The sequence below is a fragment of the Pelodiscus sinensis genome, chromosome 27 (genome assembly GCF_052426305.1).
Source record: "Pelodiscus sinensis isolate ZL-2025 chromosome 27, ASM5242630v1, whole genome shotgun sequence".
NCBI classification, from domain to species: domain Eukaryota; kingdom Metazoa; phylum Chordata; order Testudines; family Trionychidae; genus Pelodiscus; species Pelodiscus sinensis.
The window spans coordinates 13209234-13351611 of record NC_143078.1 but is presented as its reverse complement, the minus strand read 5'-3'; the positions used below and the strand labels follow the sequence as shown (position 1 = coordinate 13351611).

General features: G+C 48.8%; 2 protein-coding genes across 5 annotated transcripts; both read left to right on the top strand.

Annotated features, from left to right (window-relative positions):
* The first annotated feature begins 50812 nt into the window (after positions 1-50812).
* FKBP5 (FKBP prolyl isomerase 5) lies at positions 50813-89659 on the top strand. 2 transcript variants are annotated; one of them, XM_075910364.2, is made up of 11 exons: positions 50813-54005; positions 56632-56884; positions 60279-60423; positions 62012-62154; positions 63664-63778; positions 76737-76893; positions 77885-77975; positions 79217-79300; positions 81588-81773; positions 84951-85190; positions 88046-89659. In XM_075910364.2, the coding sequence occupies exons 3-11, from the start codon at positions 60315-60317 to the stop codon at positions 88133-88135; spliced, it is 1215 nt and encodes a 404-aa protein (XP_075766479.1). In that variant the 5' UTR covers positions 50813-54005; positions 56632-56884; positions 60279-60314; the 3' UTR covers positions 88136-89659. The 2 variants fall into 2 exon arrangements, with proteins under 2 accessions (XP_075766479.1, XP_025036816.1); XM_025181031.3 differs by lacking the exon at positions 56632-56884 and having other exon boundaries at positions 50814-54005.
* Positions 89660-89801: 142 nt separating this feature from the next.
* On the top strand, positions 89802-134012 carry TULP1 (TUB like protein 1). 3 transcript variants are annotated; one of them, XM_075910360.2, is made up of 14 exons: positions 89802-90482; positions 104925-104973; positions 112904-113033; positions 113688-113834; positions 115173-115328; positions 116591-116704; positions 117202-117342; positions 117847-117944; positions 118547-118717; positions 120597-120709; positions 123403-123511; positions 123925-124023; positions 125723-125894; positions 128747-134012. In XM_075910360.2, exons 1-14 carry the CDS (start codon positions 90448-90450, stop codon positions 128878-128880), a joined length of 1668 nt encoding a protein of 555 aa, XP_075766475.2. In that variant the 5' UTR covers positions 89802-90447; the 3' UTR covers positions 128881-134012. The 3 variants fall into 3 exon arrangements, with proteins under 3 accessions (XP_075766475.2, XP_075766476.2, XP_075766474.2); XM_075910361.2 differs by lacking the exon at positions 89802-90482 and adding an exon at positions 92098-100263 and having other exon boundaries at positions 115173-115295; XM_075910359.2 differs by lacking the exon at positions 89802-90482 and adding an exon at positions 92100-100263.
* Positions 134013-142378: the final 8366 nt, after the last annotated feature.

Below are 142378 nucleotides of genomic sequence, written 5' to 3'. Positions count from 1 at the left end.
GTGAGTGGAGAATTGGGCCCATTGACTTCGCAGCACATGTGTGAGCTGGGTACCACTAAATTCCACTTGCTCCACATACACCCACGTTTCCAGAATGACTAATGTACCTTATGGATTCGTAGATTATCAGGCCGGAAGGCATCGTGATGAACATCTAGTCTGACCTCCCATATAGCAGACCATGGCATTTCACTATATTAATTCCTGTTTCACGTCCAATAGTGAACAAGGGGCAGATCTTTGAGGAACAGCATCCAATTACTATAATGTGGGTGCACAAAGGATCGAAAGATGGTACGTCAAGAATGGTTTTCAATGGCTTGCTGTCAAGCTGGGAGGGCATATCTTGTAAGGTCCCACAGGGGTAAGTCCTGAGACTATTCAATATTTTCATTCATGACTTGAATAATGGAGTGGAGAGTATCCTTAGATGACACCACAGTAGGAAGGGCTGCAAGCTCTCTGAGGACGTGAGTAGAATTCAAAACAATCTTGACAAACAGGAGAATTGGTCTGAATTAAAGCAGATCAAATTCCATAAAGACAAGTGCAAAGTACGTCCCTTAGGAAGGAAACTTCAAATGCACAACTCCACTATGGGGAATAAATGACACAGACTATGTCTACATTGGTGGGTTCTTGCGCAAGTACGGCCGTTCTTGCGCAAGAATCTGCAGAGCGTCCACACTGCCCGCCTGCTCATGCGCAAGGAAATTTACAGTCCGGCGTGGTCAGAGGGGGCTCCTTGCGCAAGAGCGATGCTCTTTTTTAACAGGTGTAAGCCCTCTTGTGTAGGGGCTCTTGCGCAAGAGGGCAGTGTGGATGCTCGGCAGGGGTTTCTTGCGCAAGAAAGCCCTATGGCTAAAATGGTCACTAGAGCTTTCTTGTGCAAGAGAGCCTCCACACTGCCATGGGGGCTCTTGTGCAAAAGCACAGCTCGCACATGGCAGTGTGGACGTTTTCTTGCACAAGACTCCTTGCACAAGAACCCTTGCGCAAGATGTTCTTGCGCAAGAATCTGCCAGTGTAGACATAGCCTAGGAGGGCACAGTACGGTTGAAAAGGCTCTGTGGGCGATAGTGGAGCACAAGCTGCATATGAGTTGTCAATGTGATGCACGCTAATATGAGAACATTAGCAGGAGTGTTGTATGTAAGGCCCATGAGATTACAGGCAGTCCCTGGGTTACGTGGATCCGACTTATGTCAGATCCCTACATACGAATGGGGCTATTCTCACCGCGGAGGACACGGGCGGTGGGACCGCCCAGACGCACCGCGGTCCCGCTGCCCACGTCCTCCGCAGTGAGAAAAGCCACTCCGCGTCTCCCTGGTCTGCTGGGGGGGGCCCAGCAGACCAGGGAGACGCGGAGCAAAGCCGCGGAGGACACGGGCGGCGGGACCGCGGCGCATCTCGGCGGTCCTACTTCCCGCGTCTCCCTGGTCTGCAGGGGGGGCGCAGCTAGTACGCCCCCCCTCCCCCAGCAGACCAGGCTTTTCTCGCCGATGCCTGGGGTAGAGCAGCTGGGGCGCTGCCGGGTTGGTCCCATAGTGCCGAGATGCGTCGCTACTGGACCAACCCAGCAGCACCCCAGCTGCTCTGCCCCAGGCCTCCAGATTCAGCCGCCTTTGAAACTGATCAGCAGCTGATTCCAGGAAGCCCGGGGCAGAGCAACTCTGCCTCGGGCTTCCTGTAGTCAGCCGCTGGTCAGTTTCAGCAGCAGCTGAATCTGGATGCCAGTTCCGACTTACATACAAATTCAACTTAAGAACAAACCTACAGTCCCTATCTTGTACGTAACCCGGGGACTGCCTGTACTATCCTGATGTACTTAGCCCAGGTGAGACCCCAGTGGGAGTACTGTGTCCAGTTCTGAGCACCACAAGTTAGGAAAGATGTGAGGAAATTAGAAAGAGGCTAGAGGAGAGAAACAAGCATGATTAGAAGATTTGGAAAACCTGACCTATGGGGAAAAGTTTAAAAAACTGGGCATGCTTAGTCTGGAGAAGTGAAGATGGAGAGGAAACCTGATAAGTCTTCCAATATGTTATGAAGAGAATGGTGATCGGTCGTTTTCCATGTCCACTGAAGGTTAGACAAGAAGTAATTGGCGTAATCTGCAGCAAACTAGACTTGGGTTAGCTATTAGGAAAAGTTTTCTAACTGAAAGGGTAGTTAAGCCCTGGAATTGGTTGCCAAGGCAGGTCAGGGAAACCTCATCATTGGAAGCTTTTAAAAATAAGTTGGGCAAACACCCATCAGGATGGTCTAGTTTACTTGGTCCTGCCACAGCACAAGGGGCTGGAACCAATATATTTTTGAGGTCCTTTCCAGCCCTTCACGGCTACGATTCTGTGATTTGTCTGGGAAGATGGTGACGTGCAAGCAATGTGATCATTGTGTATTCCTGGGAAATGTTTATTGATGATACAAAGGAATCTAGAATTGTGCTGCTCACAAACAGGCAGGAACTAGTAGGGGAAGTAGATGTGCGTGGGAACCTGGGCAGTACTGATCATGAGATGGTCGATTTCAGGATCCTGACCAAAGAAAGAAAGAAGAGCAGAAAAATATACACCCTGGACTTCAGAAAAGCAGACTCCGACTCCCTCAGGGAACTGATGGGCAGGATCCCCTGGGATGCTAACGTGAGGGGGAAAGGAGTCCAGGAGAGCTGGCCCTATTTTAAAGAAGTCTCATTGAAGGCACAGAAATAAATCATCCCGATGCGCAGTAAGAAAAGCAAATGTGGTAGGTGACCAGACTGGCTTAGTAGTGAAATCCTTGGTGAGCTTAAACACAAAAAGGAAACTTATAAGAAGTGGAAACTTGGACAGATGACTAGGGAGGAGTATAAATCTATTGCTTGAGAATGCAGAGGAGTAATCAGGAAGGTGAAAGCACATTTGGAATTACAGCTAGCAGGGAATGTGAAGGGTTACAAGAAAGGTTTCTACAGGCATGTTAGCAATAAGAGGGTGATCAGAGAGGGTGTGGGGCCCTTACTGGATGAGGGAGGTAAACTAGTGACAGATGATATGGAAAAAGCTGAAGTACTCAATGCTTTCTTTGTCTCTGTCTTCTCAGACAAGGTCAGCTCCCAGACTGCTGCACTAGGCAACACAGTATGGGAAGGAGAAGGGAAGACCTTGGTGGAGAAAGAACTCGTTAAGAACTATTTAGAAAAGCTAGACATACACAAATCCATGGGTCCGGATTTAATGCATCCGAGAGTACTGAGGGAGTTGGCAAATGTCATTGAGGAGCCTTTGGCCATTATATGAAAACTTGTGGAGATTGGGAGAGGTCCCAGATTAGAAAAAGGCAAACGTAGTGCCCATCTTTTAAAAAGGGAAGAAAGACAAATCAGGGAACTACAGACCAGTCAGCCTCAACTCAGTCACCAGAAAAATCATGGAGGGGATTCCATTGAAAGGAATCCATTTTGAAGCACTTGGAAGAGGGGAAAGTGATCAGGAAAAGTCAGCGTGGATTTACCAAGGGCAAGTTGTGCCTGACCAACCTGATTAGCTTCTATGATGAGGTAACTGGCTCTGTGAACATGGGGAAGTCAGTGGATGTGATATACCTTGATTTTAGCAAAGCTTTTGATACGGTCTCCCACAGTATTCTTGCCAATAAGTTAAGGGAGTATGGATTGGATAAATGGACTGTAAGGTGGATAGAAAGCTGTTCAGATTGTCGGGCCCAGCGGGTAGTGATCTATGGCTCGGTCAGATTGGCGGTCGGTTTTAAGCGGAGTGCTCCAAGGATCAGTTCTAGGACTAGTTTTGTTCAACATCTTTATTAATGATGTGGATGAGGGGATGGATTGCACCCTCAGAAAGTTTGTGGATGACACTAAGCTAGGGGGAGAGGTAGATACGCTGGAGGGCAGAGATAGGGTCCAGACTGAGCTAGACAAATTAGAGGATTGGGCCAAAAGAAATCTGATGAGGTTCAACAAGGACAAGTGCAGAGTCCTGCACCTGGGATGGAAGAATCCCAAACATTGTTACAGGCTGGTTCTGCTGAAGTAAGTAGCAGTTCTGCAGAAAAGGACCTGGGGATTACAGTGGATGAGAAGCTGGATATGAGTCAACAGTGAGCACTTGTAGCCAAGAAGGTTAATGGCATATTAAGGTGCATTAGGAGGAACATTGCCCGCAGATCTAGAGAAGTGATTATTCCCCTTTATTCGGCTCTGGTGAGGCCACATCTGGAGTATTATGTCCCATTCTGGGCCCCCAACTATAGAAAGGATGTGGACGCATTGGAGAGGGTCCAGCGGAAGGCAACCAAAACGATTAGGGGGTTGAAGCACATGACCTACGAGGAGAGGCTGAGGGATTTGGTCTTATTTAGTCTGCAGAAGCGAAGCGTGAGGGGGGATTTGATAGCAGCCTGCAACTGCCTGAAGGGAGGTTCCAAAGAGGATGGAAAGGGGCTGTTCTCAGTAGTGATGGATGGCAGAACAAGGAGCAATGGTCTCAAGTTACAGTGGGGAGGTCCAGGTTGGATATTAGAAAAAACTATTTCCCTAGGAGGGTGGAGAAGCTCTGGGATGGGTTCCCTAGGGAGGTGGTGGAATCTCCATCCCTAGAGGTGTTTAAGTCTCGGTTTGACAAAGCCCTGGCCGGGTTGATTGAGTTGGGATTGGTCCGGCTTCGGGCAGGGGGCTGGACTTGACGACTCCTGAGGTCTCTTTCAGTCCTAGGATTCTATTTTCTATGAGAATGGGCCTGCTAAAGGACATTTAGACATTTTTAAACCAAACTCCATGGCTAATTAAAGCACTTTCTGCCACCCCCACTCCCCACTTAACTACCAGTTGAAACTAAATAACAAAACAGCTCAGTCTTGCACTATAAATGCTATTTAGCACCTTCCACCATGACTAGTTCTGTGGTGACTATTGGGGAGCTGTTGAATGGCTCTTTGGTCCACAGCTGCCTTGGATTTGGTCTCCTAGCACTTGGTTCAAGGACACAAAAGCTTGCACGTGCTTTGTGAGAGACTGGCATGGACATATGGTAGAGATCTGGTGAAGTTTTTTAAGGAATCCTCCATTGACTGCAGGTTAATAGCTTGGAAGAGATTTTTGGCTCCTTCTAGTTGGGAAAGTAGGCTCCTTTGGGACTTCAGATCAAAACCAGAATACTGGGGTGAAGGATACGGGTGAGTCAGATCTCTCCCTCTTATCTCCTTTCCCCTATATTCAAAGGGCTTCACTTGTGTGGCTCTCTCAAGCTGCAATGTCCCCTAGGGTTGCCTTTGAGGCATTTTAAGCGTCCTGGTGCGGGTTCTCCCTTGGCTGTAGTTAATTCACCCCCCTGAGAGGCAGTAGTTATGCTGAAGGAAGAATTTCCCCACTAACCTAGCACTAGCTACACCAAGGGTTAGGTTAACTTAACTATGTTGCTCAGGATTATAGATTATTCATGCACCTGAGCAACATAGCTGGGTCAGCCTAATTTCTGAGAGTAGACCTGCCTTTAAAGCCAAAAAGTAGTAATTCTCTGTGCTTCTCTGTCCTAGAATCCCAAACCCATTTATGAGCACTTGCCTACACGGGAAAGTTAATTTGGATGAAGGTAGGGTGTGCATCTAAAGAGCAGCAGCTATTCTGGGGAAGCTCCATGTGTGGATGATCTAAATCCAAGTGGGATAAGCAAAACTGGAACAAGCCACGTGTGGGTGTGGATGTGGATGTGGCTGTACTCAAGATGAGCCATAAGAAACAGGCAACGTGACAGGACAGGGTCAGGGGGTGAAGTGAGTTGCCTGAGGAGATTACGTGGGCATCTGTAGCAGAGATGGAGTCAGAGACCAGAAGCCTTATTTCCAGAGAGTGCCTGGGGGAGATGAGCTGTGTGCTACCTCTTCGGAACCAGATTTATAGCCCATGCTATCAACTGGCTCCAAGCGTGCCTCTCCTAGTCCGCCTTCTCTGCCTGCTTTCATCTGCTCCAGCATCCTTTTAATCACAGGCCTTCTTTCTCTCACGGGGAGAGAAAGAGGAGGGTGTGTGTGTGTGTGTGTGTGTGTGTGTGTGTGTGTGTGTGTGTGTGTGTGTGTGTGTGTGTGTGTGTGTGGCAGAAAGAGGGTGTGTGTGTGTGTGTGTGTGGCAGAAAGAGGGTGTGTGTGTGTGTGTGTGTGTGTGTGTGTGTGTGTGTGTGTGTGTGTGTGTGTGTGTGTGGCAGAACTCCACTGTTCCCAACTCCCTCACTCTCCATGTGCCGTACGGCAGCTCCCTGCGATGACAACTGTAACCCTTTGCACCTGCAGCACATCCCCCATCTGAGAACCGTGAGTCCCCTTGCACGAGGAGTCAGTGTCTGTCCTGTTAATTGATGGGGAACCTGAGGTATAGGGAGTCGCCCAAGGTCAAATGACTGGTCCTGTCCCGCTCTTCCACTAGAACCTTCGCGTCCCGACTCCTAGCCACACTTGGGGTATGGGAGTGGAACAGCCTGCTGCTTACTAACGGCTACAGTAATGGTGCCAGCCATGGCGGGGTGGGAGGCTTTTGGTGCTGACTGCCCTGGGATTGATCCCTGCTGCATTGATGAGTACTGCTCTGCCACTCTGGAGAACTGATCAGGGGCTGGAGCTGGAGAGCTCATCACTGCAGACTTAGGGACTGGTGGTGCATGTGACCCAGCTGACGGGGTAAGTGCACAAGGCTTCCCTGCGGGTTTGCAATCGACGCTCTCTGGGGGCACAGGAAGCTCATGTAAATGGCCAGCTGCATTCTGCTCTCGTGGAAACCGTCACGAGGTTTTCAGAGGCTCCCCAAATAGAAGCAATTGGCTATTGAGACGATACCGCACTCTAAAATATGGCCATTCGGCTTTAAGTGCTGTGCAAAGCCTGGCTGGGCTGCAGAATCTTGGCCTCCTAAAAAGCACCAGACCCTCTTTGAGATTGGCATTTGGGGAGGGGAGAAGGGGCAGTGGTGCCCATGCTTGGATTAGGGTCTGTCATAGACCAGGTGAGCCAGGGCGTGGGGCCATTAACAATTGGTTTCTCATCTAGGGCCTGCTTGCTGCATCTGGAAGTCATTATGGGGTTGGTAGCACAGGAGGCTAATGTGATCTAGAACACATTAATTAACATATAAAAGCCTAGCCATGGCTACTGGTTCCTACTGAGCCTAGAATCCCTTGACACGAGTTGGGCCGTGCATGCCAACAGCAGGGGTCTCATGCGCCACGGCTCTGGAGAGGCTGCTGGCATCCGTGAACATCTTCCCCCTTCCCACCCTAGGAAAATCTACAGGGTGGAAGCTGCCAGCCACTCATCCTGCAGCTCTGCAGGGGAAGCTCATTCCCCATTGCTGGCACATTCCTGTGGACACCGAGTCCTAGCCAGGGCCATGGGATAGTACAGCAAGTACAGCAGCCGGCCTTGAGCGGGAGGAGGGGCGAGGGGGAGTGTGTGTGTGTGGAGCAGCTGGTGTCAGATGGAGCTGCTCAAGAAAATGGATTTCTCTGCAAAATGAAGATCTGAGTTCTCCAGGTGTCTCTGTTTCCGGCCTCGCTGTGGGCCTCTGAGTGGCCCTGGCCTTACGATGCTTGGGGATTGGGACAGAGATGATTGTGTCCCCATTATGTGCCTCAGCGTGACTTTGTGGCAGGCAGTGTTGTCTAGCCCAGTGGTTAGAGCAAAGGACCCAGGTTTCCTTGGTTTTAGTCCTCCACATCCTGTGGGACTGAAGCACCTAAAATCTACTAGCCTGGACCTCACTAGGCTCTGGTGTGTGCAAGAGGAATGGGGGGCAGGGGGGGAGTGTCTGTCTCCTTCTCGGTTAGAGCCACATCAGCGAGGATTTGTCTTTGTCGCTTCTTTTTTGCTTCTCACTTGTGTGCAGCCCCCGACTGACTTTTCCCCAGAAAAAGTTCTCCCTCCTAGTCCGTCAAAAATAACAGGGGTTAACACACGTTGCGCATCTGGGTCACGTTCCTTCCCTGACTTGCAGCTCTTGCGCTCCTTCCTCGTCCTCTCCCTGCAGGGTCTGGCTGCACAGGCCAGCTGTCTGCGTGGGGGGTGCGAGGGCTTTGCCCCTTGCCCCAAGGAAGCCGACAGGAGCTGCCGACTCCCTGCAGCTCTGGGTCACTCTTTCTATCCCCGAAGACCGTGCTGGTCTCCTGTGTTTCCGGCTCCCTGCTTGGCGCTGGGAGCATTCCTTCCCAAGCTCCTGCTGGACTCGCACGGCTCAGCATGTCGACATTGCAGTTGGGTGGAACTGTAACGGGGTGGGAACGGCAGCACGAACATTAATCCGCCTGGTGTGGGGGAGAATAGGAGTGGAGATGGCAGCACAGACTGGCAGCCCCCTACCAGCCTGCTGGGGCTCCTGGTTGTGTTTTCGGGTTGCTAGCATCTTGGTCCACACTGCTTCTTTGTGATTATTGCTGCCTCTCCTCCCGCCTCCGTCCTTTTCCTCACCCCTCCAGCTGTCCCTCGGTGCATGCCCCAGACCCCTGCCTTTCCCTTTCCCTTTCCCTCTTACTCCTCACCCTGGGCTTCAAGCTCTTGCTTTCCTTCAGCCAACACTCCCTTTCCCACCTATCTTTTCCATGTGCCTTTCCCAAACCTTCCTAGGCACCCAGGTGCAAGGGGGCTTTCAGTGGATCCCTACGTGGTGGTAATGGGATATTCACATGGGGGTTTTCAATACCATATGCCATAAATGCTCCAAAGCATCTTACACGGGGAAATGTCTTTGACAGCTCAATGCCTGAGCCAAGTCACCTGCCACCTGGACATCAAAGGGTTAAGAACAAAGCCCAGCAACACCTTGCCCGGGGTGGGGGTGGAGGGCTTAGTGCTGGGCTGAAAGACCCATGATGAAGTGAAAATGGCTGCCCCAGGTCAGCTCCACACCTGCTCCATCTTGGGCATGACTTTGGTGCCCTCATTCACTATAGAGAAAAATGAGAATCCCAGACTGAAATGTTGCCTGTATTTCCCTGGCATCCCAGTGAATAATGTAAAAATAAGAACATAAGAAGGGCCGTACTAGGTCAGACCAAAGGTCCATCTAGCCCAGTAGCCTGTCTGCCCACAGTGGCCAGCACCAGGTGCCCTAGAGAGGGTGGACCGAAGACAATGATCAAGTGATTTGTCTCCTGCCATCCATCTCCAGCCTCTGACAAACAGAGGCCAGGGACACCATTTCTATCCCCTGGCTAATAGCCCTTTATGGACCTAACCTCCATGAAATTATCTAGCTTCTCTTTAAACTCTGTTATAGTCCTAGTCTTCACAGCCTCCTCTGGCAAGGAGTTCCACAGGTTGACTACGCGCTGTGTGAAGAAGAACTTTCACTTATTAGTTTTAAACCTGCTACCCATTAATTTCATTTGGTGTCCTCTAGTCCTTATATTATGGGAACAAATGAATAACTTTTCTTTATTCACCCTCTCCACAACACTCATGATTTTATAGACCTCTATCATATCCCCCTTCACTGATTTTCCAGCATCAGTGCTGATTTTCCGGAATAACTTGCCAGTGTAGACACAGCCTTACATTTCAAGTTGCCACTGTCTTCCTCCCAAAGGAACTGGATCTTGGGAAGCTGTGAAAATCTATTCCTCGTGGACACAGTGTTTTCAGGATCACGGCCTGTAGCTGTTGTGGGTCGCTGACCCGCCTTCACTAAGCAGCAAGCAGCACTCACTCAGCTGTGTGGCTGGCCAACACGGGGCCACTGAGAGTGACTGACCTGCCAGGCCCCCCAGGCAGCAAAACCCGGCCGCGATCTTGTGAAGCTGCGCCCTGACACCTTCTCACTGTATTTACATACACCGCCCTGCTCCGCAATGAGCAATCAATAATGTGACTGAGCTTCTGACAGGGCAGCGAGCCCTGCTCGACTCGTACGGTATGTGATACTTCCGTTTATAAGAGATGATTTTTTTTAAATAGAGAAAAAAAAATCACTTCGGTCTATTTTGGTGCCCTCGACAAACAGCTGCTTTGCCCTGGGCACGAGAGCTTGACCCTTCGACAGCCATGTTGCTGCTGTGCTCTGTGCTGAGACGTGCCAGACTGGGCAGTAAGCTCCAGACGCCCTGTGTGGACGGGGACTGCATAGTGGCTGCCTTCTGTCCTTGTTTCCTGTCCATCTAGTCCAGTGCTGAGGCCACCCTGCTGGGACACCGGGGCCCTTGCTAGCCTTGCCACCCATAGCCACAGCCTGGGGACAGGGATGCAAGTCTAGCCTAGAAGGGTCACACCCCGTGTTCGAGAACGGCAGATAAAAAGGGGACAGTGGGCAAGGGTGGATGCAAACAGGAGTGATGGGCAAGATGTCATTGCTGATTCGCCGCTGTTCCGGCTCTGGGAGGCAGGGGGAGGAGCAGGGATGGGGTGCAAATCAGGCCATTTGTGGCGCTCTGAAAGTGCTTGGAAGGAAGGGAGGAAGCGTGGGAGAGGGGGGCAGACAGGGGGTCCGTGGGCCACAGGTCACCTACCGCTGGTCTAAAACATAAGTGCTGGACTTAGGGGTGCTGGGGAGGCTTTCACACCCCTGCCCGACTTGAAACGCTTTCCATTCTGTACAGGGTTTGCAGTTTGGGTCAATGGCTCTCAGCACCCTCACTACAAATTATTCCACCCCCCCCCCCCCGGTCTAACATGCTGGCTTCAGCTAGATGGGATTGTCGACAGAGTAAGGGGCATCTGATGAGAGCCTAACGGCTGCCTCCATCTGCACTGTCGGCATTTTCTGTGTGCGCCACATATCTGCTGGGAGGTATGTCAAGGAGACTGATAAAGAATATTTGGCCTTCGACCACATCGCTCATCCAAGAGCCTTGAAATGCTTTGCAACTGCAAGGGGGTCAAGTGAACATAAGCACCAAGGAGGGGCAGGAGGAGGAATGACTGGACCCGGTGAATTATGTGCTGTGATTATCCCCATAGCGTCCCTCTTATGGGTTGCATTCGCTTTTTGTGGACGGTCAAGTGAGGAATAAACAGCTACAATGGGTGCGAATGAGTATTTGTGTTGGTGTCACTCCCAGGGGCGTGCGTGGGACAGACCCCTCTGCCGACACAACAGAATTAAGCAGAGCATCTGCCGGGGCACCTGCCTCCTTTACTCCTTGAGTGCTTTCGGCTCTGGAAGTCCCCAAAGTCAGTCTCCTGCGTGGGCCAGGATGGCAGCAGTCACAGAAAGGCAAAGCCCCCTGTGAAGTGGGGGAGTTCCAGGTCTCCCTCTGCACCGGGACACTCACTCACAGTGGATTACACTTGCATTCTTGCTTAGCGGGCAAATGGAAAACACGTGGGCTGATCTGCCCAGCTGTAACTAACATAATCCAGTGCTTGATCTAGGCCTGAGCAGAGCCGCGGCACCTCTGGCCTTGGTGTTATGAACGTAAAAATATAGCGTGAGCCCTAGCACGGCTTTCAGTACCTATGACGCCCTGATGGAATCCAAGCTGAATTCTGAGCTGGTGCAGTGCAGCATTCAGGGTCTCCAGCCAGGGAAACTTTCTAATTAAGTGGATGGACTCATAGTCTCCAGCTATTCCCCCTGCAGCAAACAAAAGGGGGCAGATATTCCAGACGAGTGATTTGTTCTGCCGCAGGGACTAGTGTGATAGATGGGAATAAAAAGGGGAAGGGTTAAGCATGGGGAAAACCTATTCTCTTAGGACACTTCCTGACTGTTTGACCTATTGGAGCCTGGGACATTCTCCGAGGGAAGAAATGGAATCAGCAATACTTGGCATTTTGAGCAGTTAATTGACCAACTTGCTGGCAAATCACTGTGAACTGCCAGGGACCAGACTTGGAGAGGAGATCTGGTGCTCTGGAATGCAAGACGTTTCCACTGATTCTGGAGAGAGGAGAAACTGAGGCCTGGCGAGGTGCCAGAGCTGGGTGTGCAGAACCCAGGAGCCGTGTGCACCTTGCGCCCGGTACTATTTCCAGGGCTGGACACAAAGCCCTGACAGTCGGATCTGGCTTTTCATTGCTTGCAGCCCCAGGAGTTCTGCTCGCGAGCCCTCAGCTTCTCTCTCTGTCAGGTTTGTGGCTGACCACAGCCTGCAGGAGTGGTTTATCTAGAGACAGAGCACATCCACTTCCCCAGCTGCTGAGTCAGGCTGTTCCCTTTGCTTGCCTCACTGCTCGGTACATTGTGTCCCAGCTCTGCTGTGCTGGCAACTCGCCCAGCTCACATCAGCTTCTCACTCTTGTTTGTGTTCTCATCTTGCACTGAGGGCTGGTTTGCAGCTCAACAACCGTCCCTTACCCACCCACCCCTCCTCAGTGCCAAAGGGATAGGGAGAGAGGGAGAGGAGGAGTCAGTAGGCGGGCTAGTGGGGGGTACCTCTGACTTGGTGGGGGTGGGGTGCTGAAAAAGTGACTCAAAAATGAATGGCCAGTTTCATAAGAGATTAACTAGGGTCATCTGTACACCGAGTACATCTAATTGCTGTATGTATTTTTCCCCCTGCGTCTCCTATCAGGCTAGGCAGCCAAATAACATGAGACCCAGTCTGCAGATATGACACACGAGTACGTAATACTCTCATGGGAGACGTATCTCTGCTACACGCTCAAGATATTAGTCAGTGAAATGTAAATACTTCCCAAGGACCCTGGATCAAATAAAAATCTCGGCTCCTCTTCCCTGTGTCCTCTCCCCAAGAGGGGATTTGGCCCTTAGCCCTTGACGTGGGCTAGCTAGCATCGCTGGCCATTCAAACGTTGTTCTAATGACCCTGGTGCTGCTGTGTAAAATGTCACGTCACCATCCAGCCCACACACAATAACTAAAGGCTCCGGGTGCAGACGGAGCGTGGCTCCAGGGAGCCTGTGGATTAGTTAGCTGCTATGAGTCTGTTGGGGTGCTTGGAAAAGTCAGGGCTTGCCCTCTAACTGTGCTAGCAGTCCCCCGGGTGTTGTAGTAGAGGAATTTGACCAATCGTACAGACCACTTGAAAGTCCCCGTGGAGATCAGGGGCCCATCATGCTAGGTGCTATCCATAGCTGTAGGTTTCTATGACATGGCCCAGTCTGCTCAGCCAGGCACTGCCAGGGTTAATTGTCCACTTACCCTAGTTCATGTGTTCGGACTGGAAGGCCTGCCCCTCCACAGGAACCTGGGAGCCCCCCTTCCCTCCTGCTCAGAATTGGGATTTCACTTCTTCAGGAACTGAAAGACATAATTTATGGGGTGGGAGTTGCCCAGCCAGCTGTTCCCTGGGACCCAGCCCTGTTTGCAATCTAACTAGACATGACAGAGCAAGAAAGCATTTCCCCCATTTTACAGATGGGGGAACTGAGGTGCTCGAGAGGCTAAGGATCAGGTTTTCAAAGAATCTTAGCACACTGGATGCTGAGCCCTCAAAAACGTGTCCCTGGACTCTGCTGAAAACCTGGTTTCATGGGACTTGCCCAAGGTCATACAAAGAGTCAGTGGCAGAGACTGAATTAAATCCAGGTCTTTTGAGTCGAAACTCAGTGCCTCAATCTTAAGGCCAAACTCCCTCTCAGAAGCTCTACTGAGTCCAGAATGTTGCTGGCTCTGGAAAATCATATTTATTCTCAAAGCTCTGTCTCTTCGATGGGATTGTATAGAAAAACTGACTCAGGCTATAGAGCAGCTTGGAGACCCATGCAGAATGTGTGACTAAAGATGCTGGTAGGTTAGAAACCATCTTCAAAGGAGCCCACCCACTGCGAGTTAGGACAGGACACTCTCACTGGTGCATGCAGCTGCCCTGTGGATTCGTTCTCAGCTGGGAATTCCCTGACTGTCCCTGTTTAAAACAAATCTGAGCCTTATTTTCCACACCTGTTTGGGGGACCATCCAGAGGTAAATAGCAACCTCGGCAGAGGAGGGAGGTTATTTGATCTGGGACAACAAGCTGTAAAATGGGCAGGTAAGCACCAGTTTCAGGGGGCTTCATGAATGAAAGTCAAGTTCTTTGAGCTGCTGGCCTGTCCTGTATGCTGGATTCTGTAAGGTGTTTAGCACCCCATACTCCTCTCGAAGCAAGAAGTGTAGAGAGTTTCCAAGGACCCGGCCCTAGCCGGGAACACAGAAGTATGCGCTTAGCATTAGTCACCACGGGAATAATCCCGTTACTTTCTAGGCACCTGCATTTGCAGGGCCTCAATCGCAAGACCATTGGCAATGGGGCAAAGTCAGCATAAAGTGGCTGGTATATGCACAGGTGCTGGAACTGACCCCTGACTTGAAGTGGTTTCCATTCTATCCAGGATTTACAGGGTGGTTCAGTGGCTCACAGCACCCCACTATACAAATTATTCCAGCACCCTTGGGTATGTGGCTATCTTGGAAGAGTGTGAATAAAATGTGGCCCCATCTTGATGGGCAGGGAACTTTTTGCCTCATCTCACTGCACCCCGACCATACCAACCCCAGGGTCATCCCGAGGGGGGCACAGGGCCTCAGGCAACCCCTTGCCACAGGACTAGACCCTCCCCCTAACCCACTATCCTCCAAGTCCTGCCCCTGCTCCACCTTGCCGCCTCCTCACACCCCTCCTCCAGGGGCCTGACATGGGGCAGCAGAAGAGTTTTCCTCCCCGCACTGACTACGCGGGCAGTGGAAGCGAGAGCAGCTCGGCAGCCTGCACCACCCCAGCACCCTCCCAGCCTGCTGTGCACCACTTCTCTGCAGGCAGCAGACACCAAAGCACTGCTTCCCACACTGGGCTGGGAGGGTGACGTGGTGGGGCGGAGCCCACGTGGTCAGTGGAGGCGGGGAGGCGACCCCGGCTGCTGTTGCCACAACAGCCTCCATAATCCCCTGGTCCCTCCCATCCTTAGGACTGTAGGGGCCTCAAAAGTGCAGGGCCTGGAGTGGCTGTCCCAATTCATCCTGCTCTGCCAACCCCACCAGCAACTTGCCACAGGAGACCCTGTCGCGGCCGAGCCTGCCGACCAACACTGAACGGGGGAAGGGGCGGCAGGAGAGCCGGCTGTGAAAATGTGTTTTCCCAGCTGCCAGACCCCAAAACGCTAAAGGAGGGCACCGTGCAAGCGGCCAGCACTCAGTGGCCCACTGCCGTGGTACAGTGCAGGGTGCTGCCCTATCGTCTCACTGCAGCTATCAGCAGGAAAACGTTCCCTCCCACCCTCCAATTCCCAAGTCACGACCCGGGAGGAGGTTGGTACAGTTTGTTACGCTCAGGCCGGAATGTACTTTGTGTTACAAATGGCCTCCGGCCAGAGTTCAGAAGCTGGGCTTTATTTATACTTCCCTACTCCAGGCGCAGCTACATCCTGCTGTCAGTTACTTCTGCTTTTATCTGCAAGGGGGACGACCCGATCTTAAAAAGCCATTCATACCATTTAATGCATGGAAATAGGCATGTACCCTGCCTGCCTGCTCTCCAAGCTGCCAACTTGCAATTAATTTATAGACTTGTAAATTTTATACAAGGCCATTTATAAAACAGAGCCAGATAATCTAGGAAAATATTTTGCCCTTTCATCTGGTGGAAGTTGTTAGAGAGGAAGCGCTGTCTAGTGAGTAAGAATACGGGTGAGATCAGTCTCCTAGCTCTGTTAGCGACTGCATAATCCTAAATTTCTTAACCAGTTTGTGATTCACTTTCCTACAAGGAGATTGTGTCCAATTCATTGCACTAAAAGCCTCTGGTGCAAAGGCAAAATAGTTTCTTGAGTCTAGATTTAGGGAAATTCTTTTCTGTGACAATAGATAGTGATTTACAGGAAACTAAACCAGAAATGTATGGATCCAAAACGCCTTTGAAAATCTTGGTCCTGGGTTCACTGAAGTCAGTAGGAGCTGGCTCCTCCTGTGAACAGTCAGAGCTCACGCCTCTTTTTCCCAGCTACAAGGTAGGCACGGAATTTATTTGGAGAATTAAAACCTGCACGAAGGAATCTATGGAACGGTGAGATAACAAAGTTCAACCCCGTATGAGCGGCCTCTGCGTGGGCTCCGGATTTATTGCCCTTGTCTCACAACTGAAACTTCATCACCAGAAAAGCGAGCCAGTCAAAAGAAAAGAGAATATTGCACCCAGTGCGAAGGTACCTAGGAGTTCACAGTCGTCATTTCCTCATGGACTAGAGCCTGCGAGTGGAAATGGAACTCTGACCTCTTACTTCACCGATTCAGGCTATAGCTACTTGAACTGGAAGGAAAATACCAGCATGCTCGTAGTACCTTGTGCCTAGGATACGATCTTGCAGCTGTGATCCCCTCCAGCAGCGGGCAGCGGCGGCACACAGATACTAACCAACTCCTTATACTGGTGCCAACAGAGATTTTGGGGAGGCGGTGTGCCGGGGTTGCTCTTGGCACCTGAGTTTATGTGACTCCGCGCTTTCTTCTGAGTGATCACGCAGTGGCTAGAAGCCTTTCTCACCTTGAATAAAGCTGATGCCAATTGGCTATTAAATATCCTGGTCCTGCTCTGCTTATTCCCGCAAACTCCCATTGAAGTCAGGCCTATGAGGGGGAGGGAGGGAGATCTTGGAAGCAGGCAGACTGCAGGAAGAAGTACCATTTTTTGCAGGGCTTGTACTGTTAAGCTTTGTCTAAGCTAGCACACTCTGTACCAGCACTGACAGCAGCTAAGTATTAGCATGAATGGGGCTGCACCATTTTAGGTAGTGTCAAGAAGAGCTGCCCCAAACAGGTGGTCTTGACATGTCATTGAAAATGGTTTAAGTGCTCGGATAGACAGGGATAAAACCCTTGTCATCACTGTGCAGCCTCGCCCATGGCTGACAGCTAGTACAGAATGTGCTTCGCAGCAGGCAGGCAATTGTGTAATATGGAGACCCAGCGAGCAGTAAACACTGCGTAGTCCCACAGGGTTAGACCCAGGTTCACACAAGCAGTTCTGCTGCCATTCAGTGGCCACTCCCACAGATGACCGGGACACGTGAAGGATTCTAGTGCAACCAGAACTCTTTCCCGCACCCTTCTGCAGGTTAAAATGTGGCATGTGTAATGGCAGCCTTGGAACAAATATATTTAGAAAATGTAAGAAAAAGGAAGGAGGAAAAGGAATCAGTGAAACAACACCTTGTGCCGGCTGGGCAAGAGACTCCTACTCTACCAACGGAAAGCAATCGAGTTCCAGGATTTAAATCCAAAAGGTACCAGCGACTCTTACCTGGGAAGTGCATGGCACTTCGTAAACAGGCAATGCAGCCTCCAAAATATGCTTATCTCCTGATCGTATGCAACAATGCAAACGTCAAAGGATGCCTGAGGACTGACTGATAAATCCTCAGCTATTTGGCACTTCCAAACCGGGTGATCAGAGCTTGTTTACTTTGCTGGTTTAATATGACTCTTACTATGGGGCTCAAATAAGCTACTTTCAGAGGCACCAGTGCTAAGATCTAAACCTCTCTGACGGTATCACCACACAAATCCAAGTCCTACTTTTGAGTTCCTTTTCCCCTTCCCTCCCAGCAAGTGGATACTGAGGAATGAAAACTTTGCATGGCAAACATGACTCAAAACTGACCAGGGCAAAGTGAGGGGGGATACTAAAAGAAAGCCTATTTGTTTTTAATCTAAGATGTGCTGGAAGGATTTGCTCTGGTGGTGTGGCTTTGTAGCCTTAAAGTAGCATAGTAGGGACTTCTTTTTCTTCTCCGTCTCCAGAGGTTAAGGCAGATAACACAGTCTATTTTTAGAATGAAACACAGATGAATAAAAATATTTTTACCTCCACTTTTACGTCACATCAGATGCTGCTGAGATTCTCAATGCTGCCAAGAATTCTATCTATGTCAAAATGGAGTGCGGTCTTACAAATTCCTTTCTCCCCTTACACACTTATTCCTTTCTCCCCTTACACACTTGCCTGATGTCTTTGGTGATCTTGGTGCATGTTTCACCTGAGTTGGTCCTAAATTTCTAAAAGCTATGCTGGAGCCCGAAAGGTACCGTAGCACAGAGATCTGCAGTGTATAATGGGAAGCCGGTGGTGGAACGTATTGTCCAGATGACTCAACCATGTGTAATGTGCATGGCATACAGAATATCATTGCTAGTTTAGATGTCCAGTGTTACTAATGGGACCTAGACTAACCATAAAGGAGCAGGGCTTGGCTGTGCTCTTTCGAGACACAACATACTGCATGTCATTTCCCATTATACATAGTCTCTGTTCCACACATTGTATCAGTCAGCTGAGGCGCCTCATGGACCAGCTGGCAAGGGCTGAAAGTTGTGCCAAACTGGCTAGTAAAGTTAGGCTCTGTCAGACGTTCAGAAGAAGCAGTTTTCAGTGATAGAGATTCTTCTCCTCCAGATTCCGAGCCTCAGCCCCATGCCATACAGGCTGAGGAATGGGGGGTCAATGTTCCCTCTAATTTTTTCCACATGTGTGCAGAATAAATTTTGTTATGTGCACCAAGGCATGTGTGGATGTGTACCACCAGCAGAAACGCACGCTGTTGGCTGTGGGCACTCTGCTCATCAGTTTGCTGGAGCCTGAATCTCTCCTGGGTAGCTGCCCAAGTGCTCAGCCTAAGGGAATACTGATGGTGGTTGACTTTGAGCACACAAGCTGGTGAACTGCAATGGCAACTCACACAGAAAGCAGGGTAACTATGACCAAGTGCCTATAGGGTGCTGACATGAGATGGACGATGGGGTGGTAACTTGTGTCATCGCAGGCATTTTGCTTTACTCAGTCCAAAGAAACACACACACACCCCACTGCCACCAAGAAGCTCTGAACAACATCCTTATTATAATAAATACTGCTATGCAATGGCTAGAACTTTTTCTCCAAAGCCATCTATTGACAGAGCAGCTATACATCTAGGCTGTGTCTAGACTGGCCAGTTTTTCCGGAAAATCAGCCGCTTTCCCAGAAAAACTTGCCAGCTGTCTACACTGGCCGCTTGAATTTCTGCAAAAGCACTGACTTCCTATTGTAAGAAATCAGTGCTTCTTGCGGAAATACTATTCTGCTCCCGTTCAGGCAAAAGTCCCTTTTGCGCAAAGCTTTTGCGCAAAAGGGCCAGTGAAGACAGCTCAGATTTGTTTTCTGCAAAAAAGCCCCGATCACGAAAATGGCGATCGGGGCTTTTTTGCGGAAAAGCGCGTCTAGATTGGCCCGGACGCTTTACCGCAAAAAGTGCTTTTGTGGAAAAGCGTCCGTGCCAATCTAGACACTCTGTTCCGAAAATGCTTTTAACGGAAAACTTTTCCGTTAAAAGCATTTCCGGAAAATCATGCCAATCTAGACACAGCCCTATAGATACTCCTGGTACTAGTAGCTATATGAAACTGACAAATTGCATTATCCATGTCCTCATACAAATATCCAATGTGCATTCTTATCCCTTGTTTTCCTGTGATTAACATTAAGTAACTTTTGCATAGCAAATACGAGAAGCTACAGTAAGTTTAAAATTATATCCTAAACAGCCTAAGCCAGGAAATTGAGGCTTACACAACTGGCAATCTCTGCTCAAGAGAGGCCCAGCACTAGAATAACAGGGTATTTGTGTTACGATCGAGGTGCTTTGGAGTCAAATGTGTTGTGGAGGCTCAGGATTGGAGTAGCAGAGGCTGCTGCTGGTCATGACTCAGTGCACTGGGAGAACTGAAGAGAGGGGGTTGGGCAGGACTGAAAACTGTGGTTAACATAACAAGGAGCCCACTGCCAGAGCTTTCTGTGAACCCAAGCTTGGAGTGGTAAGCATTACTACTGGTCAAGGGAACGGTGTGCTGGCAGATCTCTCCAGGGAAGCCTGTCAGCCATATACCGTACCTAGCTGAAGTTGGTGCCATTAAGACTTCACTTACTCATCTGCTCCAAATTCACTTATGAAAGCCTAAGGAGGGAAAAACAAGCAATCTGAGGCTTCTGTTTTGCTTGAAAGTCAACCACTTTAGCATAAGCATTGCAGAGGTCTCGGAACATTGTGATCTTACATAACGTATGTGCTGCAATACCCTGGCACAAATAGGGTGAGTCAAGGACAGAGTGGCTGCCTTAACTGTGAATTTCCTGGCTGTTGTCAGTTTACGTCAGTCTCACTGTTATTTTAATGTGTTTTTTCAAATGTAATATCCTTTTTAAATGATACTATAAACTAAAGGGAGGAAGAAATAGGAGTAAAATGGACACTGTATCTGTCTTTAAAGTTGCTAGTATCTGGTAAGGATTGTTTTCTGGATTCTAGAGATCTTTTTGAAAAAAAATTCCATCGCCCTCTTGCCAAGAGATTGTAAAAAAACCCAATGCAGCTACCATTTTTGTGGTACAACATTAAACCAATGTGTGATCTTCTCCTGCTGGAACTAGTAGTATCTAGGATAAAAAGTTGAGAGCTCTAGAATCTCATGTGAACAAAAATAAATAAAAATAAAGGGATCAGAATGTGTTTTTTGGGGGGGGGGAGCAGGGGGTTGTATTAGAAACTAGATTTACCCAGTGTTGCTCAAATCCTTAACTCAATTCATTTTTGTTCTTTGGAAAATGCAATGAAAATGCTTCATTTAAATCATTGCTCTGGGGTGGGGCTGAGGTGAGAGGTTCAGAAGGCAGGCTGGCCCAAGGAGAGAGGCCTACTCCAGCCCTCTCTCACCACAGCAATTTGGGGCTAGTTGAGAAACGCCTCTCCATGGCCGCTGCAGCTCCAGTGGGCACAGCCGGCAGAGAGGTGCATGACGCCCCACTGGAGCAAGTCCGGGTTCATCTATCCCCTGTACTTGACAGACAGAGTCAGAATGCAGCAAACTGTTCACTTTCCCCTCACTCCCTGAGGAAGGCAAACAGCCAGCAGTGGCCCCGTATGAATCAGAGTAGAGCTTCAATTCCCCCATCCTCCCTAAAAGGTGCCTGGGGATGGGAGGCTTGGGGCTGGGGCAGTCCTGGACGTGGAAGGGGACACGCTCCCAGCCAGCCCCTTTCACCTGCCTGGTAATTCGGACTCTTTTTTGTATGGTTTTCTGAGAAGAATCCCATTCCAGGCAAAGCTCATTTTCCTGGCACAAATAAACACTTGCCTTGCTTTAAGCTATGATAAGAGAAAGCTGTGTATTGAACTTGGTAGTCCCAGCTCTGACTTTTTAGGAGGAGTTCTTGAACAAACAAACAAACAACCTCTCTCAAACATATGTTAGACACATAACTGCTTATTAAATGGAAAAACTAAAACTACTTGGGACATGGACGGGGAAAACGTGTATCTTTCAATCTTCTAGAAAATGTTTCAATTCAAAGTAGAAATCACAATGACAAACTTTCTTCTCTCAGGGTATGTCTACACAGCAAAGTTATTTTGAAATAATTTTCCTAGCGTCTATACAAGCCAACTGTTATTTTGAAATTAATTCGAAATAGCGGAGGGCTTATTTCGAAATTGGTAAACCTCATTCCACAAGGAATAGCGCCAATTTCGAAACTGCTATTTCAAAACAAGCGCTGTGTAGATGCTTATTTCGAAATAGGGGGCCTCCAGCCCTTCCCAGGGTGCCCTGCTGGCCACCCTGGCCACAAGGTAACTTCTGACCTGACGCCCTTCCAGAACCAGTGAAATGCCTTAAATGCAATTCAGCGTCCAATCAGTGTGAATGCACTGTTTTGAAATAGCAAAAAGCTATTTTAAAATGTATTTTGTGTGTAGATGCATTATTTCGAAATAACTATTTCGAAATTAGATATTTGAAAATAATGCTGTAGAGTTGACATACCTTATCTATTGCATGTCCTCATTAGCCATGAAATTCAGTAAGATCCCTATTTTCCCTATATTTTAAAGGCGGAAAAACGCTGTTAAAGTGAGTGAACTAGCTATCTGATCACTCAGCTTCAAGTTAAAGTCCTCATTTCCAGTATGTTCTTATGGTGACTAACTAAAAATGCAAACACCTAACATAATTCAACATTGTATCAAGGAACAGAAGTGCTAAGGAAGAGTTCAATATAGATTATAAATCCATTGACAGTTAAGCACATTCCTTGATCATCTATTGTAAAATAGCTGGATCAAATGCAGATGTATAAGAACTAGTATTTCTGAAATACATAAAAATGCCTTATTTTATATTTCTACAGCAGTCAAGACAATACTGTCCTGTATCATAGAATCATAGAATGCTGGAACTAGACGGGACCTTGAGAGATCATCAAGTCCAGTCCCCTGCCCTTACGGCAGGACCAAGCACTGTTTAGAATGATCATTCTTGACTGGTGTCTGTCCAGCCTGTTCTGAAATATCTCCAGTGATCTCCACAACATCCCTGGGCAATTTATTCCAGTGTTTAACCACCCTGACACTTAGGAAGTTTTTCCTACCTAAACCTCCCTTGCTGCAATTTAAGCTCACTGTTTCTTGACCTATCCTCAGAAGCCAAGGAGAACAATTTTTCTCCCTCCTCTTTGTAACACCCTTTTAGATACTTGAAAACTGCTATCATGTTTCCTCTGAGGTCTTCTCTTTTCTAAACTAAACAAGCCGAGTTCTTTCAGTCACCCCTCATAGCTCATGTTCTCTAGACCGTTAATCATTGTCGTTGTTTTTCTCTGGACCATCTCCAATTTCTTCATATCTTTCTTGAAACGTGGTGCCCAGAGCTGGACATAGTGCTCCAGTTGAAGGCTAACCAGTGCAGAATAGAGTGGAAGAATGACTTCTCAAGTTTTGCTCACAACACTCCTGTTAATGCATCTCAGAATCATGTTTGCTTTTTTTGCAACGGTGCAAATCTGATTCTGGTTATGGCTTCTGGGTACTGATTGTAATACAAATAGAGACATATTTTCAAAAGTCATCAGGGTCAGATTTTGAACTGTTTACCACCCACAAATGGGGGTCAAATTTCTGAGATTTCAACTTCTTAGATGCACAGGCTTGATTGAAAATTTGGTTACCTAATTTGGTACCTAACGCTAGATCTACAGGGCAAGGGTAAGTTGGAAAAAGAAACACAATTTGTGGTATGCAAATTGCATATCTTTTTCTGCTTTACTGTCGAAAGAGGCTTTTCTGAAATTTGGCACATCTACATGGCACCACATTTCAGAAAAAAAGTGCTTTTTTGACATCCCTTATTCCTCATAAAACAAGATTTAGAGGGATGTCAAAAGAGCACGTACGCTTTTTCAAAAACATTTACAAAGAAGCGGATGCGTTCCTTGGACGTGGCAATCTAGACATAGCCTAAGTGAGAACAGAGCTGTCTTGAAAATCTGACCCCAGTTGTGGGTGCTGAGTCCTTCTGAGAAGTCTGGCCATAGTGGCTCCATGAAATATTTCTTATCTAGGTCCTTTCTTGCAGCGTGTTTTATGCAAACAGGGCAGCATTTGTGCTACTTACTGCAGGAAAACCTGAAAATGAAACTGAAAAGAAAGACAAGTAAACTAGTCTAGTTTCATTGTCCAAGTTGAGTGATACAAAGAAGTAAACCAGGTTCAACAGTACTGAAAAAGAGAGTTTAAAAAAAACTTTTTTTCTAATCTAAGGTGGCTCTCCAGCACCAACTAAGCCTTTAAAATAACTACTCTTCATTTTTAAACCAAACAAATATACTTTATTTTTAAAGCAAACAATATCTGTCCTAATTATTACAAACATATCTATCTGCTCTGAAACAATTCCTTTCTCTCATTACCTTTCAGATACTCACCATGGATCTATTTCTCCAGTGAGCAATTTTTAAAAGTCAAGGAAAAATATGTGTTCAGATAATGGTGCTAGTCTAATATTAAACCCACAATAACAAGGGGAATTAAGAATGCAATGATAGTGTTTAACTCCGTTCTCCTCTCCACTGCTGTGTCTCTGCACTGTGTATACAACATGCCATATGTGCTGCAAAAACCAAAGGCACACACAGAGGTGGGTTGAGGAGAGAGGTTTTGTTTTAAAAGGCTGGGGGGGGGGGGGGTATTTACAGGATCCTGCAGGCCTTAAATTTGGACCCTTGTTCATCATCTTTGTGTGACTAAGGGATAGTTAAGCGGATTATGTTCCCCCTCTCTCCATCCCAGGTCCTGGAGCCGCTGCTGCAACAGTTCAAACAAGCATCCCAGTTTTTCAGAAGAGCCAGCTCAGCCTCAGAGCTCCGAACTTCTTTAAAACCTGGCCATCAAGAGAGCTGCTGTGTCCCCAGCCCCTTTTCCCAAACTAGAAATCTAGGCCAGCAAAGCGAGGTAGAGAGGAGTTTGTTTACCTAAGCACCCGCTTCCCCAAAGAATGGCAGCAAAAGGCAGCAGTGTGCATTTGTATGTACATACGGAGGGCCGAGAAAAGCTGGGGAATGAAAGCCACCAGTCTGTTCCTTGCCTCTCGCCCCAGCGAAAAGAACGTGCTTAAAGGGACAGGGCCACTTAGTCTAGCAAAGCGAAAGGAAATCACCCCCAAGGAATCGCGGGTTCTCTACCTGCTGCTGATTCCTTTGCCCTCTTGTCGGGACTTACAATGTGCATGAGCAGCAAATGCTTTTCTTCCTACTGTTGCTGCCTCCACGACCCAAACAAAACCGGGGGCAAAATTGACTAGCCCGTGGAAACAGCCTGCTACGGCGTATGCGCACGTGCTGTCATGCTGTGCAAAGGATGAAAAATCACTTCTCCAGTCCTCCAGCTGCAGGAACCCACGGAATAGCGCCGGGCTGTCAGACTCGCGGCTCTGAGCACTGCCTATGTGTGTTGGATCGTTTGGGGGACCCTGAGTAACGCAGAGGGCTCGGCTGCACCCCAGCGCCCCAGAGATGGAAGTTGCGCTGAGCTCCTGGGCAACTTTCCAGTCCTAGTTCCCAGGAAGGTCCTAGCTTTGCCCCGACCCGTCTTGCTCGCCGCTCCCAGTGTCCTCGGGCAGCGCTAGAGCTGCCTGTGACATTCCGGCTCGGAGCGGCGGGCGGCTCCGCTGCTCAGACCCGCCGTGGGGCAGGTCGACGGCCGCTGAGTCCCGTCCCTTTGCTTTCATTTGGGTCGCCTGCCGCCTTCGCGATGGGCCGGGTTTCCGCTGCACTGTTCAGTGCCGCCTTGGGCTGCTCTTGCCTTTGGAGTGGCGGGCTGCCGGTGGCAGGAGACCGGTGGGATGACAGACTGGGGGGACGGCACGGCAACGGGGGGAGTTGCACTTGTACTGATGGTGGGGGCGTACACCTGGAGGTGAAGGGGTGCCCTGAGGGCTTGAGGGTTCCATTGACGGTTTGGGAGCCCTGGACAGGAGCTGAGGAGTTGCACTGACCGTTTGCGGGTGGTGCACGGGAACTGGGTTGCACCGAGGATTTGGAGGTTGCATTGACGGTTTGGGGGCGTTGCACGGGGGCTGGGTTGCACTGAGGATTTGGAGGTTGCACTGACGGTTTGGGGGCGTTGCAGGGCGGCTGGGTTGCACTGAGGATTTGGGGAGTTGCAATGACCGTTAGGGGGCGTTACATTGGGGTCGAGGCGTTGCACTGACGGTTTGGGATCGTTGCCCTGGGGCTGAGCTGTGGCACTGAGATGTGAGGGGGTTGCACTGACAGGGGGCATTGCACCAGGTCTGAGGAGTTGCACTGAGGTTTGGGGGGGTTGCACGGACGGTTTGGGATCATTGCCCTGGCACTGAGATTTGAGGGGGTTGCATTGACCAGGGGCATTGCACCGGGTCCGAGGCGTTGCACTGAGGTTTTGGGGGGGGGGTTGCACTGACAGGGGGCATTGCACCAGGTCTGAGGAGTTGCACTGAGGTTTGGGGGGGTTGCACGGACGGTTTGGGATCATTGCCCTGGCACTGAGATTTGAGGGGGTTGCACTGACAGGGGGCATTGCACCGGGCCTGAGGCGTTGCACTGAGGTTTGGGGGGGGGGGGTTGCACTGACAGGGGGCATTGCACCGGGCCTGAGGCGTTGCACTGAGGTTTTGGGGGGGTTGCCCTGGGGCTGAGCTGTGGCACTGAGATTTGGGGCGGCGGGTTGCACTGACGGGGCATTGCACCGGGCCTGAGGCGTTGCACTGAGGTTTTGGGGGGGTTGCACTGAGGTTTTGGAGGGGTTGCACGGACGGCGTGGGGGCGTTGCACAGGGGCCGCGGCGCTGCATGGAGGATTTGAGGGGCTGCACTGACTTTCTCCGGCGCTCCCCCCCCGCGCTCTTCGCAAAAAGCTTGAGGCTGGGCTCTGCTCCCGGCAGGGGGCGGGCAGAAGCGGCCTCATTTACATGCAGGGCGGAGAAGTAGCCAATGAAGCCGCGGCTCGAGCGCCCTTGACGTAGACGGGAAGGCGCGGCGCCCAATGGGCGCTCGGGAGGGCGGGGCCTCGCTGGAAGGCGGGGGACTCGGGCCGGCTCCGGCCGGCCGCCCGGTGTCAGTTCTAGCCGGGCAGCGCGGCGGCGGGAGCCAGCGGAGCGGCAGGTAGGCGCCCCCGGGGGGTGGCGGGGCCGTGGCTCAGAGGCTGGTGAGCCCCCCCCCGAGGCTCCAGCCCCCTTTATAGTCAGGGGCTGCCCCCCCCCCCGGGCCGGGCCACCCATGAGCAGCCCCCCCCTATTGAGAGGCAGACCCCCCTCCAGGGTAACTTGGGGTCCCTGTCCCCCTATTGCCCCTCCCCTAACCCCCCCTTCCTCTGAACCCCCGCACTCCCACACCGCCCCCCCACTGAATCACTAATGCCTGGATGGATGTGAGGGGCTCCAAAAGGAACATTTGGGGAGTGTGGGTGGCTTTTTTGGGGGGGGGGGGAGAAGAATGACACCCCCCCCAATAAGGAAAGTTTTAAAAATGGGATGGTGACATTTTAATTCTGCTGAGAGGGGAGGAATATAATTCTTCCCCTTCTCCCCCCAATAACCAGCGATATAGAAGAAACAAAATGCAGGGCTATGTAGCACTTTAAAGACTAACAAGATGGTTTATTAGGCGATGAGCTTTCGTGGGGCCAGACCCACTTCCTCAGATCAAATAGTGGAAGAAAATAGTCACAACCATATATACCAAAGGATACAATTAAAAAAAGTGAACACATATGAAAAGGACAAATCACATTTCAGAACAGAAGGGGGATGCGGGGGGGAAGGAAGGTGAATGTCTGTGAGCTAATGATATTAGAGGTGGGGAAAGGTAAATGTCTTACCAGCAATATAGAGACCCTGGTTTAGGAGGTGATGAAGAGCAGTGGAAGGAAATGCTGCAAATATTGCATTGTGTATGTGTATCGCAAATGCTATGTAAGAGCCAGGTGGTAACCCTATCATGGGAGGAAAGGAATTAAGGAGGCATGGAGGAAAGGGGGCGAAGGAACTTGGTGGGATGTGGCGTCAGGAAGAACCTGGAGAACAGGTGGGCTGTTTGTGCTGTGGCTAAGGAACCTCTATTAAGTACTACAGGAGCCTCCTATGTATGGAAGGTGTGTGAGATTGGAGTGTATGTGGATTTGGTCCTTACCTTTGGCCTTATGGTTCTGAAATATTGCTTCTAGCCAAGGATTTTGAATTGTTTTATAAAACACTGTTATCTTTATAAATGCAATTTTGCAAGGATAGGAAGAACAGTGTCCGTTGGTTGTGTTAGGCTTTTTTGCTTTAGGATCTGGGTTACTTTTTTTCCCTTGGGAGGAATGGTATGTAAAAAAAAAAAAAAAAAGTTTAATGTCTTGTAATATGCCCCTTGTACTGTGGGAGACTAGATGGAGTCTGCTGGTGTTGTTGACTTCAGAAAGAGCCAAGTGTAAGGACCTGATGAAATTAATCTTTAAGTTAAACAGATAATTGACAAAAGGAAATTGTTTCAATTCTCACAATATATTGAATCTACCTGGTGTTTGAAAGCCACTGAGGAACCTTCAGCACAAAAAATCTCTCAAAAACAGCTTACAAAAAATCTTTGCACAAAAAAGTGAGTTTAGAGTCTTTGCTTTAAATCTTCTAACTTTTGTCTGTGATACAATTATGATATTAAATATTAATATATTTTTTAATCTGGAAATTTTAAGTTAAATTGACTTTGCATCCACCCAATCATTTAAAAGAGTTATATTTGTATTAATCTTCTTTGCCCCGTATCTGAGATTTCACTTGTTTTCTGACAGAAATGTCAAACATTTCTAGATTTTCTGATTGAAAAGTGGCCTACTTTCACTATAGGCAGCCCTGTATCCTTTGCTGAAATACTGTTTTGCAGCTTCCTACAGCAGTGCTTTTCAGTGAATCCAAACATGGTCTGCAGCCATGGTAATAGAACCCTAGAGGAGGATATTTTTTTCTCCAGGTGTAAAAGTATAGTATCATCACAAAATGAGGTTCCTGTATAATGACACCTACCGAAAAAATGTCCCATGGATTGTAAAAGTAAATACTGAGAACATGACTCTGCACAGTTTTCATATATAACACAAAATAAACATGATTGGAGACGCTCACTTTTTCTCACATTCGATTGCACAAATAGCTCTTGTGAAGTTTCTACTTTCCTGCTGCAAAGTGCATTTCAGACATGCATATTAGTGCCTCAAAGGAATATTATTTACCTGGTGAGCTATAAGAGCTTTTGAAGGATAAATTCAAAAATAATGTGTAATGTTTCCATTTGGTTAATTCCAGTTCATATTTCCAGGGCTATATTCAAGGTGCACCATTTAATTGATCCTGCCTGTGAATGAAATTGACTCTGCCTGTGAATGAAATTGACTATCTCAAACAGCTTTGCTACTTTCAGTTCTACAGTGTACTGTAGACAGTGTCTTTAAGGTGCTAGTTTGAGGAGTCTCTTTTCATTAGATGAATGCAGTGATTCTATTTAAATGTTCATTCCTAAAATGTCACCTTTTGCTAGGACAGATCATGTAAACCAAGACTTTCCCTACAGGAGGCTGGAAAGATGCTTAAACTTGTTTAAACACTTGGTGGATGGGGCTGGACCCGTGTTAGAAATTGGTATTATAAAAAAGAGAGCAAATAGTGTTTTCAATATCTTCTTTGATTAATAAAATGGTAGTAGAGAGAGAGTTACGTGGAGTTATGTAAACACTGCCCCATCAATAAATACAATGGATTAGGAACCCAAAAAAATGCCGGTTGGCACTGGGGAAAAACATGGCTGGCTTCTTTTGGCAGATTTCATAAAGATGCAGCTGGATTGGGTTAAATGAGGTATTCCTCAATGGAAAATGAACAAAGGCAAGGATGTTGCTTTTAATCTATAAATTGTGCTTTGGTTCCTGAATGTTCTGGCTTTTAATCTCTTTGAATTCTATTTATATTCTATTTTAAAAATTATACCTTACAGGCTCTTGAATTACAAGTATTTGAGGGGTATAAATGCCAAGGAGCAAGAGGAAATTATTATTGAGAGCCAAAGCATAGTAAACAAGGAGCAGTAGGCTGAAACTGAGAAAAGAACAATTTATTTGCGGTGCTGTGAGCTTTTTTCTAGAACATAAATGTAGTCCCTGCCCTGAAGATCTTATGATGTAATATTAGATACAAAGTCATGAATGAGGGCAAGAAATATTTAGGGTGTAGGAGGATGAAGGGGAGTGGAAGGACAAAGTGTTACAGTAAGATCACACACTTAATTTAGGAACAGGCATGTCTTGGAATTACAGTTAATTTAAAAAAAATGTTTTGGGCATTGTGAGATTTAGGTTAAACAGCAGCAAGAAATGCCAAACAGTAAGCTCCATTATTGCGCAGTAATTGTCTCAAGGGTTAAAGCTCCACTGGCAAGGAGACATTATGCTTAGTGGTTAGAGCGATGAATTTAAGTGACAGAGCATTACCTGCCTCTGTCACTAAAATTTGTTCCTGAAAGGGAAGTCACTAGTTTTCTTTTTTTTCACATCCATAACTAGGAATTTGGGTATGTGGTGTTTTGAGATCCTCTAATACAACTGACTGTACTTAAAAAATATTTCAAACTGGGTTGGACAAAACACTAAAGGATGATGAGAAAAGCCCTGATTAGGCACGGAAGGGACAAAATAGTCTAATAGACATATTCCATTTCTAACTCTCACTGGGCCTTAGGTTGATGTAGCTACAGTGCTCAGAATGCTTCTGTCAATCTAGCTACCATTGCTCAAGAAGGTGGAGTTCCTACAGTGACAGGGAAAAACACTTTCCATTACTGTAGTCTGCCTCTATACCACAGGATTATAGTGGCATAGCTGCAGCACCACAGTTAAGCTGCTGAAGCTCCTGACGTATAGACGTGGCCGTACACTATACAGTGGTGTAAATTTTACCCTGTGCTTTACGAAGCAAGGCATGCTGTGTATCCTGAAGAGCTCCTATGCTAAAATACGCCAGACAGATGTAAGGCTACGTGGAGACAGAAATGAGGGAAGGAGAATGAGTAGGGCTAGTTGGTGAAGAGAATGAGAATTCTTGGGGAGGAGGGATTCAAAAAAATAGAAGGTGGGGCTGGCAGATTTTTCTAAAGATAGTGGAGTATGAGAGAGAGGGTATAAAACTGAGACAAGAAAGGGGGAAGCAGCTTTGGGAGGAGTGCAGGAACTGGAAGAGAAAGGGTTGGGAGGGAAGGCATGGGTGGTGTAAGAGGAGATTAGATCAGATGTCATTGGTAGAGCCCTGCAAATCTGTAGATAGCTGCTTTGTATCTATAGGTGTCTGCGTCCACAGATGTGGATAGGGAAATCCGCAGTTCATTAGGTGAATACAGATTTTGTATCTAGAACCCTGCAAATTCATCCATGTAACTTTTTGAAGATGCAGACACAAATTTTGTATCTGTACAGGGCTCTAGTCATTGGGTCCAAGTTTATATAGGGACCTGAAGCTGAGGAAAATAAGCCTGGTAAGTGAGGATGGGATTTTAGAAGCTTAATCAGAGAAATGGCAGAGGAAAATGACTTCAGCATGAACTTTTTGGAGACACTGGAAAGGGAATGATTACAGTAAACAAGACGAGACTGAAACTCTTGTCCACACCTTGCTTATTGGTAAGAATAATGAGGGAAGAACAGATTTTTGCAAAACTTCACTGCAAATAAGTAACAATTTGAGTGAGGGCCTAAATAAACAAGAATCACACATGACCTCAAATTTGGGAGTATGGGAAAGAGGAAGGATATTTTTCAGTGACAAAGAAGGCTGATGATGTCCACCTAGATGTCTGCTCCAGCAACTGTCACACCCCTTGATTGCAGTCTAGACATAATGATAAAAAAGGAAAACAATCTTTTGATTTGGCTAGGTTGTTAGTGATGTAAGGCAGAGCACTTTCAGTAGAGAAGGCCTAAGCCTAAACAACATGCCAGCTTAATCTACCACAAGTCCACACAACTGAAGGAGAGAGGGAGGGATAGAGAGGAGCAGATCAGAGAATAATGTTTTTAAGTAGAGGTGTGAAGACAGGGAATGGCCAGGATCTGGGGATGGGGTGCTGGATCTGGGAGGGGATATGGGTATAGGAGGGTGGCAGAGGATTGGGGAAGAGAGGGACTGGGGTGCCAGTGGTAGGCTCTGCCAGTGGTTCCTGAATCAGCCTCCCTGCCTGCCTCACCTCTGCACAGGCTGCAGCCATGTGCTCAGGAACCCTTTATGTTTCGTGGCTGCCTGTTATTGAAATTGGCCAATGGGATTGTGCTGGGGGGTGGGAGAAGCTCCCTCCCCTCCCCCCATCACTCCTTTCTGGACTCACAGCCGCATTTCTGAGTGGTGTGCAAGTGGAGCGAGGCAAGTGGGGAGCCTGCCTGAGGCTCCCCGCAGCATCCGAGGGCCAGATCTGGTGGCTTGGCGGGCCAGATGCAGCCTGTGGGCCGTATTTTGCCCAGGCCTGACCTAATGTATCCATTTAAGTTCACAACAGTTTTGTCTGCTAGGCAACTGTGAGACCCATATGTTAAAATCTTCTGAAATAAGTAATAGCAGCTTTATTTAATATCAACTATTTATAATATAGTTAGTAGTTAGTTTTTGAGTTATGAACACCTTTTTAACGCTTTTTCATCTACTGAGAGTTATAATAGAGAGTAAAAATATAAACACTATATTTATAAAATAAAATTTAAAAAAGTGTCCCAAGAAAACTTTTATTCTAAGTTTAAACTCAAACAGTTGAATAATAAACCCATGAAAAGAGATTAAAGGAAGCAGTCACAAATCAGACTCTGTCATTCATGAACATCTTTGTGTCACTACATAACAGAGTGGGCTTTAGTGACGGGCATTGTGTGTGAGTGTAGGAAGGTGTGTTTGCCTTGACATTGATTCACACTATTAAGATTGAGAGAAATCCCATAGGTCGTCTGGTCCTTCCCCAGGCAGTGATGTTACAGGAAGCTCCTTAATACTTCTATATTGCAGAAAGTGTTGTTGCACGCTGAGCTGTGTAAAATGAGGGAGGTTAATAAGTTTGTTGTCTGGTTATACCTTAATTTGTTTAATTGCATAACAGTTGGGGTGCGATGGGTGTGCAACTCCTACTAAAATACAGTGATCTGGGCACCTAATTCATCTACAGTATATGGCTTTTTAAAATTTCACTCTTAATTTTGTATCTGAAATTGTACTCCTCTCACCCCCCCCCCCAAAAAAAGATTAATTTAAAAATGTAACATGGAAAAGTTAGATAAATTGTTCTACAGATGTTTAGTGCTTTATGGAAATAACCATTCATGGTCTGAAGAATTTACATTTAAAGCGTATGGCCTATTTTTGATATATTGAGATTGTGTGTAAGTGTGGTTGTCGCCATGACAAAAGCCACAAACATGTTTTGAAAGCATCTGCAGTATTACAGAATTCTGTGTATAAATCTCTAACTCCCTGCAGTGTTGGGCCCTCCATCGGTAACTGAGATTGTTTTTCAGATACTGCATCCAAAAAAGTGAGAGGACTACTTAAAATCACATGAATCAAAAACAAAAAAAAGATTATACAAGTACAATTATTTCGGAATTACAGAATGACCCTTATTTAAAAGCTCCTTTGTTTTTTCCCCCTGAAAGGATAGCATTCTGACATTTGATTAGATCACAAACTGTAAAATAATAGCTTCAAAAGGCCCTAGCCAGCATCAATCCATGTTGCAAGGTGATGTAAAATACTGTGGTACTTTGTATTTTATCTGTATAGAATAATTGAATGATAAAGGCCCAGTCTGACAAGTGGGCAGGTTCTGCATTTTTGTTTGAAACCTACTGAATTTATGAAGCGCTGGTGTGCAGTGGCAGTAGCACAGAGGAAAGCTTTGTAAACATTACTTTTAAAAACAGTGCAGTCTATTTTGAAATCAGGCATCGGAGTTAGTTTGACCTATCAGAGTTTTAAGCAGATCTGATTGCCACTTGGGGGCGCTGTAACTGCTTTATACTGCAGATGCGGGTTTTGATCTCATTTAAACAGGGGGAATACGCAGGAAAAAAGCTGTAATTTATTTTCTCTAGGTTAGTGGGACATAGCATGAGTATGAGGGGTTCAATAAGCTGGATTGCAGTTGGTCGTGCCTGTCATACGAGTAACAAGGTTTTTGTTTAATCAGCAATTGCATGTGAAATAATTTTGTATGTAAATGTGTTTGAACGGTAGAAAAAATATGTAGTTAAATAACCCTGGGCTGGTGGAAGTATTGGCTATCCAGACTTGGGATGATGCAGGTCCTCTGCTTAACTCTCTTGAGAAGAGGCCAAAAATAAAGATTCTCTAGTTGGCTTAGAAGTGTCTTTAGAACTAGTCTTTTGATGTCCTGGTTTTGCTTTAATAAACTAGTTTAATTAAAAGTAAAGTCGAAGACAATAGTGAAAACTATACTCAGCGCCCTCTCTTCTCTGACAAGATCGATAAGATTTCTGATATTTGGGTTACCACCCTGGTCCCAGTAAAAATGATGTCAGCTCAGCAGGAAAGGACCTGGGGTTTACAGTGGATGAGAAGCTGGATGTGAGTCAACAGGGTGCCCTTGTAGCCAAGAAGGCTAATGTCATATTGGGGTGCATTAGGAGGAGCATTGCCAGCAGATCTAGAGAAGTTGTTATTCCCCTTTATTCAGCACTGGTGAGGCCACCTCTGGAGTATTGCGTTTGGTTCTGGGGCCCCCTACTATAGAAAGAATGTGGACGCATTGGAGAAGGTCCAGCGGAGAGCAACCAAAATGATTAGGGGGCTGGAGCACACGACCTTTGAGGAGAGGCTGAGGGATTTGGTTTTGTTCAGTCTGCAGAAGAGAAGAGTGAGGGGGGATTTGATGGCAGCCTTCAACTTCCTGAAGGGAGGTTCCAAAGAGGATGGAAAGGGGCTATTCTCAGTGGTGACAGATGGCAGAATAAGGAGCCATCTCAGGTTACAGTGGGGGAGGTCTAGGTTGGATATTAGGAAAAACTATTTCTCTAGGAGGGTGGGGAAGCACTGGGATGGGTTCCCTAGGGAGGGGGTGGAATCTCCATCCCTAGAGGTTTTTAAGTCTCAGCTTGACAAAGCCCTGGCTGGGTTGATTTAGTTGGGATTGGTCCTACCTTGAGCAGGGGGCTGGACTTGATGACTCCTGAGGTCTCTTCCAGCCCTAGGAGTCTATTTTTTTTGATTCTGTGATTAAAAAGTACCTTGTGTTGTATGGAGATCAGTGGTGAAATTGTCCACTCTGGACTTCCTGCCATGGTGGAAGGAAATCAGTACAGAACATGTTCTTCTAATCAAAGTTGGTGGCTCCCTCTCCCCATCCTGAGGCAAGGGAGAGGGGACCTTCTGCCTTCTCAATGTGACTGGAGGGGAGGACTTGCTTTTGGGAGAGTTTGCACCCCTGCAGCGATCTCCTCATATCAAATAATGCTGATGCTATCTCAGCTTGATATATGTATTGTGCTATGCTGACTAGGGATGTTAAATTGTGTGTAATCAGCTAATCGAGTAGTGGACTGCTCGATTAACCAATAAGGGGGGAAACTTCAGAGCTACAGCAGGGTTAGCTCCTGGCCTGGCTCTGCCTTTTAAATCTATTAAGAGCCACCAAGCAGAGGCACAGCTGGGGGGACCGGGAGCAAGCTGGGAATCAGTTGTCCCCCGCTCATGCTCGGTCCCAGGTGCTGTGCTTCCTCCTTTTACATGTATTAAGAGCCTGGTGGCTCTTAATACATTTAAAAAAGAGAGATGCAGTGTCTGGGGTTGGCTTGCACCCAGTCCCAGCTACGCCTCTGCTTCCCCATAGCCTTTAATACATTTAAAATGCAGAGGTGCTGGGGGGGGAGGAGAACTGGGAGTGATTCCCAGCTCGCACCTAGTCCCAGCTACACCTCTGCTTCCCCATAGCCTTTAATACATTTAAAATGCAGAGGTGCTGGGGGGGTGGGGAGAACTGGGAGTGATTCCCAGCTCGCACCCAGTCCCAGCTACACCTCTGCCTCCCCTGTCTCCCTGAGAGGGTTTTGGGGAGAACTGGCTTTTTAGCTGGCTCACCCCAGCATCAGCTCCTTTTCCACCTCTTGCTGCCTGTTTCTGATAGCGGCAGCCAGGGGTGGGGAAGCGACTAGTCGAGTCACTACTTGACTACCCGATAAGCATATGCATATTGGATAGTCGACTAGTCGCTTACATCACTGCTGCTGACAACTCCTGACTCGTCTAAGAAAATGTGGGAGGCCCAGGTGTAAGCAGGAAGACGTGTCACAAAGGAACCATGCTGCTGGTGGCGAGTCAGTAACGTGGACACCGCGAACATACCATTCTTCAAAAGATGCTCTCAGAATCTTAGGGGATGATAATTCTGTGGCTCTTGGAATCTCCATAGGTTATTAGAGCCAAGTGGCATGACAAAAAACCCCTAAGTTCTGATTTTTAGAAAGCTGAGTTGACACTCATGGCATTTCCGTGCCTTCCGAAAAGAAGCATGACTTGGCCCTGCAACAGTCTTGCATTTCAGTAGATACAGGAATTATTGTTCACTTTCATGCATAGGATTCAGTAGCAACACTAAGTCATTTATGTACATGGGGCCTAAAGAAGTCTCAGGTGTACAGCTATTACTTGGGCTGCCCCACCATAATGGCTGGTGGCTCCTGTCAGATGCTCAACAGTGCGGCTATAGTGTGGTGTGATGGGAAAATGTTGGGTTAATTGGTAGTTACTTTTCCTCCTTGTGGTTACACCTGCAGTCTTTCTAGAGCCCTAAGTTCACCGCTAAACAGTACAGACTCTTCTGACTTTACAGGGAGCTACTTTTACTGTGGATCCAGCATTCCAGTGTATACCAGTCTGAATTACCTTGTAAATACTTTCCAGTATTTAGTTGTCTGCTTCTCAGCTAGCCACTTACCGCATTTCACTTACGGATCTCTCTCGTGATTGTGGGACAAGATTAATTTACACTTATAAGCCATCTCAGCTGGCCACTGATTTCTAGCGTAGTGACTAGAGGAGGGACCTGATAAGTCTGGGCTTCTAGATTTTATTGCCAGGAGTGTGACTAACCTTTGTATCACTTAATAACAGTACATCTACACAGATGCAAAGTATGTCAGATGTTTGGCTGGAATGTGTGCATTAAAAGAATGTCCACGTGGTCGTCATTTCCAATATTTTGTTTCTTACTGTTCATACAGTAACTTATTGGCCATCTGAAACAGAATAGAGTGCTTCTTCCCCACTTAGCAGTTCTCTCCCTCGCTGTGGTCTAGCCCCTGAATGCTAGATGGCTGGTATTGGGCAATTTTTTAAAAAAGTGGCTTTTCATTTTTAATTTAAAACTACTTGGAAACATCATCACGTAGGAAAAACTAAATGGATATGGATTTTGCAAACAAAAGGTAATAAAGTTGGGGGATTATAGTAAGTAAATCTTAAAATATATGATTATGAAATCTTCACGCATCATGTGGCTTTTCAGTAGTGCTCAGTTTGGGCCTAATTAGTCCCATTGGGACTCTTTGCCATGTGGACTTCAGTGGGAGCCGTGTTATGTCAACACTAAGGCTATGTCCACAATACAGGTTTTTTGGCAGAAGATATGCTAACGAGGGAGTCAATAGCATAAGTCGTGACGACATTATATTATTTTCTGACGTTTCTTTTTGAGCAAGGGATTTTTGCAGGAGGGGTTTTTGCCGGGACAGGCATAAGGATCTTGCGCAAAATGGGGTTTTTGTGCAAAAAGGTAACGTCCACACTACTTCTTTTTGAGCAAAAATCCCTTGTGCAAAAAGAAATGGCAGAAGATATGCTAATGATGATGCGACTTATGATAATGAGTCCCCCATTAGCATATTTTCTGCCAAAAAATCTTGTAGTGTAGACAAAGCCTAAGTGCTTTTGAAAATCTCCCCCGTAGTAGGCACTGCAGATGAGCATTCTTCCGCTGGTTAACTAGGTTTAGCTTTCTTTCCGGTATCCTCTCTTTGATAGGATAATAAGCCTTGTGGATAAGGGGGAAGTGGTAACTGTGGTATACATAGACTTTAGTAAAGCATTTGATACAATTTTGCATGACCGTATCAATAAACTAGGGAAAAGCAATATAGATAGGGCTATCATAAGATGGGTGCATAACTGGCTGGATAACCATTCTCAGGCTGTCTCTAGACTACACCTCTCTGTCGACAGAGAGATATAGATTAGACACGTCGAAATTGCTAATGAAGCAGGGATTTAAATATCCTGTGCTTCATTAGCATAAACATGGCTGCCACTTTTTTTCAAACGGAGCTTTTTCGAAGAAAAAAGGGCAGTCTAGATACGGATCTGTCGAACATAAACCCTTTTTTATCAGCTCCTGTAAACCTCACAGTGACACTGTTGCAAATAAGCAAACAACATTCTGCAATGTATTAGCAGGAGTGTTGAAAGCAAGATGCAAGAAGTAATTCTTCTTCTCTACACTGTGCTGATTACACCTTAACTGGAGTATTGTGTCCAGTTCTGGGCACCACAATTCAGGAAAGGTGTGGAGAAATTGGAGAAGGTCCAGAGAAGAGCAACAAAAATTATGAAAGGTCTAGAGAACATGAGCTATGAGCAGGGGAGGCCCGAGATGAGCTGCCGGCAACTGGCGCCCCAGGCGGAATGTGCGATCAGCGCTCCCGCCTCCGAGATGAGCTACCGGCAACTGGAGCCCTAGGCAGAATGTGCAATTGGTGCCCCCGCATCCAAAGCCCTCAACGGCAGTACGTCATCATTTGACTAGGCGACTGCCGTGTCTGCCTGTATGACAGGCCGCCCCTGGCCATGAGGAAAGACTGAAATAATTGGATTTGTTTAGTCTGGAAAAGAGAAGACTGAGAAGGGACATAACAGCTTTCAAGTACTCTCTGAAAGGGTGTCACAAAGAGGAGGGAGAAAAATGATTCCTCTTAACCTCTGAGGATAGGACAAGAAGCAATGGGCTTAAATTGCAGCAAAAGAAGTTTCAGGTTGGACATTAGAAAAACTTCCAAACTATCAAGGTGGTTAAGCACTGGAATAAATTGCCAAGGGAGGTTGTGGAATCTCCATCATTGGAGATGTTTAAGAGCAAGCTAGGCAAACATGTGTCAGAGATGATCTAGATGGCGCTTGGTTCTGCCTCTTGAGGTCCCTTCCAGTTGTAATATTTTATGATTCTATGTTCTGCACTGATACTTTGTGCTAGTTGCTAGCTGTGCTCCAGGCTGAGTCCATGTTTCAATTCTGGACATTGAAATTAAAATATGCTAGAGCTGTTCTTAGATAAAAGTGACCAATGAAGACTAATTTTGGTAGGGTGCATCTATACAGCACAGCAAAAGTCGAATTAAATCACGCAACTTTAGCTACATCAATTGCGTAGCTGAAATCGAAAGAGCTTAATTCGGCTTTTGGTGCTATCCACACCAGGAAGTTGAAGGAAGAACAAATACTTCCTTCAACTTTCCTTACTGCTTGTGAACTGAGGGTTCCAGGAATCAGAATAAGAAGTCTGCCATCTCGACATTATTTCAAAATAATGGCTTGCTGTGTAGACGCTCACTATGTTATTTTAAATAATGTCAGTTATTCCAAAATAACGCTGCTGTGTAGACATAGCTGGTGGGGGTAAAACAGGTTGCAGTAATAGAATAGCAAGTAGTGGGTAGTTAGATATTTTAAATATTTTCACACCTTTTTAAAGATGATTTTATTTATGGAATCTGACGGGGCTGTTAGTGTCCCAAACTTGTGAACACGTTTGAAAACACACTCCCAGCGATGAGGTATTTATATATAGTTAGTGTTTGCTAAGCATGATGCCATAACGTAATGCCGGGTTCCCACTTCTCACAGTTGCCAATGGCAGCAGTAACAGGTGTGGTGTGCATTTTATGTGCACATTATCACTAGGCTCTCACCCACTCAGGAAGCAAGAAACTGAAAACTGGAGGTACAGGAAATAGCATATTGTATTGCATGTAAGTGGGGTGCTCTTCATCCATCTTCTGTAACCTTTCCGTTGGGCCGGAAATACAAAGTGGGAACTGGGGAGGTTCACAGGTGATTTTAAATTCCATCTCATTGGTGGAGGCTATAAAAGTCACTTGGACCATAGATGTTTCTGGGCTTTTGTCTTATGTACTATATTAGAAGACTTACCTGGTGTTGCCTGGGTCTTTCAGGGCAGAGGGCTGGCAGAGGGGAGGAGGATGCAGGAGTCGGGGCAGAGCCTTGGGAATGTTTGGGGGCAGGGCAGGAGGCTGGGGGCATGGAAGGTGCAGAAGTCAGGGTGGGGGGTTGAGGAGAGGCTCAGGGAAGGGGTTGAGGGAATTTGAGAGTGAGGGTTAGGGGGTGGGGAGGCGACTCCGGCCAGGAGCCCATCCAACAGGGCCTTCTCTCTCTCCCTCCTAGCTGACAGGGGCCTTATATGCCCCTACCTCTCCAACTTGGCTGGCAGGGGCCTTGTCTCCCTCCAACCCACTCCCCCAGCTGGCACTGCAGCCTAGAGCTGGAGGCAGGAAAGAATTTGGGGGGAGGTGGGTATTCACTGTGACTATTGCATCCCTCCTCTCTGTTTTATGGAAAACAGTCCCATTCCAAGGACTTCTCATTTTCCTGGCACAAGCAAACCCTGATCCTGCTTTAAGTTAGGATAAGAGGAAGCTACATACCAAATGTGGTGCCCCTACCTCAGAGGCTACGTCTACACTACGAGTTTTCTCGGCAAAAATTATGCTAACGAGGGACTTACTTGCACAAGTCTCAGTTCATCTGCATATTTTCTGCCGATCCATTTTTGCGCTGGGGTTTTTGCGTAAAAACAAGCAGTGTGGACATTTTTGCTCAAAAACCCCAGCTAAAAAATGGATCAGCAGAAAATATGCAAATGAGATTGTGACTCATACAAATGAGTCCCTCATTAGCATATTTTTGCCGAGAAAACTCGTAGTGTAGACATAGCCATACAGTTTAGGAGGAGTTCTTGAACAAACGGACTTGCAGACAGATGGACTCATAGACAGACAGATGTACTCTAATACAGATAGATAGATAGATAGATAGATAGATCTCTCCCTTAAAGGAACCGACTATGAAATAACATTAAGAATATACCATTAGTTTTATAGCTCTTAAAATGAAAGTTGATCATCTTTCCTTGAGCCATGATATAGTGTCTAGGCTGGGTACCGACATGCTGAATGTTACGTAAGAATATACCTGTTAATTGGTATCTTTGTAACATGCAACTACAGTGGATGTTGAGTCAAAAGGAACTTTGCCTGGGCTAGTCCTTGATTATTAAGCAATTTGGAAAAATTAAAATCAAAGATCCACTCGAAGACAGAATTTGTTCATTTTTGTTGTTGGCACAAGTGACTTTCTAAAGAACACCTGGATAAATAGGCAAATTGTTCTTTTAGACTTGTACTGTACTTTGACCTGCATAGCCCTAAAGCAACTACACCTCTTTAAAATGTTACTGCTGGTTGTGTGATCAGGTAAGACTAGTGCTGCCTTTAGCCCTTCCATCCTAAGGATGCAGGCAGGCCTCACCAGTTCTGCTATGTGTTGGCAAAAGTACAGGGATACTCTTAGAGCAGCCGGATACTGAGCCATACTGTTCACTTTCTCCTATTGCTTAAATGTGAGGATGGCTTTTTATTCAACATATTTTAAAACCGGTTGTGACTTGGATTCTAATTAAAACCACTTGAAAAGTTACAGGAACATTAGGTGGGCAGAATGATTAGCATCTGTGGCTAGGACACACACTGTCATATTATCGGCACAACATGTACTGTGCTTCCCCTCTCTCCCTTTTAGAGTAGCAGGGACTCAGCATTGCTTGTTAGGTAGCTCTTCCACTGCACTGAGTTGTTCCCTTCAGAAGTTGTAGTTCCTGTCAATGTGGGAACAGACAGTGCTGGCAAATAGTGATAGTTAAATACAGTAGTGGTAGTTGGGAGTGGTCCTGCCTTGGGCAGGGGGCTGGACTGGATGACCTCCTAAGGTCTCTTCCAGCTCTATGATTCTAGTTGTCAGGTACTGCATGCTAAGGTTCCAATACCAGAGTACAGGTGCTCTTGTACTGTCCTTCGTAGCTGTTCCAAAATGGTGTGTGCTAAATGGTTTTGCCTGCTGTAACTGGTGTCACAACATGGTGTAAAGAACAGCTGGGGGGCTCGGCAGAATGGAAATGACTGCAGGTATTTCTCAATAGAGTGCAGAATGTGTTTAAGGTCTTCTCCTGCCCCTGTGGCCCTGGCTAACACTGTACTTCCAATTATCCAGGCTCCTTGGGAAAACTGTAAAGCAAAACAGGAACATAAGGTTTGCCATGCTGGGCTTATAGGATGATTGATATCTTGCTTCTGGCCATACGCTATGGTTGGTGCTTAAGAAAGCAAACCCATAATGTACTTACTCAATTATTATTGTACATGGGAGGATGGGACTCCTTTTCTGGTTCCTGTTTTCTTATGACACTGGTACTGTTTAGCTAACTCTGACACAAGTGTCATTGAAATGTTCCTTTTAGTGTTTCCTAATTAGTTTAATTGTACTTGGAAGAGAAATGAAGCCATGAATATAACCATGCCAGAATGCAGGAGTAGCCTGTAGATGGTGCTGTAATTACAAGATCAGATAAGGTAGCTGGGACCTCTAAATATAAATTAAAGGGAACTTTGGTTGAAGAGCTGCTTTAGTGCACCACAAGCATTGCTGGGATTACACTGGCTGTTGGAATTTTTTTGGCTTTTAAATGCTCTTTTGTAAGGTGCTCATCCGCTTATACGTTTCCCCAAAAAGCGGGTCTGTGACCCAGTATGGCTGTTCTTATGTTCTTCCATTCTTATGTGTCCTGTGTAACAATCTAAATTAAGAAAACATCTGCCGGGAGACTTAATTGCTAGAAGAGATCACAATAGTTGGTAGTGGGAAGCTTTTAAAAAGGGTATTTTAAATGCTATTTAGCATTTGTACATATTTGTACATATGTGAAATCACCAAGTTATAGGGTTGAAAGATTCACTCTCTGGTGATAGCTGTAACTTCCCTCAGAATGACCTATCCAGGACACTGAGGCTACGTCTACACTACAAGGTTTTTGCGCATTCTATGAATGGCAATCAGAACTTTATTGCGCAAGAGTGTTCTTGCAGTGTAGACACTCTCTTGCGCAAAAGCACATGGCTTTTGCGCTGCGCTTTGAGGTGTGGACATGCTTTTGTGCAAGAAGTTTTTGCAAAAACAAGCAGTGTAGATGGATTTTTTGAGCAAAACAGACCCCTTTTGCGCAAGATCCTGTATACCTCCTTTTTTGAGGTATACAAATGCCTACAAGCACTTCATTAGCATACTCTCTGCCGACAAATACCTGCAGTATAGATATAGCCTGAGGGTATGTCTACACTACGGGACAAAGTCAAATGAACATACGGGACTTCAGCTTCATTAATTGCATAGCTGAAGTCGAAGTAGCTTAACTTGGCTTTTGGTGCTGTCCACACTGCAGGAAGTCAAAGGGAGAACACACTCTCTTCGACTTCCCTTACTCTTCGTGAAAGCAGGGTTACTGGCATAGACTGGAGTGCGCCTCTCGTGTTGAATTAGCTGTCTTAACTAGATCAGTAATTCGAACCCAGGAAGATGGAGAGCAGTAGCTCTCTTTCTCTTTCTCTGTAGTCTAGATGTACCCTGGTGTGAAAGACTTTCATTTACTGGAAGGGAATAAAGTGGAGATTGCTCAGAGGTCCCTGAAAAATACATGTAGTGGTTTCTGTGACTTCCCTGGAGAAACAGCCAGCCCTAACTGATGATAAACTACAAGTACATTGGGTTCATTTTAGCCCACAGTGATTCATAATTCACACTGTGCATTTAGCAATTAAGTTTCAACAATGCACATTGCTACTTTCATTTTTAAAAAGCGATTTCGATTGTTATGACTTTCAGTGTGGCACATTTGTTGGCTTGTTGCATGTGCCCACACTAGAAGGTAAGTATACCCATCGAAATTTGATTAAATTGGTGTTAATTTCAAATTCATAGCTCCCCCTCTTAAAGAAGAAGAAATCTGAACATTAGGTAGGCTGAAAGCTAGTCTGGAAATTATTGTACAAAGCTGTGAATCTTTGAAGTCAAATTCTAGCACATCTTAAAGTACATATCTGACAGATAAATGACCTTGATTTTAATTGAATTTTGTTTATTTGAATTAGAGATACAAACACATACACAGAGCAAAATGGAGTTCCAAAAATAGTATGACTGTAATTAAGAGAGTCAGAAATTTTTTCTTTAAAGGTCCAAACATTTGGGCAGATGCATGTGTAGCATTGAACTGAAGTTTATTTGGAGCTGCCTTCGTGTCTCTAATTCTGAAGTGGTTTCAGGAAGAACACTATGTGCCTTCTTGGGAACTGAGTCAGGTCTCAAAATAAATGACTAATGAAGTAATACAGTACTAAAGATTTTTTTTTATCAGATTTGCACAGCCAGGCTAGTGGAGAAATCTGCTGCTTAATGGCAGCCAAGCAGAGTGCAAATTATTCTGTTTATTTCATTTTTTTGCTGCTGTTGTTCTAATACAGATCTGAAACCCTGTAGCTGCATAATTAGATTTGGAAGACAGAGAGCCAGTGTCAGGTTTAAAATGGTTGTTTTCTCAAAGCCAAATTGCAATTTGTTACTGAATCAAAGATAGTTTATCTCTGACTTCACTCTGCAGAGAATGTATGTAGAGACTACTACAGGCATGTTTAAAAAGCCTGTAACCAGGGAAAAGTCACTTTTCTTTTCCTTTGTCCTGGTTGGTGTATGTAAATGTTTTGGTGAGTGAATTTTCTTTCAAAACAAAACAAATCCCCTTTCTCAATCAAAGGCAGGCAAAAGCATGTTTTAACAACAGTGAAGGGGAACTTTAGCTGTTCCATTCACCCCCTTCTGTTTTCATTATCTAATCAACAAACAGCTGCTTAATCACTTGAGTACTATTTAATGGACAGTATGTACCTATAGTTCTTAGCTAACTGACATGGTTGTGGTTTTAAAACCACAGCTCAAAATCTAGTCAGTTTCAAAAGGTTACAAGTAGCTTGAAGTCCTGCCCCACAACTTCTTTATTTTATTTTATTTTATTTTATTTTATTTCCCTTGTTGCAATGTGAAAGACATGATGGGGGGCCATGGGAAATAAAATTGTCTATGCACAAGAAAGAGTGAAAATGACAGCTATACAGAAATGCTGTGGAGAGTACAAAGAAGAAAAAATAGATATTCCTCCTGTTTTCTTGGTGACTTGTAATAGTTGAAAATTCATAACAGAATTATGACCCTTTTAAGGTTGATGATTACCCTTATTTAATAATGCTGCATAGAAAGAGCAAATACAATTTTTTTTTCTTTAGCCGAAGGGAAATAAACTGCAGGTGCTCTGCATTCTTAAAATGTTGTAATGTAATTCTATAAAGGCCAGCATTACAACCTGATTGGTTATGCAACCCTCTCTCTTTGCACATGGAATTCTCAACTTAATCCGGGCTCTGAATAGAAGTTGATTTTCTACAAACCAGTATGTTGTTTTTGTTTGTTTTTAAAATAAATAGTTTTTCATTTTTTTGAGTGCATTTGATGTGGCTTTCACTTGGTTTCCAAATAAAATGGCTCATAATACAACAGTCGTGTTTACAGAATCCTTCATCACTGAAATCAATTTTATTTCCCCCCTCCCCAACAGCTTAGGCTAAATTCATAAAACTATGCCGTAAACAAATTATGATTTAGGATTAATAATCCTGTGAATTTATTTGTATATGGCAGTTGACTGGTTGGTGTCATAAATTCCCATCATGTCCATTGATAGCTTCCCTTCTGTACAGGAAAGATCATTATTACTTCAGACAATTCCAACTATTAAATTGTGTTAGAATGAAATCTTTTTGATTTATTTATGTTTTTATGGCTAGACATTTTGTTCCTTTTTTCATTTAACACAAAGTCCTTTCTTTCTCATTCATACAAACATTCCTCAGAGATTTACAAAGTTAAGTTTCCATTTGGCACTTGTGGGCATGTTGTTTTCTAGGAAGTGTGAATCAGGACTGATGTAGTGCTTGTTTAGTTGAAATTCTAGCATGTGTAATACTTCTCTGTCTTCATAGTGTAGATTATACAGCTGTGTCCTGTTCTCTGCTTTGCATACTTTTCTGTACGCTGGATGTTAGCAACATCTATGCTGTGCAAATAGCTTGTAAAGTTCCACTTGATAGTAAATACTTGGGTGGGAGCAAAGACATGGTTCAAAGAAAAACAACTTCAACTTTAAGAAGGTTCCATTATATTCATAGACTGCCATTCTTTCCATGACAACATATGTGATGCCACATGTTTGGCAGTGGCTTTAGACAGTCTGAAAAATCTTCAAAGTACAGAGGATTTTTTTTAAAAAAAGGTCTGCAGCCACAGAACCTAGATGTAGAAAACATTCCAGAAAGTATCTTCACAGTCTTGTATAATGCTTGCAGTAATTTCACAAGATTTTTCTAAAACAAGAGCCAGAATTCACTTCTGTGCCTAGGGCTATTTCAAAATCTGGATGAGAAAAGTATTTCATAGTGGTGACTAAATATTCTGGATTCTGGGCATATGAGCCCAGGTTTGTAATCTGTGAATATTATGGCATGCTTCATTTGTCTGGGTGCATTGATTATCGTCATTCTCAGTCTGGAGAGTTGAAAATGTTAAATGAAAGCCAATATTTTCAACTGCTCACACTAATGTGCAAGATTGTGTTTGGGAGAAACAACAGATTTGTGAGACTAAAAGATGCAGAAACAAGTTCTGCTTTCGATCAGCTTCTGAATTCACAATTATTTAGTGGAGTTAAATATGAGGACACGAGGGACTGTACAGCGTCCTTTTTGGCTAGACCCATTGTGACTAGGTATTACTGCGTGTTCCAGCTTAACATTTAGTACATGGTAGTACAAGTACACGCATAAAGTGTTGATTCAAGGGTGGAAGGTGCAGCCTTAACTCTTGCTGTGTTCAGATAGGCAGATCCTTATTCTTTCATATTCAGTTAACTAAGCGTATATAGTCACACTTGAAGGATATGTTTAGACCAACATTTTTTCTTTAAACTTGTTTATTGTTGCTCTTAATGACAGATTGTGCCACCATGTCAAATTGTCAGAATACCTGTTGCAATGGTAAATTGCTCAAAACAAGTAAGCCCCACACTCCTTTTTTTTTTTCTTGAATTCCTAATCAGCTTTGTGCCCACTCACAAATGGCTACATCAAGTTAATGTTGACAGCTTTGTGCATTCCCAACAGGCAGCAATTTCCTAAACAATTTGTTAATCGGCTGTTTCGGTGGGACATTGAGCAGGAGAAGAGAAGGATCCAAGACAGAAAGACACAATGATAGAATATGGAGATCCAAAAACCGAATCAAAACTTTTGGTGTCACCCATTTAAAAGAGAGAGTTGGAATCTAGGGTGTTCTTTCACATGTTTGCATTCCTCTATTTTAGGCAGTATTTCAGAGCTAAAGGTATTAAATTCTACAGTACTGACCTATTAAATAAAATGAACCTTTTCTGTTATTGTTAGAGAATGAAACACACCGCTATATCACATTAACTCTAAATTTTTTATTCTCCAGTTGAGATTAGCCTTGACTTTCAACAAGTGCATGAGTTCCTGTGACTTCAGATACAAAGTACTCTACTTAGGAAGGAACAATCAGTTTCACACATACAGAATGGGAAGTGATTGTCTAGAAAGGAGTACAGGCAGTCCCTGGGTTACATGGATCCGACTTACATCGGATTCCTACTTACAAACGAGGTGAGGCAACCCCGCACTAGCTGCTTCCCCCCCAGCAGACCAGGGAGACGCGGAGCGGCTTTTCTCAGCAGACACCTCAGCTTGAGAATAAAGGACTGAGGGAAGTGAGGTGTGGGAGAATAAAACTGAGCTCTGGAGAAATGTTTGGCTAGAGTTTCCCCTACAACATGTACCAGTTCCGACTTACATACAAATTCAACTTAAGAACAAACCTACAGTCCCTATCTTGTACGTAACCCGGGGACTGCCTGTACTGCAGAAAGGGATTTAGGGATCATAGTGGACATGAGTCAACAGTGTGACACTGTTGCAAAAAAAGGAAAACATGATTCTGGGATGTATTAATAGGAGTGTTGTGAGCAAGACATGAGAAGTCATTCTTCCGCTCTACTCTGTGCTGATTAGGAGTATTGTGTCCTGTTCTGGGCACCACATTTCAGGAAAGTTGTGGAGAAATTGTAGAGGGTCCAGAGAAGAACAACAAAAATGATTGAAGGTCTAGAGAACATGAGCTATGAGGGAAGACTGAAAGAACTAGGCTTGTTTAGTTTAGAAAAGAGAAGACTGAGAGGGGACATGATACCAGTTTTCAAATATCTAAAGGATGTTACTAGGAGGAGGGACAAAAATTGTTCTCCTTGTTTTCTGAGGATAGGACAAGAAGCAATGGGCTTAAACTGCAGCAAGAAGGTTTAGGTTGGACATTAAGAAAAACTTCATAACTGCCAGGGTAGTTAAACACTGTAATAAATTGCCTAGAAGGGTTGTAGAATCTACAGATAGGAATGCAGCTATCCACAGCTCATTTTTGTGAATATGGATGCAGGTCTGGGTACAAATTTTGTATTATGCAGGGCTCTCGATATGAGCTTTGGTGGACCAGGGCCCGGTCAGGCGGGAGATATCTACAGTGATGTAATTTGATTATCTCTTCCTTTGCACCTGTTGTGTATCTGCCTTGCACCTCCCACATATCCACATTCCATTCAGTGTAATGGCATATGAGGGTGCATGGCACAGTGAGTAGCATAACCGTTGTATCCCAGCTAGGTGTGCATTCCATCTAGAAGCTGTCTAGTAATTTATCTTTCCAGTTGGCTTTAATTTTTAGGACCTTCCAGGAATATTTTTGACAACTTAATGTTAAAGCATATCCTAGTCAAAGTGGTAGGAAAACAGGACCTGGTTAGGCATGACTCAGAAAATGCCAGTTTCCTTTATCAGAAGATAATTCCCTTCTTTTAGCCTGAATACTCATGGTCCCACAAAAATGAAAATTTGAGGCTTTGACATCTCAAAGCCAGTTTAGAAGACCCTTTGCAAGTGTCTGTTTCTCTCTGCTAGCAAGCTTCATTAGATGCTCAGTGAGTGACAGATTTTCTACCATTGCTTGTTTGAAATGAGTAGAAAATGTGGTGCAAAGCAGCTAGATTGGCTACTTTTGTGTCCCTGGAAGGACTGCTATATACTGCCGATAAGCCTGGGCAAAGCACACCCTCTTTTATAGCTAAAGGCAGTTTCACTAAACAAGACCGCATTCTAAGAGAGTCGGGTGTGAGCACCTTCCCTCCTGCATGCAGTGACGCAAATCCCCTCCCCTCCCACTCACAATTGTATAACATCCCGGTGGTGACTGCAGTAATTGCGTACACACAAAAGCAATACTAAGGATGTACTGAATGTATTTGTAATGGTCTCTTAATGTGATTGAGCAACTGGAAATAAAGAGAGCCAGCATCTATTGACCAACCATTTCTCTACAGACAATCAACAACTGCTGCAGTCCTTTGGCCGTGCATTCTGCACTGGATGTGGACAGTTGTTCTTTCTTGAGATTAGGCTGGCCACAGCCTCTGGCAGAGACTGATATCAGGGATTGATTTAGTAAATTGTCTCCTTTCAGATTTTTCTGCCGTGGTTAATTAGTTTGGTGGTGGGAACTGCATGAACATTGGTGTAGGGAGTAAGGAAGTGCTTCTTCTGTTGTGAGCATTGTTTGTCAGACCTGTGGGAGAACACAACGTGTGGGGCATGTGGAAAAATAGTGCCCAGTTGTTTAAAATCCAGAAATCTCAGGACTTTGAGTTTCTGATCCTGGCTATGCTTCTGGCTCACTTGTGTAATGTTTGACAAGTCTCGTGAATCTCGGTGTACCTCCTCTTCCCCACCCATAAAATGGAATAATAATGTAACTGTTGATTTGGGGAGTGGGCAGTTGTGAGGGTTTGTAATATTTGTAGAGAACTTTGCAAACCTTGGATGTGAGTGCTGTAGAAGTGAGGCAAAATATTGTTTATAGAAGCCTTGTGGAAAGATAATGTCCTTGTGGAAAGAGAGAGCCGACCTGCTTATTTGCCTGTATAAGTACCCCTTTTTGGGGGGGGGTGCAATAGGATTTGATTGATATCTTTTTTTTTTTTTTTTTTTAGTTTGGATTAATATCCATAGGTACGGATGAGACCTTAAATACTGACTATAGCTTACAGTGGATGTATGGGCGTGGCTTTGCCCTGACTACTTCTTTATGGATATATTTCACAAATGATTTATATATTTTAAAAAAAAGATAGTATAAAGATGACTATCACTGGAAAGAGAGCACTGAAGGAACACTGTGAATGTAAAGTGCAATCAGGGTTTTGTTTTATTTTGTTTTGTTTTTGTTAGATGCTTTCACAGCTATATGCTGCCACTAAGTCTCTCTGCTTAGGCTTCTGTCTTTAGGACAATTTAGAGTGTTGTTTTTTTTTTCCTTTTTGCCATCTGTGAAACACAAGGTAGCAGGGGAAGTTAACTAGACACAACATGCTTTTTACTTTTCTGTTTGTTTCATGTATTTCACTATCACAAATCAGTTTCCCCTATTCTCATGGGTTCAAAGTCATGTTCCCCTGTCAAGGTGGGTTTATTCTTACCAAATGTTTTATCTACTTTTTCAAGTAGAAAAAAACCACTTTGTTTTAAAATCCCTGAATGAATGATTTTTCCCACTGGTTTCTATTAGCCTCATCCCCAAAGGCAGTGGGACAATTTCACAATTGTAACTACTTTGATTGATCTGTTTTATGTCTAAACACCATTGCTTTCTAGTTTTACGTCATGCATTTCCTTGATTACGCATTACACAGCAGTGTAGCTATCAAAATAGAATAATGGTTTTCAGGAAATTGCCAGGAAATATTATTAAAACTTTAGGCAATTCCTTTCTCATCAGGGGGTATTTATAAAACATGTGCCCTTGATGGAGAAAATTGACTTACTGGCCAAGCCTCAGTCTATTGCACATTAAGTCCAGGGTTGTCTGTAATTACGCAAATTGTAGCCTCTGTCTTTCTGACTTTACTGCCAACTCACTGTCATTATTGTCTCATGCAGCTTGCGAGACTTGATGTTTTTCTTAAAGCTCGAGCTCCTGGAGTCCTACATATATATGAGAATCTCCTCTTTCTCCCCTCCTTGAACAAGGGCAAATTTGAGCCCATTTTGTAGCAGAGAGAACCACAAAAATGTGATCAAGTGTACCCTAAAGGCTAATCAAGAGCCTCACAGTCATGTAAAAACCCCCAAACAAACAGAAAAAACCTATACTTGGAGGGCGGGGGGAGCAGGGTCTGATTAATGATTTTTTTAATTTTCCTCCCCCCAGATATTGTGTGTAGTATCCATGTCATGTATCTTTTTAAACAAGGATTGTTTGCAGCAATGAACCTAGCACAGCTACAGGAAATATTCCTTACCAGGTGCGTGGACCCTGTGTTATCCCCATCTGAGCTGTGTGTTTAAAAGGGCAAACTCTCTCTGGCTACGTCTAGGCAACATGCCTTTTTCAAAAGAGCATCTAGACTACAGTCAGTACTTTCCAAAAAGTCGGGTGAAAACTTATTCTAAAACAAGCTGATGCTTTTCCTGTGTGCTCAGAAGACTCCAGGAACTGGGGCTCAAATTAAAACACCAAGTATCATGAGACTTAGCTCATGCGCCGCGAGTGTCAGCAATGCAGAGAAGGAGACATTGACAGGACCAGAAGGGGGAGCGGGGGGTCTAAAACAGCAATGAGCCTGCAAAGATCTTAGGATGCCAGCTCAGCAGAGCAGGAGCTACATGTCCCTGCAGGTCTGTCCAGTGCTGAGCACATTATGAATATAGATACAAGTTTTTTTTCAAAAGAGGGGGTGGCCAAGGAGGATGGGCAAGAAGAAACAGCAAGGAACCTGAGGTTGGGGTGCTGCTTTTAAAAATAGCTTTTGGCTTTGATTTTCCAAAGACCAAGTCAATAATCCTCGCTGGGAGATGGTTGACATGTACTGTGGGCATACAGTAATTTGATATACAATGCACAAAAAGGTTAGTGTTCTAAATAACTTCCTTGGCTTGTGGGCCCTGAAACAGCTTCTCGGTGATCTGCCTTATTTGGTTGATGGATGAGAGGGAGTTGGCATGGTTTTCCGTACCCTCGTAAACAGACGTGCCTACCTTTGGGGGAATGAAGGGGTTTTTGTGTTAGTTAGCATCTCTATCACCAGGCCATTGAGAGCAATTCTGGGCCCCAGGGCAGAGCTGTCAATGTACCCCTCCCCTCCACACACACACACACACACACACACAAGCTGCGCCTGCCGTCTGCCTGACTTCGGGGCAGTGCTGTGCCTGCACCACTGCTGCCCAGCCAGCTGCTGGCAGGGCGAGTGCTCCCCCATGACCACCCAGCAGGGTTGCCAACTGTCTAACTGTGCAAATCCAAAGACCCTTGCCCCTACCTCTTCTCTACCCCTTCACTGTGGCTTGGGCAGGGAGCTGGGAAGCAGGAGGAGACAAGGGGCGCAAGTTCTGGGAGGGAGTTTGAGCACAAGCTTTTATAATGGAGATTGCCTATCTCCCAGAACTGGAAGGGACCTTGAAAGGTCATTGAGTCCAGTCCCCTGCCTTCACAGCAGGACCAAGTACCATCCCTGACAAATTTTTGCCCCAAATCCCTAAATGGCCTCCAGAGGATTAAACTCACAACCCTGGGTTTAGCAGGCCTAGCTCTGGCCTGGGACTACAGTTTCCAGCCAATAGGAGCTGTGGGATCGGCGCTCAGGCTGGGGACTGTGTGCGGAGACATTCCACCATCACCAGGGGCCACAGGGACATGCTGGCAGCTTCCTGGAGTGACACGTAGCAAGACCAAAGAGGAACCTTGCTATAACCCCACCTGGCTGTTGGTGACCAGGGACCTCCCTACTCCAGGCCTTTGAGATCACCCAGGCCTCTGAGTAATTGCTCCTTTGTCCACCCAGTCAGTGTTTATAATTAAATTTGACCCTCATGCAGATCACCTTGTGTTTGGAAGCTTTGTGGCCATGAGGGCACCGGGCTGGTCCACACCGATCTTTTCATATGTTTGTCTAAAATATGTTCCTCCTTGTGGTCCCAGAAGGAATAGCTGGTATATCTTTGATGGGGGTAGCAATTGTGCCTGTCTGTTATGGTTGCTCAGGAGGCTAAGACTGTATCCATGCCTATGCTACCTCTCAGCTAATCTACTCTAACATTCTCCTGTTGTTATCTAGGGCTGCAGGTCATAGCTGTGCGTTAGCTACCCAAAACGGGACACTTAGGGGCACAGTTCTGGTGCTCAGGGTTCTGTCCTGGTTTTTTGCTGCGTTTGGGTTCCATTTCAGCATGTCAGTGGGAATTATCTGGAGTTCCTCTAACTGGGGCCATCTTTGCATTTTTGTCCCATCAGAGCAGTTGATTATCTGGGTGGATGGTAAGATTTGTCTGAGGACGTTCCATGACTTGTTATGCTGATTGGTGATGTCAGTGGCTTGAAAGCACGGTGGTGATTGATTGACAGTGAGAGAACAGAAGAATAACTAGATACCTCTCCATGACTCCATTAACGTGTGCTTGTACAAAGCTATCACTAATCCGTATTGCTAAAAAAACAACCTCAAAGAATTAACAAGACTCTTAGTAGCTGAAAATCTGGGCTGTTGAACAGGAGCAACTTGTAAAATCATGCAGGGGTTGGGATTTATTAAAAACCAAAAATGGCGCCAAACTCAAATTGGATGGTAAGAGACCACCAGGCCTACTGATGATTGACCTTGGTGATATTCTGTACAAGACGAGCTCTCCACCATGCTCAGAGCTGATTCATCATGTCACACTGACTCAATAGGCATTTTTGGCTTCTGAGTGACACTGCTGGAATTGTACTATATAGCTGGCAGTGGTGATGAAGTCCTATTGGCTATTCAGAGGAAATCTTGGATGGAGAAATCTGACTTTCATTGACTATTTAAGAAAAGTTATTCACAGTCACTAGCTAAGGACGTAAAATCCTGTTTAATCAATTAACCTGTTAACTAATTAAGTGGGGGTGGTGGTGAGGGGCTGATGCTTACCCATTAACAACCCTATCACTAACTGTGCAACGGGAGGTCATGGTAAATTCTGTGTGCTATGAATTTTCTTTTTAACCATTCTTGGCTCATGTCCTCTATAGAAAAGGATGTTCCACATTGCAAATGTGGATCAGTTTATGCTAACTTTCCTTTCCTGTTGAGGTCAAATGGAAGAACTTTGTAGCTAATTGTCCTCTGTTGCTTTTTTAATACGTTTCACTTTTCTCTGTGTTGACACACTGGCAGTGAGCGCTATGGAAGAGTGTAGACTTGTGGAAATACAAATTGCCATTCAGTGTGGTGTGTTTGTGTGTGTTTTGCCAGCCTCTGTGCTTATGAAAGTAGACAATGACAACTGACGAGGCCACAAAGAATGAAGGAGAGGTCCAGACAGCAGCTCTCGCTGAACGGGGAGACGATATCACACCCAATCAAGATCGAGGGGTTCTGAAGGTGAGACCATCGCAGAAGCTAATGGCACATTTCAGTAGCTCCTCTCCTAATTCAGTGAATCTAGGGCAGGGGTGGGCAATAATTTTTGACGGGAGCTCCACTCCAAGATTTTGGAGAGTGGTCAAGGGCTGTACTCTTCCGTGACATGAATGGAGGAGATGCGTGGTCTGGGATGGAGGTTGGGTGAAGAAGGGAGCTTGGAGTAAGGGATTGGGGTACAGGAGAGAGACCAGAGTCTGGGAAGGAGTTTGGGTGAAGGAGGCAGTTGTGACCTAGGGCAGGGGACTGCAGGGGTTTGGGATGTGACCTAGGGTAGAAGGGTGTTGTGATCTGGGGCAGGACATTGGGGTGCCACATCTGGGAGGGGGTATGGGTGCAAGAGGGGGACAGAGGGTTTGGGTATATTGAGTTGGGGGGAGGCAGAGAGTTGGGGCAGGAAAGGGCTGGGATGCCACAGGCAGGCTGTTGGTCACCTAGAGGAGGACTGTGGAGAAGGACATGAAAAGGAAGGGCATGACCCGGGAAGAAGTCAGCCGGCTTTCTCAGGACTGTGAAGGCTGGAGAAGATTAGTTGGCGTCTTATGCTCCATCAGGAGCGAAGAGGATTAATAATAATAATAATTAATAATCACTGGAGGACAAGAGGAGTGGAGAGGAGGGAGGCAGTTGGGGTAACTCAGCTGAGTTCCCACTATTTTTTCCCTTTGCATGCTCCAGCCCTGGAGCACCCATGGGAGTTGGCTTCTATGGGTGGGAATCTCAGAAAGAAAAAGGTTGAGAACCCCTAATCTAGTTATCTAATTCCCTTTACAAAAATAGGAAGACTAAATGACACTAAGAACAAACTGCAGTACAGACATCTAGCCTTCCCTGTGAATTTCACTGCTATTGTACATCCAGGCAGCATATTTATGCGTTTTTCATAAGCTTGTCCCTCGATCTAATTTCTATTACTTAGTTTAGCTAACCTGCTCCACAGCCCCTTTTTCTATCTGTACATTTTCTAATGCTTGGTCCTATCTGTCTGAATATAACAGTTTCCCTAGTGGTATCTCCTCTATGTGCACACCATGTTCCTCCTCGCCTCCCTGCTCCTTTTAAGCTTAAGAACTGCCTACTCTAAACCGTAGCATAGAAGCATTTTGACCAAAAGTAAATGGAATGAATTCATCCCTATGAATATGGCATTAATTTGGCTGCAAGTATTATTTTGCTAGTTAAGTTCCTAAATATGTTATTTTAAAACTTCCCCAAAGCCTTTGCAACTCTCTGTATTCAGACCTGTAAAATATCTCTGTTTAATCTTAGAAAACTAGAACTGGAAGGGACGTTGAGAGGTCATCAAGTCCAGTCCCCTGCCCTCATGGCAGGACTTAGCACCATCTGGATCAGTGGTCTCCAAATTTTTTACACCCAAGATAACTTTTTAAATGTCAGGACAAGCCAAGATCTATCCCATCCCTTCCCGAAGACCCCACCTCTTCCTTGAGGCCCCGCCATCTCTGTTCCCTTCCTCTCCATCACTTGCTATCCCCAGCCCTTCTACATTCTCACTGGGTTGAGACAGGAGGTGCGGGCTGTGGGATGGGAATGAGGGATTTGGATGTGGGAAGGGGTGAGAGATACAAGCTGTGGGAGGGAATTTGGAAGCAGGAGGAGGTGGAGAAGGGGATGCTAGGTCATTGAGGGGGCTCCAAGCTGGAGAGGATTGAGGTCAGGTGGAGGGTTGGGGTGCTGAGCAAGCCACAGGCTTGTGGATGTGAGGGTGCAGGAGTTTGGGTTTGGGTGAGTGATAGGCTCAGGGCACAGATTTGCAGTGTAGGAGTGTTGTGGCAGAAGACTGAGGATGTAGGGGTGCAGGAGTTTGGGGATGTGAGAGGCTCAGGACAGGGGATTCCAGTGTATAATAGGCTCAGATTTGAGGTCTGGGTGTGTGTGTGCAGGAGCGTTATGATGATGCTGCAGCCGGACGGGGGCTTGGCCCCAGTTGGGGGCTTGTTGACCAGGCTTCATTTTTAAATAAATTATGTCAAATACAAAAGGTTTCAGCATTGTCTTTATTTATGAGAGGGACAGGGAGCCTGTTTTGAGTCAGGGGGTCACTGACCCACAGAAAAGTCAGTCGGGACCACACAAGTGAGATGCAAAAAAACAACCTCTCCTAAACCCCCCAAGCCTCACTAATGTGGCCCCAACTGTTCTGGTGGGGGCAGGGGACAGAGTGCAGAGGCAGGGTGCTGATGAGGCAGGTGGGTGCTAGGGCAGGGGACAGGCTGCTGGTGGGGGATGGGGCAGGGTACTCATGGAGGGGTCTGGCCAGGAGGAGGGGACAGGGACAGCTCGGGCCAGTACTTGGGGATCCTGCAGCTGCACACCAGGTCCGGATCTCAGGAAGCACGTGCGCTGTTTTCCCCCTCCCCAAACAGCCGGCACATTTCCTGAACAATCGGATTTGTTGCACGCCAGCAACTTCCTTCCCTTGCTGCCTTCCTGTGCAGGGGAGAGAGAGAGGGAGAAGGAGTCCCGGGATTCCTGCTCCTCCGCTCCCCGTGACAGCGTGCACTTCCTGAGCAGTTGGACCTGGTGTGGTCCCGGGACACCTACTCTCCTCTTGTCCCCCACACAGGAAGGCAGCAGGGGAAGGAAGTCACCGGCGTGCGATAGACCTGGCATTTCAGGAAACATGCCAGCTGTTTGGGGGAGGATGGAGCAGCCTGCGCACTTCCTGAAACCCCGAACATGGTGCACAGCTGTGGGAGTCACCCACCCCACCCCGCAGGAAGCCAGCCAGCTAACATTCCTGTGGTGGGAAGAACACCTCAGCAGTCCAGCACCCTGGCATTTAATTTCAAAAAGGGGAATTACACAAAAATGAGGAGGTTAGTTAAACAGAAATTAAAAGGCACAATGACTAGAGCCAAATCCCTGCAAGCTGCATGGAAACTTTTTAAAGACATCATAATAGAGGCCCAACTTAAATGTATACCCCAAATTAAAAAACATAGCAAGAGACCTAAAAAAGAGTCACCGTGGCTTAGCCACCATGTAAAAGAAGCAGTGAGGGACAAAAAGGTATCTTTTAAGAAGTGGAAGTCCAATCCAAGTGAGATAAATAGAAAGGAACATAAACACTGTCAAATCAAGTGTAAAAATGTAATAAGAGAAGCAAAAAAAGATTTTGAGGAACAGCTAGCCAAAAACTCAAAAAGAAATAACAAAATGTTTTTTAAGTACATTAGAAGCAGGAAGCCTGCTAAAAAACCTGTGGGTCCCCTAGATGATCGAGAGATAAAAGGAGCAATCAAGGACGATAAAGCCATTGCGGAGAAACTAAATGATTTATTTGCTTCAGTCTTCACGGTTGAGGATATTGGGGAGATTCCCAAATCTGCACCATCCTTTGTGGGTGATGAATCTGAGGAACTGTCTTGGATTGAAGTGTCATTAGAGAAGGTTTTGGAACAAATAGAAAAACTTAACATTAACAAATCTCCGGGACCGGATGACATTCATCCAAGGGTTCTAAAAGAACTCAAATGGGAAATTGCTGAACTATTATCTGTGGTCTGTAACCTATCCTTTAAATTGGCTTCCGTACCTAATGACTGGAAGATAGCCAACGTGACACCAATATTTAAAAAGGGCTCTAGAGACGATCCTGGCAATTACAGACCAGTAAGCCGAACTTCAGTACTGGGTAAATTAGACGAAACGATAGTAAAGAATAAAATTGTGAGGCATGTAGAAGAACATAATTTGTTGGACAAAAGTCAACATGGTTTCTGTAAAGGGAAATCCTGTCTTACTATCTATTAGAGTTCTTTGAAGGGGTTAACAAACATGCAGACAAGGGGGATCCAGTAGATACAGTATACTTAGATTTTCAGAAAGCCTTTGACAAGGTCCCTCACCAAAGGCTCTTGTGTAAATTACATGGCCATGGGATAAGAGGGAAGGTCCTTTCTTGGACTGAGAACTGGTTAAAAGACAGGAAACAAAGGGTAGGAATAAATGGTAAATTTTCAGAATGGAGAGAGGTAACTAGTGGTATCCTCCAAGGGTCAGTCCTGGGACCAATCCTTTTCAACTTATTCATAAATGATCTGGAGAAAGGGGTAAGCAGTGATATGGTAAAGTTTGCTGCTGATACCAAACTGTTTAGGATAGTCAAGACAGAAGCAGACTGTGAGGGACTCCAAAAAGATCTCACCAAACTGAGTGACTGGGCAACAAAATGGCAAATGAAATTTAATGTGGATAAGTGTAAAGTAATGCACACCGGGAAAAATAACCCCAACTATAGGTACAGTATGATGGGGGCTAATTTGGCTATGACAAATCAGGAAAGAGATCTTGGAGTTATCGTGGACAGTTCTCTGAAAACTTCCACACAGTGTGCAGCGGCGGTCAAAAAGGCAAATAGGATGCTAGGAATTATTAAGAAAGGGATAGAAAATAAGACCCAGGATATCTTACTGCCCCTGTACAGAACTATGGTACGCCCACATCTTGAATACTGTGTAAAGATGTGGTCTCCTCACCTCAAAAAAGATATTTTGGCCTTGGAAAGGGTTCAGAAAAGGGCAACTAAAATGATTAGAGGTTTGGAACGGGTCCCATATGAGGAGAGGTTAAAGCGACTGGGACTTGTCAGTTTAGAAAAGAGACGACTGAGGGGGGATATGATAGTAGTGTGGAGAGGATGGATAAAGAAAAGTTATGTATTAGTTGCCATAATAGAAAAACTAGAGGACACTAAATGAAATTAATGGGTAGCAGGTTTAAAACTAATAAAAGAAAGTTCTTCTTCACACAGCGTGTAGTCAACCTGTGGAACTCCTTGCCAGAGGAGGCTGTGAAGGCTAGGACTATAATAGAGTTTAAAGAGAAGCTAGATAATTTCATGGAGGTTAGGTCCATAAAAGGCTATTAGCCAGGGGTTAGAATTGGTGTCCCTGGCCTCTGTTTGTCAGAGGCTGGAGAAGGATGGCAGGAGACAAATCACTTGATCATTGTCTTCGGTCCACCCTCTCTGGGACACCTGGTGCTGGCCACTGTCGGCAGACAGGATACTGGGCTAGATGGACCTTTGGTCTGACCTAGTACGGCCGTTCTTATGTACCTCCATTGGCATTTGAGGTAGCGTCAGCAGGGGCTTCTTGGGGGGTGGGAAGAAATGGGAGGGGAGCCCGAATGCCTCAAGATCGACTGGGCAAGCCCCCCTGATCGACCAGTCAGTCGTGATCGACAGGTTGGTGACCATGGATCTAGATCATCCCTGATGATGATGGAAACAGCTAATGTTTATTGATTTTTATTTTGGAGTTGGGGGGGGGGGAGGGCAGTCAAATCACAGCCTCGTCAGATTTCTGCCATCAGGAGTAGGAAGATAGGGTTGATCTAGAGACTGGTTATTGCAGAGTATTGTTTGAACAGCCACGACAATTGGGGGGCCAAATCAGCATCTCTAGATCTCCATGAAAACTGCTATAAAATTGTACTCTGGGTTCAAACCTGGCATAAAAAGGATCTTCCTTTGAATATACCTGGGAACGCTCAACAATACTACTTCACCACCACATCAGTGGTACTACTTAAATACAAGGGTATGTTGCTTTGCTATCAACTACAGGATGAACCTCTCTAGTCTGGTAGTCTCTGTTCTGGCAACATCCATGGTCTGACATGATTTTATTTAGCCAAATGTCCACTTATCATGGGTGTGGCCAAGATTCCCAGAGTCTCATAAAGTTTGTTTACAGCCACCAGCCTTGGCTCTCAGTGTTCTGTGCTGTTGTTTAGCTCTGATTTACCCCTAAACGTCTTCGAAGAGCCCAGTAATCAGTGGAAGTGTTGGTAAAGCTGCTAGATAACTTTGACCTCCCATGGGTCAACAAATTCTCTGATTCGACACCCGTCAGGTCCTGAAGGTGCCAGACCTGTATAGATCTGCTGGTTGGCATGCAGTTCTCTCTGGGCTTTTTCTCTGCGATTGGGGTTGTGAATGAAACTGTGTGGAGGGTGGGTTTTTGTACTGCTGGAACCCCAGTTAGCAAGAAGTAAGTGCTTACCAACACCACCTTATGATTAAAAAATATGCGTTGTTCTGGGAGAGTTTGGAATTGTTGAAGAGACGAGCTGTGCTGGTAACACTTAAACGCACGCCTGTGTCTAGAACATTCATTAGGGCTGAGTAGAAGAGTCAGTCCGCTAAAGCAGCCCGTTTGTTGAAATGAACTACCATCTTCACCTACTTGTCCTTCTCTTTCCCAGATTGTGAAGAAACCAGGGAATGAGGATGAGTCCCCTATGATTGGAGACAAGGTTTACGTCCACTATAAAGGAAAGCTGGCCAATGGAAAAAAATTTGATTCCAGCCGTGATAGGAACGAGCCATTTATTTTCAGTCTGGGAAAAGGTACGGAGTGAAATGGAAATGCAGCCTCAGGGACCCAAAATGCATGTTCTTTGGATAATGTTGGTTTGTTGTTACATAATTCTGTTAGAAAGATTGCATGTTTAAGTGGAATGAACATAGGATGGGGAATAAGAACTTTTTAGGTTCTAATCCTGGTTCAGTCACTGAAGTTGTGGGTGATTTATTATACAGATGCTTCTGGTCCCATGGCTGTTGTGATGATATTTTATAGGCCCAACTTTTCAAATGTTTCTTGATTTTGGCTGCCTCTGGAAATCTGACTGTAGGTGTCTAATAACCAGCAGTTTACATTAAGTCAGTGGTCGTTGCTTGCGCTCAGCACCTCTGAGAATCTGTCTGTGTGCCCCAAATCAGATTACAGTGGAAATACATATTTATTTTCCCTCTAAAGTTATATGCTACTTTACCCCACCTGCTGTTGCATAGGTATAGCTTCTTGCAAAATGGGTTTTTAAAATGGGCTTCATGTTGAGTGTGATAGGCAGGTATGCAGTTCAAAACCTATTTGTATCGTTTGCAGCCAGGGGTAAACTTTATATCCCTCAGCTTGAATGATAACTGACGCGACATCTCTAATGAAGTTTTAAGTTCTTGTTGTCAGTCAGATGTCACTAGCAACATGAATGGGAGGGGTGAAATGTAGTTACATGACTTAAAAATATAAAGGAGTGGTTTTTAACTAGAATGCTTACTTTTCAAAGTTCTTATTGATACATCAGCAAATCTTCCAGACAGTTTGATTTTGGCTTTCCTGGTACTCCTACACAATCAGCAAATGGAGTTATGCTTACATAAATGAATTTCTATCTTCTGTTAACTACATGGCAAGCTGAGAACAAAACAGAATTGTTTTGGAGCACGTGACTTTTATTTTGTAAATTAAGGGCCACCATTTACTAAGGGCCTCTGTTTGCATTCCTCTTTATCGCCATTAAGCTTACAGAGTGGAAACCATTGCTCCTGTGATGGCTTACAGCTCCAAAATCCTTCTGTAGAATGTAGATAGAGAACATGGACCAGACTCATGGATTATGAGGTTTTATATAACTCTGTAGAAGGAGTTTTAAGACAGGAGAATAGCTTAGTGCAATAGTCTTTCTCTCCTGTAGCACTGCTCATACAAGCATATGTGGAACTGGCCAGAGGCTGCCTTTTGCTCCCAGAGGGTGTCAGCCCATCCATTTGGGGCCGCTCCATCCATATCCTCTCCGCAGCCCACCTCTAGCCCCAAATAAAGAGTTTGTTGCAGGACCTCTATGTTAGCGTGAATGTCTCTCCTACTGTGGAGGGGGCTGCAACAAATATCCATGACTGACTTTTGTGCTTATACCTTCATGATGTACACTTCCGATTAGCTCTAGAAAATTGTGACAGCTGGATCTGATGGATTCTGTGTAGTAGTTGGATTGTGTAGCTGTTGTGAATGGTTTAATGACCACAAGTAAGATTGTAAATGCACCAATATAGGAGAGTGTTTGAAATAAGAAAAGGGACTGTGTTCAAAACTTGTTTTGGTAGTTTCATGATATAAACTATTCCCTCCTACTGAAGCATGTCCTTCTCTTAGGCCAGGTAATCAAGGCATGGGACATTGGGGTTGCCACAATGAAGAAAGGGGAGATCTGTCACTTGGTGTGTAAACCAGAGTATGCATATGGCTCTGCCGGCAGCGTCCCAAAAATCCCCTCCAATGCAACTCTCTTTTTCGAGGCAAGTATGTGTAAGAGTGCTGGTATGGAAACTCCCTCCCCTGGGGCATGCTGTTGGAAACTGATTCAACAGACCACTTGGATTCTTGGTTTGTTTCCCCATTACCTTCGGTAACTTATGCCAGAGCTTTCTCGGAAATGTATGTCTACAGTAGAGAAGCAGTTCTCAAACAGGATCTGAAGCTACCAAACCCAGAAAAGAAGTCTTAACTTGGTAGCATATAGAAAACCCTGTCACAAATAGGACACAGGCTCTGTTAATTCTCCTCTTTGTGTGTATGTATATGTGTGTGTATAAAATAAGGGAAGGGCAGGTCAAAAATGTTTTCACGTCATAAAAATCCAGTAATGCCAGTGAGCTGAATCAAAATGAGTCGGCACAGAGCAGATGTTGATCAGCCAAGCTGAGCACATAGTGTATGTATTCACTTGGCAAAGCCTTGCATAGAAAAGCGTTTGTGCAAACCTCAACAGAAGAAAAGCATCTTTAGTTAATTAAGGCTCAGACCGTCCCAGCTTTGGCTACAATTAATTGCTTTGGAGAGCCGCTGGCCTCAGTGTGCCTGTTTCGTTGTCAGCAGACTTCATGGCCCTTCCTTAAGCTACATCTAGACTGCAGTGTTAAATCGGAAAAAGATATGCAATTTGCAGTACACAAATTGCGTATCTCTTTCTGATTTACTTTCGAAAGAGGCTTTTCCAAAATTTGGCGCATCTACATGGTGCCAAATTTCGGGAAAAAGTATCCTGGCAAAGCAATGCAGTCTAGACATAGCCTTCGTGGTGCTATGTCTGGTCAACAGAGACAACAGAAATGATTAGGAGCATGGAACAATTTCTACCTGAGGAGAGATGAATAAGATTGAAACAGCTTTGCTGTGATAGAGGTCCATAAAATCAGGAATAGTGTCAAGAGAGTGAATAGGAAAGTGTTATTTGCCACTTTGCAGAATACAAAAGCCAATGGTCACCCCCCTTAAATTAATAGGCAGCATTTTTATATAACTGGATGCAAAAAAAAAAAATAGTTAACTCACGCAGAATCTGTCTATCATGCATACGACCTTAATCCCATTCTCTGGTTGTCACTAAACCTCTAAGTGCCAGCGGCTGGGACTGGTTGACAGGGGATGGATCACTCAATAATTGCCATGTTCTCTTCATTTCCTTGAAGCGTCTGGCTTTGACCACCACCAGGAGACAGGATACTGGGCTAGACATTGGTCTGACCCAGTATGGCCATTCTTTTGTTCTTAAGGTCTGTTGCTTTTATGGGCAGTTTTTACAGAATCCCACATCAATGTGTGAATTGCACCCTTACAGAATTATTAGCCACTCATTTTTTTTCAGGTGCTAGGTATGTTTCAGGTTTTAATCAATGGAACCAGTTACCAAATTTAGAGCTAGCTCTTATGGGCTTCTTCCATTTCAGCTGAATTAGGTTGGTTAGTTTTCCACATCTGGGATCAGCTGTTGCTTAGTCTGCCATGTATATATTTATTTATTTTAGATTGAGCTTCTTGATTTCAAAGGGGAGGATTTATTTGAGGATGGAGGAATCATCCGAAGAATCAAGCGAAAAGGAGAAGGGTACTCCAATCCAAATGAAGGAGCTACTGTACAAAGTGAGTACTGGCTTGGCTGCAGCCAAGAGTAACTATAAATGCACCTTAACAGCCGAGGGCAAGCACGCTGGTGGGCTGAACCCTTTATAATAGCATTCCAGGGGCTTCACAGCACTGTAGCCACCTCTGATGATGAAGCCAGTTGACAGAATTGTGGCTGGAAGGGTCCTCCATTATCAAGTACCACTCTGTGCTGTGTGTTGTCTCTCTAGTGTGATCAGGTCAGACCCTGCCGCTGTGCAAAATGGGCTTCTTACAGCACTGAGCCAAGGTGTACGTGTAGAAGATGCTGGCCACGGTTTATATGAAGATGGGGTGGGGAGAAGATAGGAAGGAGTAGAAAAGAGAGCCAATTAAGTATCAGCCTGTTGAGCTTCAGTGTTTGATAAGTTAAAACAGTTCTTCCTTGGCCAGTCCAGCAGTGGACGCTCCAGAGCTCCTGGCTCCTAAGGATTTAATGGAAAATTATTAAATCGAGGCCGTAGCCAGATGATGATGAAATGTCCACTGAGGTATAACAGGCTCTGCTCTGAGTAACTCTGTTCCTGCCTTTTGTCAAAGTCCCCCCTCTGGCTTTGATAAACAAACCAATACTAACTGGTGCAACAAGGTCTCTTCAGTTTGATGTGGAAACGTCAGAGGAAATGAGCATGTGCAGAATGAGAGTTCTATCTCCTTTGCCGTCTTCCTTTATTAATTATTTTTTTGAAGATTTTCCTTTCTTGTGTTGCAGTCCGAGAGATGCTGTAATGCCGTAGGGGACAGTGTGTAGGCTACTTTGAAAATCCAAGCTCTGGATTTTCTTGTGTATATGTGAAAAAATCTCAGCTTCAGGTTAGCTATTGCTGTGGCTTTTCCTTGAATCTTGTAAATTAAAAGTTACATGCATGACATTCTTGGCGTAAACTAGGCAGCTTTCTATTTTCATTGTCCTTTTCAATGTTTTGGTTGCATTCATGATACAATTAAGTCTTTTCTTTTCCTCTCCCTGTGGCCAGAACACTACCACTAACTTTGGATCACTACTAACTGAAGGGCATACATTAATGAGAAGGATCTACTGGATTCAGTAGTGTTCTGTGGGCTTAACTGAAGTCCTAATTGACCCAAAAGTAACCCTAACGTAATTCCATTCAGCTTTCTTATCTCACTTTTTCAATCAATATGATGGAGCTTCTCTTCTAAAGCAACTATTTGATGTGAGATGGGAGGATAAAAGAAGCCAAGTTTAAAGAGAACAGCTCAATCATAGAAGGAGAGAGAAACAGCAGATATGAAAGTTTTGGCTGTTAGAATGGCTATATTGTACATTTAGGATTAGCTGGTCATCCTTTTCCCTATATCAGAGCTTCTGTGCAGTGTGAGTTGATGAACTTTTTTGAAAGGTCAGAAATTGATCTGAATGGTCACATTCAGCTTGTTAATTTAAATGCCTAAACCTTTAATGGCTTGCTTTATTGCACCTAAAATCCTAGTTAAAAAAAATCAAAGTCGATACCAGTTTAATAGTCCTAACTATTACATTCTTTTTGTTGCTTATATTTTGGCTTCATTGAAACATCAAACCCATTATGCTTTTGTGTGCTCAGGAAGTTTGTAACCAGACACACATTTATCTTTATTAACCCACAAATAACAAATAGAACAAAGCACTGTTCTCATGTGGAGCACAATTTGTTTTTGATCACTATATTGTGGTCTGATTGATCAGAATAGCCATTGAGTCAGGAAGAGAAAAAATACCAATTTAATCACCAATTTGGCTCTTGCTTAAGCACAGATTCTAAAGCCAGAAGGCACCACGATGAGGCTCCAGTTTTAATGTCCTGCATAACACAGACTGTAGAACTTCCCCAAAATAATCATTAGTGCAGATCCTTTAGAAAAATATATAGTCTTCATTTAAATCATCCTAATAGAGCAGTTCTTTGAAGACTAGCTCAGCGTGGTGGTTAATAGTAGACCTTTGTCATGGCTCAGGTTGTAGTAGGGGAAGTCTAGGTTGGATATTAGGAAACACTATTTCCCTAGGAGGGTGGGGAAGCGCTGGGATGGGTTCCTTAGGGAGGTGGTTGAATCTCCATCCCTAGAGGTTTTTAAGTCCTAGCTTGACAAAGCCCTGGCTGGGATGATTTAGTTGGGGTTGGTCCTGCTTTGGGCTGGGGGTTGGACTCAGTGACCTTCTGAGGTTTCTTCCAGCCCTGGGATTCTATAACAAGATGCTAAATTCTCCTTTAACTTTTTAAGCTATTTAAAAGGTACATTTTCATCTGAGTTAGTTGCATTGATGTGGACACAGGAATAGTCAGGGTAGTGGAGACGATTGCCCTCTGAGCCAGTTTTACATAACGTGCAGCCTATGCAAGTCAGAGGTCAAGAACTATTTACTAATCCTATTGCCAATACTTGCAGTGTGCCAGCACTTTGGTTCAGAGCAAGTAAAAAAATGTGGCCTTCAGTTTCATCCTGATTTAAAGAGCTTTTTGGGACCCATTTCCTTGAATGTGCTTCAAGGCTAGGAACACATTTTGGACTGGGACAGCATCTTAAAAATAGTATTTGGGTTGCTACCATGCCCCGGGAGATGGTACACATGCATCCTGCCCTGCTCTAGACTCTGTATCGGCCATGCACAAGGTGGTTGGGATCTGACACCTTCTGCAGCGTAAAGGTATTAGGATGGCCCAAAACCAGAGGAATAGCAAGTATCTGTCTATTTTCCAACCAGACAGCAGCCGTATTTTCACTGTTCAAATATTTCCATTCAGTTCTAGTAAAATCCTGCTGTTAACTCCGAAGCTAGTACAAAGGTGCCTGACAGCATTACTGTGATTAGCCTGGAAGAAAATGCATTTCTCAGAACACAGACATCTCTGGGTTGGATTTTCAAAGGCAATGTTATTAGCTTGAGTTAAAGGGCACAATTCACAGTCCCACTTCCTAAAACACAGGCTGCCATAGAATTTGTGCATGCCAGCTTTTGTTATAGCCTCCTTTCTGTTTTACTAGGAGTGCAAATTGCAGTCAGCACGTCGGGTTCATGTGCCAGCCACATTCAGAACACAGCGTTCTGTGCTCTTCAGAACAGAACCTCTCCGGGCACTGAGAGAACAATAAGTCAGCGCTGCAGCTGAAGGGAAGTGCTGCCACCGGGCTGGGTTTCTTGCTGTGTAATCCAAGTGCCACTGTATCCAACGCTTTTGCTTTAGATAACAGTTAAATGCACTTGGGAAACGGAGCAGGAGACTAATTCCTGGTGCCATGGTATTCCCATGTAATTAAAACGGAATAAAACTACTGTGCTTTTCTTCTAGGCAAGTCTGTGACAGGCCAGCTGGTGGCTTCACGCCATCCTGTGTGTTCTGTCTTAAAGCTCACACCTCAGATCAGTGTCTCCTCATGCTGGCAAAGGCTGTGACCACCAGAATCCAGGACTCTCTCACATCAAACACAGATTTATCCTGGGAAAGGCAACAGTCTGGGTAATTGGGGGAAGTAATGTCAGTGAGCCGCGTTTCCCTCTTAAGACAGCATGCAGCAGGAGTAGCTAGGCCAGAGCAGACAATAATTTTTGCTAGGGGGCCACTCCGAGATTTTGGTAAGTGGTCAAGGGCCGCATTATTCTGTGGAGGGGTTGCGGGGTCTGGGATGGAGGCTGGGTGCAGAAGGGAGCTCAGAATAAGGGACTGGGGTGCAGGAGAGGGTAGGGTCTCAGAGGCAGTTTGGGTGAAGGAGGTGGGTCACAGCATGTAGGGCTTCCCTCGCTTTCCCTAGTGTAAGAAAGGCAGATGGAGCGGCCAACTGCCCTGAGCCGTTGTCTGCTCCGTGCCTGTGGGTCCAGTGGGGTAGGCCGCGGGCTGGACTGAAAGGCTTGGTGGGCCAGATGTGGGCTGTATCTTGCCCACCCCAGAACTAGGCCTTAGTCCCTGAATAGGGGAGGGCAAATGACAGCCTGTGGGCTGCATCCAGCCCATCAGCTGTCTTTAATTCGGCCCTAGAGCATGGCTCCCAGAAGCAGCAGTGTGTCCGCCCTTTGGCTCTTATGTGCAGAGGCAGCCAGAGGTCTTGGTCCATGTGCTGTCCCATCCCAAGCAGTGCCCCGCAGCTCCTATTGGCTGGGAATTGTGGCCAATAGGAGCTGTAGGGATGGTGCCTGGTGACCAGGTATGAGGCAGCACACAGAGCCACCTGGCTGCATCTCTGCATAGGATCCAGCTGGAAGGCAGGCATGCCACAGCTTCTGGGAGCTGCTTGAGAAGATAAGTGCAGCCCAGAGCCTGCAGCCCTAAACCCCACCTCCCTCATGCCCCAGCTCCCAGTCCCACCCCTGATCACTGTCCTACCCACTGAACCCCTCAGTCCCAGCCCAGAGCCCCTTCCTGCACCCCAAAACCCTCATCCCAGGCCCCAGCCCATGCCCCCTGCCCCAGTCCAGAGCTCCCTCCTGCACCCCAAACTCCTCATTTCCGGTCACACCCCAGAGCCTGCACTCCCACTCCAGAGCATGCATCCCCAGCCAGAGCCCTCACCCCCTCCCACACCTCAACCCCAATTTTGTGAGCATTCATGACCCTCCATACAATTTCCTTACGCTGATGTTTGTGCTGAGTCCGTAACAGTGATTCCTGCTGGTTTCTGGATAGCCGAATTATTGTACTCGATGTTTACAGGCCATGGCAGGCCAGATCTCTGTGCCACAGCCAAAAGAGGAAGGAGGCTTTACGTGATAGTGTAAGGTACTCAGGTTACTTGTTTTCAGATTGTACACAGAGAATTGATGTGGGAGTGTGAGGTGTTCTTTTGAAAGCAGAAAACCAAGGTGACTTGGAGGTAGCGGAAGAGTTTAGAATCATAGAATACTAGAACTGGAAGGGACCTTGAGAGGTCATCGAGTCCAGTCCCCTGCCCTCATGGCCTTGTGTAGGTCAGGACTAGAACCGGCGAGTTTTTCAGTAGTTCTGGGTGGGATAACAAAGGTTTCTTTTCACATAAAATGGAGGCTTTGAAATCTGTTTGTGTTCCCCACAGACCCTTTGAACTCTTATGTGAAAAAAAGGTCTGGGAGGGGGGAAGATTTGGAGCAGGGACGTGACTCTGGGCTTCCCACATCTAAGGTGAATACTCTGACTTCTGGGCAGCTGGCTATTCTGTGTGTGTTCCTGTCTTGTGTACTCTTGGTTTTGGACCCAGAAACTTTCCCAACTAACATTTCATCAGAACTGATAGGTTTGCACCAAGAGTTTTCATTTCAAGGAATTGGTATTTTCCTACAGAAACATTTCATCGAAAACCTCATGACTAGCTCTCCTCTCTCTTTTGGTGCCTTTTCATATCATTCATATAGGGAACCTTGTGCTACAGAGGGTAAGCCAAAAATCAATGGCTTTTCTGTGGCTCTGTCTTGTGGTGTAGGGAACTGTGATGTTCGGGGAGCTGCTCACAGCAGTGGGGAGCTGTCATTGCCTGACTGATAACTGGGGGTGCCGATACGCTGTGCAGCTTTCGATCAGGTTCTTGACACCCACATAGTTTTCCCACAAGGTCTTGCCCGAGCTTCTACCAGCCTTGTTACTCTTTGCAGGATAATACCTGCAGCCACCCAATCCTGAGCCTCTCAAAATTGGGCCTTCCAGCCACTCCTCCTTAAGTACCAGACACTTGGACTTTTCCTCTCTCATTGTGACCCCCAAACGAAGGGGTGAGTGAAACCAGCCATCCTGGCAGCTTCATTACGGATGTGTGCTCCATGGAGCTGCTCACCAGGGACCTGGTTGGGTTAAAAACAAATACAAAGTTTAGTTAATGGAAAACCCCCAGATTGAAAAATGAAATTGTGAGAGAGAGCAGCAGATAGATGCAAGTTGCACAGAAAATGAACAGAAATACGCCACCTTAGGCTTTCCACTTTGTATTAAATCAAATCCCTTCTCTAATGCAAGTTACCTATTGCCTGGGAGCCCTTTCCCGCGTAACTTGGCATATACAGACAGCCTCCCACTTTCAAGACTGCCCCTCAGGTTCTGCATGCCAAACCTCAGACACAAGCCTGATTTTTAAAAGGCTTTTTCCGCTCTGTCCATGGTGTTTCGTGTTTATTCAGAGCAGAGGAAAATCCTCCTCAAGACTTGATAGCTGGAGAGGTCTCAGTGTTTTCCCATTAACTCCCGTTGGTCCACCATTGTCCTTTCCTAGGCTGCACAGTCATTTCTTGGAACTGGTTTTGCATAAACATCTGGTGTGGGAGGATCCCATCCGCACTTAACTGCTTCCTGCCCTGCTGTGAGGGATAGCAGAATATTTCAACACAAATTATACGCAGACTTTTGTAAATACACAAGTACGTACATTGATAACCACAGTCTTTATCTCATAATGACCATCCAGTTCAGAACATTACAAGCTTTCATAAAATATAGCTTACAGTCAGTTGGTTCAGCTGCTCATTTGGGGGGTGTGTGAGGGGCTAAAGCTTACATTCTCCCCTTGGTGTATCTGGACTCTGATTGTCATAGAACCTCTGTTACCAGTTGGACAAAATGTCTCACTCTGTGGTTTCTAGTTCAGTGACCAGCCATCCACTGGCTTTGCTGTTATAATTGTTAGCTATAGATGACCAATGCATCTATAAACAAAACATTGAGTTAAGGACCTGAGCAATGCTGGGTAAATCTTCTAGTGAGAACAGACATACTGGGCCAGACCAAAGGTCCATTTAGCCCGGGATTCTGTCACCAAAATCCCCATCCTTCTCTGCAGTATTCCAGGCGCAGCGTCAGTGCTGATATGTGGGTTTGTCAAGGTGATAAAAGATGTCTCTCTCCCTCATGACTGAATATTGTAAATTTGTGATTACATGGAAAGCAGATTAGTCATCCATCTTGCGGGCTGGAGTCTTCCCAAACCACACTACAGTTCAGAGTCAGCGATAGCACCAACAAGATTCACCCCGTGCCCAAAGATTAGTCTGCCTCCTCACAATGTTTACCTGCTCTGTGCAGAACTGGGGTGATTCCCGTCAGCTTTGCCAGCTCTCTACAAAAGATATCGGTAGTTCTTCCTTTATGTCCCTGTTATCCCCATTTGTTTTGTCAGCCTCCGACATTGAAATGGATTCTCCTTCAAGTTGCACTGGGGAGTCTGCTCTGTTCCTTACCTCCTCTAGTGTCTTAGTCCATATTGCAGGGCTACTCAACTTTGGAAACCCCGGGAGTTACAAAAATACTCACAGGACATGTTGAGGGTCGCAACTTAAGTGGGGTTGCATATACATGCAAAAATATTCAAATAGCTTCTTTTACACTAACGGGCATGAATACAAAGATTAAGGCAAAACTACACAACACACAGGCCCTGTTTCAGTCAGTTCTGCTGATATTAATAAAATGCAATATATACCCGATTTCCACCCCTATGACAGCACGTTTAATGAGCAATGACAGTCCAGGAAGTTAACTATTAAAACGCATATCAACAGAAGACCGTTATATTGACTACTTTTTGTTTTGGCTTCTTCCTGCAGTCCGTGCATTGATCCCCATGTAAACCCAAACTGCACACAGGCTGCAAATAAATGGGCCGCAGGCTGCATGCTTTCTGTAGAAAAACTACTTCCTTGGAAAGTTAACTTTCAGTTGACAAGATGGTGACCGGTCAATTTAAAAAAAAAAAAAAGTAACTAATTCTACCAGTCTTCACAGGCAACTTATCCTATGCCAAAAAATATAAAAGTCCAGACTGGGGAAAGCATCTGGATAGACAGATTGTCCCAGAGAAAGGGATTTGACCTGGAAAAGGGGACAAGCAACCTCGATCTGTAGTGTGATAAAAGAAAATTTCTGTAAGCTTCTGTTTCAATGATATCTCAGATCATACACTTAAAAATACAGGCATGACTAGAAGACTTACCCATTGTTGCCTGCGTCTGGGGCCAGCGCCAGGTGGCAGTGGTCACGCTGCCTGCCAGCTTCTCCTCGGGGTGGCGGGGACTGCGCAAGCCTCCCATTGGCTTCTCCCTGTGGGCCAGACTGGGGAGGGGGGCAGTTGCTTCTCAGGGACAGGCGGGGACTACAGGACTGTGGCTGCTGGCCAGTGGCTGCTCCCTGGGGCTGGGGTGCTTGCGGCCCCCCTGTGGTCATTCATGAACCCCGCTCGCCAGCCGTGTAGTTTGGCACCCTGCGCATGCGTTTACCCCGCTGCACGGCTGTGCCAGCTTGTAATCTACTTGCCACGGGCACTAATTGTCAAGCCCTGTTCATGAGTATAACTGTCCCCACTACCACACGCCTCCCTATCCATTTACTGAGAAACAATCCCATTCCAGGCACATCCATTGTCTTGGCACAACCAACCCCTGACCTTGCTTTAAGTTATAAGAGGAAGCTGCATAGCAAATTTGGTGGTTCTAACTCTTACTGTTTAGGAGTTCTTGCTCAAGTGGACTCACATACGGATGAAAGGACAGACAGACGCACAAATTATTTAAAATATATTGAACTGGGATAAAAGTGGGAGAAACTGAGAGAGAGGAGATTCTATACATATATGGTGGACATGTCCAGCTAGAGTATTGGGATGACTTGAAACCAAATATCACAAATGGTTGGGTATTTTATTATCAAATGGCTCGGGACTAAGGAAATAAGAATCACTTTTTCATCTGCTGGGAGCTGCTTGGCCTCTCACAGAAAAAAAAAGTCCCTCTGTAGAGGAACGGTGAAAAAAATGGGAGGTGGTTATGGAAAAATTAATGAACCAATTACATATCCTTAGCAAAAAAAAAATCACACGTGTCCAACTTCTTTGAATATTTGCATTTGTTAGGCATGCCTGATTTGTTAAATATGTGTGATCAGAGATTTCATTCAATTTTAATAAAATGTGTAGAAGCATATGTTGTGGGTCGTGTGAAGATGCTCACTCTACTATGTTTGGATAGAGAGAGACCTGATGATTACATTCGCATATGTCTGTCTGAATTGAAGCTCAGAGTTGTAGTAATGATGGTTGTTTGGGCCAATATTTAAAGGCTAAGGGTTTGTTAAGCTGTTAAAACTCCCTAAATCAATAGTTTTCCAAAAAGTGAGTAGCTTAGCACCAGTTAGCACAGAACAGAAATTATACCTGGGTCTGCAGAACGGATTTTGTCTTCACATCATGTCTGTCTAAGGCTGGCGGAGTGAAACCGTGGACATGCTACCTGTTGAATTCTCTCAAGAGGCAGGGTATTCAAGGAAAATACATCTTTAGTTCCTTTCCATTGCCATGGTATGTAGTGCTTCTGGGCAGGACAGAGGGGAGCATCGAAACTCCTCACACCCAGAAATCTGATCTACATGGTCTGTAGCTGAATAGATTTTACATAAGCAGGGATGGGATGAGCTGAGCTGTGTTGCATATCTCCGTGCAGGCTGTATTGCTCCATGAAGACAGAATAAAACAGGGGTGGATTTACAATGAAACATACTGTACCCTAGCACAGGGCCCCCCCAATGACATGGGTCCCACAGGTTGAGCAGTCCAGCACTGGGTCTGGCAACCCCCCACTCCTGCGCTAAGGATGTTTGCTTATCGGATAGTTTTTTGTCTAGTTGACTAGTCTGGGGCTCTTGTACATTTCAAAGGAGGAATACGGAACTTCTCACACAGCCTGGGGCCAGCGGGAAGTCCTGCTGACTCAGGGCTGCACGTGGGTGCCTTCTTTGAAATGCACAAGAGTGCCCAGCAGGAGCTCTTGTGCATTTCAAAGCCATGGAGCCCAGGGTCGGTGGGGGACTCCCCAGTTGATCCCAGGGTTCCTGAGGCATTTCCCGGGAAGCTTGGGGTCAGCTAGGTAGTCCCCAGCTGACCCCAGGCTCCCCGCAGCTGCTCCTTTCAATCGCGCGGATGCGTGGTTTAAAGAGACAGCTGCCAAACAGCTGATCCTGCAGATTCAAAGGCGCCCGATTCAAAGGAGCAGCTGCAGGGAGCCCGGGGTCAGCTGGGGAGTCCTCCACTGACCCCGGGCTCCTAGTGGCATGCAGCATAGCATGGAGCCCAGGGTCAGCGGGGCACTCTGAGTCTCCTGCTGATCCCAGGCTCCATGGCTTTGAAATGCACAAGAGCCCATGCTGGGGACTCTTGTGCATTTCAAAGAAGGCATCCCCAGGGCTGGCCTTACCATGAGGCGAACTGAGGCAGCCACCTCAGGTGCCAGATTGTGGGGGGGGGGGGCGCCACTAGGACCCAGTGTGTAGAAAATTGTGTCTGCTGCTGGTGCATATGTAGGTAGCAGAGCAGTACCATGAGAGGAGTAGAACAGGAAGAAGGCAGAATTGAGACCTTTCAAAGTTTTGGCCCAAGCGAGGGGACGTGGGGGCATCATTTGAGCTCCCCGCCTCAGGTGCCAAAATGTTGTGGGCCAGCCCTGGGCACCTACATGCAGCCCGGAGTCAATGGGAATTCCCGATGGCCTCGGGCTGTACGCCAGTGGGGGCTTTTATACATTTCAGAGGAAGAATGCAGAAGTGCCTATCGACTAGTCGATGGAAATTTAGTTGACTAGTCAATTAACTGCATTTTAACATCCTTATCCCGCTCAGGGTGGCCCCACTGCGTGGGCAGTCTCTCTGCAGAAAGGGCAGTGGGGGGGAGCAGGAGAGCAGAGAGGAACATTTGACAAGTTCAACAATACTGACCATTGAAAGTGCCTCTTTACAAAATATTAGTTACCATGACTTAATTGACAATTTCGTAAAAAAAAAAAGTGCAGAAAGAAGAAAAAAAACCCAGCAAGATTTAAGATTAAATAAGTTTCTTCAGAGGAAGTTAGCTTTTATTTTTTCCATTCATGCATCATCTATGCATTTTATTTTTACACATTTTTCATGTTGGCTTAATGCAAATATAAGCTCTTGTCTAGACCAGAAGTTCTCAAACTGTGCTTCGAGAACTCCATTCAGGTGGACTGAGGAAAGGTTATTATGGGTTTTTTTATAAAACGCTCTTATCCAAAGCACTTTTCAATGGCAGCTAATGATGCAAACAGTATTGGAAAGATCATTCAGTGGTCCACCAAGACCCTCAGCAATTTTCAAATGATCTGTGAAAAAAAGTTAGACTACAAAACCAATCAAGGTACCTCACTTTAATTTCATTTACTTCTTATTACTTATTATATAGGAGGATGAAGAAAAAAGAATGAAAAATAGGAGAGGCAGGAAGAGTGAATGTTCGTTTTCTTGGCTGGGTCCAGGCGGGCCCCAAAAATGAAGCTGAGCACACGGCCCCACTAACTCTGGAGCTACGTCTACACTGCCGGCTTTTGCTGGCCAAGAATATGCAAATTAAGTGCTGATTAGCATTTTCACACTTCATTTGCATAATCTATTTGAGCCATTTTTGTGCAAGGGCTTTTTGCGTAAAAACAAGCAGTGTAGACATTTCTTTTTTGCGCAAACCCCCCTTTTTGCGCAAGATCCTTATCCCTCTCCCGGGATCTTGCGCAAAAAGGAAATGTCCACATTGCTTGTTTTTGCACAAAAACTGCTCGACTAGATTATGCAAATGAAGTGTGAAAATGCTAATCGGTGCTTTATTTGCATACTCTCTGCCGGCAAAAGCTGGCAGTGTAGACCAAACCTAAATCTGCCACTGGAATAAAAGAATATATCCCTGAACGATTCTAAAGCACCCTCACCCGAGTGAGTAGGCATAATTCTCTTTGTTGAGAATATGCAAGTTGAAACCCAGTCTAAACAAATGTGGTTCTTGGAGTCTCTGAATTTAACAATTCTTGGCAACTTTTATTTGAACACACATGGGATGTTGTGGGTTTTGGTACCTTTTTGAGAGCACAGAGCACATGAGTTTTAAAGAGTATAGATTCTGTAGCATTCTGTAGCTATGGGTTACGGACAGCTTTCCCCTCAAATTTTAAAGATACTTTCACAAGAAATAATTTTAAACATTATATTGCAAAAGATCAAAAACACTTGTTTCCCCAGATTGTAGTGAAATTTGCACAAAGTCCCTGACCACTAGTAGGCAACCCCTTGTCTTAAGTGGACTCTGCATAATCACCGTGGTTTTTAGCAGCGTTGTGGTAACTGTTTACAAGACTGCCTTGGTGGTAGGCAGTAAACTGTTAAGACAGTTTGGTGGCTACTTACAAGAGGTTTCACTTTTTGTATAAACAAAGTTGGAAGCTAGAGAGAGGATTCTTAGCTCTAGCCAGAAGCCATGTGCCTGTTGTCACCTGTGAGTGTATTTGTCTCAAATGAGAACTGGGTTATCCCTTGAAGATTAAGAAAATGTTAATCTTGTATGTCAAGCTTTTAGGGGCAAGGGTCTTACTGTGTAAAGCATAGGGCACGATTACAGGGCTCCGTAGTGGGATTGTAAGTGCAGTGTAAGAGGCTGTGTCCATTTCCAATTCCAGTAAGTCTGCCCGGAATAGTTTAAGACAAGAGGAATGTGTTGGTCATTGTCTTGCTTATCTGAGGTCTTAACCTTGGACAGAAGGTGCATGTTCTGGGATTCAAGAACAGAGTTCTCCAACGCTGCTAGTTTTCAGGTCCTTGCCTCCGGGATGGGCTAATCATGATGTATACAGTTAAGTCGAGCACAGACTGATGGACTGGCTTTTCTGCACCATTCTGCAGTACACCCCAGTTATAGATCTGATCAAAGATTGCTGGTGGGAACTAGATCAAGACCATCAGACTAGTTTTCTCAACTTGATAGAATCCAGATGTCTAGAGACAAAATGCACTTGCAGGTTCTTAAGGCTGCCTTACTTCCCAAATTCAAAGAGGAATGTAGAGAACTCGCTGTATCTGACACTGAATTGCTGTGTCGGGTTATAGGACTGTCACAGTGGTAGCAAAACAGAAAGTCTTTAACTGTGCAAGTCTTTTGGCCCAGTGAAACTTTTCTGGCCGTTTTTTCCTTGCATCTCTTATACTGTTTTGCTTTCCTGCAGTCCACCTGGAAGGATTTTATGGTGGCAGAATATTTGACTGCAGAGATGTGACATTTGTTGTTGGAGAAGGAGAAGATCATGACATTCCAATTGGAATTGACAAAGCTCTAGAGAAAATGCAGAGAGAAGAACACTGTATCTTGTACCTTGGACCACGGTGAGAAACTCTTTGCTCTGGGGGAGCATCTCTCTGAACATCTTGCAGACAACTTCAGTAGCAGGCTGTTACTGAAAATGAAATGTTACAGAGGATCTTTCCTGCAAATTCCCACTCCTAGGATCTCTTAGGAGCCACTCAGACCTACAAACTTTCTGGGAAGTTTGACAAGAACATTGTTGTATCTGTGCAAAAATCTGGTGGCTTAGCTATCTGTTGAATATATAATTGCATCTAATTTGGCTTTCTGCATAGTATTCATAAAATCTGTCACAAACACAGTTAACAAGGAGAAAAGGGTTGTGAGCGAGTGCTCTTGTTCAGATATTTGTATCTGAATTATTGAAAGAAATGAATCCATCGCTATCAGAGCAATCCACTGCTTGGTTTGGTACAGCCATGCACATGTTACGCAGACCTAAGTCACGTGTAGTGGATGGGAATATCCACAGGCCTCCAAAGCATCCTGTTCTCTAGCATATTTTCATTTTGTTCCTATGGAATAAAATCGTCCTATCCCGACATGTTTAAACATTGAGTGAGGGTTGGAATGGGCTCTAGGCCAAAATACCAAACTCTGGTGTGTAGGGTCAGTTGCATGTGTGTGTGTGTTAGGGGCTTAACGTTAGCCTGCTTTCTGGGGCACAAGAAAAAAAGCACTGCCTTTGAAGGGTGATATTGGAAAAAAAATGGAAACACATTTCATAGCAGAGCTGCAGAGCTTGTGGGATTAATAATTCCTGAGAGTATGGGTGATGCATCCCATCCGAATGCCAGGGGAATAGTGTTGAATCCAGTCCCATTTCTAAAAAAAACAATGCCACCGATGAGAAACTTGGCATAGTCTCCTACACATCTGGCTTGTCTCTAGGGTCTGGTGTGTAGCTCTCCACTTGTAGCTCTGTGCATGCGTGAATATTCAGACTATTGAATAGAAGTGCCTGATCGCACACCCTTTCCTCTGATGCTTTATTTTTATGCTGTGTTTCAGATATGGGTTTGGCGAGTCAGGGAAGCCTAAATTTGGCATCGAGGCAAATGCTGAGCTTGTGTATGAAGTTACACTTAAAAGCTTTGAAAAGGTGAGAATAGAATTTCTCTCAGCAGACACACACACTTTCAAGGACTACAGGAAGCCGTTCTGCATTGAAAGCATTTAACACTTCGTCTTTGGTGGGGCTGTAACGCAGCCCGGGTAAAGCAGATACGTCAAGAAAGATCTCAGTGTTCTTATTTTGTTCTCTTATGTTGATTTGTTTTATGTTTTTGGATGCGGTTCAAGACTTGTTCCTTTATTTGTTCCTAGGCCTGTTCCCTTTGTACTTTTTTTTTTTTTCCTGGGCTGCAGACAAAAAGTTCATGTCCTGCCAAACTACTTTGAAAGGAGGGCAGGGCTGTGCTGCTGAACAAGCTGTGCCCTCTTCGGGAGGCTGGAAAACCCGCCCGTGTTTGTACAGTGCTGTTGAAGAACTAGATGTACATGGGGCGGAGCAGATGCTGCCAGGCTGTGTCCTGGGGCATGTTTGTTGGAGGAAGGAATCTGTGCCTGGCTTCCCTCATTTCTTAATAGGCAGGAGGACAGAATTTCTCTTCTCCCTTTGGAGATACTTCACCCACCCATCTGATGCGGTCTGGTGTATGTCTTGAATGGCATTTTGGAGCACATGGGGTTCCAAAGGACCAGTCCTCTGAAACCCTAACCCTCTCTGCCCACTTGCCATGAAGGATTCGAGTCTCAGGTTACGGCAGCGACTGCTTGTTTTGACTTGCTTGCCTCTGTAATTCCTGAAGCTGAATGTGTCTAATGGACAGATCAAGGGTTGATTGATTACAGATTAGTTGCTCTGGTAAGCCACTCCTCCCCACTGCCTTCAGTGGCTTCCTCATGGTACCAGAGAACAAACGCCTTCGGATAACAAGAGAGCATTGGCAAGGCATAGAGTTGATGATTGTGGTGTGGCTTGAAACCAGCATGGCTTGAAATCTGGGTGGCTAGAAGTCAGTTTCTGTTGTTGGGATAAGGAGAGGCCAGGTGAGGTGAGACCTTTTATTTTATTCTGATGGTAAAAGACAAGTTTTCAAGCTACACAGCGATCTTCAGGTCACCTATGTAGATCGAAAGCTTGTCTCTTTCATCACCAGAAGCTGGTCCAATAAAAGCTATGACCTCACCCACCTTGGCTGTCTAATATCCTGAGACCAATACGGCGACAACAACGTGACAAACAGGTTGGGATAAGGAGCCGTCCTAGAAGTCAGGAACGCCAGCTGATATTGTTTTCTGTCTCCTCTTCTAACAATTGTTATAAATGTTTGCACGCAGGCCAAAGAATCCTGGGAGATGGACACCAAAGAGAAACTTGAGCAGGCTGCCATTGTCAAAGAGAAAGGGACAGTGTATTTCAAGGTTTGTAAAGACTTAGTAGAAACTGGGTCGCCAAGAAATGAAACTGGGCTTCCAGTCTAACATTGTCTTAAATTGCTGGTGGACCCATCAGAGAAACAATCGAAGGGCTTGTCATTGCGGGAAGTTCATGCTTAGCAAGCTGGGGTTTGACTTGAGAGCACACAAACTACTGTGTGCTGAATCCCATCCGGATACTCTCGGAGCTCATGGAAGGCACCGTTGTGCACTTGAGCTTAATGTGCTTTCAAGTGAACAAACTAAACTGGCCATGGGAACAGTGTTCACTTGGGCTATAAATGCGAGGTAGCTGACGTGCTGGAAATTCACACTTGAGCTTGCTGCTCTCTAAGGCTATGTCTACACAGCAGCATTATTTTGGAATAATGCCAGTTATTCCGAAATAACAAGGAGCACATCCACACAGCAAGCCATTATTTTGAAATAAGATCGAGCTGGAGAACTTATGAGGAGTAAGGGAAGTCGGAAGAAGAGTGTTCTTCCTTAGACGTCCTTCTGTGTAGACAGCACCAAAAGCCAAATTAAGCTAGTTCGACTTCAGCTCCATAATTGACATAGCTGAAGCTGCATAGCTTAATTTGACTTTTGCCCTGCTGTGTAGACGAGCTCTAGAACATCTCTGCCCAGGCATAAAGTGTCACAGTTTGTCCCTCCCAAACCATTTTAGCCCCAGCAAGGCAAATATTGCCCCTTTCCTACCTTCTCTTCTCTTCAAGTGACCAATATGGTCTGTTGCAAACTTCACCTGCCAAGCTTGGAGTAGCACAGAAGCCTGAGGAAGGAGCTGCAAGGTAGGACGGCAGTTTGGCATTCGACTGTTCTTGCCTGATATGTTGTTCTTGCTGAATAAGGAGGTACCGCTAAGAAAAGGCCTCTTCATTTAACACTGCTGTCGCCTTTCTGGGCACTGTGTGGAATAGCCTTATGACTTCCAAACTTTGTATAGATAATGCTAATTTAAACAGTGCAGATTTAATCTGTGGAACTCATTGCCACAAGATATTAAGGTGAAGAGTTTACCAAGATTCCAAAAAGGATTAGACATTTATATGGCTAGTGAGACGATCCACAGTTACATTATGCCACATACAACATTAGGGAATATAAGCTCAATGCTGAGAAGAATTACCAAGAAAATTCCTATATAGGTTAGTTGTTCCAAGCTGTCCACGGGGTTTCTCACCCCGTGCTTTGAAGCATCTGGTACTGGCCACTGTGTCATACACGATATTGGCTTTATCTGATATGACCATTCCAGTAGCTCCTAATAATAGTAGAGAGCATGATTGAAAGGAAGATACATCCTGTACACTTTGTAAATAAAACAAAATTAGTCGAATTCAGGGACACAACAAAATACCACTAACCTTGAAAATCAGATGGCTTCCATCAAGGTGACGGGGTTTGAGGAGGATGTTTTAGTCTCCAGACTTTGCTCTGTCAGCAGATAACAATATCTTTTATCTGTACAGTTACAATGATTGGTTACTTGTCATGTTGTTTAAATGCAGCTGGCTGTTTTGATGGATTTGTATTTGAGTTAATGAAGCTATTCATACCCTTGCCTTTCAGCCTTCCACTTTCAGCTTTGAAGCTTTGCTTAATTTCTGAAACGGGATGAATGCCATTGGTCCTTCTCCCCCCATATTACAGCGTGTTTCTGAAAAAGCAGTTTTCTGTTCAGTGTGGCATCCGTCTCTCATCAGAACTATGGGACGCCCGACTTTTGGGCTCCCTGGAAACTGCCTGTTGTATTCTAGTTTTGCCTACCCAGCAGGGAAAGGGCATAATTTTTTTCTACTCCCACAGTGGGCATCCTATCAGGTGGTGTTGACTTGCAAGCATCCTGTCTGCCATCCTAGCTTCAAGGGGAGTGTCTCCTTGGAACCCTGAAAAGAGCTGGCCGTTGAAAGGGAAGGACAGGAGAGAAGCACTGCCTCCCATTTGGACCAGGCTAATGCTGAGTTCATTTCCTCAGGCAGGTGAAAGCCTAGGACGGAGGGGTGTGTGGGCGTTTCTCCTCGCACTCATGGAGCGGGGAGTAGAAAACAGGGCCTGACTTTGCAGAGGTGCTGAGCACTGCAGCTCCCGTTAATCTCCACGGGAGGAGTGGGTGCACCGCTTCTCTGAAAATCAACCCCCTTGTTTTTAATTTTAAAAGACTGAAGGTTGTTTGGATTGTTAAACTTTCTGAAAAACTGTTGCAGAAGCATAGCCGCTTCAGTGTGCCATATGACAGTCCTTTAGCCTTGTCTTCGCTTCATTCCAGGAAGGCAAGTACATGCAGGCAGTGATTCAGTATGGGAAGATTGTGTCCTGGTTAGAAATGGAGTACGGCTTATCAGAAAGGGAATCTAAAGAAGCTGAATTCTTCTTGCTGGCAGCCTTCCTCAACCTGGCCATGTGCTACCTGAAGCTGCGGGAATACATCAAAGCTGTTGAATGCTGCGATAAGGTACAGGTGCACCTGAACGCGTGGCTAAAATAGGCGATTTTCCTGTCCGTTACCTTTCCTCTTCCCTTGCACTGAATTACTTTCCATTCTAGAGGAAACTTCAAAACTCCAATGTCAATTTAATCAGGAGGGTTTAACACTAAAACTGAATGTTCTTTTTTTGGAGGGGGGGGGTAAAGAAATAGCATATTTTTAGAAACATATGCGCAATGTGATCTTGGACACATCACAACTCGAACAAAATTAAAAGATGTCTTGAACAAAATTAGCAGATATCAAACAAGAATCTTCTCAATTACAAAATAAAGAGCAGAAATGGCTTTGCAAATATTCAGAAACTGATTAATGTTTAATTAGTAAACAACCTCAGCCCAAATAACTGCACTTTGTATCTCTCTTATTTATAATGTGCCAGCCTTCGCGTATGTAGGACGTGCAGACTATCTTCGTAATTAGGAAAAAAAGCAATTGAAACATGCTGTGGACTTGCAGTATTAATAACTTTATAGATTAATGTATATATACTTCAAAATTCCAGTGCTAGGACTAAATAAAATTACTCTTGTGTGTATTCTGCTCTTGAAACAGTATTCTGCAACTCGTCATTTGACAGTGAAAGTTGAACATGTCACAGAAGAGTTACTGTAATCTCTCCCATCATTCTATTCATCAGCCTATTCATACCAAAGTGCCTATATCTCTGGAAGGGTGCAAAGTAGAGCCAAACAAATCTTCATTGCTGAGCCTGGCTCTGTCTAGCAATGTTGTTACAGATGATTGAACGGAAGCTCTTACTGGAGCTGTTACACTGAACATACTTTTCATTGAAACCAATCAGTTAAGTTTCAACATATGAACCAGGTCAATTTCAAACATTTGATTATTTCTCTTACTTAACCACAAACACTTTTAAAAATTGCTTAAAAGTAAATTCCTGCATTCTCTAAAAGTGGTGGGTGATTGCTTGTTTTCTGTTGCACATCTTGTTAACCCTAGTGAGGAAATTATGTGCACTGATCACGGGGCAGTTTGGTCCCAAAGATGTTAAAGACATTTTCATTAATTGTAATGCTGGTATAATTTTATTTTGAACAGTGTCTTGCATGTAAACTCTGTTAAAATAAAGTGCTTCACAGAATTAGTTCAAGATATGATTAATCCAAAGTAATCACGTGGTAGAGATGGTTTGGGTGAGTAAAGGCATTTCAGATGGTGGTGGTGGTTCCCCCCAGTCTTCAAGGGTTCAAATTTTAGCCTTTTGGCCTTTTAAAAAAGTGTCTGTCTGTCTGTTAGGGCCAGATCCTGTATCTGGATCCATGTGGCTAGACCATATGCTACAGTGGGGTTCTTGACCACACACTTGGCTAATCTGAATCTAGCCCGTAGGTCAAGTGGTGGGCAGCTTGCGGCCCGAGGGTCACATGCGGCCTATTGGGATTTGATGTGCAGCCCACGAGACATGTTGTGTATTGTTGCCCACTTGCAGGGTTGACAGACAGAAGGAGGGCCCACTCACTAGCCTAGGTTGCCCATTGATGCGCTAAGTGCTGACCTTGGCATCCATGACATTCTGTTGGGTTGTCAGCCTTGTAGCAGACATGTAAGCATTTTGGGCAAGTACAGCCATAAAGGAGTTTGTGTAAACTAGACTGTTGCAAGGTTTGTCTTGTGCTCTTGCAAGTCAAAATATGAAACTTTGGTGATTAGGTCTTTTGCAAACTTGATCTGTAGCATAAGTTAGTCATTTTAACTAGGGAAAAAAGTTTTTAAAAAGTTGAAACCTTGAAATATCAGCTTCTGCACATAATCATGAGTCATGTTACATTTGTGCAACAAAGCCTTTTTCTAAATGAGTCTAATGTTCTTTCCATGAACTAATAATGCATGTACTCACACTAACCAGCGGGCCAAACTCTACATTGGGGGAAGCACAGATTTGGGTGTATAATGTATAATAATACTCAAGATCAGAATCTTGCCACAGTATGAAAAAACAAAGTTTAAGGATTAAACTTTAATTAGTGGGTTCCAAGAACATCACTTTAACATTGTCCATATGTGCCCCTTTGGGCTTGGGTTTAGAGGTTTTGTACTTAACTATGAATTCTTGCATTTGTGAGTTTGTCTCCTAGGCTACGTCTAGACTGCAAGCCTCTTTCGGAAGAGGCTTCTTCTAAAGTATCTTTTGAAAAAGAGCATCTAGACTACAACCAGTACTTTCAAAAAAGCAGAGTTTGTATTACATAGCGCCTTTTTTCAAAAGAGCACTTTCGAAAAAAGGCATTCTTCCTCGTAAAATGAGGTTTTCCTCAGTCAAAAAAAACCTGCCACGTTCTTTCGATTTACTTTCAAAAGAACGTGGCAGCAGTCTAGGCACAGGTAAAGATTTTTCCAAAAAAAGCCACTTTTTTTTGAAAAATCCCTGTAGTCTAGACACACCCTTACTGACTGTATTACTTTGGGTGGGAGGTGCGAGTACAATATTACTCAGTTGCAGTATATGTATATAGATTTTCAACCAGTACTGGAGGTCAATACCATTTTGGGTAGGGGCAAGTTAGGAGCACTGTAGAGATTTCAAGCCTTTCCTGCCATCCCAATTTCATGTTGATGCTTTAAAAGGTGCAATGCCTCTAAAGGAGACACACATTCACGTTAGCAGAGCATTAGGAACCAGCAATGTTTAGGACTTCACAATAAGCAGGCTCAGATGACTGCATGAACTCTGTGCTCTGGGGCTCTCTCTCAGAAATGACTCATTCTTAAGGTTTTGAGTTATGGGGGAAATGCTTATCCCTTTCATCTGTTCTGAGACAGAGTAACTTCAGCAAATTCAGTGGCATTACCCTAGTGTGAGATCAGAATCAAGCACTCCATCTTACCAAGGAGTAGCATCTGTTGTGTAACCAGGCTTTTTGTTGTGCCATCTAACAGATGGCCAAGGAATGGAATTGTTCTGTGTGCCTTTTGCTGGCATGCTGTTCTGCACAAAAACCTGGGGACACCTGCGGCCATGTACATGTTTTATAAATCGTGCCTGCGTGCACACTTGCTAACATTATTCCCTCCAGCAAAGTTCTTGCTTGTGTTAACAGGAGTACGGTGAAGAAAAACGCCAGGGTAACTAATGCTGAACGTTGTCTTATGCTTTGCTAATGTAGAAATGTGTGTTCACAGGCACTGGGATTGGATCAAGTCAGCGAGAAGGGTTTTTATAGAAGGGGTGAAGCCAGATTACTAATGAATGAATTTGAATTGGCGAAAGGTGACTTTCAAAAAGTACTGGAAGTAAATCCGCAGAACAAAGCTGCTAAGTCACAGATCACCGTCTGCCAGAAGAAGCTGAAGGAGCACAATGAACGTGACCGGAGGATATATGCCAACATGTTCAAGAAGTTTGCAGAGAGAGACGCAAAGGTTTGCCTTGAGTTGACATGTGGAGCACATCTCTTAGGACTTGATAGCTGGCTTAAGGGAAATGGACTTTTGTGATGCAGAAAGGGATCATATTGCCAGAACCATTCTGGCAGGCAGAGCATGAAGGGGGTGTGACCCATTTCCAGCAGGGACCAACTCAATGGAAAAAGAGTCTGTATATGTCTCTGTGGTCCATTCTTGGTGTCTCTTTATAGCTAAGGCTGATATCACAGGTATTGGTTCTTAAGGACATGGCCATCCCTATGGGGGGAGGTGTGGGGTCTAGGACAACCTCCATTACACCACACGCCCTGCCCCCACCTGGCCTTTTCCTGCCCTGCCCCCAAAACCTCCTCTCCTAAATAATGCCAGGAGCTGGCAAGGCAATGGGGCTGGGGATGCTGCCCAGGCCCCACTTCCCCCTTAGCCAAGAGGAATGGAATTAGTGTATCTGCATCTAGCCCAGCGTCCTGTCTGCCGACAGTGGCCAATGCCAGGTGCCCCAGAGGGAATGAACAGAAGAGGTCCAAGTGATCCCTCCCTTGTGACTTCAGACAGAGGCTACAGCAGGCCTAGGCAAAAGACCCTCCGTGGGCTGGATCTGGCCTGCCAAGCCACCGGATCCAGCCTGTGGAGGCAGCAGGGGGCCACCGGCAGACTCCCCTGCTTGCTCCGTCCCTGCACGCCGCTCAGAAAAGCGGCTACCTGGCTGTTTGTGTTTCTCAAACTGTGAGCATGGGGGAGGAGGGATTAGAGCCTCACTCCTATCCCCAGCACAATCCCATTGGCTGGTTTCTGGCCAATGGAAGCTACCTGTTTCAAGAACAGGCAGCGTGTGAAGCACCAATTCCCCCTCCTCTCGGGCTCTCATTCACGGAGCACGTGGCCATGCAGCCTGTGCGGGGGCGGGAAGGCTCCTGCCTGAGAAATGTGTTGGGCTGCTGGCCAGGATTCTCACTGGTAAGCCTTCCAGCCAGAGCCTGCCTCCCTCCCCCTTACCGTGTGCCCTCTCCCCGCTTCTACCCTCCGACCCCATATGACCCAAGCCTCTGTTCCCCTCCTGAGCCCATATCCCCTTCCAGACCCTGCGCCACAATCCCCTCCTATCCTAGGTCACAAGACAAACTTCTGCACCCCCAATCCTCTCCCCTAGGTCACAACCCAAGCCCCTACACCCGAGTCCTGTGCCCCAGGTCACAAGTACTTCCTTCATCCAAACTCTCCCATACCTTACAGGCCCTCCTGCACCCCAATCCCTTACTCCAAGCTCCCATCTGCACCCAACCTCCATCCCAGACCCCGAACCTTCTCCATTAATATCATGGAAAAGTGTGGCTCTCGACCACTTTCCACAATTTCACATGTAGGTGAATGTCATTGTGACAGGGTGAGGTCACAGAAGACCCTGAAGTTCTGACAAAGCCGCTTGCCTCTCTGGGGCTTTTCACCACCATGTCCTGCTGGGCCAGCTCATCTGGTTCGTTTCTACCCAAGGCGCAGAGCTGAGATCAGTTCCCGCCTCCCTCTCCCCCAAGGAGCAATATAGACACTAAAACTCTTTGGGTCTGAGGAAAATGCAGATTTGGGCCCAGCTTCGTGGGATGCCACTCCCCAGATGGAATCAAACCCCGACAAATTATTTAATGAATTGACAATGAAAGGTGGAATGTACACACTGATTGCTCCCCCAGGTAACAATTATTTACACTGCGTTTGATAGTAAATAGATTACCAACTTAAAAAACAGAAAATGCTTAGCTAATTCTGAAACTAAAACCTCAGTACAAACTTATTACAAACTCACCCTCAAGCTGTCCTTGTTCCAGCTAAGCTTTCAAACCAGGGAAGTCCCCACTCCCTGAGGTCTCTGGTTCATCCTCTTGGGTGTGCCACACCAGCCAAAGACAAAGAAACTGCCTGCTTCCTATTGTTTTCTAGATTCCACTTTGGGCGGGAATTCTGTTTCTACATTCCACCCTTCCATGGGAAGTTACCTGGCCAGCCCCTACCCTCCCTAACATCCTCAGCTGTGAAAACCAATGCAAATAATTCATTTAGTTTTTCTGCAAAGATCTTACCATCTTTGAGTGCTCCTTTGGCATCTCAATCATTCAGGAACCCCACTGCTTGTTGAGAAGGCTTCCTGCTTCTGATGTACTTAAACACCGTTTTGCTATTACTTTTTGAATTTTTGGCTAACACTGTTCTTCAAATTCCTTTTTGGCTTTCATAGAATCATAGAACCATAGAGCTGGAAGAGACCTCAGGAGGTCATCAAGTCCAGCCCCCTGCCCTAGGCAGGACCAATCCCAACTAAATCAACCCAGCCAGGGCTTTGTCAAGCCAAGTCGTAAACGCCTCTAGGGATGGAGACTCCACTACCCCCCTAGGGAACCCATCCCAGTGCTTCACCACCCTCCTAGTGAAATAGTTTTTCCTAATGTCCAACCTAGACCTCTCCAACCACAACTTGTGACCATTGCTCCTTGTTCTGCATCTGTCACCACTGAGAACAGCCTCTCTCCATCCTCTTTGGAACCCCCTTCAGGAAGTTGAAGGCTGCTATCAAATCCCCCCTCACTCTTCTCTTCTACAGACTAAACAGACCCAACTCCCTCAGCCTCTCCTCATAGGCTTTCCTAATGATATTTTTATGCTATATATTTTATATGACTCCCATTGGTACACCATAGGCAAGAGCCAAGATTAGGAAGAGATTTCCTTAACAATGGGTTGCAGGGATTGTCTGTGCTCACTAAAGCACGTGAAGACAGACACTAAAGCACGTGCTCACTTTGCCTGGACTGCTGCTTGTGTCTCCACTAACCGTGTGTGGTTTACTTGCCATTGTACAGGAGGCCAGCAAAGCCCTGGGGGAGAGAGACGCAGAGAAAGCCACGTGTGAAAAGGGTTTCACAGCTCCAGTGAACGAAGGCAAAGCCTGAGGCCCGTACAACAGAAGAGAAGGCGGAGAATTGATCCTTATGAACTTGGCCTGTGCCAAAACAGGTTTCTGCAAAACTCAGGACTCAACAGTGTTTATTGTAAAGCTTGTTACAGTTTGTGTGATCGTGGAAGCAAAATGCCTAACCAGCAGCTTCACAAACAAAAATGTTTCAACAGCCCTACTGCTGAGAGCATGCGAAGCAGCGAAGCAGAAGCAAAGGGTCGGTGGGACCACTCCAAGTGGAACAAATGTTTTTTAAAAAGAAAGGGGGAATGACAAAAAACAACAAAACAAAAACCCTGGCACTAAGAAGGTTTATTGAGGCAGCTCATGTCCTGCTCATTTCAGTTCATATCAACTTTCCATACAATGCCCAGTATCCTCAACCATAAGTTGGCATGTAGGAGCTCTCCGTTGTACAATTCAGTATTGCATTTGGTTGTACCGCAATAGCACGACACAAGCCTATGTTGTTACTGTTGTTTTTTAAAAAATTGACTCAAGTGCTATGGATGCAAAGTGTCACGCTGTGCCTACTAGAACAAAGTTCAGAGCAGTGTACCCTGGGCTGTGTAGCGCAGTGTTATGGGCTTGAAAGCCAGATGCAGAGAGGTGACCTTCGTCTGCAATTTCTTTCTTCTCTCTCACTCCAGTATAGATTTCAAATGGGTTTTTGTAGCACAGGCTGACTTCTCTGGGGTCTGAACAATCTGTCTATTGTTACAGCCCTAACTGAATGCTTACTGGGTATGTTCAGCAGTGATGAGCTCGTGGGGGTTGGTTTTCTCTCGGGAGGTTTCTTGGACATGCTTCTGGGGATGTTCCAGTATGATGATAGTAACTGGCATTAAACTACTGCATTTCATCATGACTTTCCCATTTCCTTTTAGGAAACTGTTACAGGTGGCTCCCACTAGTGCTGCTTCAGTTAAGTTTTCCATCACTTCCATTATAACTCCTCTCTTTGGCTTTAAAATAGTGTTTCATTCTGGGAGTTAATTTATTTACGTTTTTTTAAAAGTTGAAACACAGTTTTCATTTTGTTGGCGTGCAAAAGATTGTATTCAGAAGCTGCTGTTCTCAGATACTTAATTTACAACCTGCAATCTACAAACAGGTTTTTTTTTTAAATGGAGTTTACAGCTTATTAGGGGTTGTGCAAAAAAAGCAGATGAAATGTTGTGGTTCAAAATGGTTATTTGGTCTCTTACTGCGCATATGTGGTACCAGGAATCATAGCTTCCCAATGAATATCTTTTATCCAACACTCACAGATGTTTTGGTGAGAGCTCTATTGATTGATCAGTAACCTACAAAGCACAGAAATGCATTGTGGATTATAGCTCTGACAGGGAAAACACATTTTCTGCACCATTATGGCTCCTTTGAAGTCTAGTACATATGACTACTTTAAAGAGACATTTTCATTACCTTTTTAAAACTGCTTTTAAATTTTTATTTACTCTCCATTGTTTGTAATAACCCCTTTTGAAGCTGGAAAATAAAACTTCTTTTCCTATCAGTTTTGTTTCCATTTAGCAAATACAGTATTTTATTTAGCTATTTCTTCCTTAATGCTGAAAAAAAAAATTAGAAAACAATGAATGGTCCAGCATTCCTTAATGCTGCAACAACCACCTGGCTCTCTCTTGTCACTTCTCAGCCTCTCATTCTGTATCTAGTTAGAAAGCTGCTTCAACAAAGTAACTCTGTAATGGATTTGAACCGTGTTAAATGCAGAACTTAAAGCATAAGCCCCACACTATCTCATTTAAAAGTAGTCTGAATTTTTGTCCTGAACAGGATAGAAAAGCCCCTTGAATGAATCGGCTGATGCACTAGCGAGTCCATCAGGGCGGAAGACTCAATCATTACTTGCACTTCCCCTTTTTTGTTAGGAGTCTGACTGTATTTTAAAACCATCTGAAGCCCTGAGGCAGGATGCTTAAATAATGGGAGGAGCTTAACCTCAACCCCTCAACCAGAGGGATTAAAATCTGTCCTTTGTCTTAGTTAACCCTTGCAGGAATTGCCAGAGTGTGAATGGGTCCATCCATTCTAGTGTATCGTATCTTTGTTCTGCACGACGAAGTAGATTCAATGTAGCATTTGAGTCTGAACACTGAATGTCCTGCCTCTAACCTCTGTTCATCAGACCTTGTCATCTCATTTGAATCTGGTTTTGTCCCTAGGGATCAGCCTGCCTCCTACATCCCCTGCCCTCCTCACACCAACCATGAGTCCTGCACCGCCCTGTATCTGCATGCCCCTGCTCTGACTACTGTGCCCCCCACACTCCTAGCCTCTGCCATGAGTCCCTCCGTAGCTGACCCAAGCAACGCCAGGTAAATATGCTAGTATAGTTATACAGTAAATCCAGGGGGATATATAAGTGCAGTGCTTCCATTTCCATGTCTAGTACAAAGAGCAATATAAACAAATTGTCTCTAAAGAACAGAACATAAGAACGGCCGTACTGGGTCAGACCAAAGGTCCATCTAGCCCAGTAGCCTGTCTGCCGACAGTGGCCAACGCCGGGTGGACCACAGACAATGATCAAGCGATTTGTCTCGTGCCATCCTTCTCCAGCCTCTGACAAACAGAGGCCAGGGGCACCATTCCTACCCCTTGGCTAAGGATAAAATGTTAGTTTGTACTAACACTTTTTCTGTAGCCAGTTGTAAAAAGAGACAAACATCTAGCTGAGTTGATATACCCCCTAGGAAGACCTCCGTGTAGACACCCATATCCCAGGAGACTCTGTCATAAATCTGGCTATACCCAGCGGGCAAACCTGGTGAGGGAGGTTCTCCATGCTCTTTAGAAGCCTACTGGCTACCTGTGCTGTTTCTGTAGGTCAGCTTTCAGCCTGCGGCATGCTGCAGCCCCATCCATTGCTCCAGTGTGTCTCTACAGCTAGGTGAGGCAGTTGTGGCATCGTACATCATCATGCTGTAGCTCTGCAGTCACTCCTACTGGTGCTGGTATCCCTGCGGCGGGGCTCATAGGAGGGAGGGGAAGGCGACAGCGCAAAAGCAGATCGATTCCCAAGCAGGGAGGCCTATCTGGATCCGCCGGTTAGCTCCATAGTATCTTTTCTTATTTACTTCTGCAAATGGACTCTGGGGGTCTCATGCATGTCATTGTGGAGGAGGAGGGGTTGCTAAGAAACCTGCAACTCGATGACGACAGGATGTGATCTCGAAAGCCCTTCGTTCTGCTTGTGTGGCTCTGGGGCAGAGGGCGCCCCCTGCTGCATATGGTCAGTGGTGCAGTGAGGGAGAAGAGATTTCTAACTACCCCTGCTAACTGGCTGGGCCCTGGATGGTTTCCTTGGTATCCTTACCTCCTTTGCATAAATGCAAATCTGATTCACGTGTCCAATAGGATCAGCTTTTGTTTTAAAGCCAGGATAAAATATTTCCTTTTCTCTGCCTCCCCCCGTGAAGGCCGCAGGAGTAGAGAAGTTGCCACGCCTGCTGCCAAGGAGCATTTTGTCTTGTTAGAGCGCCTGCCTCTGCCTATGGAAGGGGCTCCCAATAGGGAGGCGACACAGAGTTTAATCAACTAATTGACGAGTCGATGGATTTTCAGCTGATTCCCGACTTGCACCCTGTCCCAGACACTGCACCAGCTGGCTCTTTAAAAGGCTAAAGCGCAGCAGGAGGGACTCTATGCAACTGGGAATCAGCTGGCGCTGGGTCCCCCTGTGGTGCTTTAGCCTTTTAAATGGATTAAGAACCTACTGGTTCTTAATCCATTTCAAAAGCTAAAGTGTAGTGCGGGAGGAACCCAGTGCGAGCCAGGAATCAGCTGTCCCGGCTCGCACTACCCCCTCCCTTCCCCCCGGCGTGTCTGCTTTTTAAATGTATTAAGAGTCAGAAGGCTCTTAATACATTTAAAAAGCAGAGGTGCAGCATCTGGGACTGGGTGCGAGCTGGGAACCAGCTGATTCCCAGCTCGCACCCAGTCCCCGCTACCCCCCTGCTATCCCTGCTTTCCATGTCCCTGGCTCCTGCTTCCCCGTTGCTGCCTCTGATGGAGGCAGCAACAGGGGGGAAGCAACTAGTCGAGGGACTGGTTGACCATCCAGTAAACTTTTGCTTATTGGATAGTCAACTAGTTGCTTGCATCCCTAGTTCCCAATACTGGCCCCCCACCATCTGCTGCTGTAACGTTGTTGATTGCAGGCTTGTCAGTCATCACAAGCTACATAGAGGTAGGCCTGGTCTGTAGGTGGATGGGAGACTGGAGCATGGTTCAAGTAGCACCACTGATCATATAGCAAACTGCTTTCTTCCCTTGGACTGCAGAATCAGTACTCCCCCCAGGGAGCTAGTGCTGCTGGAGGCATCATCTTACAGATGGCACGGTCGCCTTGGCTTTAATGAACGTGGCCAATGAAGATCTTACTGCACTTTTGTAAAGAGTAGCGTGCCTTTCCAAAGGGCATGGAAGCATCTCTGATCAGCAAGCTCTGCCTCCCTTAGGGCCAACCCAAACTGGGGAGCTCTTGCTTATGCCTAGAAAAGCCTTGCCCCCCAGAAGTCGAACAGCACATAATGGGTTTTATTCTTTTTCTGCCATATCCACTGAGCTGCCAGCTCAGCTGACTGGGGGCAGGGAGGGAATCCTCATGCTTGATACCTCCATGGGAAGAGCAGAACAAGAGAGCTTTTTGTCCTCTTGTTGATGGTCTGCCAGGAGATTCCAGTCCTCACCTCCCACATGATCGGCCCCATATGGAGGAACTTCTTTCTCCTTTTGGGAAGGTCCTGCCACCCTGGTGGCAGATCAGTCCTTCATGCTAATGAATGTGACTCTCCTGGGTGGTGGTTTACAGAGTCACAGAGGATCACTATCCAGCCACTCAGGCATTGCCTTACAATCTAGGACGGAGGTGCTCTAAGGGAGATGAAAACACGGCCACTCACAGGCATTCAAGACAGGCTCAGGACGTTCTTGGCAGGCTAATGCCTATTGTAACGGTGGCAACGCGCAGGTGAGCCAGAATGCTTCCAGTGGCGAACTTGTCTGTGTCCAGCTGAAACCAGAAGGCTTTGGCATGACCTGGCCTGCCAGTGTGTCTCTCATCCTGTCCCATGAAAAACACCTTGTGTCCGTCAGCACAGGGCCACGTGGCACCCAGGCCCGGTATGGACTTGGAGATGAAGCAGCTACCTCTGTGATATCGTTCGCTGAAGTATTGACAAACTTCCCCCCAGGTCGGCTAACAGTATTCAACCAGCAACTGGCCAGCTTCTGCTCTTCCAAACCAATCAGCTGGGTTGGATGCCTTTGCATGAACAAGGGGAAAGCAGAAACCTGGCTAGTGAGTTTTCTTATATCTGTATAAGAAATGCTTTGTCCTTAGTGCCTCAGCACTGTGGCTTTCCACACCCTTCGCCAAATATAACCAAGCCTTGCAAGACGCACAAGTAGGTTGTGTTAGCTGCTTTGTCTATAAACTGGGGCCAAGGAGGCACGTGAACTAACACAATGAGCCTGCAACAGAGTTGGGACACAACCCCAGACCTCCAGGTTCTAGTCTTTCAGATGTCTGGATTCCCTTCTTCATGCTAGCCATGGGGGATGGATCCATGCGATCCAGCTATCGAAAATACAGGTCAAGGCACTAGCTTGTCCTCCTTGTACATGACATGGTTCCTACCTCAATGTCAAAACGCCTCACAAGCGTGCTGCACGCTGTGCTTGGTAAAACGTGTGTGTGTGTGTGTGAGAGAGAGAGAGGAGAACATCTCACTTCTTGCTTAATTATAGCAACTCTGTTCCTATAGTGGCAGTCTGCTCCTATGTGGCAAAGGGTTCCTTGGATGTGGGTACGTGACTGCTGTAGAAATAAGATCAGGTGAAACTGAACCCAGAAGAGGCAGTGTGTGCATGGTTGGGCTCGAATAACGTTTGTCTTTTTATTACCACTAGACGATTTACCCGGCGTTGCTCGGGTCCTTAACTCAATTAATTTTTTGTTTTCTGGAAACATGCCTCGTTGGAATCGTCGTTGGGGGGCGGGGGATGAGGGGTTCATTATGCAGGCTGCCCTGAAGACCGACAACTAGCCCAGCCCTCTCTCGTCGCAGCAGTTTGGGGCCAGGTGAGAAGCACCTCTCCATGGCAGCTGCAGCTCCCATGTCCCCCAGCTGGGGCACATCCAGGTTCATCTGCCCCTGCGCTCCTCATCCAGAGTGAGGAATGCAGCAAACCGTGCACTTTCCCTTTGCTCTCGGATGGAGGGAAACAGCCAGCAATGTTCCTGTATGAATTGGCGGGGAGCATGAGTCCGCCCTCCTTAAAGGGCAGATTGGAGCTGGGACAGTCCTGGATTTAGGGGAGAGACACCCCTTCAGCCATCCCCTTTCACCTGCCTGGTGATTCTCTTTTCTGTTTGGTTTTCTGAGAAGCAACCCCATTCCAGGCATGTCCCATTTTCCTGGCACAACCAGAGGACGCTGTATTCCAAATTTGGTGGTCCTAGCTCTTGAACAAACAGACAAACTCTCTTACATATATTGTAGAGAACTGCCATTGGGGTGAAAAATTGAAGGAGCCCAGTGTTTGGAAAACTGCATATAACATCACCCGCTGCTGAAATGCAGCTGTCTCTGGGGTGGATTGCGTAAGGATGCCCAGCAACACTACACCACAGTTTTACAAGAAGACACAGAGGGCCGAGTTAGGCAGAATGTAGTTACGTGTGATTGGAATTCAGTCAGGATGCCGGGGTAACTCCCTCACTCTTGTGCACAATACTACAAGGCTGCGTCTAGACTGGCATGATTTTGCGCAGATACGTTTAACGGAAAAACTTTTCCGTTAAAAGTATTTGCGCAAGAGAGCATCTACATTGGCACGGATGTTTTTGCGCAAAAGCACATCTTTTGCGCAAAAGCATCCGTGCCAGTGTAGACGCTCTCTTGCACAAGAAAGCTCCGATGGCCATTTTAGCCATCGGACTTTCTTGCACAAGAAATTAACGTTGCTGTCTACACTGGCCCTCTTGCGCTAGAATACTGGTGCAAGAGGGCTTATCCCTGAGCAGGAGCATCAGAGTATTTGCGCAAGAAGCACTCATTTTGTACCGTACAAGGTCAGTGTTCTTGCGCAAATACTCACGGCCAGTGTAGACGGGCGGCAAGATTTTGCTTTTGCGCAAAATCATGCCAGTCTAGACGCAACCCGAATGTCTAAGAGCTGTGGCTGTTTAGCTCTATGGCATGACGTCCCACGCCGGAGGAGATGCTATCAGCAACACATCCCTCTAGCGCCCCATGCTGGGCAGTTGGCTGGGGACTGACTCGAAGAGAAATACCTCCTGGTGTGTGTTAGCTTTCGTGCAAAGTCTCCAGGCCTGTGGGGAAGAGTTGGATTGTAGACAGTGTTCCCTGTAAGCTGTGTGCTTGAGCGGGAGAGATTCAAATGCCGCCCAGCTGATTAGCAGGGACCCACAGCTTGCAGCATGTGTTTTTGTTGGTGGTGCACATTTGCACATGCCTTGGCGCACAGAACAAAATTTATTCTGTGGGTGGATGGAAAAAACGAGAGGGAACATTGGTTGGAGGGTCTGAATATGGGTGAACTGGGGTAGAGGAGAGAAGTGGAGGCAGGATTCTGGGGACAAGGAAGTGAGTGTTGAAGAAGGATTTGAAAGTGGGAGGATGTTGTAGGAGAAGAAGCGCTGGTGCTGCGATTGCTGAAATGCACAAGCGCCGGTTTCAGTGAATCACTCGGAACAATGCATTCATCTGGTCACTGAGGAGCAAGAGCGATTGCTTTACAGAGGCTGTTTGGTGTGGAGGGAGAGGGCTTGCACTCCGCAGTCCCCTCCCCATCTCAGCCCATCACACAGGCCCCCTGTCCTATGAGAAACCAGGGGGGAATTTTTGCTCTTGCAATTCAGAGGGATAAATGGCAATCTGGCACCACCTCGTGGCACAGGCGGGTTAGGAAGCTGCTGAGGGCCTGGCAGAGTACAGCATGACCGTTGATTTGGCTGGTTGCTGCAGCAAGCTGGAGTTACGCTACTGCAAGGGTCCAAGTTCAGCTCTGGGTGCGTGATAGCGAGTGGAGCACAGCCCGTTCCTGGAAGCAGCTGTGTCGCTCTGTTCCAGCAGAGCCAAGAAGGCTTCAAGAGCCTCGCACCCAAGGCATTGGGTGGTCTCGGTGCTGCTTGTCTTCACCAGTCTCACTGGTACTTGCGCCTTGTTAATAAACCACCGCTGCCGTAGCTACAGCCTAGCATCTCTGGACCCCCTGTATTTGACACCCGGGAGCACTGCCCTCCGTCAGGAACGTTCTTCCTACAAGATGGTTCTGCCCTAGAACACAAGAAGTTGTGGGGATTAGCACACAGGGCCCCTTTCACCTCTGCCGTACCCGGGGTAGGTCAGAAATACTGCAGTATGGCTCAGCTGAGGGAGTAAGGACAGCACCAGTTCTGGGACAAAGAGACGTAGGACTGGAGCCAGAAACTTGCCTTTCCGGCTGGAGAGAAAGCAGCAGCTAAGTCCTAACTTGTCCCCCGGCTACAAAAGCCTGGCAGATATATTGGGTGAAAGAAATAGAAACCTGGAAGAGATGCCACAGCAGGAGTTAGGCTGAGAAATGACTCCGGGAGCCATTCCTGGCTTGGCAGTGGAAACGGTATGAAAATGATCCCCTCTGATGCATGTAAACAAATGAACCCGAACACGATTGAACAGCCGGACGGCTCCGGATAAATGGACTAGAACCAGCGCCAGAAATGTCCTTGCTCTGGCCATCGCCACAAGAGGGGAAATGTTTATCTCCAGGGCACAGGTTGCCTGGAAATATGGCCTCGGCCTTCATCTTCACCCTCGGACAAGTCCAGCTCCAGACGTCGGCAGACAGCACCGAGAGACCTGCTAATTGGCAAGTAGTTCTGTGGTGCTGACAGTGAGGCAGAACGCAAGTGATTAAGCGCAGTGCCGTGATATTTTGCATCCCTGTCCCCCTCAGACTGAGCTAAGGACTTCGGGGCCTCCCCATAGCATTTCGTGAGGAGTGTCTCCTTGCCATAGGGTTCTGACCCTCGCTCTGCAGACCCTCGCCTGGGAATCCATGTGGTGTCTCTTGTAACCAATCAGATGCAGGTGGCCGGAGCCCTCAGACACAAGGGGCACCCCACGTGGGTCCAAACGCAGAAGCAGGGCCTAGCTCCCCACTACCACCAAGTGAAGGCTGCACGTGCTAGCGGCAGCCCTGTCTGATTTCATCTTTCAGTGTCTTTCCATCCCGTTTCTCTGCAATTCCCTACCCCCTTTCACCGGCACCGTGTGCCGCTTGCTGGCCTGGATAAACAGGGACAGCCACATCAAAAATACAATTGCTCTGTCCTTGTAGCGGAGTCAAATCCGATTTAAACTCCAAAACTTCAGCCAAGAGGCTAAAAAGGCCCAGGGACGAGATTGCTTGTACCGTATGCAAATGAAGTAATGTACGAGGGAAGGGCGGATGCTAGGAAGCTGCATGCGTGTGACTACACAGATTGAATAGAGGAGATAGTCCAGCCAGAGGCTAGCACCCATCCTGTCTGTTCATCAGGGTTCCCAGAAGTGCTGGTACACAGGAAAGAGTGGAGCAAGTTCTGTCTCCAGTCAGAGCACTGATGTATCATTTCCTATCCTCCAGCTGATTCAGCTCACTGCACAGGCGCTCGGGCTACATGCCGTCCGTGCCCAGGACCCACCAGTTTCTGGGCTGCTCTGGGTCTTTGAGCCCGGAGAGTGGAGCAGGAGCTTGCAGGATGCCCGCGTGGCTGCCAGCCTCCTCGTTGCGAGCAGGTCTTGCAAGCTCAGTTCCCGCTAGCAGCCGGCATGTGCCGAGTGTGCAAAGCACCGAGTGGGACACAGGGATGGGCTGGACAGATCCACGCCCCCTGCCTGTGTGGTCAGACACCGGAAAGCAGGGGAAGGGGCAGTTTGCAGCCCTGATGCCCTGCGTCGGGCACTTGCGCTGTACATCCCAGCCGCCGCTCCCCTAAGGACTGGGGCCAGGCAGGGGAGCATCAGGCCCCGAGCGTTGTCCTCCACAGCAATTCCGGGCCACCGGGTCGGGGGTGCCAGGACAGTTACATCACGCGGGCCGAGGAGCCCAGCTCAGGCAGATTGCGTCCCCTAAGCAGATCAGGGCTGAAATCTCTTGGCTCAGAGGCTGAGCGATGTGGGTCTGGCGTTCCCAGAATAGCCTGCCCAGCCCCCTGCTGCCTGCGTGTGTGTACGCCAAACCTGCCCCTGCCGAAGGCCTCGGCCATGACCACACGGGGGGTAGGAGGGGGTGCGTGGGCTAACAGGAATCAATAGTGCTGACCCCCCCCACCATTCGGAGAGCGTCGCCCGCAGCGAGCCATGTTAGAGCGAAGCAGCTGGGGGGCTGCGTGGGCTCGTAGACGTGTCGGCGGGCCCCTCGGGCGGCGGTGTGAGCCTCCGGGGGTTCTGCGGTGCGCCAGGGGACGGCCCCCGGGAGAGGCTCGTGCTGGTTGTGTATGGGTGGAGCTCCCCGATGCCAGTGGAACCGCTCCTGGGTTTCTGGATGGGAGCCGATAGAGAATCGGACCGGCCAGTGAGTTCCAGGCCGGGATCGCTGCGGGAAGCTTTCTGGCCCACTCCAAGCAGGAGCTCAGACAGCATCTGTAGCATGGATGGGCTCCTAGGCCTTAAATCTCAGCAGCCAGCCTGGGCTGCAACGGCTTCTCTTCTCCTGGTGCTGCAGCGCAGGTCCCGGGTCCCAGGCTGGCTCAGTCGGCACTTCGTGTGTTATTGGAGCCAGCTCGATGCAGGCTCGCTCTGCTGTGTCTGGCGCTGCCGTCACTCCTTGCAGCATGTAGCTGGATCTGTGAATGGCCCTGCGTCCCTAGCTGATCACGGACAGATTTATCCGCCTTCTCTCTGCATCCCCGCCCAGCGTGGGCCACACGGCATACTGCTCCAGCTTTTGTACAGCACCAGGAGAGCCCAGCAACACTTGCATCCGCTATAACTCTGTGTGTGTGTGTGTGTGTGTGTGTGTGTGTGTGTGTGTACACATGTACACTACACTCACTCACACCCACTATAACTGTGTGTGTGCGCGTGTGCACATGTACACTACACTCACTCACACCCACTATAACTGTGTGTGTGCGCACATGTACGCTACACTCACTCGCACCCACTATAACTCTGTGTGTGTGTGTGTGTGTGTGTGTGTGTGTGTGTGTATATCTGTATGCTACACTCACTCGCACCCACTATAACTCTGTGTGTGTGTGTGTGTGTGTGTATGTACGCTACACTCATTCGCACCCACTATAACTCTGTGTATATCTGTACGCTACACTCACTCGCACCCACTATAACTGTGTGTGTGTGTGTGTGTGTGTGTACACGTACGCTACACTCACTCGCACCCACTATAATTGTGGGGGGGGGTGCATGTGCGCACGCGCCCTGCACACATGTACGCTACACTCGCTCGCCCAGAGTCACAACGTTACACAGCATGATCCATCAAGCTGTCTTGGGCCCGGGCTGAATAAATTACTGTGACAGCTGTTGCACTCTGTAGAACCTCCCCAGAGGCCTGGCTGCCAGGCCGTGAGCTTCTGAAATCCTATTACCGAGTTTTGAGAGAAATAAAAAGTGAATCATCTGAGGAGCTCTCTGCCTCTCCACGGAGCCGAAGCACGACACAGACCAGCCTGCGCCAGCGGCTGGGCCTCCGCAGCCCTGCTGGGTAACAGGAAACGAATTCGAAAGGCTAATTGACTTCATTGAAATCAGCTACTGATTGTGAGGCTGTGCCAGGATTTGCGGGAGCTGATTAACCGGCAAGCAAGGAATCCCCAGCCAGCCAGGGGCAGCTCCGTAGCTGGTCAGGTCTTGCGTTGAAAATCCCCACTGCCTGGGGGGGTTTCACGTCAGTGGTGAAGAAGATCTGGACTAGGAGAAGGGAGACTTCCACCTTCACACCTGCCAACAAGGCGGCTTGGTGCACCAAGTCTGGATCCCGGCTGCCAGAGTCCTTGCTTCCCCGCGAGTCCGAGCCCGGCCGGCCGTTTGCCATGCCCCTGCAGTCGGAGATCCTGCGGGAGGTGTGGACCTTGGACAGGTGAGTGGTTGGTTCCTTCTGCCCCCAGCGGCTCACGTTTGACCTGCTCCTGGTTGCAGGGGGGACGAGGGTGTGTACCGGGGGGGGGGGTGGTTTGTAGCAGCAGAATACTGCAGCCTGGGTTTCTATCCTAGAGCTTCCCTGCCCCTCAGCCTCAGTCGCACGCAGACGTCCCCCTCCTTAGAGCTGACCTCCTCCTGGTCCGGAAGAACCTCGCTCTCTGGGAAATCCAGTCTGTCCGTGTTCACTCACCAAGTCTTGCAGAAGAAAGGCTCGATCTCGCCCTGAGGAGAGCCCATCCCACTTTCTCCTGTGGGAAGGGGGTACCCTCGCCTCGGGCAGAGGCAGCAGAACCGGAGTTAGCCAGAAAGGAAACTGCTGACGTTTGCCAGGGAACAAACATTCTAAAGAACGTCCCTTTGGGGCCACTGAAATGTTTGTTTTCCGCCCTGTCAAAGCAGCACACTGTGGAATGTGTCTACAGCCCACGTTCCCATTGACATTTGCACGCGCAAGCCTCCTCGGCATGAACGGAAACGAAGTTGACACAAAACAGGGATTTCCCTATACCCCCCATGGGGGTGTATACCCCCCCTGAATTTCCCCAACACCCCTCAGTTTTGTGAACTATGGTGCCATACAGCCCACCTTCACCATCACGGTCTCACCCCTCATCGGCCCTGACCCCCCCTTGTAAATTCGAACACCCCCCCCCCCCCCAATTTCAATTCCTGGGGAGGCTCCTGTGTTTATCAACTTCGTTCCCATCGAAAATCTCATTGGAATCAAACAACTCCCGGGAGAGGCTTTGCTTTCTATTAAACTCATCCGTTCTTACGGGGAACCCTCCTGCTGGACAGTTTCCACCAGCTGTCAGCAGGAGAGTCTGTTGGACAAAGAGGGAAGAACAGCACTTGTTCGGGGAGGGTCCCACTCCAGGGAGGGCTGCCTGCGTGGAAACACCGTGCTGAGGTATCTTTGTCATCAGGCTAATCTACCAGAGAGGCTGGCTGCATTTGGGAGGATGGGGCTATGAGCATGCACCTTGGCACACTCTGGAGGTGTCAGAATATGAAACCTAGGGCTTTATTGCTACCCTAGCCAGCGTATTCCTGGGGCTCCTATATGTCCCCCAGGCAGCACTGCAGCCGAACACAGGGCATTTCAGATGGCTGCTCTGGTGGACTCAAGACATCTGAGTTAGGCAAGAGACTGGTGAAGTTTTCTCAGGCCAGCTGGTGGCCTCCGCATACATTCCAAAACAAGCAGCATCTGTGAGACTGCAAACAGATGCCTGCTTCAAAACCCAGGAGGGAGTGAATCCAGTGATCTGACATCTGGAGGTATCTCCAATGAGTCAGAAAGGACCCAGGGTTGGCTATCACCTTCCATGTCAGAGCCCCAAGCTTCTGTTCCCGGGTCGGCGATGACAGTAGTTTATTGGGGATCTGCAGCCACTCTGGCATTGCCAGGCTCCAAAGGGGGATTCTGTCTGTCGTTGGCTGGAAGGATCGTCCCATAAGGACACTGACAGATTCAGGGGAAGAGCCCTACAAGAATTACCGAGGCCTGAAGACCCTGTCTTTGCAGTGAGACTAAAGAAGCTCAATCCATTTAGCTTAACGAAGAGTCAGTTCCGAGGCAGGGGCGGTCCATCCATACGGGCAAACTAGGCGGTCGCCTGGGGCGCCACGTTAAATGGGGAGCCAAATAGTGGCACAATATCATCGAGGGGTTTGGAGGTGGGAGTGCCGATTGCATGCTTCGCCTAGGGTGCCAGTTGCTGGCAGCTAGTCTAGGGCCGCCCCTGTTCAGAGGTGACCTGATCACCCCTGGAAGAACATCCCGGGAGAGAAGGTTTCTGACAGGCAAGGCTCTTCAATCTCACCAACAACGCTCCAATGGACAGACGCTGAAGCTGGACAACTTCAGACTAGAAAGAGGAGCAGTTAATGACTATTGTACCCGTGTGGGCAGTTAACCCTGGAATATCTTACTGGGCAAATGCTTAAATCAGGCGGGGTTTCTCCAGGGCTGTCCCTGTCCACAGGCAGAACACACAGTCGCGTAGGGCACCGCTGGGTCTTGGTGCCCACCCTCTGCCTCCTCCTCTCCCTGTTCTGCGGCTCTGCTTCCTCCGGAGAAGATCTAGTTCACTTCCAAGGGACAAGGCCGGCCAGCGCGATTAGCAAGATCCTGAACCTGGGAACGAGCCAGAAAGTGGGCATGAAACCCTTAACAGGCATTTGCTAGCCCCAGGGCTGTACCGTCAGTTTCTAGTCAATGTGCTAGTCAATGGGACCTTGGTTTAAAATGTGCTTTAAAACCATTTCATTCGGGTTTTGCTGACGATTATAAAATCACGTCTCTAAAAAATCGTTGTCTTCCCCAGCTGCTATTGAGGCACTAGGTTAATCATAGAACACTCATCATACATATAGTAGCCCAGTGTCTGGGAGTCTGTAACGCCGAAATGCTGGCTGTTCCCTCTGGGCGGCCTGTGCTGCATGGGGAATGTGGGGCCCAAATGGCCGCTTGCTCCCCCGCGGTGGCCCAGCTGAGCAGCGCAGAAGTCAGCCGAGCACCACGGCGGGAGGCAAAGGGGGGCGGGGCGGTGACATGCGGCGTGACAGTGGCTCCAGGCCCTGCCCCCTGGCCGTGAATGTCACCGCCCCACCCTCCTTCGCCTCCCGCTGTGGCGCTCGGCTGACTTCTGCGCCACTCAGCCGAGCCGTCGTGTGGGAGTAAGTGGCGCAAGCGACCGTTTGGGCTCTACGCTCCCCATGCAGCACGGGGAGTGCGGAGCCCAAACAGCTGTTTGAGCTCTGCGGTCCCTTGAGTGAGAAGCAGGAGGGGAAGGAGAAGAGAAAGAGAGAGACAGAGAGAGAGGCAGGAGGTGGAGGAGAGCTGAGAGAGAGAGGGGGAGGCAGGAGGAGGAGGAGAGAAAGAGAGACGGAGCGAGAGATTGGAGGCTCAGTAGAGAAGACCAATGTGGAGGAGAGACCTGAAAATCCCATCTTATGACTGGCTAATTGGCTAGTCATCATATATATAGTAGCCCAATGTCTGTGACTCTGTAACCCTGTAGTGTTACGTGTTGCCTCTGAGTGGCGCTGTTGCCTCCTGCCATGGCGCTCGGCTGAGTTCTGCGCCACTCAGCCGGGCTGCCGTGGGGGAGTAAGCGGCTGTTTGGGCTCTGCGCTCCCCATGCAGGAGGAGGAGAAGAGAAAGAGAGAGTGAGAGGCAGGAGGAGGAGAAGAGAGAATGAGAGGCGGAAGAGGGAGGAGAAGAGAAAGAGAGTGAGAGGCAGGAGTGGGAGAAGAGAAAGAGAGACGGAGAGAGAGGCAGGAGACGGCAGAGAGCTGAGAGAGAGTGGGGGGAAGGCAATAGGAGGAGGGGAGAGAGACAGAGACGGAGCGAGAGACCGGAGGCTCAGGAGAGAAGACCTAGATAGAAAGGGAATAGGACGTGGAGGAGAGACCTGAAAATCCCGTTTTATGACGGGCTAACTGGCTAGCAGAATCATAAAACACTAGAACTGGAAGGGACCTCGAGAGGTCATCGAGTCCAGTCCCCTTCCCCCAGGACTACATGGGGCCCCACAGGTCCTGAGGGTGCTCCGGGGTGTCTCTTTCTAAAAGATCCGCTCTGGCTGAGCCAGCACAGTCGTGGGCTCGATGCAAGAATCAGTCACTTGCTGAAATTTTCTGGCCTGGGCTAGGCAGGAGGCCGGACCAGTTGATCGTCGTGGTCTCCGCTGGTCTGTTGCCAGGGATTCCTCTGCCTAATCACTGGCCCATGAGCCTGCCACTGGCTCCCCGCTGCTGTAAAATACAGATATACGTGAATCGTATTGAACAAGCATGAGAGGCGGCAGCACCTTCCCTTGGAAGCAGAGGGTCCCTTCTCCAGTGTAGGGGGGCAGTTTCTGCTGGGAGCTGCTTTGCCAATACCGGAGCATTGCTGACCAGTCCTGCCTGCCCCACAGCACTGGGACATCTTGGGGAAAACTACAAGCAGAGCCTGCTCTTACCCCGCCCCCGAGACGCTGCCACTGGTGCGGCTGTTCTGCGTGGCCTGGAGCTACCTCGCTGCACAGCTGGGTTTGCTAGGCATCCATTTGCTGGTTCACCTATTGGAAATGCTCCCAAATTCTGTTACCATGGCAACCAGCCACGGGGGGGGGGGGAGGGGGGACTGGGACCAGCTGGAAGAACAGGCAAGGATGGAAACGGAGACCCATGGGAAGTTAAGGGGACGGGAAACAGTGTGAGGCACCTTAGGGATGCACAGGGCACCCCGAGCACTGTCCACCGAGAGGTCACTCCGAGATCCAGTCTGAAAGGCCTGTAACACGCAGGCCTGCAGAATGACCACTGGACAGTGAGGGGTACCCCTCTAGCCCAGAGAGAGAAAGGGGAGCAGGAAGCGGCTTCTGTCTCTAAGCTGGGACTGGTGTAAACTCAAGGGCCAAAGTTGGTTTGTTTCCCTCCCGAAGATTTTCCAGCGGGACTAGTGATTTCAGCTGCTCGCTTTGAGGCACGCTGCATCAGCCAGCCCCGAGCACCCATCCACAGGCAGCCAGCCCCGTCAGGCCTCAGAACGTCACTGTCGCTTTGGGAGACACCGGCCTTCCTCTCATTGCCCTGTTTCCCCCCTAGTGCGAATGAGGAACCCGGGAGCCTCCAGAAGCAGAAACTTCACAAGCAGGTAAGAAAATCTTCCCGCTCTTCTCCAGCCCCTCCACATCAGCCTGCCTGCCCCTTCCCTGTGGCTTCCAGCACTGCGGTGTCGGGGAGCAGCGGACGAGGCTATGGGACCGCGGTCTGTTTTGGGGACCGAGCTGTGTGAGTGTTTCTGGGCTGAGGCTGCTGGCAGGGGTGGGATGATCACTGTGCTTCACAGAGACGGGCTAGACCATGGGCACGGCCCATGTGAGCCTAGAACCGAGGGACACTCCAGTCTCGACTGGCCTCTTGTGCTCAGATAAAGCAGTTGTGTTTATACCGGATGTCTGGGAGTGACAGCTGGCCCTGCCAGGACCCTGTACTAGAGGGTTCTACCCAAACACAGCCCCAGCTGAACCCCTATCCCACCCCCAGTTAAGACTGGCTCAGTCCTGATCCAGCTGGGAACCTGGGGTCTGAGCGGACCTGTGTGAACAGGGGTTCAAATGGATCTGGTGGAACCTGGCATGTACCGGACCCCATTTGCTTTTTTGCTCCTTCCTTCTAATGTGGGAGCATCACCTTCTCCATTCAGTGCCCCAAATGGACCATTCTGAGCCCTCTTTGGTGCCTGGCAGTTTTCATTGCTGTCCACGCCAAAGCAGAGTGTTACTGAGAACCATCTTGTTAGTCTTTAAAGTGCTACATAGTCCAGTATTTTGTTTCAGCTACACCAGACTAACACGGCTACATTTCTATCACCCTTCTGCCCGGTAACTCACCCATCGTTGCTTCCCAGATCAAGGCATCCTCTACAGGACACTGCCCTCCAGCAAGGCTCGCCGCACTGGCCTCTCGCCCCCCCTCCTGGGGTATCAGTGCTCCGCAGCCTCGCTCTTGCCGCTGACGCCAGCAGCAGCCTCAATCTATCCCCTCACCTCCGGGCAAGTCAGGTCCGTAAAGGCCACTCCTCCGCGTGGATAGCTGTGGTGCAATGGGTAAGGGGAGACCCCAGCTCCCCCGCTACTCTGGAGGCCAGGGTCCCTCTGGTGGCAGCCTTGTCCTGCCCTCCTTCCCTCTTCCTCTACTGCCTCCCGTTCCCTGGGCCACTTCCCTGCACTCTCCTGACCCCTGTATCAAAGTCTGCAGGTATCAGGCCGGAGCCTCTATTGCTCTGCACCCCTGAGCCTGCCCAGCCCTACTCTATCCCATGTGCTTCTCTGGGAACCAGTCCTGCACTTTCTCTGGTCAGGCCCTCTCCGCTCCTTATAACCAGGGCTTCCCAGCAATCTGTCCTCTAACATAAGGGGAAAGGAGTCCAGGAGAGCTGGCCGTATTTTAAGAAGCCTTATTGAAGGCACAGGAACAAACCATCCCGATGCGCAGTAAGAAAAGCAAATGTGGTTGGCGACCAGTTTGGCTTAGCAGGGAAATCCTTGGTGAGCTTAAACACACAAAGGAAGCTCACAAGAAGTGGAAACTTGGACAGATGACTAGGGAGGAGTATAAATCTATTGGTTGAGCGTGCAGGGGTGTAATAAGGAAGACCAAAGCGCAACTGGAATTGTAGCTAGCAGGGAATGTGAAGGGTTACAAGAAAGGTTTCTACAGGCATGTTAGCAATAAGAGGGTGATCAGAGTGTGGGGCCCTTACTGGATGAGGGAGGTAGCCTACGGGATGTCTAGATTACATGTAGATGAGTTGAACCCTCTCACCATGGGGAAGGAGCCAAGGCCTTATCTTCTCAGTTGTCTGAGTAATGTCATGTTCACAAGTGCTACAGCTGGAGCATGAATTACTGTGCACGTCTCACAGGTGTGGCTGCATCTGGGGTGGAACACATCTGCTGTTGAAGAGTACACAGCAACAAGTTTGAGGAAGGACATTAAGGAGAATATGGAAGTCCATGGAGGCTGCAGGAGAAAGTAGGGAGGCAGACTAGACAATGCATCACAGAATCATAGAACTGGAACGTAACCCAAGAGGTCGAGTCCAGTCCCCTACCCTCACGGCAGGACCAAGCACCGTCTAGATCATCCCTGATAGATGTCTGTCTAATCTGCTCTTAAATATCTCCAGAGATGGAGATTCCACAACCTCCCTGGGCAATTTATTCCAGTGTTCAACCACCCTGACAGTTAGGAAGTTTTTTCTAATGTCCAAATTAAACCTCCCTTGCTGCAGTTTAAGCCCATTGCTTCTTGTCCTATCCTCAGAGGACAAGGAGAACAGGTTTTCTCCCTCCTCCTTGTAACACCCTTTTAGATACTTGAAAAATGCTATTATGTCCCCTCTCCGTCTTTTCCTTTCTCAACTAAACAAGCCCAGCTCTTTCAGTCTTCCCTCATCGCTCATATTTTCTAGACCTTTCATCATTTTTGCATCTGACAAAGTGGGTCTTTTCCCACGACAGCTTATGCTCCGATAAATCTGTTAGTCTATAAGTTGCCACAGGACTCCTTGTTGTTAATAATTTTTGTTGCTCTTCTCTGGACCTTCTCCAATTTCTCCACATCTTTCCTGGAATGTGGTGTCCAGAACTGGACACACTACTCTATCTAGGGCCTAATCAGCACAGAGTAGAGCAGAAGAATGACTTCTTCTGTCCGGCCAGGGCAGTGGAATTCACCGCCCTTCTCTTGGCACAACGTCCCCTCAGATCATTCAGTACCATAATATGAAACTATTTAATTGAAGTGCCTCAGACCTACTTTTTGTTTAGGTATCAATTTATAATTAGCGGCAGGCAACACAGCGGCACAGAACAGCCGGGAATGAAACCACTGAAGCCAGCGGGTAGGTGGGCCAGGAAAGGTGGTTTGATATAGGGGTGAATATGCCAGCAAACCAGCGAGAGGCAGCAGCCGTGCTATTTATATCACCTTGCGCCAGGCTGGGGGCTCTTATCAGCACCTACTTCCCAAAGGTTTGTTGTCTAACTAGGTGCCAAGCCATGTGGTCTGGATCTGATAAATCACTATTATTTATAGCCCCAGCTCAATGGGATTAGGTGCGGTACGTCTAATCCATCTGCTTCCACTGTGCTCTGGCTCCGGGTGACCTCAATCCTGGAGGAACTGAGTCTCACGCTATTTCTGGACACCTTGGCCTCACCAAAATCTCTTTAACCTGCAACCCCTCGTCTGAAACCCAGGCTGCTCCTGCCATTCCCTGGCATCAAGCAAGCTGCCTCCTTCCCTGGCCCTGCTGTAGCTGGGTGATGCAGGGCCTGGCGGCTCCAGAGAAGGGTTTGAATTGGCCAGTGGGGGGTGATGGCTCCTGATTCTTCAGCCCTCCTTTGCCCCTTCAGGATGTTCTTGGGTCTCTCCCCTTCCAGCGTCGTCCTGTTGGAAAAATAAATAACCATTTCCCCGCTGCTGCCCAGCCTGTAGGGGGCAGCGTGTGCAGCCATTCCCCTAGCCCTGTCTGCTCCTGCCAGGTGGCCTCACCTGTAACAGCCAGATCGGTGCCGTCTTCGTGCCATGCACGGAACACGCCTGAGAGGGCATCCTGGCCTCGTGAGGGCTGGAACGTCTCGCCCAAGGACATTTTTCCTTCTCTGCCAGGTGTCACCTAGTAGCTTTGGCAGGCAAGGCTGAGAGGAGTTGGGATTCCCTTCTCCCTGAGATGATTGATGCCTTGGCAGGACCAGCTCCCGTACCTTACCAGCTGGAACCGTACCAGCGCCTGGTGGTTTACTAACTCTCGCTCTGTTTTTCTCCCTTTGCTTCCGCTCTTTGGGCTGCTCGGTGGTAAGTCGTTCTGCTTTACAAACCATTATTTTACCGGGGGGTTAGAACCCACCCCCAGATCCTGCTGCTGCCCTCAGATTTGGGACCATACCAGTGCCAGCCCCGTCCTACTGTCTGCAGCAGGTTGGGGCTGAAACCCCGGATCAAACCCGTCTGAGCTCTGGGGAAGTTTTTATCCAGGCCCAACCTCTGTAGCATAGGCCACATCTCTGGTGGTGTTTAAATTCAGTGACACCTTGGCAAACGGCAGCAAGGGTTTTCCAGGGGGCAAAGAGAATTTTTCATGGCTCCATGGGAGAGATGGGGCTGTCCACATCAGAGGCTCAGGTAGCTGATGGGCCACAGGGGGTTTCCATCCAAAATTTGTGTTTTTTGAAATGTTGTGCCCTTAATAGAGGTAACACAAATGTCAACAGTGTCACTACAAACTCATAGCTTAGTTGCAGGGAGAAAGCAGGGACCAGCAGAGAACATGAGCCAGGATTTCTGGGTTCTGTTCCTGACTTTGCCACTAGTTTTAAGAACATAAGAATGACCACGCTGGGTCAGACCAATGGTCCATCTAGTCCAGTGTCCTGTCTTCCAACAGTGGCCAATGCCAGATGCCCTGGAGAGAATGAACAGAATAGGGAATCAAGAGATCCATCCCATCACCCGCTCCCAGCTTCTGATAAACAGAGGCTAGAGACACCATTCCTACCCATCCTGGTGAACTGATGGACCTATCCTCCATGAATTTATCTAGTTCTTTTTTTGAACCCTCTTATAGTCTTGGCCTTCACAACATCCTCTGGCAAGGAGTTCCACAGGTTGACTGTCAACTGCGTGAAGGAACACTTCCTTTTTTTGTTTTAAACTCACTAGTAATTTCATTTGGCGTGAGTCTACACAGCAGGGTTTAACTCGAAATAAGCTACGCAAATTGAGCTATGTCAATTGCATAGACTATTTTGAAATTGGGAGCATCTACACAGCACTTATTTTGAAATAAAGCACTCTTCCTCCAACTTCCCTCACTCCTCATACAATGAGGGTTACAGGAGTTGGAGTAAGAAGTCCTCCAGTTTGACAGTATTTCAACATTATTTCAAACTAACTGCCTGCTGTGTAGACGCCAACTAAGTTATTTCGAAATAATGTTACTGTGTAGATGTACCCGTGGTGACTATTAGTTCTTGTGTTATGAAGAGTAAATATCTTAATTTATTTTCTCCACACGTCATGATTTTATAGACCTCTATCATATCCCCCCTTAATCATCTCATTTCCAATCTGAAAAGTCCCAATCTTGTTAATCTTTCTTCATAGGGCAGCCATTCCAGACCTCTAATCATTTTTGTTGCCCATTTCTGAACCTTTTCCAATGCCAAGATGTGCTCACCTTTTCTCAGTCTAATTAGCTCTTAATTGAATCCCACTTGTGAAGTAATGCCAGTGTTGGAAAGGCAAGCTGTCTACAAAGAGCTGGGAGATCCTCAGAGCAGGCGAGACAGACGAGCAGAAAGCGATTTGTGCCGTGATACCAGATGAGCAAAAAAACGACAGGCCTGTGACTAGAACGAACACTGGAATATTCCCTTCTCCAAAGTGTTCTTCACTGGCAGTCAAGTCCTGTGGGTTCCTAAACCCTGTACATAGAATCACAGAATACTAGGACTGGAAGGGACCTCGAGGGGTCATTGAGTCCAGTCCCCTGCCCTCACGGCAGGACCAAATACTGACTAGACCATCCCTAATAGACATTTCTCTAACCTACTCTTAAATATCTCCAGAGATGGGGATTCCACAACCTCCCTGGGCAATTTATTCCAGTGTTTGACCACCCTGACAGTTAGGAACCTTTTCCTAATGTCCAACCTAAACCTCCCTTGCTGCAGTTTAAGCCCATTGCTTCTTGTTCTATCCTCAGAGGCCAAGATGAACAAGTTCTCTCCCTTATGACACCCTTTTAGATACCTGAAAACGGCTATCATGTCCCCCCTCAATCTTCTCTTTTCTAAACTAAACAAACCCAATTCTTTCAGTCTTCCTTCATAGGTCATGTTCTCTAGACCTTTCATCATTCTTGTTGCTCTTCTCTGAACCCTCTCCAATTTCTCCACATCTTTCTTGAAGCACAGACAGGCGTATGGTGCAGGCATCACACAGCAGGGTTTATTTGGTTAGCAGGTGGGTGTGCTTTAGAGCAACACTGGTTTGGTTTTGTTCTCAGAATGCACCCAGGCAATGTCTGGACTACAGAGCTTTTCCAGGATACCAGAGGTATCCCGGAAAAGTGATGCCATGTCCAAGGAACGCGTCCGCTTTTTCAGAACTATTTCCAAGAAAGCAGATGCGTTCTTTCACCATCCCTGTAATCCGTACGGGGAAGAAGGGATGTGTCGAAAGAGGTTTTTCCAAAATTTGGCCTTGTGTAGACGGGTCAAATTTCAGAAAAGCCTTGTCCGAAAGAAAAGCAGAAAAAGATACACAAACTGTGGTTTGCAATTTACGTATCTTTTTCCGACTTTTCTTTGCAGTCCAGACATAGCCCCAGATACCACGGTGATGGGCACAACTCAGGCTCTAACATCAGTAAGTGTCTGTCAGCAGCCCTTCCCTGCTCTGTCATTGTGTTGGTTAGTTACAGACGGGCCTGAGCTTTTACGTCCAGTGGCAAACTTCCCCAGGAGCTGGGCCAGGTTTGGATCCGAGTTCAGGTTCGGATCGAACCTGTGGCTGCGTTTCATGCTGCCCTCCCTCAGAGAGGGAAGTAGCCACTGCTAGGACTGGACTCCCAGATTTGCCCTTACTACAAACTTCTTGCAACTAAATCTCTGACAAACTTTGGAGTCTATAAAAACAAACAAACATGGCTGACATTTTTTATTCCCAAATTTAGTGCTTCTAATTAGGTATCTTTTGCATGTATAGCAGGAGGGCTACTCCTGCCTGGCCCTCCCGCAGGACCTCGTAAGGGTAGTCCCACTGGCCTGAGTCTGAAACACAGTTTAAGTCTGGCCCTTTAAGGCAAGGCCAAGGCCCTCCGTCCCAAGTCCAAAACACAGTTCAGGGTTCTAGCGGGGGGGGGAGCCGGGCCCACCCTACTCCACCGGGTCCCAGCCCAGGGCCCTGTGAGTGACCAGATAGCGTGTCACTCCCTCGGCGGGGCAATCCAGCCGAAACACGCCGAGGTTCTCCGGGAGGGAGAACCGGTTCCCGCTCCTGCCCTGGGCCACTTCCTTTCTGGTTCGCTGGGGTTCCTTCCCACGTACTCGTCCAGCTTGCTGTGCCCTTTGGGTCGGTGTCTCCTCGGTGGGCAGCCTCTGGGATGCACTAGCCCCACCAGCCTCTTTTGGAGCCTCCGGTGACAGCTGTGCGGGAGCTCCTTTCCCAGGTCCTTCTCCTCCGGCTGCCACCTCTGACTGAGTTCTTGCTCAGGCTTTTATAGTGGCGCTACAGCCCGGGCATGCTCAGTAGGGCTGCGGGGGAGGGGCCTCTGCAGCCAGGTAACCCTGGCTGGGCCCTGCAGGCTCAGTGCGGGGCTGCCTCGCCCTGTCACAGGGCCCGTACGTGAGGTGGTTGGGCTGGCCCCATGCTCCTGGACAGGACGGGTGGGCGAAGGGGCAGCCAGCCCGCCACATCTTCTAGAGCACCCTGCCCACCCAGAGCAGTGATTTAAAGAGCCCACGGTGCTGGCTGGTGCCATTGCTACCGCAGCAGCACCAGCGTCCAGGAGCCCTGAACGCCTTTGCCCTCCCGCCCCTGTTGGTGGGCCTCTTGTCCAGTCTCCCTAGTCTGGCACGCGCCGGAAAACATGCTCCATTCTCTTTAGAAAGACATGTTAGAGGAGTGGGGTTTTCAAATGTCACTTGCTACGGTTGGGTGCAAGGATTTGGCTGGAAGGGGTGAGCAGGGAAGGGGAGGGAGTGGAGAGGGGGTGTGGCCTGGTCAGAGTGGGGGCGGGGCCTGGTGGAGCAGGGACGGCATATGGGCGGGGCCACAGGCTGGAAGCTTCCCCCTCTGCCCATGGTAGCCACCTCCTATCCCCCTGGCCTTCCTCTCCGAGGAGCCGGGAAGTGTTCCGCTTCTCCAAACGGCACCCACTCTGGGTGCAACTGACCCCCCGCTGGCCCCTGGGGCATGTGCAGTATTGCAGTGAGGTGCACTGAGTTGTGCCTACAGGCGGAGGCTTTGCTAGTGGCTCTTTGGTAAGCTCATAAATGTGTCCCTCTGTCCAGCGCCCCCTGCTGGGGCAGAAGCAGAAGAAGGCGCGCCAGGAGCCCACGCTGGAAGCCAAGCCCAAGAAATTGAAAGTGAAAAAGTTGGCCGCCCAGAGCCCCGCAGAGGAGCCCAGTGCCCCCTCTCAGAGTAAGAGATGCGTGCGACTCCACCACAGCCAAGGGCAGGCAGCCCCGCGGACCTGTGAACGGGCGTGGAGACATCGGGGAGGGCGCCAGGGGAACTGAGTCACGCACCCAAAGGCAACCCGCACCAGCGGCCCTCCCGGCTGTGCGCTACCTGATCCAATGACCCTTCTGTGCTTGCTTCCTGCCTCTCTCCTTGTCTCTGGCAGCGCAGGGGCAGCCGGCATAGCTCTGGGGGGGTGCCCAGAACAAGGGGTAGGTCTGTATGCCTGTTCCCACACTGGGACTGGGACCTGCTGGCTGTGCCGGTAGGAGCCCCCCAGAGCACACGGGCTCTTGCAGGCTGCTGGAGCTCTACCAGCAGAGGTCAAGCCTCACTGTTCTGCCCGTCGGCACCTTGTGGCAGGCTGTGGGCGCACAGACACACCTCCCGGCATTTAGCCTGGCTCAGTGTCTAAGCTTTGCCTCCAAGACACAGGCCCATGCTCTGTGTATTTCCTGCAAAGGCAGGAGAGCAACTATATTGGACTACAAACAAGACCCCTAAAGACATGGGGGGACCCATATATCTGCCCTCCCCCCCTCTGAGCTGCCCCCTCTGGAAGCTCACGCCCCTACCCCCGTCCTGTTTCTGTCCTCACTCTGGCCGCTCTCCCAGCTGTCAGGAGACTGCGGAAGAAGGAGGAGAAAGGGGAGGAGGAGAGCGAGAAGCAGCCCGATCTCAAATCCACCAAAGAGCCCAGGAAGAAGAAGGAGAGTCCCGCCTTGCATGTCAGTGTGGCCAAAGCCTCTAAGAAGAAGCAGGGTAAGAGGGTGCTGGGTCCCTTCCCATGGGGTCTCTCAGTTCATGCCCACCACCCCCAGCCCTAATCCACATCAGTCACACACCTGCCGACAGGCCACAGGCTCATGCCCATGTCACAATCCCGCCACACGCTTGCAGCCCAAACCCAGGCGCCGTGCGCACGTGCCACAGCCCCAGTGTACCCTCACGTCCCCATCCCAGCCAAATGCAGCCCTCCCAATCCAGCACACAGCCCTGCACGCACACAGCTCTGCACACAAACGTGGCCTTCACAATCCGGCACACGGCCCTGCCCAGATACCACAATCCCCCAAATCACGTGGCAGCATGCAAACACAAACCAGCACAACTGCCAGTCCTGTCTAGCCCTCCTGCATCCCAGTCTGTCTGGAAGCCCTCTTGGAAAACGCTCTCCCCCGCCCCTAAAATACAGCGACAGCCGCGTCCTGGGGACGTCCCAAAGCCCGGCTTTCGGAGGATTGCACACAGCGGGCAGGTGGCTGTTGAGGTTTTGGGCCCCGTTTTAGTGTCCTCCCTCTGCATATGAGATCCGTTTCCCAGACAAATAGTTCACCCTCCCACCAGCTCCTGCTCCTTAGTGGCTGTCTAGGGGCAATTACTGTAACCCCCCATCTCCTCTTTGCGGGAGGGAAGGGAGGAGGCGAGGGGCAGAGCCGAGGACTGCGTAGACCACACAGAGGCAGCCAGACGGTCACTAGGTGGCAGCCTTGAACCACAGCCTGTCCCACCCCGTGGCTCACACGTACGGTTATTTTCTAAAGGCTGTTTTCTAAGCTGCTGTTTCCTGCAGGGTAAACTCCTGGGGTAAAGTGCTCTAAACACCAGGGGAAACACCCCTGCATTTCCAACCAGGTTTGAAACTGGTTCAGCTGGTGCCATGCAGGCCCAGGGTTAGCCTGAACCGGTTCTCAAAGAAGTGTGAATCTGGTGAGGGAGGGGAGATCCAGCATGGGCCCAGTGAAATCAGAGCAGCCCCCCGGGCTACAGAGGTTTTGAGAACACACTTACGCGTTCTTCTTTCCTGGATCCTTCCCCTTTACACTGGCAGGCCAAGCCAGTTAGAAACCAATTTTACAGGATTCGTGATCAAGTTTGGTTTGAGCCCCGGCATGAACGAGGCTCCCAGATACTGGAGGGGTGAGGTGAATGCAACGGGTGACGTAAGGCCTGGGGTAGGTATAGGCCCCATGCGAGTCCCCCGCTGTGGAGAAAGTTCCTCTGAACAGGACAGGCAGAGCCGTTGCTGCAGCTGCCCATTAACGTGGCTGTTTTTCTTTAATCTCCTCGTCCCCTCTCGGCTCCCCACTGAACTTCCAGCCGACTCGGAGGAGGAGGAAGAGGAGGAGGCGGAGAATGACGACCCACCCAAAAAGCCCAAAAAGAAACCGCCCAAAGAGATCCCAGCTAGAGAGAGCAAGGAGAGAAAACCCAAGCTGAGAGGTCAGCAGCAGGGGAAGGGACTGCAATGTGGAGGTGAATGGGGGTGTGAGAGGAAGGAGGGTCTAGTGGCAATGTGCTAACCTAGGACATGGGGGGCTGGTCAATTCCCTGCTCCTCCGCAGGCTCCGTGTGTGACCTTGGGTAAGTTACTCGCTGCTTCTGAGCCTGGGTCTCAGCTCTGTGAATTTATGGGGGGGGGTGTCAGGGCCGATGAGGGGTGAGACCGTGAGGGTGAAGGTGGGCTGTATGGCACCATAGTTCACAAAACTGGGGGGGTGTTGGGGAAATTTGGGGGGGTATACACTCCCATGGGGGGGGGTAGGGAAATATCTGGCTGGGCTGGAGAGAGCTGGTGGTGCTTTGCCTGGCTTTGGGATTCCTCCACTGTCTCCACAGGGCGGGCAGACAGCCCCGCACTGAGTCACTGGCTGAGCTAAGCTTCCCAAGCCTGAGATCATGCATGGAGGGGGCATGAAGCTCTTCCCAGTCCAGCTCTCCCCCGAGTCCCTCCCGGCCGTGCCGCCCGGTGCCTCGCCGGGGGCGCTGTTATCAGTGCGGGGAGTGTCTTCCCCGTCACACTGTCCCTGAGGTCACGTCCCTGGGTCCAGGGCCACCCTACCAGTGCCTGTGCCCTGCCCAGCCCAGCACCAGAACCCCCCTCTGGGGGAGGGAGTGGCCCCTCCGCGTGAGGGGGACTGAAGCTGTGGGGGAAAGGGGTAGCCTACTGTACCATGCTGGATGGACTAGACACCATTTACTGCAGCGACCTCTAGTCTGGAAGAGCTGGCAACCTGGAGCATGGCCAGAGGGAGACCCGGACCGGAGGACTCCCGAGTAGCAGCAGGTGGCTGCACAGTTGGCCAGAGAAGCGGCGTTTGAAGGGGAACATGCTGGACTGGTGCTGAGCCGGGGGATAGGGCGGGAGGTGGCCAGAGCCCATACGTGGCTGCTTAGGGCCCCGTGACCTTTGGGGCAATTTTGTGGTGCCCTACACGGCTGCATGTTCTGCATATGGATAGGGACGGCCCTGCCTGTGTCGCGCTTCTCTTGTCTCCCCCCTGCCCCGGCTATGTCCCCACAACACATCTGGCTTTCCCCGTCTCCCCTTCCCTTTCGCTCCTTTCTCCCTGGCTTGTCCCCACTCTTCCCCATCCTCTCTTCCTCATCGCTTATCCCTCACTAGCCCTTCTGCCATCCCCACACTGTTTCCAGCACTCCTCTCTCCCCCCCGCCCGCTGTTTCCCGCTTTCCCTTCCCCCTTCCTTCTCTCTCACCGGTTTTCTCTGCCGGGACAGGAGACAGAAGTGAGGGCGATGCCAAGACCCGAGCTGCAAAGCCCACGAAGAAGGAGCCGACATCTATGTTCCAAGTGAGCGGGGACAAGAAGGAGAGAAAAGGCAAAAAGAAAGGTGACAGGCAACAGGTGCCCATACAGCCCCTGCCCCCCGGAGCTCTCCTCAACTCAGGGCTCCTGAGGCGTTGCCATTGGTACCACGGGCGTCCTGGGGATGTGGCTCAGGCTGTGAGAGAGATTGGGGCCAGGACTGAGTTATGGGCTAAGAGGGGCGAGAGCCCATAGCCCCACCAACAGGCTGGGTCAGGGGTCAGTACTCGGGTGGAGACCTCCCCGGAAAACCCTGCTGGTGCATTAGCAGGGGAAGTGCCTGACCTGACCCGGTGCCGGCCCGGTTGCCCTGGCACGTTGCTAGGAGTGCAGTGCAAGCTCTGGGGGATCAGTAACAGGCCCGTGGCACGTCTGTGAGTATGGGGGTGCAAACCAGATCTCAGTCCCCTGCAAGATGCCATCTTCACTTCCCTAGCTAGCCATGGCTTTGAGATTCTCTGCTGTAAGGCACGGCCCTTAGCACCGGGGCCCCTCTCTCGAGTGCACGTGTCTCCCCCGCAGCCGCAGCCGTCATGAGCAGCGAGGCGGAAGACGACTCGGATTCCAGCACCAAGCCAATCAAACCCGACCCGAAAAGGGACACAGCTTCCATGTTCCAGGCAGGCGGTGACAGCCACAGGGAGAAGAAGACCAAAAAGAAAGGTGGGATCAGAAGGGGACGAGTCCCATTGCTCAGGGCCAGCGGCAGGGCAGCACATGGGGCAAGCTGGAGGGGATTCTTGTGGGGCGTATGGTTGGGCTCTGGAGGAGGAGGCTGTGTTGCCCTCTACTGGCTTATATAACTAGTGGACTCGGCCGTGTCCTTTGTGCAGAGAAGCCACAGAGGCTGTTTGTCCAGGCAGCAGCTCAGGGAGTTAGGACCCCTCACTCTCCCATTGCTGGCAGTGTGCCCACCACATTGCTCCAGAAATGACCTTGCTGTGTGGGTGACTGAAAATGCTCTGCTCCAGGACAGCAGGCTGTGCTGAGGGTGGCCGCTGCATCCATAAATCAATCCCCGTGGCACCAGCAACGGTGCCCTCCACCTGCCAGTGGTCTCAGCTCCTGCCTCCCCTCCCGCTGCGATGCCGGCGGAGCTGGGCCGATGGGGTCTGGGCCGCGGAGCGGGGGATACCCACTGAGCACCGTGTGCATTTCTATCCGCAGCTCTCCCCAAAGCCACCGGAGAGCAGAGCGAGGGGGAGGCCTCGGAGAGCCCTCCGAAGAACTCCAATAAGAAAGGGAAAGGAAAGAAGGCCAAGAAGGTAAAAGGCTGACCAGTCGGGGGCTAACGGGGCAGGGCTGGGAATGGGGTTTTCTCACAGCCTCCTTCGCCTCTGAAGAGCAAAGTCCAGCGGCTGCCTCAGCAGTAGGGCTTGAAGACGCTGCCTGCTGTTAATGCTACAGGAGGGTGAGAGGTTGGGGAGGCAGCCCATCTCGCCGCGAGGGACCCCAGAGAGAATGGAGGGTGGGCTGTAGAAAGGGGCCCAGGTGGAAGAGAAAAGTTTGCCCCAGCAGATTCCCGCACCATCCGGGGAAAAGGGGATACCCCAGCAGGTTTCTGCAGTGGCCGAGGGGGAGAGGGTGACCTCAGCAGGTTCCTATGGTGGCTGGGGGACTGAGGCCAGAGAAGGGAGAGGCTGAGGTGCCTGGGTCCCAACTGGCCAGACCCAGGAAGCTGTGACTGAAAGGAAGGGGAAAGGCGCCAATGCAAGATGCGGTCGGGCAGGCTGCTGGCATATGCACCGTGGCGAGTGCACATCTGGCTGCTAACGCTCTCTCTCCGAACAGCCCTAGAGCAGCGTGTGCCTGTAACGAGCCCTCCCTAACGCCCTCTCCCCTTTCCGTTCTGGGTGCTGGGCCACAGAAGGAGGAGAGGCCGCCTTCCCCTGTCATCGAAGTGGACAGCCTGGAGGACTTTGTGCTGCAGCCGGCTCCTCAGGGCGTGACCATCAAGTGTCGGGTCACTCGAGACAAGAAGGGGATGGACCGGGGCCTCTACCCTACGTACTACCTGCACCTGGACAACGAGAAAAAGGCAAGCAGTGAAATAAGGTCCCAGCCCCTCACTCGGGGCAAGCGTGCCGGGGAACGGTTTTCCAACCCCCCAGAGCTTTTGAGGCTCTGAAATGGGGCAGAAAGTCCCCATCTCAGAAAACGTGGCGAGCCAGGGATCGTTTCGGCAGGCGGCAACTGAAGTTTTGCTTTTCGAGAACTTCGAAACAGTCTGTTTTGACTTGCACTTGAAACTTGGTTTTTAACCTGGTGTTAGCTGATTTGACAGAAATGTCAAAAGGGAAAGTCATCTTGAATGGAAAGTGACATGTGTCGAGCTGGAACTGCGCAAATGGCATTCTGGCAGCTTCGGGGTCTCTTCCTTTGAATCGGGGAAGATCAATTGAAACTGTTCTTTTCTTGGGCCCCAAAACCATTTTGCTGGAAAATTCCCAGTCAGCTCTACTTGGGACACTGCAAGCCAGACAAAGCACTTGAAAATATACTCTGCCTATGCAGAGGGGAACAATGGCCTAATGGGTGAGAACCATCCCTGGTGTAAACCCATTGCAGTCACTGGAGTTACACCAGGGCTCAGCTTGTTTCCCATCTCTCCCACCTGATATGCTACGGGGGTTCCCGCTCATCGCTCCGGACTATGGGTGTGTCTAGACTACATGGCTTTCTTTCTTCACAGATCCCCCTCTAGACTGCCGCGTTTTGCCGACAAAGTGCTGAGTCGGCAAAACGTGGCGGCCATTTTTATGCAAATTAGGCGCGGGATATTTAAATCCCTGCCTCATTTGCAGTGCCGACCTGCCTAATCCGCATCCCTCTGCCGACAGAGGGATTCAGTCTAGACATACCCTTTGAGCACATCTGTACCCATGTGTGAATACAAGGCCTGGCACAGAACCTAACTCCAGGTAGCGGAGGGCTTTCGAGGAGCTGGGCCTAGGCCGACTGACCCACTCTTTTGGGGAGTGTCTCCGTTTGAGAGACCCAGTGATGTCATCGCAATCGACATTGTGTCACAGCCTGGTGACAGATGGCCGCCCTGCCGCCCTTGTATCATGATGTTCTGATGCAACCGTGCAAATGTCACAATACTGGGACTCACAGGCTTATCCAGTTGACAAACCAGAATGGGTGAGAGGCCTAGAACCGCCCTCCCCAGAGAGTTGAAAAAGACCCCTCGGGGGTCGTCTGTCCCACACATGAGTTTAGTGATTAGTCCTGATGATGTGAGCTGCCTCGCCATTCCCATCTCTTGTGGCAGTGGGTCTAGGTCCAGCCCCTTTGAAAGCTCCAAGCTTCTCCTATCTGTTGGCGGTTTCCTTGTGCCAGGGAAGGTAACGGTCATGGGAGGTGGTCGTCCTGGAGACAGGCGATCTCTGTGGTAATGAAGGCCAGTCACCAGGAGGGCTGTGCATAACAGGACAGTGGCCTTGACCTGAGCTCTGTACCTACCGGGGAGACAGTGCACCGCATGCTGTATTCCCAGCAGCATGAGCGTGTTTTGGGCTTGATAGAGCTTCTTCACAGTGTGACCTGAGTCCTGTTGCCCTGAGTTGCTCAGCCCCTGTAAACCGGCCCCTTCCTTCCCGTCTCTGACTAGGGTTGCGAGGTATTCACCTGGACAGTCCAGTATTTTTGCCTCCTGTCCAGTAAAAAAATATGTCCGGTATGTTCTGATTTTTTCCCTGGCCAGGAGGCGAAAATACTAGGCATCTGCATTCACTTTTAAAGAGGACATGCTGTTTTAATGCTGGGTTTTTTTGGATTTTTTTGCTCAACAACTTCGGTTCCCCCCCTCTTTTCTTCCCCCCTTCAACAGAACTTTTTTCCTGGTGTTTTTTTTTTTGTGGGGGGAGGTGTTCGGTATTTTTGTTTCAACCATCTGGCAACCCTATCTCCGACAGGTGTTCCTGCTGGCTGGTCGGAAGCGGAAAAAGAGCAAGACCTCAAACTACCTGATTTCCATTGATCCCACTGATTTGTCCCGAGGTGGGGAGAACTTCATTGGGAAGCTGAGGTATGAGAAAGTGGCACAGGGCAAAACTGGTTTCTGCGTGGGCCACCTGTTTCCATGAGTCCAGAGCAAATTCCCCACAGGGGAAAGGATAAGGGGTGAAAATATCTATTATATTGCAGCGTCAGGCCTATACAAGGGGAATCGGGCCAGCCTAGGTCTGCTGCCTGGGCTCTCTCCTGCATTCTGCTGTTGCTGCTGCGCTAAAGTTCGATCTATTTGGGATTCTGTCAAACTCTGGCTTAGCAAACGCTGCCGCACAGTGAAGCAAATGCTCTGCAGCGAGTGGAGGGCTCCAAGGCCCATCCTTACAGACAGAACGTGGCAGCAAATGTTGGGAAGGATGGGGAGTGTGCACATCCGGGTCACAGGTTCAGATCCAGTGGTCCCAGGAAGCCGGGCCCTTGTGCAGACAGTCAGGAAAGATTCCAGTGCCACCCAGCTGACTAGCAGAGCACCCAGCACGAGGTTTGTGTTTCTACTGGAGGCGCACATTGGTGCAACCGCTAACAGGAAGATTTGAACCTTAGTATAGGAGCCTCTCCCCTGGTGCGAAAAGCCAGCTGGCTCCCAGCCCATGCTGTAGAAGTCTCTTGTTCTTAACTGTTGCTGTGGTCTAGGTGCCACTGCATGGGACAGTGAACCACACTAGGTGTGTGGGTTACATTGGCAAATGCCTCAGTGCACATAAAATTTATTCCACACATGGATGTAAAAGATTAGAGGGAACATTGTTCAGATCCTGCCCTGATTGGTAATGAGTGAAAGCGATCACCAGCCAATGTCAGTTTGGTGGCCTGTGAGGAGGGGAGGACTCCGGTATCCAGGGCTGTTCATCTGTCTCCATTCACTGGCACTACATCAATATCAGAAGATAGTAGGGCAGGCGTGGTCCTTCCCACCCTGCTCCCTCGCTCCCTGGGCTCAGGGGTAGTTTCCCCGTGTACAAACCCTCCTTTCTACATGAAGATGTGACCCAGACTGCACTGCTCTGCTTTCCAGTGGGTTAGTTGGCTTCTTACTTACAGTCAGGCCCTGCCCTGCCAGTGTAGGGCGGAATCTGGCCCTTCGATAGCAGAGTGGGGAGAACATGTCGCCCATGGCCGGGGCAGGGGGAACAGGTCTTGCACTGAATCCTTCAGTTAGCTGGAGGAATGAATCCCACACAGAAAACTGTTGGAGGGAGGGGCCGCAAGGCTGGCCGCTGCTTGGAAACACAAGGAGCCGGAGGAGGAGTGTGTATTGTTTCTTGGGCGCATTGTTAGGTTGCCACTTCCCACCACGGCCCAAGGATTGAGGCCTTCTGCCTTTGCTGCTGGGGGGTCACAGCTTTTCTGGCTGGAACTGGAGGCCCATCTTACTAGATCTGGCCTCCAGACTGTCGCTGGGGGGCAGGGAGGGGAAAACTGGCTTGTCTAGTTCTTTCTGAAGGGGAAGGAGGCCACCCCTTGAGGGTGCCGTCAGCAGGGAGGAGCCAGGCGCATCTCAGCCAGCAGCCCTCACTGCCGGCCAGAGGAGTTCACCGGGGACTGCTGGAGCGAGGGGAGGGGCAGATGTGCGGAGGGCAGCTCAGAGACTGGCTCCCAAACCAGGAGGAAGCGCTCTGCTCAGTTGCCGACATGGCAGGAATTAGCTCCGTGCAGTTCAGTGCATATCCGAGGCTGGCTGCCTCAGGCCCTACCCCGCTGCCTGGTGCTCCAGCGGGGAGAGCAGGGGAAGCCCCAGCACCCCGGCCTACGCCCCAGTGAAAGCGCTGGGAGGGCTGGCGGGGGGTGGGCCTGAATACGAGTGGGTGGACCATGGCCCAGTCCGGCCCAGCTGTGGCTATGCCCCTGGCATAGGCTAAACACTGTGGCCTGCGAGATGTTTTTTTTTTTACTGATGCCCACGCGCAGGGTTGCCAGACTCTGCTGGTTTCCGTCACATCGTTTTTTCTTACCGGTGTTACTAAAGTGACAGGCGGCAAAGCCAGGGCACGGGGAGGGAGGTGCAGCCTGGTTGCCCACAGCACTGACTGTGGGAGCCGGGTGCTCCCTCTGCAGCTAATCCCAGCGCTGCTACGGTTCAGTCCGCACCCCCTGCAAATTCTAGGGACGCCAGCGCAGAGAGCAAAACGGCCCTACCCCGGGAAAGCGACTCGGTTCTGACGATCTGGCGCCCTTTGGCTCTCTCATGCAGCCCACTCGCTAGCCTCGGTTGCCCGGTGCTGTGCCGGGCACTAGACTGGACGGGGAGGCGTGTGGAAGAGGCAGCTGGGTCTGGAGAGAGCTAAGGAGCATTTCCGTGCTTTGGGGTCTCATGTGGCCCGACAGAGCCTGGTCTGGTGCAAGTTGTTCCCTGGCAGAACACAGCACCCTTCCCCCTCCCCGTTAATCAAGTGCTTGTCAGTAAGTGCCCGACCTTGGCGGACTCCAGTGGAGCAGAGCTGCTCCTCTTGTTCCAGAGCTTTGGGGGACCACTGCAAGCACCCAGTGTCCCTCCACCCCCACTGGCCTCCCTATGATTGTGCTGCTGGGGGGCATCTGCTCAGATACCCTTTTGCCATGATACTCCTTTCATAGCAGCACAGTAACCAGAGGGGTAACCTAAGGAAGGGCAAATAGAGGATGTGGGAGGGGAGAGGGGTGCCAAATACAGCCTCGCCCCCCCCCCCCCCCGTCCCGTTCCTCAGTCTGATCTTCTGTTTCGGGATGCAGATCCAATTTAATGGGGACTAAGTTCACCGTGTTTGACAATGGAGTGAACCCCGACAGAGCGAACGCCGACTGGTCCAACGTGCGACAGGAGCTATCGGCCGTTGTGTATGTAAGTCACTGATGTGGGCCCCTTCCACCCGCCCCAGGGAGAGAGCTGCACTCACTGTGCCACCTCTCACAGCGGCTGCCCGTGGCCTGTGCCCATTGCAATCTGGGCCAGACCCAGTGACTCCTGGATTCACGGCCAGTAAACCCAGCGGTCCTGAGCTCTGCCCTGCAGAGCGGAGGTGGCAGCCAGGCAAGCTTCTCCATACATGCAGCCCAGCCGTGCTGTCTCCTGTGGCTGGGAGACAGGGTTGTATGGGGCACTGCCAGGGGTCCAGGACCTGACAGTAGGATAGGGAGTCCAGACACATGGGTCAGAAAACAGCGGCTAAGTCTTGGAATGGGATGTTTGTCCCTGCTCGGGATGTGAGAGCCTCCAGTGACTTACTCAGGCGCCTGCTGGGGCTTCTGTTTCAGGAGACAAACGTTTTAGGGTTCAAAGGACCCCGGAAGATGACCGTGATCATCCCTGGAATGAATTCGGACAATGAGCGGGTACCAATCCGGCCCCGAAACGTAAGTTGGCACAACAGCGAGCAATGCTGGAACAGGATCCCCCCCCATGGCGTAGCCCACTTCTAGCAATAGAGATGCAGTCGTGTTAGTCTGGCATATCACACACACATGCCCTTCCAACCCTCAGAGCCACCCGGAGCATGTCTCTCACACACACACACACACACACACACACACACACACACACACACACACACACACACACACACACACACACACACACACACACACACACACACACACACACACACACACACACACACACACACACACACACCAGCTGGCCCTCAAGCCACCCGGAGCATGTCACCCGCACACCCCCAGCTGGCGCTCAGAGCATGTCTCTCTCTCTCTCTCTCACACACACACACACACACACACACACACACACACACACACACACACACACACACACACACACACACACACCACAGCTGGCCCTCAAGCCACCCGGAGCATGTCACACACACACACACACACCCACCCCAGCTGGCCCTCAAGCCACCCGGAGCATGTCACACACACACACACACACACACACACACACACACACACACACACCAGCTGGCCCTCACACACACACACACACACACACACACACACACACACACACACACCAGCTGGCCCTCAAGCCACCTGGAGCATGTCACCCACACACCCCCCAACTGGCACTCAGAGCGTGTCACACACTCTCTCTCACACACACACACACACACACACACACACACACACACACACACACACACACACACACACCAGCTGGCCCTCAAGCCACCCGGAGCATGTCACCCACACCCCCCCCAACTGGCACTCAGAGCGTGTCACACACTCTCTCACACACACACACACACACACACACACACACACACACACACACACACCAGCTGGCCCTCAAGCCACCCGGAGCATGTCACCCACACCCCCCCCAACTGGCACTCAGAGCGTGTCACACACACACACACACACACCCCAGCTGGCCCTCAAGCCACCCGGAGCATGTCTCTCTCTCACACACTCTCTCACACACCCTCACACACTCTCACTCACACACACACCCTCACACACTCTCACTCACACACACACCCTCACACACCCCAGCTGGACCTCAAGCCACCTGGAGCATGTCACATGCACACCCCCCAGCCGGCCCTCAGAGCCACTCAATGCATGTCTCACACACACCCCAGCCGGCCCTCCGAGCCACTCAGAGCATGTCACACACACACCCTAGCCAGCCCTCAAGCCACGCGGAGCATGTCACACGCACCCCCCAGCCGGCCCTCAGAGCTGCCCAGAGCATGCCGCAGGACTCTGGCAGTCACTTAAAGAGCCCAGGGATTCTTGGGCCCCAGAGCTTTTGCCCCATTTGCTCCCCCTGTCAGCAGGCCTGCCTCGGGCCTGGGGGTAGTTCCCCACCCAGCACTCAGATACCACAGGGATACCACCTGGGCTCCGAACTAGCACAGAATCACAGAAACCTACAACAGGGAGAGGATTTACAGGCCACGGAAGGTCCAGATGCCGCGTACCGCCTTGGAGCCCCGTGGCCAGCTCCCCTTGGGGTCAGAAGGAACACACAGGTCCCACGCATGGTGCCCCCCCTCATGCAGGCCTTGCCCACCCAGGGAAGCATTTGCAGGGACTCCTCATGCACTCCTTTCTCAGGCTGCTTCCTGAGCACGTTTCTTGCTGTTCCCAGGATAACGATGGGCTCCTTACGAGGTGGCAGAACAAGAGCATGGACAACCTCATCGAGCTGCACAACAAGGCCCCGGTATGGAATGACGAGACCCAGTCCTACGTCCTGAACTTCCACGGCAGGGTCACCCATGCCTCCGTCAAGAACTTCCAGATCGTGCACAGCGATGACCGTAAGTCCGCAGGGAGAGTCCCCACCCCAGAGCGATTCCCTGTCAGAGAGCAGCCTGGGGGACACGGGTGATTCCCTGAGCAAGCTATGCCCGTCTGGAGGGCTCTCTCGCCATCTCCCCAGCTCAGGCCCTTGGCTTGAGCCTCACTCTGGCCATTGTGAGCAGCGTGAGAGTCGCTGTGTCCGGGAGACGTCAATGGAGAGCTGATCTAGGCCTTGAATTGACACCAGAAGGGAACTGGGAGCTGTGGACCAACAGCGTGGTGCCCTCGGCAGCTTCCACGCAAAGGAAGTAGGCTGTCCCGAAACACAGTCCCCTATGATTGACATAGCCGATGGGAGCACAGTCATCTCCGTCGCCCTCTGTGCTCCCCGGGCAGAATCTGAGCCAAAGACAGTTTCTGTTCCTGCTGGCCCTTCAGAGCCAGCCTGGCCAGGAAGCGTCAGCTCTGTCCGCTCAGCGTCAGGCGCCTGCAGGAGACCCTGACACCCACGGTGGGGGCAGAATCTTTGCCAGAGGAGAAGGGCTGAGCTTGGAGGGATGTGCAGCCGGGAAGGTCTGCTTCCTGCTTGGAAACGTACCGGCCATTTGGATGAGAGAGGGGCCCCCCGTGTGACTTCCCTGTTCCTACCCTCGCTTGAAAGAGGGGCAAGGGACCTGCTCCAGGATGAGGTAGGCCCATTGTGCAAGCAGAGTGCTACCCGCTTGGGCGCCTTGCTGCGGGCAGCGCTGTGTCCGCAGCGGGCCAGACGCATGCTCTGTGTGAATGGGGCACCGGGGGTGCCAGAGGGCCAGGCAGACTGTGCTAAGGGGGCTGGGGTCGCAGGGGGCCCTGCTGAAGCTCTGCAGCCCCCCAGCCTGGCTCTTGCAAACCTTCCAGCTGCAGGGAGACTGTTCTCCTGGCCTTTACACATGGGCTTTGCCCTGCCTGCTCCAGGCTCTGGTCCCTGGATGAATAAGGCCCCAGGAAGAAGCCGCGCAGAAGGCGCCGTTGGCCATGGTGAGAGCTCCATGGTTGGGGAGCGCTCCAGGAGCAGGTGACCCCAGCGGGGCCCCAACTGGGCCAGGCTCTGAGCTGGGGGTGGGAGCACATGAGAGGCAGTGAGCAGCCCTACACCGAAACCCATCCGAGTGTAGACTCCAGAAAGGATCAGACCAAATTCAACCCTGGGGTAAGCTGGCGCCGCTCCCGCCGAGATCCAGCGCTGAGTCCCTGCCTACAGGGGCCCCTTTTGTGCTTGGTTTTGAGCCCGGTTCATCTGCCTGTACCCTGCGGATGATCACGGAGAGAGCAACTGTAGGAATTATGTGGGGGCAGTTCTCTGGGCCTGTGTCATGCCAGTGTTCAGACTCCCAATAACGGTCTGGCTGGGAATCCATGGAAATTCACTTCTGTGCGGAGACCTAGTGCAAGCACGTCCATCCCCCAATGTGTACCCCTTAAGTCTAGGCCTGTGGGGCTTCAGAGAGCTCCAGGTGACGTTTTCAAGTGCTCCGCCCCCACAAATGGGACCTGGGAGCCGAGCTCTGGGGGAGGCGTCAGTGATGAGACCTTTTGAAAATTCTGGCCTGTGGGCCCAAGTGGGAATTCAGTGACCTTGTGCAGCCTCCGCTCAAGGGGTCTCACCCAAAAGCCAAAACAGTCCGGCTCTGGCTCCCGTCCGAGGCTGACACTGGAAACGGAATGACATTTTACTCGGTTGGCTGCCTGAGTCGGCTGGATTTGGAAGGTCCCTGAGACTCAGTCAGTGGGGTCAGAGTTCAGACAGCTGATCGCTCGGGGGCTGCAGGGAATGGGATCCACCCTCCCTGTGCCCCGGCCTTGAGGCGGAGACCACCTGCGAATATCAGAGCGTGGGCAGCTCGGCAGCTTTGTGGCGTGCGTGAGCAGCGAGAGCTTGCTCTGCCTGTCACCTGTCCAGTCCAATCAGGGGATGCTAGTGTTGGGTTACAGGACAGAAGGAACCTGTCGGGGGGCCCCCGGTTATTTTTACAGATTTCCTGTCACCCTCGCTGGTGGAACAAAAGGCAGCCGCAGGAGAGGCTGTGGTTGGAGGAGTGCCTGGGGAATGGCCGGGGCAGGCATTCTAGCGAGGGATCAGTTTCCCTTTGGGAGAGGCAGTGCTTGGCGCGCCTCTGGTCTCTTCCCCTGTCAGTGGGAAGGGCTGATTCTGTTGGTTAAATGGCAACGCTTATTGTCAGGCTGGCAGGTGGCTGAGCTCTGCAGCCCGTCTTCTGCGCTGCTGTGTTTGACATTTGAGCGAGAGCCCCGCGGCCTTTCGTGGCGCTTCGCTCAGCCACGGCCTCGGCGCTGGCAGCAGGTGCGGGACCCACACAGTCTGACTCTCAGACATTACGCCATCAGAATGGCTTCTTTGGAAGGTCACCTTCGACGGACGAACCTCTCGCTGCAGAGGTTGGGCTCGGCTGAGCCTGGGGCGTTCAGATCCTCGTGAGCACAACTTCAGCCTCGGGGGTCTGAAAAACTGAGCTGGAAATGTCACAAGATGGATGTCTTTGGGTGTTCGGGCTGGGCTGCTGGGACTGCTAGTGAGACCAGAAATTCAGAGCCGTTCTCTGGGGCCTCCCAGCTCAGGATCTCAAACTTTTACGTGCTTTAATGAATCAAGCCTCTCAACCCGTTTCATTATCCCTGGGTTCCAGATGGGGAAACTGGTGAGGCTTAACGTGATTGGGAGGGAGATCTGAGTTCAAGTTCTGCCATGGATTGTGTAGCCTTGGGCCTAGAGCCAGAGTTTTGGTCGAGGGTGTGGCGCTTTGTGCTCATTTTAGCCCCGGCACCTGCTCATACGCAGATTTGCCTTGATGGCCTTTTGCCTCCTCTCTTCCAGTTGACTACATTGTGATGCAATTTGGCCGGGTGGCAGACGATGCTTTCACCATGGACTACAACTATCCCCTGTGTGCTGTGCAGGCTTTTGCCATTGCTCTGTCCAGCTTTGATGGGAAGCTGGCCTGTGAATAATACACCGAGGAGCCCTACACACCCCTGCTGTACTGAGCTTAGCTCACTCAGAGAGGCAGCGTTGCCAAGTGGAGTGGCTGAGCGAGGCAGGAGTTTGCCTACAACGTGAGGATCCAAGCTGACAATCGAGAACCTGCGGCTGGTCTGGTGTTACTAATGACACCTGTGCACATCTGGAGACTGTGACCAAGTGGAATCATTAACTGTAACTATGTACCAGGTTTTAACAGGTCAGATATCACAGTCACCATTCCATCTGCCCTGCCTTCCACCCTGAAGGAACAGATGGCCACAAGCACTGCAGAGATGCTCTGGTGGGTTGGATTGTAACTGCAGAATCCCACCGTACTTTGTGTAGTCTTATCTCCATCGAGTCTCTGATGGGTCAGAACTGGCCACTGGCCCCAGTCCATAAAGCAGAATCTCTCCCTCTATGTACTTAGCAGACAGTTACTCTGATTTCATCCTGCCAGGACGTTCCTGGGACTCCTGGAAAAGTGTTGAGTTTTTAGATTCTCTTTTGTATATTGTAGCATTAGGTTTAAATGACAAAGGCGGCATGGGGGGGGGGGGAGACTGGCTTTCTTTGTTCTGAGTATGATCAGTAAAGAAGCAACCACAGGGACAAGTCTCTGTTCATTGAGCAGTGCAGGTTTGGTTAGTCCAGGGAGTGGTACTCTCTGTATCCCCAGAACAGCACAGGGTAAGTGTCCCTTTCTCGCACGGTCCAGGCGAGGTAATTCCTCCCTGTCCTGTAACGGAACGTCTCCAAGCAGAAGACACATTGGATTCTTGGAGAGCAATGATCCGGCTTCTAGCTGGGCTGGGTTGTGGGGAGTCCTGTCAGGTATGTACTGCTGAAGGGTCTTCTAACTAGCACCTGGCACAAGCTTAGTAATGAGCTTGTCTGGATTTTGCAGGAACAGAGATGGATGTAATTCCACACTTGCATTGCCATCGCCCTGTGCACCCATTGCAGAATGGCCCTAGGGGACTCCCGGCAGGCTCTGAGCCTGGACTTGCACCCACACCACCACTACCCCATGGCTACGTCTAGACGGGCATGATTTCCGCAAATGCTTTTAACGGAAAAGTTTTTCCGTTAAAAGCATTTGCGGAAAAGAGCGTCTAGATTGGCACGGACGCTTTTCCGCAAAAGCACTTTTTGTGGAAAAGCGTCCGTGCCCATCTAGACGTGGTTTGGCGCGAGAGAGCCCCGATCGCCATTTTCGCCATCGGGGCTTTTTTGCACAAAACAGTTTTTAGCTGTCTACTGGCCCTCTGGCACAAAAACATTCCGGGACAGGGCTTTTGCCCGAACGGGAACGTCAAAGCATTTGTGCAAGAAGCACTGATTTCGGACAGTAGAACGTCAGTGCTCTGGTGCAAAATCAAGTGGCCAGTGTAGACAGTTGGCAAGTGTTTGCACAAAAGCACTTGCTTTTGCGGAAAAACTTGCCAGTCTAGACGCAGCCCATGAGTCTACTATGATTGGGTATTGGCATAAGGGCTTGTGCGCCACTAGAGGTACCAATCACAGGGACCTGATTGAAGGAGCTCAGGAGCCCCTGATTCAGCCAAGTGAGCCAGAAAAGGACACAGTAAGATGTCTGTACAAGGTGGATCCTGACTTGCTGCTACTACAGACTCTGCCCTCTGCTGCTTGACTTCTGGTCTTGTCCCCAATCCCTCTCGTCAGCCTTGCCTTGTTCCCTGCTCCTGAGCTTCATCCAGTCCCTGAATCGCTCCAACCCGAGGATACAGCTCCTTGGCTCTCGGCTGTGATCCTGGGCTCCAACTCACCGCTGGGTCAGACAAGTCGGGGTGGCTGTCCAAGCCCCTCCTGCCTTGCTCCTGATACCTAGGGTCTGCTTCTCCATTGCCCTGGGTTTTGCATAATCATTTATAGCAGCACAAACCAGATAGAAATCCCTGCCTTTGTGATTAGGCGGCGCTGGGCACTCACAGTGCCACATCGAGTGCCAGACAACGGAGGCTCTGTCCGTGCTTCCAGGTCATTAACCTTTCCTTGCACTCCAAGGATCTCCGAATCCCCGCTGCGTGACTTTGTGCAGATAATCTCCCTCCCTTTCTGCACAAGAACGGCTTGCTTTGGGTATACAATGACCCGCATCAAGTGTGTGGAAGGTAAGTGCAGCTGGCTGCTCCACAAAGGAAATGTCAGAGCCAGCCCTCTGCTACTGGGAGGGGAATCTTGAAAAGGAAGACAACCTGTGCCTTGAGTTATCTTTACTGGGTGAACAGCAAATGCAAACACTCCCACTCCGCAGCCACGCTGGCATCTTGTTCCACCTGACAAGCTGAGCGTGGTAGGGGTGGGTCCTTCCTAGAAGAGACCCCAAGGGGAAATGCAAGGTGCTACAGGAAGTGCTGCTAGTGACTCACAAGGCGTGGTGCTCTTCCTTCTGATTCAGTACTCCTGTGTTGATTAATCAGGGCATGGCCCCGATCTTTCTGAGAAATCCTCGCAGCCCAGCCTGTCATCACCACCTGTCAGTTCATCTGCCCATCATGTTTTCTGGAAGAGCAGGTCAGCTGGATTTTTGGCCAAGACGACGCTAGAGTTAACTTGAGTAACTAGCTTTTGCCTCCTTTCTGCTTCAATGGGCTACAGCAGTGGTTCCCAAGATTTTCGGCATTATGCCCCCCTTTTTGAGTTTTGAAAAACCCTCCCGCCCCCCAAATAGCAGCAAAACTTGTTTATCAAAAAAAAAAAAAAAAAAAAAAAAGGAACTGACCAGGGCAGCAAAACTTGATGGGGGTAGCGGGAGGACTGAGTCAGCTCATGCCACCCACTATTCTAAAACATCCCTTAACCCTCAGGGAACAAGGGTTACAGGGACATCGGAGTAGTGAGCCTGTTATTTCAACATCTATTTCAAAAAAATGGGCTGGTTCAAAAGACGCAAAATAGCTATTTCGGGATCCCACTATAACGCCACAGTCTAGACCAGCGTTTCCCAAACTATGGGCTGCGGCCCGGTACCGGGCCGCAAGAAAAAAATACCAGGCCTCAGCGTGGTTGCCGGGGTGATCCGGACTCCTGGGGTGCCCATGTGGCACCAAGCCCTGGGCATAACCTGCAGCCCGATGTTCCGGCTCCCGGCAGAGACGTAGGTCGGGGGGGAGGGGGAGGAGGAGGGGAGAGCCAGCCACCAGAAGCAGCACTGGTGAATTGGGGCTGACTTTGGAGATTGGGGAGGGGACGCTGGCGGAAGCAGAGCTGGCTGGGGGGCAGATCGGGAGGAGGAGGAGAGAAGCGGCTGCCGGAAGCAGGGCTTGCCTGGGGCACTGGGGTTGGCCGGGAGAGATTGGGGGGCCGGTGGAAGTTCAAAACTACAAACTGATACATCTACTAATAATAAAACGTACCTAATGAGAAAATAGCAGACATCTTATATGTCTGGTATTCTCTCCGTTTGTTTTTTATGTGTTTATATTTTTGGGCTGCAAAAAGCAGTACTGAAAAAAAAAAAAGGGTTCCAACTAAAGTAAAAAGTTTGGGAAACGCTGGTGTAACCAGCTTTCTGTGTCTTACACTCCATTTCTCCAATCCATATTCCTTAACTTGAGGGCAAGTCTATTGTGGGTGACTGTATCAAAAGCTTTGCTAAAGCTGGCACTGGGGGCTTTGGGAGGACCAGAAGCAACATCTTTGAATAGTCATCATTTGACTAATGAAGATGCAAATATGCAAAGTAATGTTACCGGTCCTCCAAAAGTTTGTGAATGGATTTCCTGGTCCCCGTGTCAGAAAGTTTGGGAACCCCTGGTCTAGACGTACCTTAAGTGGTGCTGTAAGAAATACATTGTTCTCTGGTAAAGGAGTGGAGTGGGTGACAGTGTAACAGCCGTGGTTCTGAGGGGTCTCTGCAGCCTTCTTCTGGTGGGGTGGGATAGCTTGGTGGTTTGAGCATTGGCCTGCTAAGCCCAGTGTTGTGAGTTCAATCCTTGAGGGGGCCATTTAAGGACTTGGGGCAAATCTGTCAGGGATGGTACTTGGTCCTGCTGTGAAGGCAGGGGACTGGACTCAATGACCCTTCAAGGTCCCTTCCAGCTCTAGGAGATAGGTATGTCTGTATATTTTTCATCAAGGAGTCCCTAGGTTGAGTGACAACTCAACTGCACTGCCAGAGCCAGGCTCACAAACAAATCCATGAATAAACTGGGCGGGAGGGGAAACAGAGATGCAGCGCCAAAGCCAGCCGGGATCCATGGGTCATGGTGAGTGTTCTCTGTAAGCTGGATGCTTGGGCGGCCACCCAGGAGAGATTCACACGCCATTGACTAGCACAGCATCCACAGTCGCCCATAGCTGGCAGCATGTGAATCTCCTGGCGATCCACATCCGCACATGGCTCGGTGCGCAGAACAATGCTTTTGATTAGCTGCAGAGGGAGCGCATGGCTCTCACAGTCAATATTGTCTTCAATCGGCACGCCCCTCGCTTCACATACCCTGGCCCCATTTTTGCCCCTTCACTGGCAGCCCTGGGTCTGTGCTGCTACTGCTGGCAAGGCTCTACCTTCGGAGCTAGTGGCTTTCCAGCTGCCCAGCTCTGAAGGCAGCGCTGCTGCCAGCAGGAACACAGAAGTAAAGGCCTCAGTACCACAATCCCCCTACAATAACCTTTGGGCCCCTGCAGTTACAACACCATGAAATTTCAGATTGAAATAGCTGAAATCATGTCGTACAGTCATGATACTGACCAAATGGATCGTACATTTGGTAGGGCCCTCGGGCTCATCAAAGTTTAGAAAGCAAGAACCTTCAGCCCCAGTTCCAACAAGGAACCAAACCTCTGTGAAGACCGGACTATGTTTGGATACATTTCTGAGGGTGGGTTTTTTCATGTTCTTCTTGATTGCCTGAGCATGGATGGAAGAGGCAGGGCCCCCACACACCAAGAACAGCAGCTGTATGGCTATTTGGATCGGTCAGAAACGAGGACACCTAGGAGTCTCATTAGAAGGGCTGGCGTAAAACTCACAGCTGGCTCTTTCCTGAGACTCTCAGCCAATGGTCAATCAGAAGCCTTTCTTCCCCTTTGGGTACCAGCCAACTCAAACATCTGAACCTTTTCTGTTTTGCCCATCATCGCCTTTGACCCCCCAGAAAAATATTTTTACTTAATCCAAATACCAGCCCACTAGCGAAACAACACAACCTAAACAATTATTATAACACTGCTGCAAACAGCAAACACAACACCAACTGGCAAACAGAACCCCCAGCATATAAAGAAAAAGCACCTTATAGCATGACTCCAATACGCACAGTTCTAGCAACATACACATACAGCCAACAACAATTAAAGCACACACCAGCCACCCCACACTCAGTTACACTTACAAATAAACCCGAAACCAACAGCAGCACAACTGAAAATAATGTGGAAGGGCAGGAGATAGTTGGTCCTTTGTTTGCTCCGACTGTTAGTGCTAGAGACAGCAGAAGAGAATAAGGGGGTGAAGCATTTGAAATGTGCATCTGTTTTGCGCTACAACGAGAGTGATGGATGCAAAGGCAGACCAATGATGAAGACCTCCTATTTTGAGGTCTTACGGCCTTGTCTACACTATGAGATAAGGTCAAATGTATGAAGAACAATTTTTAGCACCCACTTTTGTAAAGCCAAACATGCGTGTCCCCACTGTGTGCAAGAGTTCAACGCAGTGAATCCCCATAGGGTGGCTACCGTCGACTTTGACAGCAATGCCCCGTGAGTAGCCATCTCACAGTTCCTGCCACCCCTTTGCATTCTGGGTTCGACTCCCTCCTCCCCCACTGTGTAGGCTGTGTGGAAAGTGAAAAAATATTATACCCTAAAGTATGGGAAAGCCTTACCTCCCAGGTTCGGATTAAGCAAGGCTCCTGCTGTTCCAGCGAGTTCACCACAGGGTAATAAGATGCATTTCTGTTAGGATTGCCAGATGGTTTCAACAAAAATACCAGACACACTTGACATGACATCACAATCCACATGACATGTTATTTAGAGAATACCGGACATTTCTATTTTCTCAATTTGTTTCCCGAACAGAAAGCTCAAATACTGGGCTGTCCGGTTCAAAACCAGACACCTGGCAACCCTAATTTCTCTTGGAGGTCCTACTAGCTGCTCTGCCCCTCAGGCAAATTTCATCTGTGCCATTCATCGGGGCAGGGTGGAGGAGGATTAGTTTAAGGCCTGATGCTCCCTCACAGCCTGCCCACCACTATAGTTGGTTGTGATTGGCCTGCTGCATCTGGGCCCTGACACTGCACCATCAGACCAGACTGCGGGCCGTAGAGACTGAACAGGCTTCTTTTCTCATTGCTCTGCCCCACTCACATCTTGGTCCTCAGTTCTGCCCAAACCTCTCTCTTAATGGTTCCTGTTCTTTATTTCCCCCCACGCATAAACACCCCTTGGTGATGCTTATACACCACCCCTTGTTCTTACAGTCACCATTGGCCAGGGTCCTTCTTGCTGCTAGCTGAACCCTGTTCAACAAGGCATGTGTGCATCCGTGTCCTCACACAGTGCTATCCCTGTGTTAATGGCTCAGCGTGACGGTGAGGGTGGGGAGGGGTTATTCCGCTGTACGGAAACGGCACTGTAGGAATGACACCGGAGGAGGCAGTGCCAGAAGACTGAGGCAGACTGGGGGAAAGGCCTCGTTCCCTCACACTGATGTAAAGGAGGAGGAATGGCTTGGGAACCTATGGCTCTCCTTGTCAGGGTTGTGTGCAACCCGCATGCCCCTCACTTCCTGTGCCCTGGATTTATGTGCGTGTCACTTGAGTAAAACCGGTAGGAAAAACCGATGAGGATGGAAACCCGCAGAACCTAGCAACCCTGATGGGCATCAGGGTTAGCACGTGGGCATCAGTAAACAAAATGTCTTGTGGGCCACACACAGAACCCTGATGGGCTGCAAGTTGCTCACCTCTAATTCAAGCTGTGTGTATGGGGCAAGTTTGTCTTGCCACAGTTTGGGTGGGACCTGCTTGGTGAATGGCATTTTCATCATTAAAAGCATTTTCGGAAAAGAGCATCTAGATTGGCAGGACGCTTTTCCGCAAAAGCACTTTTTGCAGAAAAGTGTCCGTGGCCAATCTAGACGCGCTTTTGCGCAAAAAAGCCCTGATCGCCATTTTAGCCATTGGGGCTTTTTTGCACAAAACAGCACTGTGCTGTCTACACTGGCCCTCATGCGCAAATGATTTGCGCAAGAGGGCTTTTGCCCGAACGGGAGCAGCACAGTATTTCCGCAAGAACACTGACGATCTTACATGAGATCGTCAGTGTTCTTGAGGAAATTCAAGCGGCCAGTGTAGACAGCTGGCAAGTTTTTCCGCAAAAGCAGATGATTTTGCGGAAAAACTTGCTAGTCTAGACACAGCCATGGTGAACCAAAAGCCCAGAGAGAAGTAATTGCTTAAACTCACACAACGAGTTTGTGACCAAGACAGGACTGAAAAACTGGTCTCTGCAGGCCTAGGCTGAGACCCACTGGACCATGCTGCATCTCGACTACCAGGTGGCTAAATCCAACACCAACACTTTTAGCCAAGGCTAAATGCAAGCAGCAGGGGTTTGCTTTTGTTTACGCTGGTTTGTCTCTTTTAATAGCTTTTGTAATTTAAATCGTAGAGGAGGAAGGGAATCTATTGGCAACCAATTCTGAACACTGGCCTTTTGGATGCTTAGACACTTCATCTTTGCCAGGAATTGCCAGGGTAGCTAATGCTTTGTCACCGACTTAAAATAAAAATCTTTTTAATCATCATTGACTCAAGACAAGTTTGGGATTTTCTCTGTGCCATAGCCAAAGTTCCCTCTAATCTTTTCCATCCCTGTGTGGATGTTTTGCATCCATGCGTGGAATACATTTTGTTATGTGTACCGAGGCATGTGTGAATGTGCACCACCAGAAGAAACACAAATCTAGCTGTGAGTGCTCTGTTAATCAGCTGGGTGGCCCTGGAATCTCTCCTGAGCGGCTTCACAAGTCCATGAGCCGTAACTAGTCTGGGTGCTTTGCCTAGACTCAGACTTCCAGCCTTTGGGAAACATTATTTATGATTTTATTGCTTGCAGCACTTTTATAATTTGGAAATGGAAGTGGCTGTTTCTCACCAGTGGAAGAGGAGGAGCAGCAGCAAATATAAACTTCTGACACACGACTGAACCAAACCACTGGATCTGAATTTACCTCCTTCTGTAAGGGGCTGATTCAAACAATACAGACTTTTAAATCTGATTTGCTAAACAAAATAAGGTCCCAACCACTTGTGCATGTTTAACTTTGTTTCTAGTCTCATTGCTCCACGCATGCACTACATGGCTGTCTTTATGTCTGTACTTCTGCACATTGTTTGATCATGCATGACTCAGGCTAAACTTTCAGCTGCATCAATGAAGTCTGTCAACTCCAGGGCTGTGTCTAGACTGGCCAGTTTTTCTGGAAAATCAGCCGCTTTTCCGGAAAAACTTGCCAGCTGTCTACACTGGCTGCTTGAATTTCCACAAAAGCACTGACTTCCTACTGTAAGAAATCAGTGCTTTTTGCGGAAATACTATGCTGCTCCCATTCGGGCAAAAGTCCCTTTTGTGCAAAACTTTTGCGCAAAAGGGCCAGAGTAGACAGCTCAGATTTGTTTTCCGCAAAAAAGCCCCGATTGCAAAAATGGCGATCGGGGCTTTATTGCGGAAAAGCGCGTCTAGATTGGCATGGATGCTTTTCTGCAAAAAAAAGCGTCCGTGCCAATCTAGACACTCTGTTCTGAAAATGCTTTTAACGGAAAACTTTTCCGTTAAAAGCATTTCCGGAAAATCCTGCCAGTCTAGACGTAGTGCATTTGAAGTCAAGGGGATGTCTGCTCAAATAAGGAAGGAGTATGGGAATGCTCAGCATGGTCCTTGGAGCAAGCCGCTGCTTTGTTACAATGCTTGGGCCAGATTCTTACCATCAAGAAAAGTAATAGAGAATGTGCCAAGAGTGGGAGAGTTAGATGCTGTTTTATTCATGTGTGGAGAGACTGCAGCTTAACAGGTCTTGGTACTGGTTATCTAATCCCAAATTGCTCCGGTAAAACAGGCTTGACAAGAACATTAAAGGGCAAAACCCATGTCTTAGACACTGACAAGAGATCATGGCCTGAAACAATCGGTGAGCAGCCATTTACCTGTGCCTAGTCCAGTCTAACCACAAGGAAAGGGTTTTCAATGACTATATTTTGGTTGTGTCTAGAGTTCCATGGCTCTATTGTACTAAGGGCTGTACCAACATGGAATAAAAAGATGATCCCTGCCCTGGGGTGCAGGAGCAATTTGCATCATGGAAGAGTTGAGAGCCATTGAACCAAATGTGAACCCTGTATGGAAACCACTTCAAGCCAAGGGCTGCAGCGGCACCCCCAGTTCTAGCACCCACAACCCAGGCCAGATTTTCCAAAGAACTGAGTTCCTAGTTAGGCACCAAAACACGTGGCTGGATTTTCAGAAGAGCCCAGCACACTAGGGACATAGTTCCCTGTAAGCTGTGCAGCTGTATTAGTGTCATGCAGGCGCTCAGGTAACCTCTCCAAAGTAAGGCTGCCTGGCCTGGCAGCGGGAGAGTGGGCCTGAACCCAGCTCCCCCCGCAAGCCCAAATGTAACCACAGCTGAGCAGCCTGGCCCTAGACACGCACCCCACTCCTGTCGCAGCTGGAGTGGCCCGGACCCAGACCGCCCTGCAATGGCCAGAGTTGCCAACTCAGCCACACAGAACCTGCACACCGGTCCTGCAGCCCCAAGCTGCCACAGCAGAGAAAGGTGCCTTCCTCCCCCACAGCCCTCATGTTGCTGTGAGGAGAGAGATGGGGGAGTCCTCTCTCCTTGTGTAACCCACACCCCTGCTGGGTGTGGTTCACGGTCCCATGGAATGGCATTTAGACCACTTCAGAGAGAAAGAATGAGTTTCCTCTACAGCCTGAGCTGAGAGCCAGCGGACTTTAGGCCACACTGTAGAATAGGGGTGGGCAAGAGAGCCTCTGTAGGCCGGATTTGGCCCGCCAAGTGGGTTGATCGGGTCTGGGGACACCCTGCCTCTCTCCTCCCCTACCAGGGGCTCATGGCACTTAGAGTGAACCCCCAGCTGTTCAGCACAGCTGGCAGTTCTCTCTGGGGATGGGGTTGGGGAGCGGGGGCAAAGACTTTGCTCGCTCCCCAACCCCCAGGCCAATCAGGGTCTGTGGGCAGGGGAGCATGGAAGTGTCCTGGCCCCGCCCCTTCTGCCTGAGACCCCCCCTTCTAAAATGATTGCCCACCCCTGCTGTAGAAGCTCCAGAGGTGCTAGGTTCAGTTCCGCTTGTTGGTGTTATACTTGCAGTAGCCTTGGAGCACCCTCCCAACCCTAAAATCAGCCCCCCCTCAGACCTGGAGACCCTGCACTTCAAGCCCTGAACCCCTCATTCCCAACCCCACCCCACAGGCCCAGATGGAGACCTCAGACTCCTGAGCCCCATCCTTGCCACATGAATTTTGTTGTGTGCACCAATGTGACTCACACATCACCTCCATTATTGGTGCACATAACAAAACTCATTCTGCCCAGGCTGGAGAAAATTAGCGAGGGCACTGACTGAGCTTTTGGAACAATCCAGCCAGCCCCAGTGGGAGCTACTGCATGCTGTGTGCTTTCGAAAATTTGGTCTGCTATTGAGTTACCTAAATGGGAGCTGAACCTGGGAAAACCAAGCCCCACTTGCGGGTGCCAGACAGTAGGAAATATGTCCCTAAGCTCTTTGAATTAGGGTTGCCAGGTGTCTGGTTTGGAACTGGACAGTCCAGTATTTGAGCTTTCTGTTCGGGAAACAAATTGAGAAAATAGAAATGAGAAAATAGAAATGTCCGGTATTTTCTAAGTAAGATGTAATATAGATTGTGATGTCATGTCAAGTGTGTCTGATATTTTTGTTGAAACCATCGGGCAACCCTACTTTGCACACCTGAGTCCATAGCGGGACGTTAATTAGACAGTCAATGTGGGGGAGGACAGGGAAGATAACATGAAGACAAGACTAGGTTTCCTGCACTGGTGTAGTGGTAAAAAACATAGACAAACTAATAAGCTGTGTGTTCCCCAGAGGAGAAATGGGTAGGTGGTACAGTATTGTGCAGGGAAGAGTCAGAGCTGGGGGCCAACAGCTAAGTGGGAGCTAATCTGTGCAGAGGTTCATGGGTGCCAGATTTGTTTAATTTTTGGTGGTGCTTAGCATGGATCCAAGCACAGCTGTCTGGTCCAAAAGACGGACGGGGGCAACCACCCTGAGCCCCTTGCTTTGAGGGAACCTGCACGTTGGACTGCCCCACACTTTGGGAGGATGCGGGGTTCAGGGCGGTTTGGAAGGTTACAGCTCCCACACCACTTGGGAGAGAGGGCAGCAGCTAGAAAGGGTCTTGAAGAAGGGGATGTGTGGGGGGTGACACGCAGGTCCTGGGATGGTTGCTCCGGTCCGTCCTATGGATGGGACAGCTCTGAAAATAGAAGCCCCAATACGGTGGAGCTAGGCGGCGTTCCTGAATAGCAGGGGAGCACGCGTACCCTGGGCCCGTAAAACTGAGGCCTGGTTCCAGTCCACTATGGGCTGCCACATCCTTGTGCAAAGTGGCTGTGAAATGCATGGCTGGGGGTATGCACAGGTGTCCCCCTCCAGGCTCCCACGGGGGGAGGGGAGAGCCAGAGCGCAGGAGTTTCACCTTGAAGCCGAAGGGGAAGCCAGCAGAGGGATGTGAAGGGCTGTGGTCAGAGCAAGGTCCCCGGGATGAGCAGCCCCACCCTGAAACCCGGGGAAGGGCGGCGGCTGCAAATCTAACCCCTGGCTCCCAGGCTGCTGCTTGCCCAGGCCGGCTGGCTCCCCCAGGGGGCGCTGCAGAAGGAGGCCGAGCACCGGGCACTGGCGGAGCCGGGGCAGCAGCCAGCCCGTCTCTCTGGCCGGGGCTGGGCGCTGCTCCAGCTCTGACGTCAGCCGCGCAGTCAGAGGCTGTGATTGGGGCGCGCGCGCGCTGTCCTGCTGCAGCCGAGCCCGGCGTGCAGCGCCCCCGGGCAATGGGCCGGCCTGCAGAGTTCCCACCGGGCTGCACCCTGACACGCCCGGGGCCCCCCCAGGCGTGAGAGGGCCCCGGAGCCCAGACTCCTCCTATCCCACCCTCGGGAAGGATCACACCCCCAGCTCCCTTCCAGCAGAGGGGCACCCCACACCCCCAGCTCCCTTCCAGCAGAGGGGCACCCCACACCCCCTGCCTGCTTCCAGCAGAGGGGCACCCCACACCCCCTGCCTGCTTCCAGCAGAGGGGCACCCCACACCCCCAGCTTCCTTCCAGCAGAGGGGCACCCCACACCCCCAGCTTCCTTCCAGCAGAGGGGCACCCCACACCCCCTGCCTGCTTCCAGCAGAGGGGCACCCCACACCCCCAGCTTCCTTCCAGCAGAGGGGCACCCCACACCCCCAGCTTCCTTCCAGCAGAGGGGCACCCCACACTCCCTGCCTGCTTCCAGCAGAAGGGCACCCCACACCCCCAGCTCCCTTCCAGCAGAGGGGCACCCCACACCCCCTGCCTGCTTCCAGCAGAGGGGCACCCCACAACCCAGCTTCCTTCCAGCAGAGGGGCACCCCACACCCCCTGCCTGCTTCCAGCAGAGGGGCACCCCACACCCCCAGCTTCCTTCCAGCAGAGGGGCACCCCACACTCCCTGCCTGCTTCCAGGAGAGGGGCACCCCACACCCCCAGCTTCCTTCCAGCAGAGGGGCACCCCACACCCCCAGCTTCCTTCCAGCAGAGGGGCACCCCAATACCTCAGCTTCCTTCCAGCAGAGGGGCACCCCACACTCCCTGCCTGCTTCCAGCAGAAGGGCACCCCACATCCCCTACCTGCTTCCAGCAGAGGGGCACCCCACACCCCCAGCTTCCTTCCAGCAGAGGGGCACCCCACACCCCCAGCTTCCTTCCAGCAGAGGGGCACCCCAATACCTCAGCTTCCTTCCAGCAGACGGGCACCCCACACTCCCTGCCTGCTTCCAGGAGAGGGGCACCCCAATACCTCAGCTTCCTTCCAACAGACGGGCACCCCACACGCCCTGCCTGCTTCCAGCAGAGGGGCACCCCATATCCCCTGCCTGCTTCCAGCAGAGGGGCACCCCATACCCCCTGCCTGCTTCCAGCAGAGGGGCACCCCACACTTCCAGCTTCCTTCCAGCAGAGGGGTACCCCACACCCCCAGCTTCCTTCCAGCAGAGGGGCACCCCACACTCCCTGCCTGCTTCCAGGAGAGGGGCACCCCACACCCCAGCTTCCTTCCAGCAGAGGGACACCCCACACCCCCTGCCTGCTTCCAGGAGAGGGGCACCCCACACCCCAGCTTCCCGAGGAGAGGAATCCCCATGCCTTAGCTGACATTCAGCAGAGGGGAGCCCCAATATCCCAGCCTCTTCTCTCCCGCTGCGGGG

What these genes read in the sequence shown, in the direction of transcription:
- TULP1 (XM_075910359.2), top strand. Translation starts at nt 100,217, where the DNA reads ATGCCCCTGCAGTCGGAGATCCTGCGGGAGGTGTGGACCTTGGACAG. An exon ending in AGCAGAAACTTCACAAGCAG is followed by an intron (nt 104,974 to 112,903) that starts GTAAGAAAATCT and finishes CCCTCTGTCCAG; the next exon opens with CGCCCCCTGCTGGGGCAGAA. An exon ending in AACTTCATTGGGAAGCTGAG is followed by an intron (nt 120,710 to 123,402) that starts GTATGAGAAAGT and finishes TTCGGGATGCAG; the next exon opens with ATCCAATTTAATGGGGACTA.
- FKBP5 (XM_025181031.3), top strand. Translation starts at nt 53,901, where the DNA reads ATGACAACTGACGAGGCCACAAAGAATGAAGGAGAGGTCCAGACAGCA. An exon ending in AAGGGACAGTGTATTTCAAG is followed by an intron (nt 79,301 to 81,587) that starts GTTTGTAAAGAC and finishes GCTTCATTCCAG; the next exon opens with GAAGGCAAGTACATGCAGGC. An exon ending in CTGTTGAATGCTGCGATAAG is followed by an intron (nt 81,774 to 84,950) that starts GTACAGGTGCAC and finishes GTGTGTTCACAG; the next exon opens with GCACTGGGATTGGATCAAGT.